This window comes from Enhydra lutris, unplaced genomic scaffold, assembly GCF_002288905.1.
Source record: "Enhydra lutris kenyoni isolate GAN:26980312 unplaced genomic scaffold, ASM228890v2 scaffoldscaffold13, whole genome shotgun sequence".
NCBI classification, from domain to species: Eukaryota; Metazoa; Chordata; class Mammalia; order Carnivora; family Mustelidae; genus Enhydra; species Enhydra lutris.
This window is the reverse complement of record NW_019154097.1, coordinates 11462382-11606560: the sequence shown is the minus strand read 5'-3', so window position 1 is coordinate 11606560 and position 144179 is coordinate 11462382.

Here is a 144179-nt window from a genome sequence, read left to right as displayed (position 1 = left end):
TCAATAAATGTTTTTAATTTCTCACAATAAAATACCATTTCACTCAAGTGCCTTTTTTCTAGCGGCCTTCAATTTTCATGTTGAATTTAGTCTGATGGTAACTAAGAATTGGCAAGAAAGCCCTGTAGCAATTCTGATATTTAAATTCAGATACACACATATATACAAGTATAACTAAATTAGGGAAACTGGAATAAGATGTGGATTGTATCAATATGAATATCCTGGTTGTGGTCCTGCACTACATTTTTTCAATTTGTTACTACTGGGAGAAACTAGGTAAAGGATACATAGAATATTCTCTGTATTATTGCTTATAACTGTATGGGGATTTATATATATAATTTATAGTTATCTTAAATAAAAAAATTTAAGTTTTAGAAGTCAAAATAAAACTTGTTCTAATATGAAAAAGTAACACTCATCTAAACTATAATTTTGTTTATAAAGATTTATATACATATATAAATATATAATGTTCTAGAAATGGCTCACTTTCATACCATCTTTTAATATCATTTCTGATATTCTAAATAAGTACTAAACTTCCCAAAATGATTTCCCTTAAAATTAAGAAAAGATTTTTATTTCTGTAAATAAATTCGTAACATTTATAAATTCACAAATTTACAAATTTCTATTTTTATGTATCTTAAGACACATAACTTGAAAACAGTGAGTTTGAATGTTATAAATCATATCCTTATTGGATCTGGAATAGTTTAGACTTGTTCTCTCTATTAAACTCATTCATAAATGTCTACTTATGAAACTGAATGGCATCACTTTCACAGTTATTTCTATCTAGGTATATTTTCTATTCTTAGCAACAAACATTATTGATTTCTCACATAATCTCTACTAAGATTATATGTTTCTGTATTTTTTGATAAATTGTCAGCCATTAAATGAGGAATTTAAATAAGTGAATGAGACTAGATTCTAAAAGTAAAAACTACCATAGCTTTAATAGTTCTATTTGTGTATGTTTTAAAAAAGATCAATTATAGACATATTGACTGTCTTACCAAATTAATATCAAATTAGATGTATTAGATTAATATTGATTACCATGTGTATCCACCAAGAAATAAATACCAAAATAGATTGAATAATTTGCAGAGAGTATAATAAAGCATTCCTGTAGGGTGTAAGGAAATCGTAAGGATATTGCAGTAATTTAGGCTGCAATAGTGAGGCTGAGGATCCCTCTTAGGCAGGAAAAGACATAAGGTAGGGCAGCCCCCTAACTGGAAAGCAGCCAGTCCTAGATGGGCTGCCGGACAAGTGCCAGAGGCACATGAACTGTGATCTTATCCCCTTCCCCTTATTGACATTTTTTAATGGTGCTCCCCTTTAGCCAAATCCAATAGGGAGCCAGAAGACAAGAGAACCAGCCAATTCAATCAATGCAGGTCAGTTTTCTGGGGCAGTCAAATGAGAAAAATGAAGAATGAATCTTAAAGGGCAAATGAAAGATAGCATAGCATATTTTGTACAGAAGAGAACAGTAATACCTTATTCTCTAGAATTCTAAAGCCATCTCGTAATGACCATTTTAAATTTATGTGCAATACTTACAACAACAACAACAACAACGAAACAAACTATACTAACCAGATTGGGCAAATCCAATTTCAGTAAACTTGTGGTACCTACTCTCCCTATCTTTCCCCTCTTGCCCAACACAATAAAATAATGCAATCATAGTATGTGCATAAAACGTTCCCAATTCACTGATTCAAGGAAACTTTGTTAAATACCTTCTATGTGCCTGGAATCATGTTAGGCATTGAAATACAAAGATGAATAAGCCTAGGTTTCTGAGTCCATATATCTCAACTATTACAGTATTTCAAATTCTTTCAGTTTCTGTATCGCCCCCTTCCCATGGCAGCCAATCTACTTTTATAAGGGTACCAGTCTACACCCTTGATCCATACATTGCACTTTTAATCTACTCACTTTCTAAACTATGTTTGTATTAAGTACTGTCCTCTTGCTATTTCGGCAAATTAGACAGTGACAGAGGAATGTGTAGAAACAAATTCATGTGGTAGACCGGTGAATTCCAGATAAATCTGTGTGTATTTTCTTTGAAGTCTAAAAATAAAAAAGAGTAGAAATCTAAGGTCTTCCTGATTTTGTCAGTATAAGTAAGCTTCTCTGTGTCCTCCTTTCTACTTCTTTTAGTTTTTTCTTTTCAGACTGCAGTCACTGCTTATGGTCACCCTATTTGTGTCACCTTTTCTCTATGTTTGTCCTTGTTATTTCTGTTATTTCAATGTAATTTTGTTATTTTTAAATTAAAGTCAGTTATTCCTTCATGTGGCATTTGTTCACCTATAGGGGTCCCAGAGAAACTAGCATAGACAGATGGAAATCGTTTCTAGACAGTAGGAATTAGGTGGAGGTGCTGGCATCTAGTAATATCACTTCCTATGAACCTGTCTGTTGTGTGCAGGGGTACATAAACTGTTTTCTTAAAAATTTTATTTATTTATTTGACAGAGATCACGAGTAGGCAGAGAGGCAGAGAGAGAGGAGGAAGCAGGCTCCCCATGGAGCAGAAAGCCCGACGTGGTGCTCGATCCCAGGACCGTGGGATCATGACCCCAGCCGAAGGCAGAGGCCTTAACCCACTGAGCCACCCAGGTGCCCCCATAAACTGTTTTAATTGCAGCGTCAGTAGGATAATTTCAGATGACAGAATTGATCATTTTGGACTTGTTAAGCCTACGACATGAATTAGGAAGATGAGCTCTAAATTTTAATTTCAATGGTAATTTACCAGTCTGTTTATTATTCCTGCTGCCTTCGCTACTCACTGGCTACAGTGATTTTACTAAAGTTCCGAATAAGCACATTATAATTCTGCATAATCATATCCCCATCTTCTTCAGGGTAAAATCCAGACTGGCCACAGACAATCCTTCTAAACTCATTTCCTTATTTGTCTCTAGATTTATGCATCATGATATACCAAATTAACTGTAAGATCCTATGATTTCCATCCATGTTTATAATCTTGTGACTTTTCACATGTCCTCTGGCTTAGCTAGAATAACTTCTCTAAGACCAATTGCCTAAAACCAACATAAATTTCAAGGATGAGTTAAGCCTGCCCCGCTAAGAACAGCCTCTATTTTCTAAACATGTTGCAATGGCTTTTTCCTTTCATGTCCTCATTGTAGTCCACACATATATATCTTTTTGCAATACTTCATCTTTCTGCACAGATCTTTGTATTCCTTATACTACACTCTATATTATCTGTACAGAATTCTTTTGGCTTGGTATCATTTTTTTCCCCTTAAAGATGGGAATTCTCTTTTTTATCTTTGTGGCTCTCATAGAACCTTGAAATTACTAGGCACCAAATAAATATTTGCTGAATAATTATATTTGCTAGGAAGTTTCTGGAACATCTAGAAAAATTGTATTGATAAAAAGTCTAATATAATTCTGCCTCCCAATCACTATTCACAGGGAAATTATCTGCATAGTTTATATATTCTAGTTATTTTATTGAAAAATTAGCTGAGGTAGAAAAAGCATGAATAATTTAGATTCAATTATTCTAGCATATTATGCCTTCTCAAGGAAGGAAATGCAAGAGAATGTAGCAGAAACAAAGCAAACCTCATTGGGAATTTTGTATTGATTCTTCTTTTTGTGTAAGATTATTAACATGACTATTTCATGTAGTTTATCTAAAACTATATCTGGTCATAGAAAGAATAATAATTTAAACACAAAGTTTCACATCCTTGTTCTAATTGTAAAAGCATAATGAAAGTCATAAATCAGTAATTTGCCAGCTATGAGATAATGCCCTTATTTCCCCTGTTAACTTTTTAAATATTTTCTGTCTCTTGCTTAAATTAGTAACACCTGCTTTCAAAGCTCATAGAACTTCTATTTAAGAGATATTTCTAGTTTTATCTTAAGAATTATAATGACTGGAAAACGGATGTACAGCCATCAGATTAAGGAGCACAGTTCTCGAAGTAAAGTAAAAGAGTCTATTTTTATGAATCATTTTCCCGTAGTTGATTCTTGGAGAAATCACAATAATGTTGAGCTAAAAATAGATAAAGATAAAAGAAATAATGTACAACTTTCTATGTTGAACTGTCTAATATAATTGTGGAATTATAAAAACTTGGTATAAATCTTATTATCTATTTCCCACTATGTCCCACTATATCCCAAAGATGAATAGTGCATTAACTCAATAAAAATGTGAACAGTATATATAAAACATTAAGGAATAAAAGAAAAATTATTTTTTACACCATCTTGGTAATGGAAACATGAAAAGGCAAGCTACAAAGTGGGAGAAAATATCTGAAAATTCTTATTCAAAATACACAAATAACAAAAGGTAAAATTGACATGCTAATTTATAATTGATTAAAAAACTTAAATAGACACTACACAAATGAGAATATTCACATGGACAATAAGTATATCCAAAAATCCTTAATATAATTATGCAGCTGAGAAATATAATTTAAAACCACAGTGAGGGGGGCGCCTGGGTGGCTCAGTGGGCTAAAGCCTCTGCCTTTGGCTCGAGTCATGATCCCAGAGTCCTGGGATCGAGCCCCGCATCGGGCTCTCTGCTCAGCGGGGAGCCTGCCTCCTCCTCTCTCTCTCTCTGCCTGCCTCTCTGCCTACTTGTGATCTCTGTCAAATAAATAAAAATAAAAACAAAAATCTTTAAAACCACAGTGAGATAAAACTATGTACCTGCACCCTGGTCTATATATCTAATCTTCAGTGTATATATAATCGTGAATATATACACTAGTAAAATTAATTCAGTTATATCTTTAAAATGCAGGCATTTTGGGGCACCAGGGTGGCTCAGTGGGTGAATCCTCTGCCTTTGGCTCAGGTCTGGTCTTGGGGTCCTGGGATGGAGTCCCGCATCGCATCTGGCTCTCTGCTCAGTGGGGAGCCTGCTTTCCCCTCTCTCTCTGCCTGCCTCTCTGCCTACTTGGGATCTCTCTTTCTCTCTGTCAAGTAAATAAGTGAAGTCTTAATAAATAAATAAATAAAATGCAGACATTTTAATAGTCAAAATTATACCTCAGTATAAAAATGTAAAAGATGTAAATCAGAAGGACTTGGGTCATCTGAGAAATAAATGTATACTGAAGATCTGGGACTCTCATTCTGGAAGGTTTTTTGATAATTTGTAGGGGGCAGCAAGCCATATGTATTAAAATTCATTTTATTCATTTGCCCTTCAATGCCTCCCTTGTATTTTCCAGTTTTAAACAAAAGTTTTCCTTTTGATGTTAAGGAAGTGTGCTTGGGTACAGGTTGGGTATGGAATTAAAGGAAACAGAATTATAGTTTGGCAGATTTTCTTGAGCAAGTCAGGAAGAAAGCAAGTAGGAAGGAAGGAAGGAAGGCACAAGGAGGAAATGGAGAGAAAGAGGGGAGGAAAAGAAAACAGAAAATGTTAATTTATCTATCCTTTCTACTTTGGCAAACTTATGTTAATGAGTGCTTTGAATTTGGACTTCATTGTCTATAATACATGGTTTGAACACAAAATCAAACTTAGTTACTACCTGCCTGTTTGGAGCTATGGGACATTCTGCACTTTTGGTTCTCTATTTTGATACTAATATATCAATTTTATAATGTCCATGTTAATTCTAAGATCTGTTCATTATTTTTTTTTAAAGATTTTTATTTATTTATTTGAGAGAGAGAGAGAGAGAGAGAGAGCATGGATGGGGTAGGGGGCCAGAGAGAGAGAGGGAGAAGCAGACTCCCTGCTGAGCAGGGTGTCCAATGTGGGACTTGATCCCTGGACCACCAAGGCACCCTTAAGATCTCTTCATTAATATAAGATTTTGGGATAAGAAAGTTACCTATATTTCATTAAAGAAAATAGAGCAGACTCTGTTTTAATGTCTAAGGTCTCCATATTTCATCTTTAGGCATATATTTAAACTAACAATAAAGTGAAATATAACTGAATAATTATTACACAAATAAAAATAAAAAGCAATGCTAGATAAACTTTAGAAAGTAAAAATATTACCAAAACACCACATACTATATTTTTATTCCTGTCCTTTCTGATAATTCACTAGTTGGATAGTAAATGAGAATCAAAAACACACCGGACCACAAAAGAACATGCATTTACATACTGTGTTTAGTTTCTGTGGTGACTACATTATAAAATAATTACACCACAACCACCTAGAAATCAAGAGCCAAAATATGCACATGAAAACTAGCATTACGCTACAAAAAATCACATGCATTTGAACTACTGAAAGTTCTCTTTAACTATGGATAACTTTGAAATATCATCAGTAACTTCAACTACTGTATTATAAATTTTTAAAAAATAAGAGATATGTTAACTGTTTCATGACATTAGTGGATGTAAATATTGAGACTGCCCTCCTTTCAAAGTGCTCTTATCATCCTTAATCTTTGATTAACATTATACCATCTGCTCCATGTAGTTAGCCTTTCTTTTCCTTTTTCTTCTTGCTCTTAAACTAATGAGAAAGCAGTCTTCTCGGGGTTTTCAGAATATACTGCAATCCTCTGGTGTGAGCCTTATCCTTCCAGACACTATTATTGTAAATTCGTGGCATCCTGTGCTGTTTGTCATGGGAACTAGGCTGTTTAGAGATTTCTGAGAATATCCAAAGTTCTCCTTTTAACTATACCCCACCCCCTTGTTTTCACATTTGGATTAGTTTTGACTGCAGCCAAAATCAGGCAGTTTAAAGCCTCTCTCATCTTTCGGGAGCTGTCATCTTTTAAGTACTACAGGATAGATCTTTTCCTGGAACTACTGAACTCTGCTCTTTTCAGGTGCCCTATTTGACCCAGGCTTTTACCATATCATCAGCACAAAGCTGATTTATCAATTTCCCTGAGGATTCCTGTCATTTTTGTTTAACCCACTTTATCTATTTTGATTTCAATTAAGATACAAGGTGTGAACACCTCTGCTGGGTTTCTGTATCATCTGGGATATACCTTTATTTTAACAAATTTTCTCAGCTAGTTTTTTTTTTTCTTTTTTTTTTCCCCTTCTGTCTTCTTCCCCAGATCTTGACAATAAATTCCAACTTATATACCACTGGCATTAATTTTCCAACATGAATTCCCCCTCCATTCTTCTTCTTCTACCTCACTTATAATACTTAGCCTCTAGCAACTCATCAAAACTACTACTGAAATGTTCCTACTAGTTTATGGCTCTAGCGGTTTCTGTTCCAGAGAAGATCTTGGTTCCCATTTCTCTGATGCATCTCAGTGTCCAGATCTCAGAGTGAGTTTGCCATGAAACTTAAGTTCTTTTATGGTCCCAAGAGAGGTCAGTGATTTCAGTTTGTTCAGCTTTGTCTTGTAAAAATGGGAGCAACATTTTCTAAGCTCTTTACATTTCAAGTTTAAACCTGAGATCTTTGCTTTGATTTTTAAACATGCTTGGTTAATTTTGAGAACTTCTGTACCTCATTTATTTTTTCAGTCATTCTTTTTTTTTTTTTTTTAATTTGACAGAGATCACAAGTAGGCAGAGAGGCAGGCAGAGAGAGAGGAGGAAGCAGGCTCCCCGCTGAGCAGAGAGCCCGATGTAGGGCTCGATCCCAGGACCCGGAGATCATGACCTGAGCCGAAAGCAGAGGCTTTAACCCACTGAGCCAACCAGGCGCCCCTCAGTCATTCTTTTGTTTAAACATTTAATATACAGTTATTTCATACATAGTACTTGGATTACGTGGTGTCTAAATATGTTTTTGTGGAATTTAATTTTAGAGAATTAAGTACAAAGTTACGTTAAAGTTGCTTTCCTCTGGAACCACCTTGCTGTTCCTTGTTCCATCTTGAGGTGCAAGCTTACACCTCAGAGATTTTTGGAGTTGCTTTCTTTACCTTCTAATTTTTCTTCACATTAAAATGGTTCTCTTCTCTATCATCTTTTCTGGTCTTTATCCCATTTTTAAAATTACATCTTTACTGAAAAAAACCCTGAAGCAAAGAATACTCTATCCAGCAAGGCTATCAATGAGAATAGACGAAGAGATAGAGTCTTTCAGACAAACAAAATTTGAAGGAATTCATGACCACTAAACCACCTCTAAGAGAAATGTTAAAGAGGACTCTTTGAGTAGAAAGGAAAGACTACAAGCAGGAGGAAGAAAAGTAGGAAGCATAAAAGCAATAAAATTAAGCATATCCCTAAAAATCAGTCAAGGGATTCACAAAATAAAAGGTTGTAAAGTATCACAGTATATATGTACAATGTGAAGGGAAGAGTAGTAAAGAATAGGTTCAAACTTAAGCAGCCATCAACTCATATAGACTGCTATATGCATACAAACCTAATGGTAATCACATATCAAAAACCAGTAACAGATATGCCAAAAACAAAGAGAAAGGAATCTAAATATATCACAAAGAAAGCCAACAAACCATCAGAGAAGAGTGTAAGAGAAGAAAGGAATAGATAATTACGAAAACAACCATAAAACAAGTAACAAAATGGCAATAAGTACATACAAGTCAATAATTACTTTGAATGTAAAATAGATTAAACATTCCAATCAAAAGACATAGGGTGAAGAATGGATAAAAAACTAATACCTATCTATATGCTACCTACAAAAGACTCATCTGAGACCTAAAGACACATGCAGATTGAAAATGACAGGAGAGAGAAGCATTTATCATGCTAATGAAGGTGAAAAGAAAGTTGGGATAGCAATATTTTTAACAGACAAAATAGGCTTTAAAACAAAGACTGTAACAAGAAACAAAGAAGGACACTATATAGTCATAAAGGGAATAATCTAACAAGAAGATACAATTGTAAATATTTATGCACCCAACAATGGAGCACTCAAATGCATAAAGTAACTATTAACAAATGGAAGTAATCAATAGTAATACAATAATAATACGGGACTTTAAAAACCTACTTACATCAATGGGAAGGTCATCCAAATAGGAAATCTATGAGGAATCAGTGGCTCTGAATAATACACTGGACCAGATGGATCTAACAGATATATTCAGAACATTCATCCTAAAGCAGCAGAATACACATTCTTTTCAAGAGCACAAAGCATTCTCCAGAATAGATCACATGTTAGGCCATAAAACAAGTCTCAACAACTTCAAAAAGATCAAATTCATACCATGCATCTTTTCTGACCACAAACTAAAAATCAACCACAAGAAAAAATCTGGAAAGGATACAAATACATGGAGATTAAATGATGTGATACTGAATAATGAATGGGTCAACCAAGAAATCAAAGGAAATTAAAAAAATACATGAAGATAAATGAAAATGAAAACACAATTGTCCAAAATCTGTTAAGATGAAGAAAAGCTGCTCTAAGAGGGAAGTTCATACCAATACAAACCTACCTTAAAAAGCGAGAAAAATTTCACATTAAACAACCTAAACTTACACATAAAGAAGCTAGAAAAAGAATAAACCTCAAAACCAGTAGAAGTAAATACTAAAGATTACAGCAACAATAAATAAAATAGAAACTAAAAAAAAATTAGAACAGATCAGTGAAACCAGGAATTGGTTCTCTGAAAATACCAATAAAATTGATAAGCCTCTGGCCAGGCTCATTAAAAAAAAAAAAAAAAAAAAAAAACAAATGGATAAGAAAAAAAAAAAAAAAAAAAAGAAAAGAAAGAGAGAGAGAGAGAGAGAGAGAGAAAGAAAAAAAGAGGACTCAAATTCAAAAATGAAAGAGGAGAAATGACAACTGACACAACAGAAATACAAAGACTATAAGAGAATATTATGAATAATTATAGGCCAAAACACTGGATAACCTAGAAGAAATGGATAAATTCCTAGAAACACATAACCTTCCAAAATTGAATTGGGAAAAAAATAGAAAATTTGAACAGACTAATTATCAGTAATGAAATTCAAGCAGTAATAAAAAAACTCCAACAAACAGAAGTCTAGGACCAGATAGCTTCACAGGTGAATTCTACTAAACATTTAAAGAAGAGTTAATACTTATTCTTCTCAAACTATTTGAAAAAAACAGAAGAGAAAAAAAGAGCTGTCAGACTCATTCTATGAGGCCAACATTACCTTGATGCCAAAACAATATAATGACACCACAAAAAAGGAGAACTATACACCAATATGTCTGATGAACGGATAGATATAAAAATCCTCAACAAAATATTAGCAAACTGAATCCAACAATACATTTAAAATTCATTCACCATGATCAAGTATGATTTATTCCTGAGATGCAAGGGTAGTTCAATATTCACAAATTAATCAAATGTGATACATGAACAAGAGAAAAAATACAAACTTTACGATCATTTCAATAGAAGCAGGAAAAAAAAAGCATTTGACAAAGTACGACATCCATTCATGATAAAAGCCCTTGACAAAGTAGGTTTAGAGGGAACATAGCTCAATGTAATAAAGGCCATAAAAAACCCCACACAGCTAGCATTATATTCAATGGTGAAAAGTTGAGAACTTTTCCCCTAAGATCAGGAACAAGACAAGGATGTCTATTCTCACCATTTTTATTCAACACAGCCCTGGAAGCCCTAGTCCAGAGTTTACATTAGGGCACACTCCTAGTGTTTTATATTCTACAGGTTTGACAAATATATAATGACATGTATCTACCATATAGTATTATACAAAATAGTTTCACTGCCCTAAAATTCTTCTGTTCATTACACAGAACTTTTAATTTGACCTTTTCTTCTGACTCACAATGTTATAAATGTTTTGGATTATTGAGCTAAAGGAGCAAAACAAGGCTCAAATTCAGCCTCTGCTCTCCAACCTAAATTGAGCACCCTGTCACTCACCTGTATCTATGAAGGCAGCACCTTTTTCCACGATGGAAAGGTAGTGTTTTCCTGTCCAACTGGAATGCATAATTTTAAGAAAAGCACTTACAATGTGCTTTACCATAAAAAGATAACCTTACATCACAGTACAATAGAATTACCTAAAATACTATATTGTTGAATTTATTGCAAAATTTCCTTTGTCTTCAAATAATTGTAATATATTCGTTATGGGACAACATTTGATACTGCCTATGTGAGCAAAGAAAGAATTATGAAACCTGTATCAGTTATATTTTGACACAGTAATCGTAATAACAAAAACCACAAAACATCAGAGGTATACAGTTGGTACATACATACTCCTCCTGTATATAGAGGCCTAGGCTGGGCTTTGCAGATTCAAACTGGCCCTGCAACATGTGTCTTTCATTCCCCTTCTGGGCTGGTAAACAAGTCCAGGTGTTTTCTTATCAAGAGATTGCAAAGGTGTAAGAAGGCATATAGGAACACACAAGTGATCTTCACATTATATCTGCAGTGCCTCCACTGGCCAAAGCAAGTCTTGAAAAAATCCAATGGGAGGGTGCTGCAAAGTTGCATGACAAATGGCACGGGTACTGGGAAAGGAGAAAGGTTGAGGCGATAATGCATACTTAATAGTATGAATCTGGCATACATGCATACTTAAGTCGCATAAGTATATGTCAAAAGATTTTTTTTTTAAAGATTTTATTTATTTATTTGACAGAGATCACAAGTAGGCAGAGAGGCAGGCAGAGAGAGAGGGAGGGAAGCAGTCTCCCTGATGAGCAGAGAGCCTGATGCGGGGCTCGATCCCAGGACCCTGGGATCATGACCTGAGCCGAAGACAGAGGCTTTAACCCACTGAGCCACCCAGGGGCCCCTATGTCAAAAGATTTAAGTAGTACATCCATGGGTATGCAGAATTCAGTCTATAGATGCATTTACAAGGCTTTGAAATAATGACAGCCTATAAAAATGCTTTGTCCAGCACTGGGAAGTTTGTCCAATTGTCTACTTCATTTCCTTCTTTGAAGGGATAACCGGACTCTCCCCCCGCCCCAAAAAAAGGATTTCAAAAGTATCCATAACAGTAACAAAAAGGTTTTGATGTGAAGGCATAATTTTATTCCCTTGAATAATGTAGGCCAAGCCACGCAGAAACTAATCTTTCTCTGAAAGTGAGTTTTCATTTTCTCTCAAACAAAAGAAAACAAAACACCCATTCTAAATCTAATCAAGTATTTAAAGACAGAGTTTGAGGAAAGAAAAAAAATATTTGTTTAGTAGAGGACAAGTGCATATTCTCTTTTCATTTCTTTACAAAACTTCTTAAAAATGCTTAGGCTCTGGTGGTAAAATTTTCATTTCAACAAATAAGATGGTTTGAGTATCTCTCAGCTAACACTTGTCAGTATCAAAGCATAAAATTTACAGAGATATTTGGGCTTACTTCTGTATAAAAACAGCAAAATCACATGTATTGAAAAGCATCCCTGGGGCTACATCTGTGGTCAGAGAACCAAGATTTTCATTCCAGGCTGTTTTTCTAAGAAAAATACATTTACCTCTTTTTTTATTTTTTTTTTTAAGAATTTATTTATTTATTAGAGAGACATCACAAGTAGGCAGAGAGGCAGGCAGAGAGAGAGGGGGGAGCAGGCTCCATGCTGAGCAGAGAGCCTGATGCAGGGCTCGATCCCAGGACCCTGAGATCATGACCTGAGCTGAAGGCAGAGGCTTAACCCACTGAGCCACCCAGGCTCCCCTGTTTACCTTCTCTAAAGAGGAGCTGTCCATGAACATTTCTTAAGTGGCTCAACAATTAGGAAATCTACTCTGCTGGTATCAGCAAGTGTATACAACAGGACACAATCAAATTAGCTGCTGGCTGAACTGAAAACTAATACTAAAATTATTCAATTACACGGTGAAAGTAAAGGTCAGAGATGAACTTTTTTTTTACCCGATAGGTTGCTTCAAAATATGAAATATAAGGCAGATGTGGTATAGGGTTGATAGAATCACTGTTGAAAGAATCTGTTTCAACTATCTTCTCCTGCTTCAAGTCATAAAACAGCTCAACCATTCCCAGAAAACCTGTCTCATCAATATGCCACCAATTGTGTCTAATTTCTTTTGCTTGGCAATGTAATTATAATACTTTTCAAGTAACTATGGAGGCAATGCTTTTAGTTTTATGTTATTGTTTGATCAGTTTCATATGATTCTACCCTTTTATATTTCAACATTCCTCATAATAAAACACTCAGCAGGGAAATAAAATGATATATAGGATGGAAACACTTAAGGCGGTTCTGTAGTTTTTTTGGCTTCTTGCTCTCATTAGCAAGAGGTTTGACACAAGAAGCATTGTGACTTTTGTGACCTAATAACATTGGTATTAAAAATAAAACCGGGGCGCCTGGGTGGCTCAGTGGGTTAAAGCCTCTGCCTTCTCCTGAGGTCATGGTCCTGGGGTCCTGGGATCGAGCCCCACGTTGGGCTTTCTGCTCTGCAGAGAGTCTGCTTCCTCCTCTCTCTCCCTGCCTGTCTGACTACTTGTGATCTCTGTCAAATAAATAAATAAAATCTTTAAAAAAAATAAAACCAAAGTTTTGTAAATTATGGGATTCATATATCTTCTTAGAAACTTTCTGCTAAAGCTAGACCTGTTGTAAAAGTAAATAAAGACATTCATAGTCTTAATAGCAAGGCCCAGTCCCTTTGATTTCATTTAAGGGAATGCATAGGATTCATACATGATACTGATAATGATAATTTGTTACGTGACAGCATGATCCTAAATTGTTACTTTATTTATGATGCAAATCACCTATCATTTATTTAGAGTGAAGCTCTGGCATATTAACATATCTTTTCAAAAAACTGATGATATTTTTCAAAGGATAAGAGAAAATTATGGATCTAAAAATCATGTGTTTTCACTTGCATTGGGCTTATGGGAGACTGGAAGCCTTAACCTAATAGTTACCTACTTCTCCAACCTCATTTTACCAACCAGACATATCACATTTGAATCCTGGCCCAACAACTTACTGAGTGGACATCTTAGGCTATTACTTAACTATTTGGAAAATCAGTTTTCTCACATTTAAAATGGGAATGAATTCTGTTACTATGACTTAAATGATATGATATATGTCACATATAAATATATATGAATCCTAATTGTTACATTAATTAAATGGCATGATATATATACATAGTATGCATAATATATATAGTGCGCTGTATAGCATATATATATATATATATAGTATATATACTCTTTCAAATCACATGCAAACACATGCACACACTGCTTTAAATGGTATCAGATACCTAGAAAGCATGCAATATATTATATCTATCTCCTACAATAAGAGCATGACATAGTATGGAAATTCTAGAAAGATTTGTTATATGAATTAATACTATAATTACTATCATTGTTTTATTATGTCCTCCTGTACTTCAGTGATATTAATCCACTTTTAGTTTTATGAGCACATACATGGTGCTCATTTTGGTTTCTGACACTTTCCACACCTTTTTTTTTTTTCTTTTTGGAATGTCTTTCCTATTTTTTCTTCTATCTAGTAATTAACTCTTCCACTGTTATAACTCATATCTAGTGTCATCTAACCTAACTTTCTTTGATCAATCCCTGAAACCTGAGTTGTTTTTAAAATACCGACTTTATTTCTAAAGTAATGTGTTTGACCACTACTATAGGTGCTTTAAATGTTGTCTACTGGCTATCCTTCACTAGAGTATCAGCTCACTGAAGGAAAGGGTTGTGGATTATTCATCTATTTTTCTCAAAGAAATAGCAAACTATATTGTGATTAAAAAATGGCTGTTTTCATTACTTCTTTTTGCAAATCAACACTATTGTCTCTAATGCACTCAATATTCTCTGTCCAGCATCTAATATTTATCTTGAAGCCATACTAGAATTAATGAGATGCACAGGGAAGAGCATGGTCTCTGACCCTACATTTCAAGCTTCATTTCTCGGTATCTATAATATTTAATGGTAGATGAGGAAATAATTTGACTGAATATCACTGCTTGAATAGCAATTCAAGCTATTGTGCATTATATGTTTCTCTGAAAGTAAAAGACACATTATATTCCATTTAGGACTATTAGGATGATTGTCTCTCTTTGGAGAGATTATGAATGTTCTGTCACACATATAATTTGAATAGCTTAAAATGCAATTTGTTTTCAGGCTGGGGATTTAATACTATGGTGATCCTTAGAAAACCAACTGATATTCCTAAACAATTTTTGGTTGTAGATCATCCATTTTTATAAAGTTGCTAATTATATGGTTACTATTCATTTTCAGACCCAATATACAGACAAATTCCTTTTAATCCTGAAGAAGATACATGAAAACAAATCACTTAATTGACAATGAGTTTGGGGAAGATTTGAATAATCTGGAGACAAATATTCATTCTATTTTCAAAGATCTCCCCCAAAACATGTATTTTGCTTTACTCTTTCCTTACTAAATGTGGCTAATCATATTACATATATACCCATAAAATTATAATCCTTCATGTCTCTCATATTGAGGATAGGGCTTTTATGTCATCTTCACTCATCTTTCACTACTAAATCTGTTCTTCCCACTGGTGGGTCATAAAAGTCTTCACGCTGGTTTAACGTACCCTTATATGAAGATGGACTGCAGAAAAACTAAAGATCCTAATTGCCTTAAAGATATGTATTGATTTGGTTGAGCTTGTTTTTCCAGATTCAAGATGAATCATTGGATATAATTTCTAAGCATGAATTCTAAGCTTTATTTTACCCTAAGTTGTATGAAGAGGTCGGTATTGGAATTTTTAGTAAGTGAAGACTTTTCTGAAGCGTATCTTCCAAGGACTAATATTCTTTCTTTCTTTCTTTCTTTCTTTTTTTTTTTTAAAGATTTTACCTATTTATTTGACACAGAGAGAGAGATCACAAGTAGGCAGAGAGGTAGGCAGAAGAGAGAGAGAAGGAGAAGCAGGCTCCCTGCTGAGCAGAGAGCCCAATGCAGGGGCTCGATTCCAGGACCCTGAGATCATGACCTGAGCTGAAGGCAGAGGCTTAACCCACTGAGTCACCCAGGCGCCCCACTAATATTCTTTCTGATAATGGGACTGATTTAGATCTACAATGGAAAGATGCTCATTGTTAGCTTTTCTTATGTGTTTCTACGTTTTACTTTAATTTTTAAATTACGTTAAAATGTACCATCATAACTATTTATAAGTGCACAGTTCCATGACACTAAGTTCAACATTGACATTGTTGAACAACCATCAAGATCCACCTTCAGAACTCTTTTCATATTGCAAAACTGAAGTTCTATAGCCATTAAACAAAAATTTCCATTCACTCCTCCCTCCAGCCCATTCTATTTTCTGCCTCTATAAATCTGACTACACTTGATGCCTGATATAAATAGAATCATACAGTATTTGTCCTTTTGTGACTGGTTTATTGTACTTAGCATAATGTCCCTAAGATCCGTCCATGTTACAGTATGTGTGATTCTGTGATTATAGATTATTCTATATTGGCACTGTGCAATATGATAGGCATTAGTCACATGTGGCTGTTGAACATCTGAAATATGGCTAGTGTGACTTAGGACCTGAAATTTAAATTTAAAAATTTTTAAATTAATTTAAGTTTGAATTGTCGTATAGTGACTAATAGCTACTTTGTTAGTACAATCTATATAATCTGCACCAATTATTTCCCTGGCTTATCAATTTTAGATACGATTTTTATTGCTTTGATATGTTATGGTTTAGCTCATATATATCCTTCTATTTAGCCACTATCACTTTTTTTAACCACTATTACTTTTTCAAATTAAATTTTCTCTCAGTTATCTTTGTAATTTTAAAATAATCCACCAATGAAACAAGATGCGATCGGGAGGGAGACAAACCATAAGAGACTCTTAATTTCAGGAAACTGAGGGTTGCTGGAGGGGAGGGGGGTGAAAGGGATGAGGTGTTTGGGTGATGGACATTGGGGAGGGTGTGTGCTATGGTGAGTGCTGTGAATTCTGTAAGACTGATGATTCACAGACCTGTACCCCTGAAGCAAATAATACATTATACATTAATTAAAAAAATAATGCATCAATTCTTTACATCCTTTTTTAACAATTATAAACAAACCTATGGAATGGTATCCCCACTCTGCCTTTTCTTAGAACTTTCTGCCTTCTCATTTTTAATGCCATCAAAGTTTATAACAATTATACTTGCGTCTGTAATCGTAATTTACATTTCATTTTTTTGACCTACCAAATACTACTTACTATAAATCCTAATGATCACTGTGTTTGTCTCTCTCTCTTTTTTTTTATACTGACTTTTATTTGATTTCTCTAGAGTTTTTAAATCAGTTTTTTTTTTCCTGGAACTATTTAAATGTATTATTTTATAGTTTTTCCAAATTCTTCATTTAATCAAATCTCCTGTAAGTTTTTTGTTTCAGAGACCTCCCTGCAATAGCTTCAATCTAGACTCATTGTTCTCTAGATATGTTGAACAGTATTGAAAATGGCCCTTCCATTTTCCTCTTTCCAGAATTCTTTACATTGCTTTCTATATCCTATGTTTCTACTTCTTTTTAATTTGAAGTGGTTTATCAAGTACCTTCCCAAGAAAGAATGGGTATGCCATAGGCAAACCTTCTAAGTCACTGCTTATTTTAAAATGTCTTCTTTTTGGGGTGCCTGGGTGACTCTGTCAGTTGAGCATTGGCCTCTTGATTTCAGCTCAGGTCATGATTCATGATCCTAACTAGGTCCTGAGATCAAGCCCCACTCTGGGCTCTGTCCTCAGTGGGGAGTCTGTTTGAGGATTCTCTCTCTTCTCCCTCTGTCCCTTCCCCCAAGTGCATGCTCCCTCTCCCTCTCTCTCTCAAATAAATAAATCTTGAAAAATAAAATATTTGAAATAAAATGTCATCTTTTTTTATGCTAAAACATATACACTGAATTACAAATTTGGCTTGATACAGAATTCTGGGCTGAAAAAGTTTTCCCACAGAACACTGAAGCCATTAATTGCTTGTAGTCTTGTAGGACTATACTTTTGGGAAGCTATGTGCTTCCCATATGTGTCCTCTCATTTTAAGTGACCATTGGTTTTACCTGAAATATTTTAGTGTCTACTTTTTTTTAATGCTTGTTTTTGTTTTTTTTGTTTTTTTTTGTTTTTTTTTTTTTTCTGAATGATGTAGACTTTATATTAGAAGTCCTTCATTTGGAGATATGTATTTGGGAAGAAATAAACACTTCTTCGGGTTATATATTTTTTGTTTTTGTTTGGGAGGCTTTGTTCCATTTGTTTGGAATCCCCTTCACACTCAACTAGAGACCCCACTTTTTCTTATAAGTCATGCTAGCTACATCACAACAAACTTCTTCAAAATATCCATTAATAAGCTGTGGTACTTTTTGGACATTTCATTGAGACTATGGTCAATTTCACTATATGATGTATCTATTTCTAAAGAGTACAGTCCTTTTAAAAATCTACTTCTGATAATGAAATGGTGATAACTTTTCTGAGATGATTTCAATAAATAAATATGCATACCAAAGGAAGCTAAGTTGAATTCAACATTACTGTATACTTTAATCATCTTGTTAACTATATAGTCCACTCTTTCTTATTTTTTTCTTAGGAGTAGCACTCCTTGGGGTATGGCAATGTCTAATATTCAAAAAGGAATATAGCAATGACAAGTATTTAAATTTTGGATCCTGGAATAATGGAATTTAGGACTTATGGGCCAAACCACGCCCTAAGCAATATTTCGCTCATACATTAAATTGAAATTCCCATCAGTTACTGAAGATGTTTTATGGATATTCAGATTAATTATCTTGACTACTTAATGGTACCTGATAGTTCCTTTCTCCCATGGTTTAGCTCAGTAGGGGCTATCTCCTGTCATACCAACTCCCAAAGTGGCAATTCACTGTTAATATTCATCAGTGATTATGCAAAAGATATTTATTTAACTCTTTTTTTTAAATTGCAATGTCTTCACCTTTGGACCCAGGCATATTTTCTTGAGGTGAGGTTTATAACAATTCATGATTAATAAGTGTCTCTATGCTCAAAATAACCTCAGAAAATAACCCAATTATCTTATTTGGTATTTACTAAATAATTAGGAAACTTACCCAAAGAATAGAATCTAGGCCTACTAAGTCCCAATTTTTATTTTTACTTCCTCCACTAAAATGTCCTACAACAAAGAGGATATAGGTTCTTTCATAAACTAAATGAGCAAAAGGATCCTAGAGAGGTAAGAAAATTGAGATATTTTTCTTAAGTTAGAAAATTAATCAAGTCTTGGTTTAGGATAGAAAGGTCAATAAAGATCAACTACATCATTCTCCCTAAGGTATAATGTCAAGTTCTTAAAACAGTGAGTTTAAAGTTTCTTGGGTAATTTCAAACTTCTAATGTAATATTTTTCTTCACTTATGGTAATTTATTCCAGTTATTTCTACTTCATCTCATCAGCAGCTCAAACTGATTCAAAACTGAAATGCTCTTCTAGATGTGTCTCTTTTGATTTTAGTGTCTGTCAATAGAATTTTCATAAGGTAAAAATCCTGGTGGGAAGGGAACACACATGACAATAATCTGATAGTCTAGCTAGATTTGAATTTGCTCAAAACAAAATCAGTGTCAACTAATTTTTCAGTTGCACCTGGAGGATTCTAGCAATTTATTTTTCCCTTGGGTTTGGGTCTTACTAAGATTCAACATAGCAAGTATCACTTAGTTCCTTTAATTTTTATCTTGAAATTTTTCATTATAAGGCATAAAATTAGCCCCTTATCTGAGAGGCTATATTTTCCTCAAACTCTTAGCTTCAAGTTCCCACTGAAAGGATAGATTTTTCAAAAAATGAGAAATCTAACTTGTATTCGAGAATGTGTTCTGAATTTTTTAAATATTTAGCCTACCAAGTTCCTTCCTGTTCACCCATTTGTCACTAAAAATCACTGTATTTCTATCCTTTATATTGATTAGGTTTCTTTCTGTTTCATTCTGGTGGCAAATAAGGCCTGACTTTTCATCTTTTCATTATTTTCTCAGTAAAGTATTCCCTTGTGATTAATTAGCTCTGAATTATGTTTGAATCTCTTTCCATGTGCATCACACTGATGGAATTTCTTTCCTGTAGGAAGCTTCTGTTGGGAAACAAGAACTGAGCTCAGAATAAAACTTCAAAATTAATTAAAATGTATGGCTTGTCTCAGGGTCAATAGCAGCATGGTATACCCAAGAAGATTTCATTATTATAGTTTCTATTTTTCTTTTTCTAGACTGTTCGTGGTCAAATAGGATTGAGAAAGATATAAATAATTCTGCCAGTTTTTAAGATAGTAAAATAGATTAGTTTTCATTATAAAAAGAAGTAAATAATGGCATGTTTTCCCACTTGTTTTGGAAGATGTGATTTTGTTACCCATTTAGCTGTTGTCACTTTTTTTTTCTAAAACTAAGGAAAACATTGTGGTAATAGTTAGCTAATGGCAAATAGCTATCTAACAAGTACCCCCAGAGTACTTTCAATAAAGTGAAGGGTAAGGAAGGGAAAAATGAAACAAGATGGGATCGGGAGGGAGACAAACCATAAGAGACCCTTAATCTTAAAACACAAACAGGATTGCTGGGGGTGGGGAGATAGAGATAGGGTGGTTGGGTTATGGACATTGGGGAGGGTATGTGCGATGGCGAGCGCTGTGAAATGTGTAAGCCTGATGATTCATAGACCTGTACCCCTGGGTCAAATAATGCATTATATGTTAATAAAAATAATTTTTAAAAAACTAAAAAAAAAAATAAAAGTGAATATTTTTCACTGGAATTGTTGAAAGCAAAGTCAATGTTACCTGTGAATGTGCAGGTGTGTGAGTGCAAGTGCATGTCTGTATGTGTGCTTAAAGGGCAAAACTTAACCCCATGTGTAGCCTAATCATTCACTGTCCCCCAACATATGCTGCTTTCTGGGTAGTATATCAAGTCTCTACTGTAGTGATTCATGGATGTAAGTGTGTCAGCTGTATTATATATGTGGTTCATGTGTGCTGTGGTAGGAAGAGTGTTAGGAAATACCCATCAAGTGGATGAACAGCTTGTAAGCACTGGGAAACAGAGCCCTCAAATGTTTTGGGGCATCAAGGTGATTTCCCCTAATTAAGACACTATCAGAATATCAACTGCCCCCGAAAAGGTGAAGCCTGAGAAATCTATTGTTCAGATGAGAGATGTGTTAATTATGGAAATTTAAAACATATCCTTGGACTCTCGTCTAGCACTTAAAGTACTACTGAAGAATTACATAAGCAGGATTATTCTATCCATAGGCACTGACTGCATTTCTATACCTTTTAGAATAAATCTGGATGACTTTTTAGCTCTCCTTTTTCTTCTTTTCTTTTAAGATTTATTTGTTTGAGAGAGAAAGAGGGAGAGTGCGAGTACACCCATGCAGGGGGGAAGGGCAGAGGGAGAGGGAGAGAGACTCTCAAGCAGACTCCATGCTGAGCATGGAGCCTGATGCAGGACTCAATCGCGCAACCCTGAGATCAAGACCTGAGCCGAAACCAAGAGTCAGACAGTTAACCAACTGCACTACCCAGGTACCACCCTATCTCTACCTTTTCTACTGACCAGGGGAAGCTCCAGGACCTAAGCTCTGTAATATAGTCAGGCCCTAATCAAATTGGTCCATTAACTGTAAAGAACCCAAAAAATGGGCCTCCTCAGTGTTGTTGGTTTTTGTTGTTGTTTTCAAAAACCACCAACACAAAATGTCTGTGGCCCCAACTACATGACTGTTTTATAAAACATGCTTTCTTTTCATTTAAAGAAATCAACTCAAAGCTATGCATACCTTGAACAAACAGAAATAAACATACATGCATATATACACTAAAATGAAAGTTAACTGAAAAATTCTGCTTCATTTAATCTTATATAAAAGGCTACATGTTGAAGTCTTGAGACATATTGGAAGTGCTTTGTGAATAATAAGAGGATATTTGTCAGTCCACTGACCCCCTACATTCTGGTGATGTAAGTATGAGACATTTACTGAGCAATTCGCTTGTGCTTTACCATTACTGGCAATACTATGTCATACTAGCCAAAGGAAAAAGTCTTTTTCTGTTTGATGTTTTTCTCAATATGTAATGTTATGTGAGCCTCAGAGACATTGAGATGAGTGTGGTGGAATGTGATTTAACCAGCTCTCATTAAGGCCACCATTTATAAAATAAAAGTTAAAAGTTGCATCAAAAAAATTTGGAAATGTAGCACAGTAAATTATTAAGTGATATGTTTAGATAATGATATTACTGCTTACTTCTTCTGGTTTCATTTGAAAATTTTAATAATACTCATGTGTCATTTTAAATATACAAATTATTTTTATAGCAATATTTCTTGTTGATAATAATAGAAAATATTTTTGACAATGGCAAAACATCAAAGGATGTAAAACCTCAGAGGAAAAATATTTCATGTTTCAGTTTTGAAGAGCTGAATTCTTTTTATAATAGGGTTCATTCATTTACTTGTCAAAAGTCAGTTGGAGTTAAGTTTTAAAAGGAACATGATACTACATGGAGCCATTCTTATAGAGATAGCTATTAAATATTTAATAGCATATGAAAACTGCCTTTGCAATAGGATTCTCACAGCAAGATTAATCTGAGGTTAAAGTACAATATGCTTGAACACAGTTCTTTAATAATGAAAAAATTTATTCATATTCTGATCAGAAAATCATCCTGCATGGTTACATTTGCAATGCAGGAGCTAATAGGCTGTTTTGTTGTTTGGCTAAACTGCATATACTTCCTTTTGAAAGTAACTTTTCTGAATTTTTGAAACTCACTATGTCAATATGCTGAGTTCTATTTGTTTATATGAGCTTTGAGGATGGTCAGTGTTACGGTTGTCAACAGAAAACTCTCATGTAGCATGACCCCTAGGGATTTAAGATTACAGAATTAAAGAGATTTTATTGACTTCATCTTCTTCTTAATAACCATTGATATCATGAATTTTCAAGTTCACTGTTGACTCAGTGATTCTTGTATGAAGATTTCATAAGCCAGTCTTCATGTCTCCAGTACTCTATCGTACTCTCCTGACCAAATACAAGTTATATGGCTTGGGAGGAGAACGAGATGGGGGTACATGGAAAGAATATTATCAGCAAAGGAAAAATAAATCAAGTGCTGAAACTCTATCTTTGGTTCTGAGAATAACCCCTTGAAAGTCTCCTTAAAATTTTTTATTATTATTAATAAGCATTCACAATTCCATAAACATCTAGGTTTTATTATGTATTTTGGACTCTGTGAACTTTCTCCCTGATCATTATTATTAGTTCAGAAAGCAAACACAGGGGTTGCATATGTCAAACACATGACCTGTGGTCACTGACAAATCAGAGGTTTTTTTTGTTGTTGTTTTTTGTTTTTTAAAGATTTTATTTATTTGACAGAGAGAGAGAGAGATCACAAGTAGGCAGAGAGGCAGGCAGAGAGAGGGGTAAGCAGGCTCCCCACTGAGCAGAGAGCCCGATGCAGGGCTCGATCCCAGGACTCTAAGATCATGACCTGAGCCGAAGGCAGAGGTTTAACCCACTGAGCCACTTAGTTGCCCCGAATCAGAGGTTTTTTGAAGTAGTTCAGGTCTCTTGTTAAGGAAATGCAAGCTGAAGACTACTCATTACCTAATTCTCTATCATATAGGACTCCCAATTCTTACTATTTATATGAAAAACCCTAAATATTTTCCCAAATCCAACAAAGTTATTTTTAAAATATCATGTTTTATTCAAATCCTCTTATAAAACTTGTACTGCTCTGCCTTATTAAAAAAAAATCCCAATCAACTCTAAATTCACCAACTCCCCATTTAAAGCAGAATAGCCATGGTTTAAGGGAAGAAGAAAAGTAAAGGATAAAAACTGAGGAGGGCAAGTGCTGGTTATTTTTCATTTACCTCCTTCCTCAAGAATCCATTATTTACTTTCTCTTTTCTGATGTGTGAAATGAAGACCAAGCCCTATATAATACTTCATTTAGACTTCCTTTACAGTTGGCTTCAGTCCATGGAAATTATAAGCAAATATCAGAAGGTGGGAGGGGAGAGAAATTGAGATATTTCTTACGTGCTCCCTTCCTGTTTGGACATTGGTTATATCTCGCTAGGCCTACAGGGACTATCGGGAGGCCTCTCTGTCAAAATTCCATCTCGCTTAGTAACCTCAGTAACCCTATTTCCCCTTTGGTTCCTTCATTCCTGAAATGGTAGTATCTACTCTCTTACTATGAATGTCTGAATCCATCCTGATGTATCTGTGATGATCACTCTTGAAACAAACTTCTCTTTATAGTTTCTAAAGTTGCATTTGTTTAACAAACTAAAATACTGTGTTGCTTTTTTAGTTTTCAGTGTTATTATGAATTTTCCTAGCTTACTGTGTCTCTGTGGGTATTACTGAAGTTATTTTAGGGATGTTGGCCAGGTGCCGATTTAAATCTTACATATTTAATTTGAAAAGAGTCTTTTCCCTCCAAATTTAAAACCAGTGTCTGGAATACAATTATGCCAACATCATTCCTCTACTTATGGTACTTAAATGGCCTTTTGTTGCCCATAGGATAAAGCTGAATTTCTTTTACAACTGTACTTCTTTTTTTTTTTTTAAGATTTTTTTTTTAAAGATTTTATTTATTTATTTTACACAGAGAGAGAGAGCACAAGTGGGTGGAGAGGCAGGCAGAGAGAGAGGAGGAAGCAGGCTCCCCACTGAGCAGAGAGCCCGATGTGGGGCTCAATCCCAGGACCCCAGGATCATGACCTGAGCTGAAGGCAGAGGCTTCAACCCACTGAGCCACCCAGGCGCCCCTACAACTGTACTTCTTAAAGTATGGTAGACAGACCTTTGGGCTTCTTAAAGATACTTTCAAGAGATCTGGGGGGTTAAAACTATGTTCATAGTAATGCAAAGATAGTATTCACCTGTTTTACTGCCCTTACATTTACACTGGTGGTTCAACAAAGTGGATGCTCATGCAAACTGCTGGTGCCTTAGCATGAATCCCAGCAATAGTGACAAACTGAAGTATAATCACTGTTTTCTTCACCACAGGAGCTTGCCAAAACAACAACAACAAAAAAGTGAATTTCACTTAAGAAGGCACATGTGGGGTAGTAAATATTATTAATTTTATTAAATTTCAACCTTTTGAGTGTGTATCATTTTCTATATGATGATATGGGAAGTACATATAAAGCAATTCTACTGTATACCAGTGTGTTGGTTGTTCAAGAAAATTACTTGTGTAATTTTCTTGTATAGTGAGCTATTGGCTTTTTTATGGAACACTTTTTTATGTGACTTTTTAATGGAACGCTATTTTACTTGGATGAAAGAATAACAGGAAAACTATCATTATTTAATACCGAGTAGGGTTCTCAAAAATGGCAGGCATAGTCTCAAAAAAAGCATGGGCCACTTCAAGAAAAACAAGTGATAATATGTGTTTCCAATGATAAAATTTGACTTTTCAAGGAAAAAAAAAAGAATTCTGGAAAACTTGTATCCACTATAAACTTCACACTTTCCTAATAATAAAGGATTTTCATATGAGATTGATATTGTCATTTTCTTGATCCTCTATAGTAAAATGAGTCACCATTTGAAAGATATGCATAATGACTTAGTGAATGAATATTTTTCAAATAACCAGTACATAATATTATGAAATGATGCATGGGTAAAAGGTTCATTCAAGATGTAAGACAGTCAAACGTATTTTAGTGTAATTATACAAAATTTGTGTGGTTTTAGAGTTCACATTTCTTTTTTTTTTTTTAAGCTTTTATTTATTTGTCAGAGAGAGACACAGTGTACGAGCAGGCAGAGTGGCAGGCAGAGATAGAGGAAGAAGCAGGCTCCCCACTGAGCAAGGAGCCTGATGCAAGACTTGATCCCAGGACCTGGGATTATGACCTGAGCCGAAAGCAGCTGCTTAACCAACTGAGCCACCCAGACGTCCCAAGATTTCACATTTCAACTAAATTTTATGAAATTGCTTCTCATCAAATTTTGTTCTTATCAAAGAATATTTACGATTATTGAAGTGTCTCTCAAAATATTCCCCCCTTTCCCAACTACAGATCTGAGATCAAATTCTCTTCAAGTATTTCAAACAAAAAATGTAACAAAATGCAGAAGCATATATGAGAAGATAGTTGTTTTCTATTAAGTCATTAATTTTTTTTAAAGATTTTATTTATTTATTTATTTGACAGACAGAGATCACAAGTAGGCAGAGAGGCAGGCAGAGAGAGAGGGGGAAGCAGGCTCCCTGCTGAGCAGAGAGCCCCATGTGGAGCTCGATCCCAGGACCCTGGGATCATGACCTGAGCCGAAGGAAGAGGCTTTAACCCACTGAGCCACCCAGGTGCCCCAAGTCATTAATTTTTCAATTTATTTATTTATTTATTTGAGAGAGAGAGCACAAGCAGGGGGCAGAGACCGAGGGAGAAGCAGACTCCCTACTGAGCAGGGAGCCTCATGTAGGGCTTGATCTCAGGACCCTGGGATCATGACCGCAACAGAAGGCAGATACTCTACCGAGTCAATAATTTTAAAGAGATTTTTAAAAGGTAAGACAATGTCATTCCTTACATTAAGTTCAGCTCTGGAAAACATAACCTTTTTTTTCCATAAAATATTTAAAATTTTTTAAATGAACTATTAACCATGTACAAATTTTGTCTTAATTTCTAATATGGTAATACTTATAAACCACCTAATCAAAAGTTGTTGGGGTTCTCAATGATTTTTAAAATTGTAAAATAGTCCCAGTATTACCATGCTTGAGAAGCAAAAAAAAGTTCAGATTTTATCCAGGTCCATTTCTCCAACCTCATCTGCCAATACTAACCTTTATAGACCTCCAAAGTATCAGTTTTCATATTGCCTGAACAAGCAAAGTTTCCCTCTACTGCAGGCTTTAACAGATCTTCCCTTTAAGTAAAACCTGGGATTGAGTATGCCAAGATTAATGTCACTGATTCTTGCTGTATTCAGTTATTAATTTGTTTTAAGTGTAGTATGTATATTTAGTTAAAATCTATGGAGCTGGGATGTCTGGGTGGCTCAGTTGGTTAAGCATCTGCCTTCGGCTCAGGTCATGATCCCAAGGTCCTGGGATCCAGCCCCGCACCAGGCTCTTTGCTCAGCGGGAAGCCTGCTTCCCCCTCTTCCATTCTCCCTGCTTGTATTCCCTCTTTCACTGTCTCTCTCTCTCTCTCTGTGTCAAATAAATAAAAATAAAATATTTGGAAATAAATAAATAAAAATAAATAAAAAGTTTGCAAAAACAAATGAAAAAGGCATTTACAAATAGAACCACCACAATGCAATTTGAATGTCACATTGATGTTGTCCCTTCAATATATTTCTTATTCTCAATTTAAAAAGAAGCTTTTACAAATTTACCTACTATCATTTTTCTGTTTTTCATCTGTAAAATGAAGGTAATAACAGTATCCTATTGCACAGAGTTATGAAGATTAGATGAACTAATATATATATATGTATATACATATATATATATATATAGCATCCTTAGAACAGTACTTGGCTCAGAGCAAGTGTTCCATAAATAGAAGTTGTTATTATTGGCATTAGTATTGGTTTAAGTGTTTAAAAAGGGACTACTATGGACTGAATGTTTGTGTCCCCCCCCACCCCAATTCAGAGCCCTAATCCCCAGTGTGATGGTATTTGGAGGTGAGGCCTTTGGGAAGTAATGAGATTTGGATGAGCTCATGAGCTCCCTGGGATGGAATTATTCTCTTATAAGAAGAGGAAGAGACCAGAACCCTCACCTTTTATACCATGTAAAAGTATAGCAAAAAGGTAGTTGTCTGCAAACCAGGAAGAATGTCCTACTAGATACTGAATCTGTTAGCACCTTGATATTGGACTTCCCAGCTTCCAGATTTTTGAGAAATAAATGGCTATTGCTTAAAAATAAATAGATAAATGAAAAGGGTTTCTCAGGCTAACTAGCCATGTCTCTTAAGTAGTTCTCTATCATATAAAGGATACTGCAAGAGTAAAAAAAAAAAAAAAAATCAAACACCGTAACAACTATATACAATCTATGTTAGATAAGATAAGGATACTAGATTGGTTCCAGCCAGTCTTTTTCTAATGGAAAAAGGAGACATGAGGGTGGTAAATGCAGCATTATTTTGCTCATAATACGTTTTTGTCTATTTATATCTTTATAATTTAACTGATAATTATTTAACTATTTTATAATTTAACTGATACAAATTAATATTTGAAAATATAGAAACTGTAAAGATGTAATGAAAATTTCACCAATTCTACAACCTATTAAGTAATAACTAACTCTAAACATATTTACCTTGAGTCTTTATTTATTTATTAAGATTTATTTACTTATTTTAGGGAGAGAGAGAAAGAGGTATGCACATGCATGAGTGGGGTGGAGGGAGGGCAGAGGAAAAGGGAAAAAGAATCTCAACTAGACTCCACTCTGAGTGTGGAGCCCCACCTGGGGCTCAATTCCATGACCCTGAGATTATGTCTGAGCTGAAATTAAGAGTCTGATGCTTAACCAACTGAGCCACCCAGGAGCCCCTTCTTTATATGTCTTTAAACTTAATAAACTATCATTTATTCATTTAGCTCATTATTTTGACATAAGTTTATACATAAGGAAGAGTTTCAAAAATACTATAGAGAATTTCTATATGTTTCACTCAGAATCCCCTAACACTGACATCTTACATAACTATGGCACAATGATCAAAACCATGAAATTAATATTGTTATGATGCTATTAAGTAAACTACAGACTTTATTCAGATGTCATCAGCTTTTCCACTAATGTCATATTTTGGTTTTGGGATTCTATCTAAGATACATTGTATTTAGTTGTTATTTCTCCTTGATCTTTTACAGTTTGTAGCATGCTTCAATCCTGTCTTTCATAACCTTGACACATTTGAAGAGCATTGATCAAATATTTTGATGAATGGCCCTCTATTTGGTTTTTATCTAAAGTTTTGTCATAATTAGATTGAGGTTATTTATTATTAAGAAGAATATCACAGATTTAATAAAATCAAAAGTATTCCCTTTAAACAATTCTGAAACTGTATTTTCTCAAGATACTGTGTCATACATTTTTCCCCATGTGAATGACAAAATTTCACGGGCATTGCTTTTTCATTTGGAATGACTATAGGGAAGTATTATATAGATTATGTATACACTGATAATAAGCTAGTACAGTAAGATGGTGTGATGTAGATAATATGATCATTAATTAGGTAGACAGAATTTGGGATGGGCTTTGCAAGGTAGAAGAAATTTCTAACTAGGGAGACTGAAACTTTATGTGTCAGGCAAAGAAAGTGAGTTGGAAACATCCTGGGAGTAAGGATATAAAATAGCATGAAGACGATATAAAGAGATTATCCAGCTGATTTTCAAATCCTTTCATAAATATCTTATTATATTCTAAAAAAATAACTATGAAGAAGCTGCCATTATCTATTTTCATTAATGAAATTAATTGAGACACAAAGGTATGGAAAGATCTCTTACTAGATCACCCTCTGTAAACATGACATGAAGAATCAAATTCAGATGATTTAGATTTCTAGTTTTATTCTTTCCATCACTTTTTTCAGGTTCTTTAGCATTAGCTTGGTATAAGTTGGAGATGTAATAAAAAAATCATTTCATGTAAATCATGTCTTCTCTCATTTTGAATTCTTATTTTGCTTTATCTTATAGACCGCTGAGATAAACTTTTTTCCTTTTTCAGAAATCATATTTTAAGACTTGAATATCTATGAATATTTCCTCTCTGTTGCCTTCATATATAAGAGAGCATTTGAATCAGCAAGAATTCTTGGATTAACTATTTTTCATCAAAATTCAACAGAAATAGCTCTTATGGACTCAGTATTACTGGGAAGTCTGACATAAGCTTGATAATAATTATTTTTAGGAAATCTGGTCAGACAAGAAAACATAAAGCAGATTAAAAAAATTGGTGTGAGGGACGCCCGGGTGGCTCAGTTGGTTAAGCAGCTGACTTCGGCTCAAGTCATGATCCCAGCGTCCTGGGATCAAGTCCCACATTGGGCTCCCTGCTCAGCAGGGAGCCTGCATCTCCCTCTGCCTCTGCCTGCCACTCTGTCTGCCTGTGCTCACTCTCTCTGACAAATAAATAAATAAATAAATAAATCTTTAAAAAAAATTGGTGTGATATATATTGTTATCACATAATTTTAATAGTCAATATCGGCAAATTTTTCATAAAGCTATATACACACATTTGTTTGTTTGCTTATTTATTTCCTCTCATGCCCACTGTCATCCTTTTGTCTATTTCTTCCTCATGCCTATCCATAAATAATCCCTATTGTTAGCTTCTTGTGTATCCTTCCAACATTTCTTTATACACATATATGTATATGTGTATTATATTGTATATGCAAACAAATACATATTTTTATTCAGCAGAAATGGAGTCCAGGATTTATATTGTTCTAGAACTAGGTTTTTCATGTAAAATAAATATTAGAGATCTTTTCACATGAATTTCTTATTATTATTTTTACAACTGCATAGTATATTATATTACATGCAGAATTTATTGTATATTCACTCATGGAAAAACATTTTGTGATCACATATATTAGGATAAAGCCTCGAATAGTTATTAACAGTTGTGTTCATCTAAATGAATGTTCAGTGGGACAATGAAAAATTGCATGGAACATGAGCCAATTCTTCCATATACAGGAATATTCTGTCTTTTGCATCTGTCTGACATTTTTGGCCCCTGATCACAAAATGCCATTAATACACCACAACCACTGTGAAAAATAAATCCTCTAAAGATTTACAAAATAATTCTAGAGGAAGTTGTTATCCTAGCTGAGAACCATTCTGTTACAGAGTAACTACTGCTAAGATTTCTATCCCATTAATTTTTAACAGTATATTTTAAAAACTGGCCTAAGACTAGTTACAAAGAATGATTTTGGTTTGTATCTAACTACTTTTTGATGGCTAGTCTTATCCAACAGTTGAGTGGCCTTTTGCGAAGGCCATATCCATGGAGAGAATGTTAGAGAAGAAAGTTGTGAGTTAGCTAGAATTCTTCAAGATAGTACTTCTGGAGTTGGAGCAATGCAGTTTAAGGTTGGCTGAAAAGTGTGCCTTCTGGATTACATTCTGAGATTGATTTAGATGAGTAAGAAGTTAAGCTAAAAGACCTTGGACACTCATATGTTACTATTTTTAATCACATATTCCCTAAATCTCTATAAAAACCCTGAGAAAAACTGAAAAAAAAATACAATTACAATGCACTTCCTGTGCTGCTATTTCAAATCATCATTTGCTTTTATACATATATTTTGGGGGGAACTAAAAGGCTTGATGATTTTGGGGTTGTTGTCATTCTTTCACTCACATTTCACACTGATTCTAAGAAATAAAAGGATGTGTTATATTAACTTTGCTTGTGTTGAGTGACATAGATTATAGTTTCTATAACTAAGCACAACCCAATTAAAGTCATGCATTCAGTGCTAAAATGTGGCATTAAATCAAACATTTGACATTTTAATTCGTATTTTAGTACTTTCAGGTGGTTGTATAAAAACATTAGTCATTGTAAGCTGTTCACTGTCCTCAATGATATAAAATCACATGTCATTCTACTTACCTCTGGAAATAACATCCATTCTGCCTATTGCTCTCATTACAGTTCTCTGAAAAACAGAAATTCAGGATCGTAAGTTAATTTCACATCACCTCCTCATGTCCTAAAATATTTCTTCTTTTAAGGTAAAGACATATAAGTAAATATATTCTCTTTATGAAATCAGTGATTTTATAAAGTTCAATGAACCAAATAATCCTTGAGTTATTTTATAAACTAGCCATCTTTTAATTATAAATATATATACATTTTACAAACCTTGCTTTTAAGGGATGTTGGTATTTTATATTGGGTTCATTTTCTAGCACCCTATTGCAAATGTTAATTCATTATATATTATAAACCTTAGTATGTCTCTGCTAATTACTAACTGAGGAAATTTAGCCACATTATTAAAACTTTTTAAACTTCTATTTCCTCATCTGTAATGTAAAAATACAAGCATCTTTCTTCCATGGTCAATGAGAGTAATCATTATGATACACATATTTTTCTTTTTGGTACATATAAGCTGTTGGTAAATGGTATCTTTTATAATCAACCACTTTTCTTTTATAAGATAGCTTTTTTCCTAATGCCAGCCATAATGATTCCTCTATTCTCACTTCATTCAGTAATTATCAATTGATGTCTTCCTATCTCCAGGCAGAAAATGAAACTACTAAAATAAAATTCATGGATTAGGGGTGTGAATGCAGCATATTGCAATTGGGAATTTTTGTCTAAATTGCTGAGGAATTAACACATCTTTTATATACTTAAAATACTAGAGAGATTGACAATACAGATTATCTCCTGAGGAGATGATGAATATCTTTTAAACACCTAAGGCTTGTGAAGTGAACTCTAACCTGGCCACCATTAGAGAAGAAAGTCTAAAACACCCATGTGGATAAACACAGGAGAATAAGTAAAAAAAAAAAAAAAAAGCTGTTTGAATGAAAATGCATAATCCAGTTACATTTTCTTTGCTTAATGGCTAGTAATGAGAAAAAAAAGTCTTCCATGACATCTATAAAATGTTTTGGATGAAGTAAAGAGATCATTAATTTGAAGATTCAAAGAAAGAACACATGTTCCCAAAACTATAGGATCCAAAAGAATATATGTCTGTTTGGCATAATAAATAAGGCAATACTAATATATTATATTAACATTAACATACTATCTCCTGAGTCACATCGTAAAGAGGCCTATGTGCAGGGATGGGAAAAATCGCTGCAGCCCTTTTTGTAGACTACCACAATGGAATACCACACATACCCACCAAATTCTCCACTAAAACAGAAAATGTCAAGTACTGACAAGGATGTAGAACAATTGGAACTCTTATTTATATACCGCTAGGAAGAATGTAAGAAGCTAGAACAACTATTTTGGTAAATGTCTGACATTATGTACTACAACTGGATGTATTACCGAAAATTCCATTTCCAGTTGTATATCCAATATAAATGCACCTAAAACAATTTTCTCTAAAAGAAATTAAAATATGCACAGCAGCATCATTCACAGTATAAAAAAACTGAAAACATCACAAATTTTTTTTATTAACAATAGATTTTTAAAAATTGTGGTGTGTTCACACAGTGAAATATTGTATATTGAGGGCCAGTGCCCCATGAGAGCTATGTGGGAAGTCAACAGAACCCTTTACTCAAAAGGTCCCCTGTCCTTGCTTGATTTACTATTTTGCTGTCATGATCTAAAATTCTTAATAATTTTTTAAAAAGGGTCTCTGCAAATTATGTCACTGGCCATTTGTACAGCAATGACAATAAATAATAAGCAAATGGAGGAAAAGATATGTATGAATATCCCTGGCAAAATATCACATAAAAGAATGCATATTTCATGATTTTAATCATGTGAAGTACAACAGACAGAATGAATTAATTCTGTTAGAAATCAGAAGAGGGTTTAGTAGCTAAAATTGGATCACAAAGAAACTTGGGTACTGCTGAATCATATTTCATAATGTGGGTCTCATTTATACATGTGTGTTCAGTTTGTGAAAATGCATTGATCCACACTCTTAATATCTGTTTACATTGTTTTAGGCATATATACACTTCAATAAACAAATTAAGCAAAGATCAATGGAATTTTGATGTGTGGAAATAAGTAAAGTTGAAGGAGGAAGAGAAGGAGGAGAAGTAAAAAGAAACAAAACAGAAAACGTTCTACAAAATTCAAATACAATACAATGATAAGCCAGTCATTTTTTCTTATATTCTTCTCTCTCATTATGGTATAGTGCTTTCAGAGTACATCCTTAGTTTACCTCCCTTAGCTTTTATCTCATAATGATACTCAGGATTGCGTCTTCACAAAAACACAGCTCTGTTCTTTGTTTTGTATCTTTAATGTTGAATCAATAACTTGCATACAATAAAATTCACTTGTTTGTACAATTCAGTATATTTTGACAAATGTACACAGTTGTGGAACCACCATCACAATCAGAGTGTTGAATATGCCCACCACCCCAAAGAATTCCTCCAAGCTCCTCTGAAGGCAATCTACTTCTATTACTTGATCCTGATCCAATTTGTCTTCTTTTACCATACTTTTTTGCCTTTTAGTGAATATAAAATAAGTGGAGTAATATTGTAGGTTGGCTTCTGAATCTGGCTTCTTTAACGTAGCATAAAGCTTTTGAGATTCACCCATGTTGTTGTTATACATATGAGGACTTTCTTTTCTCTTTTAATTGCTAAATAGTATTTCATTGTAAGGATGTACCACAATTTGTTTACCCATTCACTAGTTTGTGGGCATTCTGGTTGTTACCACTTTTTGGTGATTATGAATAAAGCTGATATAAACATTAGTGTCCAAATTTAGTGTGGAAATGTGTTTTCATTTTCTTTTGGTGAATATCTGGGAGAGTGATTGCTAGGTTATATAATAAGTGTATACTCAACTAAACTGCCAAAGTATGATTCAAAGTGGTCACACCATTTTGTAACCAGAGAAGCAATGTAAGAGAGGATGAAGTTGCTTCACATTCTCTATATTTGTTATTGTTAATGTGTTTGATTTTAGTCACTTTAGTTGGTGTGTAGGAGTAGTTTTCTATGATTTTAATTTGCATTTATCTAATGACAAATGCATTTATACATCTTTCAATGTGTTATTCATATATTTTCATGGGCAGTTTCTTTTCAGGGTTTTTCCTAGGTTTAAAAATTCAGATGGTTTGTCTTCTCATTTTTATTTATAAGAATTTTTTATATCTTCTGGATATGACCTCTATCAAATACATGTTTTGCAAATACTGCCTCCCAGTTTGTGGATCAGCTTTTCATTTCTTAAGTGTCTTTTAAGCAGGGGGGAAAAAAGTTTACTACTGGCGATATTCAATTCATTACTTTCTTCTTTTATAACTCATATTTAAGGATGTCTAAGAAATTTTTCCCTACCACAAAGATACAAAGATTTTTTCCTACATTCTCTTTTTTTTAATTTAAAAATTGATTTATTTGGGGCACCTGGGTGGCTCAGTGCATTAAGCCTCTTCCTTCGGCTCAGGTCATGATCCCAGGGTCTTGGGATCAAGCCCCGCATGGGGCTCTCTGCTCAGCAGGGAGCCTGCTTCCCTTCCTCTCTCTCTGCCTGCCTCTCTGCCTACTTATGATCTCTGTCTGTCAAATAAATAAAATCTTTTAAAAAATTTTAAAAAAATCGATTTATTTGAGAAAGAGAGAGCATGAGCAGGGGCAAGGGCAGAAGGAGGGGGAGAGGGGAAACAGACTCCCTGCTGAGTGTGGAGCCTGACACAGATGGTAGGAGAGTGGGGTTGATCTCAGGACCCTGAGATCATGAGCTGAACCAAAATCAAGAGTGGAACACTTAAATGACTGAGCCACCCCGGTGCCTCTCCTATATTTTCTTTGAAAAGTTTCATAGTTTTAAGTTCTTATATTAGGCCTATAATCCATGTCAAGCTACTTTTTATATATCATATGAGATAAGATTTGAGGTTCATTTATTTTCAGATGAACATCCAATTATTTTAGCACCATTTCTTGGGAAGATGACCATTGGCATGTTTGAGGAAAATCAGTTTGCCAGCCAGCCTCTATCCCTGGTACTTCAGCCCCATACAATCTCATGGCTCTTTCATTCTTCCATTATGGACCTAAATATGTCTCTCTTCTTCAGTACTCTGCCCTATAAATTCTTATTACCTCTTCTTCCTTGAATTCTGGTCTCTGACTTCTCACATAAATGTGACTGACATATTCCTTTTGGATTCTTCCTTCCTGCCTTATCACCTCCAGCCACCTCATTTAGGGGCGCCTGGGTGGCTCACTCAGCTACGCATCTGTCTTCAGCTCTGGTCATGATCCCAAGGTCCTGGGAGACAGTCCTACCTCTGGCTCCTTGCTCATCAGGGAGCCTGTTTCTCTCTCTCTGCTTCTCCCCCTGATCCTGCTCTCTTGCTCTCTGATAAATAAGTAAATAACCCCCCCAAAAGAACAAAACAAACAAAAAAACCACTTCATTTGTTTCCCTTCTATTTGAGTTCACAAACTTGTGCTACCTGTTTTCCAGTGTCTGAAAAAATGATTTCATATATTTTTCCATTTTTCCTATTGTTTAAAGATCAATGACAATTATTTCTGCAGTTAAATTATTGATAAAAGTTCAAGTCTAGTAGTCATATATTTTAAAACAAGCAATGAATTTACAACTTATCTTAAAAATTCTCAGTTGGGTCTAGAAGACCCTGAGTTCTTATTAGAAATTAGTTGTTTTGTTGGTTTTTATAAATTAAAATAAATTGTTTCAGTTTATTTTTGTCTTTAAATTCTGGCTCAGGTATCTAAGTGGCACTAGTCAATCCTTAATCCAGGTCTCCAAAGTATGGGTAGTTAGTTGATAGCATGTATCTGAGGTAGGAAGTACTGTTGAACAAATTTTTTTTTTTTTTAAAGAGAGATCACAAGTAGGCAGAGAGGCAGGCAGAGAGAGAGAGAGGGGGAAGCAGGCTCCCCGCTGAGCAGAGAGCCTGATGCGGGGCTTGATTCCAGGACCCTGGGATCATGACCTGAGCCGAAGGCAGAGGCTTAACCCACTGAGCCACCCAGGCGCCCCTGTTGAACAAATTTTGAGTAACAGAAACTTAATGAGAAGGATAAAGCAATGTTCTATTTCTTGTTTTTACTGATCTGCATAAATTTTAGGTCCGAGATGGTTCAATTTCTCTTCATTTCAATAGAAGTAATTTAGTACCTTATTATATTTCTTGTATAATAAGTTTTCTTATAAATCGAAAGATACATGTCAGGAATGAAGTGATTTCTCCTGGTTGCTCTGTAGGTCTTAATTGTAATAATCGGTTTCACCATTTGTCACTGACAAGATCTTTTATTAAAGGGATTAAAATGTTCCTTTTCTCAGAACCGATTCAATACACATGGTCTCAAAATTTCATACATTCCAAATAAGTCTGGAAGGCTGTTTTGTCACTGCTTTCCTTGTTTCCCCTTCAGAATATATGATTCATGAGTACTGGATAGACTCCTTTTATTTAAAACTTAAAAGTGTTAGGCTTACCTGAACATTTAAAATGAGCAACAGATTAGTAACACAGATAGCTGTGCATGTTGTATGTAAAAAGAAATATTCTGAAAGCAGTATTTATATATATAAGAATAAATTCTAATCAGTAATTAAATGTGTCAAGGTATAAGACACAGATAAGCTGATTTAGGAGTAGTCCAAAAAGACTCATGTGATTATTTTCAGACTTCCTCCCTCCAAATCTTGCAAGTACTGTCCCTGGATCCCTCTACCTCCTTTTGAAACACTACGGGGTTCCTCTGTATTATTTGTCCCTTACTAAAGCACATTAATAAAACTTAGTTTGCATGACTACAAGTATGTTCCTTGTTATCTCTGGTGAATAGGATATAAAAACAACTTACTCCAAGGTAGTTCCTAATCTTGTTTCACAGGAAAAAGTTCCTACTTTTTGTATACGTATTTTAGCATTCAAATTGCGCTCTTTAGTTTCTAAACATTGCAAGGTCTGGGGTACAAAATAGTATACAGTATTTCTGCCAGCTGAAGTTTTCTATAATGACTTCAAAATAAATAATTCATCTTAGAATATCCTCCATCAACTAAAATGTTTGCTATGAGCTAAATGTTTTGTCCCCCCAAAATTGATATTTTGAAACCCTAACCCAGTGTGATGGTATTCAAAATGGGCCAATGAGAAGTAATTAGAGTTAGGTAAGATCATTAGGGTGGGCCCTCATGATGCAATTAGTTCCCTTATAAAGAAGAGATACCTGAGAGTGTGCCCTCTCTATGGCTCACTCATGCCTTCTCTCTTTTTCTCCCCTACAACCTCTTTGCTCACCATCCTCTCTCTCTGCCAAATGTGGACACAGTGAGAAGAGAGCCATCTGCAGGTCTAGAAAAAAGTTCTTACCACAAGCTGATCATGATGGCGACCTGATCTAGACTTAGCCTTTAGAACTGTGAGAAAGTAAATTTTTGTTAAGAGTCACCCAATCTATAGTACCTTGTTATGGCAGTCCAAGCTTACTAATACAATGTTTATGATATAATTTAAAGGAAAATAACAGTTTATAGGTCTATGTATATGGCATGATCACAATTTTATTTAAAATATATTTATATGCATACAAGATTATTTTATGTGAACACCTCTACATGAAAAATATAGTGAGATTATAGGTGTGATTTTTATTTTTTACTTTTACTTTCGCTATTGTTCACATTGCTTACAATGCAGAAAAGTCTGCAAACATTTTGAAATACAATTTTCTCACCTACCATATCAACCCTCTTCCCAATTCTGTCTTCTCTTGCTCACATGTAAATAGTAAGCAGAGTCAAGACCTGGGGCCTACTCTGGGCTTTCACTTCCTCTGTTACCACTCAGGCATTCTCAAATCCATCTCATTATTTCTGTTCCCAATATTACTGCCTCAGTCTGGTCCTCACTTTCTTTTTCTTTTTCCCTATGATTGGCCTCCTCACTCAGTATCTTACACACCTCCCAAATTCATTCTTTACAACGCAGCCATAGTGACTAACTTCTCTAAAACATAAATCTGAGCTTTTTTATTCTCTTGTTTTTTTTTTTAACATAACTCTTTTTTTTTTTTAAAGATTTTATTTATTTATTTGTCAGAGAGAGAGAGAGAGAGAGCGAGCACAGGCAGACAGAGTGGCAGGCAGAGGCAGAGGGAGAAGCAGGCTCCCCACAGAACAAGGAGCCCGATGTGGGACTCGATCCCAGGACGCTGGGATCATGACCTGAGCCGAAGGCAGCTGCTTAACCAACTGAGCCACCCAGGCGTCCCTATTCTCTTGTTTTAATTTCCTTTAAAGTCTTCCCATTCATCTACAAATCTAAAAAACAAAAATTTAGTTAGTCATGGTTTATATGCTGCATTCAAACAAATTCCCAAGGAGGAAGGGTCTGTTTGTTGTGATTTCTTCACTGGAATGACAGCGAGTTCATTCCTGTGACATAGGGAAGAAGCCATGGGTATGGGTAAATATCAGCCTTAGGCAGTGAGCTCACTGCAGACTTTGTTCTGGCATACTAATGATCTTTTTTTTTCCCCCTTAAGAGAGGTAGGTCAAGGAAATTACAAAATGTTTAATGACTGACTGATTATCTGCATAGGATAATCTATGTAAGATTATGATCAATATATACACCAGGGATCTTTAAAAAAATCTAGCTGAAAAGCACAAACATAATAAATAAAAGACAGGTATTTCAAGAAATAAGGAGATACCATTTTTCTAAAATTTCCAAAAGTTTACTTATTTTATTCAAAAATTATGTGTGGAATACTTTCTATTTACCAGAGACTCAGGTCATAGGGACGAGAATATTAGTTAGAAAGAGCACTAGGCAGACATTGTAACATGTAGAGCTTAAATAATTAATACCACTGTGTACAATAAACTGCTATATGATAATAGCAAGTTTAGCAAATCCTAATTATCTCAAGTTGCTGAGTTAGGAAAAAAGGCTTTTCTGCACACCATTGACCATAATTGCCTACCTAGTCTAGGTATAAGCATTTTGCTACATACTGTTCAGGTTGCAAATTCTCCTGATTTCAGAGAGTGCAGTAGGGGAGATGACTGTTTCACCAATGATAATTGAAAAGACAGCACACAAGTAGAGTTTAAATGTGGGGGAGTGGGTTACACTTGTAATGTGTCTTATTCATTAAGCTTTAGTTGTTTTCTAAGGAAGGTGGCTTTCCCCAGCAATAGAGACCTTAGATTAACTAAGACTTTTACTAGTCTTAACTAGACTCTGAGATTCCTGGGGAGGGTAAACCCTAGAAAAGAGAAGAAAAGATGGAAACAATTTTGCAACATCAACTTTGTCAAGAGGCTTTAAATCCTAGTTGCTTTTGGTTTTGTTAACTGTTTCCTTTGCTGTGCAAAAATTTTGATCTTGATGAAGTCCCAACAGTTCATTTTTGCCTTGCTTCACTTGCCTTTGGCAATGTTTCTTGGAAGAAGTTGCTGCAACTGAGGTCGAAGAGGTTGCTGCCTGTGTTCTTAAGGATTTTGATGGATTCCTTTCTCACATTGGGGTCCTTTATCCATTTGAGTCTATTTTCATGTGCTGTGTAAGGAAATGGTACAGTTTCATTTCTCTACATGTGGCTGTCCAATTTTCTCAACACCATTTGTTGAAGAGACTATCTTTTTTCCATTGGACATTCTTTCCTGTTTTGTCAAAGATAAGTTGACCATAGAGTTGAGGGTCTATTTCTGGGCTTTCTAATCTGTTCCATTGATCTATGTGTCTGTTTTTGTGCCAGTACCATACTGTCTTGAAGATGACAGCTTTGTAATAGATCTTGAAGTCTGGAATTGTGATGCCACCAACTTTGGCTTTCTTTTTCAACATTCCTCTGGCTATTCGGGGTCTTTCCTGGTTCCACATAAATTTTAGGATTATTTGTTCCATTTCTTTGAAAAAAATTGATGGGATATTGAGAGGGATTGCATTAAATGTGTAGATAGCATAGACTTTATGCTTTAGGTAGCATAGACATCTTCACAATATTTGTTCTTCCAATCCATGAGCATGGAACATTTTTCCATTTCTTTGTGTCTTCCTCCATTTCTTTCATGAATACATTGTAGTTTTCTGAGTACAGATTCTTTGCCTCTTTGGTTAGGTTTATTCCTAGGTATCTTATGGTGTGGGGTGCAATTGTAAATGGGACTAACTCCTTAATTTCTCTTTCTTCTGTCTTGCTATTGGTGTATAGAAATGCAACTGATTTCTGTGCATTGATTGTATATCCTGACACTTTATTATTTATTATTTATTCCTCTTTGAGTTCTAGCAGTTTTGGGGTGGAGTTTTTTGGGTTTTCCACATAAAGTATCATATCATCTGCAAAGAGTGAGAATTTGACTTCTTTGCTGATTCAGATGGCTTTTATTTCTTTTTGTTGTCTGATTGCTGAGGCTAGGACTTCTAGTACTATGTTGAATAGCAGTGGTGATAGTGGACAGCCTTGCCGTGCTCCTGACCTTAGCGGAAAACCTCTGTTTTTCTCCATTGAGAATGATATTCACTGTGGGTTTTTCATACATGGCTTTGATGATATTGAGGTGTGTACCCTCTCTCCCTACAGTTTGAAGATCTTTGATCAGGAAAGGATGCTATACTTTGTCAAATGCTTTTTCAGCATCTACTGAGAGTATCATATGGTTCTTGTTTTTTTTAATTATTAATGTATTGTATTACATTGATTGATTTGCAGATGTTGAACCAACCTTGTAGCCCAGGAATAAATTGCACTTCGTCGTGGTGAATAATCCTTTTAATGTACTGTTGGATCCTATTGGCTAGTATTTTGGTGAGAATTTTCCCATCTGTGTTCATCAAGGATATTGGTCTGTAATTCTCTTTTTTAATGGGATCCTTGTCTGATTTTGGGATCAAGGTGATGCTGGCCTCATAAAAAGAGTTTGGAAGTTTTCCTTCCATTTCTATTTTTTGGAACAGTTTCAGGAGAATAGGTATTGGTAGAATTCCCCTGGAAGCCATCTGGCTCTGGGCTCTTGTTTGTTTGGAGATTTTTGATGACTGCTTCAATCTCCTTACTGGTTATGGGTCTGTTCAGGCTTTCTATTTATTCCTGGTTCAGTTTTGGTAGTTTATACGTCTCTAGGAATGCATCCATTTCTTCCAGATTGTCAAATTTGCTGGCGTTTAGTTGCTCATAATATGTTCTTATAATTGTTTGTATTTCTTTGGTGTTGGTTGTGATCTCTCCTCTTTCATTCATGATTTTATTTATTTGGATCCTTTTTCTTTTTTTTTTTTTTTTTGATAAGTCTGGCCAGGGGTTTACCAATCTTATTAATTCTTTCAAAGAACCAGCTCCTGGTTTCGATGATTTGTTCTACTCTTCTTTTGGTTTCTATTTCATTGATTTCTGCTCTGATCTTTATTATTTCTCTTTTCCTGCTGGGGTTAGGCTTTCTTTGTTGTTCTTTCTCCAGCTCTTTTAGGTGTAGGGTTAGATTGTGTATTTGAGACCTTTCTTGTTTCTTGAGAGAGGCTTGTACCGCTATATATTTTCCTCTCAGGACTGCCTTTGTTGTGTCCCACAGATTTTGAACCATTGTGTTTTCATTATCATTTGTTTCCATGAACTTTTTCAATTCTTCTTTAATTTCCTGGTTGACCCATTCATTCTTTAGAAGAATGCTGTTTAGTCTCCATGTATTTGTGTTCTTTCCAACTTTCCTCTTGTGATTGAGTTCTAGCTTCAGAACATTGTGGTCTGAAAATATGCAGGGAATGATCCCAATCTTTTGATACCAGTTGAGACCTGATTTAGGACCCAGGATGTGATCTATTCTGGAGAATATTCCATGTGCACTAGAGAAGAATGTGTATTCTGTTGCTTTGGGATGAAATGTTCTGAATATATCTGTGATGTCCATCTGGTCCAGTGTGTCATTTAAGGCCTTTATCTCCTTGTTGATCTTTTGCTTGGATGATCTGTCCATTTCAGTGAGGGGAGTGTTCAAGTCCCCCACTATTATTGTATTATTGTCGATCTGTTTCTTTGATTTTGTTATTAATTGGTTTATATAGTTGGCTGCTCCCACATTAGGGGCATAGATATTTAAAATTGTTAGATCTTCTTGTTGGGCAGACCCTTTGAATATGACATAGTGTCCTTCCTCATCTCTTATTATAGTCTTTGTCTTAAAATCTAATTGATCTGATATAAGGATTGCCACCCCAGCTTTCTTCTGATGTCCATTAGCATGGTAAATTGTTTTCCACCCCCTCACTTTAAACCTGCAGGTGTCTTTGGGCCTAAAATGAGTTTCTTGTAGGCAACATATTGATGGGTTTTGTTTTTTTAGCCATTCTGATACCCTGTATCTCTTGATTGGAGCATTTAGCCCATTAACATTCAGGGTAAGTATTGAGAGATATGAATTTAGTGCCATTGTATTGCCTGTAAGGTGACTGTTACTGTATATTGTCTCTGTTCCTTTCTGATCTACTACTTTTAGGGTCTCTCTTTGCTTAGAGGACCCCTTTCAATATTTCCTGTAGAGCTGGTTTGGTGTTTGAAAATTCTTTCAGTTTTTGTTTGTCCTGGAAGCTTTTAATCTCTCTTTCTATTTTCAATGATAGCCTAGCTGGATATAGTATTCTTGGCTGCATGTTTTTCTCGTTTAGTGCTCTGAATATATCATGCCAGCTCTTTCTGGCCTGCCAGGTCTCTGTGGATAAGTCCACTGCCAATCTAATATTTTTACCATTGTACGTTACAGACTTCTTTTCCCGGGCTGCTTTCAGGATCTTCTCTTTGTCACTAAGACTTGTAAATTTTACTATTAGGTGACGGGGTGTGGACCTATTCTTATTGATTTTGAGGGAGGTTCTCTGCACCTCCTGGATTTTGATGCTTGTTCCCTTTGCCATATTAGGGGAAATTCTCTACAATAATTCCTTCTGCTCCCCTCTCTCTTTCTTCTTTTTCTGGAATCCCAATTATTCTAATGTTGTTTCATCTTATGGTGTCATTTATCTCTCGAATTCTCCCCTCTTGGTCCAGGGGCTGTTTGTCCCTCTTTTGCTCAGCTACTTTATTCTCTGTCATTTGGTCTTCTATATCGCTAATTCTTTCTTCTGCCTCATTTATCCTAGCAGTAAGAGCCTCCCTTTTTTATTGCACCTCATTAATAGCTTTTTTGATTCCAAATTGGTTAGATTTTAGTTCTTTTATTTCTCCAGAAAGGGCTTTTATCTCTCCTGAGAGGGTTTCTCTAATATCTTCCATGCCTTTTTCGAGCCTGGCTAGAACCTTGAGAATTGTCATTCTGAACTCTAGATCTGACATATTACCTATGTCTGTATTGATTAGGTCCCTAGCCTTCGGTGCTGCCTCTTGTTCTTTTTTTTTTTTTTTGTGGTGAATTTTTCCACCTTGTCATTTTGTCCAGATAAGAGTATATGAAGGAGCAAATAAAACACTGAAAGGGTGGCAAAGACCCCAGGAAAATGTGCTTTAATCAAATCAGAAGAGACCCCAAATCATGGGAGGGAGAAAGGGGATAAAAAGAAGTTCAGAAAAAAAAAAATTAAAAAAAGAAAACAAATAAAGAAAAATATAAAAAAGAAAAAAATATATATAAATTAGATAAACTAGTTAAAAAACGTTAAGAAAAGGGTAAAAGTTAAAAAAATTAGCATAAAAAATTAAAAAAAATTAAATTAACCGCAAGACTAAAGAATCATGGGGAGAAAGCCATGAGTTCCGTGCTTTGCTTTCTCCTCCATTGGAATTCTGCTGCTCTCCTTGGTAGGTGAACTTTGTCTTGGCTGGATTCTTGTTGCTCTTCTGGGGGAGGGACCTGTTGTAGTGATTCTCAAGTGTCTTTGCCCAAGGTGGAATTGCACCACCCATACCAGGGGCTGGGCTAAATAATCTGTTTGGGTTCGCTTTCGGGAGCTTTTGTCCCCTGCATGCTTTCTGTAGAGTTCTGGAGGATGGGAATGAAAATGGCGGCCTCCCAGTCTCCGGCCCAGAGGAGCTGAGAACTCGGGGCCCCACTCCTCAGTGCTCCCTCAGAGAAAAGAGCCCAATCACTCCCATCTCCCTGGTCTCTGGCCGCAATCCGAGCTCACCCACCCTGCGACCGGTTCAAGGTAACCCCGAGCTGAGCTCACCCCTCAGCTCTGTCTCCATAGTGGGCTTCCCCACTCTAATACCTACGAGCTCTGTGACACTCAGACACCCCCGATCCTTCTGTCCCTGCGGGACCTAGGGCCATGCTGGCCCCACATGGGCTTCACCCTGGTTTAGCCTCTGGAGCTATGTCCTTCAGTGGAGCAGACTTTTAAAAATCCTGATTTTGTGCTCCGTTGCTCTGCCATTTGCCGGGAGCCGGCCCCTCCCCCTGCGGTCTATCTTCCCGTCGCTTTGGATTCATTTCTCCGCCGGTCCTACCTTTCAGAAAGTGGTCGATTTTCTGTTTCTAGAATTGTTGTTCTTCTTCTCTTCGATCTCCCGTTGGATTTGTAGGTGTTTGCAATGGTTTGATAAGCTATCTAGCTGATCTCCTGCTACCTGATGTCGTCTCAGCCTGCTACTTCTCTGCTATCTTGACTCCTCCCTCTCAATTCTTCTTTAATTTCCTGGTTGACCCATTCATTCTTTACAAGGATGCTCTTTAGCCTCCATGTATTTGTGTTCTTTCCAAATTTCCTCTTGTGATTGAGTTCTAGCTTCAGAGCATTGTGGTCTGAAAATTTGCAGGGAATGATCCCAATCTTTTGGTACCAGTTGAGACCTGATTTAGGATCCAGGATGTGATCTATTCTGGAGAATGTTCCATGTGCACTAAAGAAGAATGTATAGTCTGTTGCTTTTGGATGGAATGTTCTGAATATATCTGTGATGTCCATCTGGTCCAGTTGTCATTTAAGGCCTTTATTTCCTTGTTGACCTTTTGCTTGGATGATCTGTCCATTTCAGTGAGAGGAGTGTTCAAGTCCCCTACTATTATTGTATTATTGTCAATCTGTTTCTTTGATTTTGTGATTAATTGATTTATGTATTTGGCTGCTCCCACGTTAGGGGCATAGATATTTAAAAGTATTAGATCTTCTTGTTGGACAGACCCTTTGAGTATGATAGTGTCCTCCTTCATCTCTTATTATAGTCTTTGGCTTAAAATCTAATCTGATATAAGGACTGCCACCACAGCTTTCTTCTGATGTCCATTAGCATGGTAAATTGTTTTTCACCCCTTCACTTTAAATCTGGAAGTGTCTTTGGGTCTAAAATGAGTTTCTTGTAGACTTCATAGTGATGGGTTTTGTTTTTTTATCCATTCTAATACTCTGTGTCTTTTGACTGGGGCATTTAGCCCATTTGCATTCCAGGTAACTATTGAAAGGGATTCACTTTTCCGCAGGTCCTACCTTTCAGAAAGTGATCGATTTTCTGTTTCTAGAATTGCTGCTCTTCTTCTCTTCAATCTCCTGTTGGATTTGTAGGTGTTTGGAATGGTTTGATAAGCTATCTAGCCGATCTCCTGCTACCTGATGTCATCTCAGCCTCCTACTCCTCTGCCATCTTGTCTCCTCCTCCTAAAGATAATTTTTTTAAGAATAAAAAATTTAAGGTAAAATTTCATGGTTAATTTATTTGGATTATTTAATGTCTTTTTAAAATTTTTAAATTAAATTCAACCTATATCCTTTATGACTTATACTTTGCTTTTTTTTTTTAAAGATTTTATTTATTTATTTGACAGAGAGAGATCACAAGTAGACAAAGAGGCAGGCGGAGAGGGAGAGAGGGAAGCAGGCTCCCTGATGAGCAAAGAGCCCGATGCAGGACTCGATCCCAGGACCCTGAGATCATGACCTGAGCCGAAGGCAGCGACTTAACCCACTGAGCCACCCAGGCGCCCATACTTTGCCTTTTGATAACAAAGGTGGGAAATAAATAGAAAGTAAGATAACAACAGATTGATATTCTGAATGCAAAATCAGCCAGGTAACTTATTGAGTCTCCTCCCTTTAAAGGAAAAGTTACATCTAGAGAAGCAAAAGAACAGAAAGATGAAACTATTTGAATAGAGGAAAACCACTAATCAAGTACATGTACAAGTGCATATTCCAATGGGATAAGTAAAAATAACTTTGCTACAAATGCCTGATATTCCTTTTCATCAAAAATTCTAACAACTTCTCCATTTGATCTGATTATAGAAAGGGAATTATAACTTATACAGCAATATGCAGGCATTCATTACTAGTGATATAAAAAGAAAAGAAGAAAGATTATTTAAAACCATCAACAATAGGGGTACCTGGGTGGCTCAGTGGGTTAAAGCCTCTGTCTTCAGCTCAGGTCATGATCTCAGGGTCCTGGGATCGAGCCCCGTGTCAGGCTCTCTGCTAAGTGGGGAGCCTGCTTCCCTTTCTCTCTCTCTGCCTGCCTCTCTGCCTACTTGTGATCTCTGTCTGTCAAATGAATAAATAAAATCTTAAAAAAAAACATCAACAATAATAATAACCAACTTTTAAAGAGTATTCTGATGTTTACAAATCACTTTTTATATACAGTTTCTTAATTATCTCGTTAACCTTTAATTAACGATTTTCTCCAAGAAAGTTTCAACTGATCACCCACCCACTGTTCTCCCCTTGTAATATTATGAAAGTAACATTAAAAAATTAAGAGAGCCTACTGGAGTATTACTAAGCCAATGAAGATATAAAATACATTAATTAAACTGTAAGAACTATAAAAAAACACAACCCAAAACCATTGAAATCTAATATATAAGCAAGGTATTATGTCTTTGGCATTCACTTAGCGTATACCTCTCCATATATATACAATTAAAGGAAGAAATCTTTTAGAAAATATACGTAATGTTAATCATAACTATATATAAAAAAAGAACTTTATGCCAGTTAATACATCAAACAGAACTGAAGGCAAATAATACAATAAGAATACCTGCAACACATATAAAGACAATTTATATGTAATTTATAAATTACAACAATTTGTAATATTAGCTTTTATTTTTTATTTATTTATTTATTTTTTAAAGATTTTATTTATTTATTTGACAGAGAGAGATCACAAGTAGATGGAGAGGCAGGCAGAGACAGAGAGAGGGAAGCAGGATCTCTGCCGAGCAGAGAACCCGATGCGGGACTCGATCCCAGGACCCTGAGATCATGACCTGAGCCGAAGGCAGCGGCTTAACCCACTGAGCCACCCAGGCGCCCTTAGCTTTTATTTGTATTATGCTTTAATTTATGCTTGATTTTCTCCTCAAAATAGGAGTGCAATGGCCTTAATGTATAAGTAACTTCAACAAAAAACAAAAGTAAACTAAACTAATATTCCAGGAAAGAAATTTATTGGACATGAATAGGAAATATAATGAAAATAAGAGAAATGGTGATAATATATTTTAAAAAGTTCAATCAACCAATAATTAAATATATGAAAATAAATCGCTAATAATATATAGATTTCTACTGTCATTATGGAAAAATACTTATTTTATTTTTTTAAAGGTTTTTTATTTATTTATTTTACAGAGATCACAAATAGGCAGAGAGGCAGGCAGAGAGAGAGACAGGGAAGCACGCCCCCTGCTGAGCAGAGAGCCAGATGTGGGGCTTGATCCCAGGACCCTGGGTTCATGACCCAAGCCGAAGGCAGAGGCTTTACCCCACTGAGCCACCCAGGCACTCCAAATACTTATTTTAGAATTTAAAAAATACTTCATTTTTTAGAAGATGTATTTATTTATTATTTGAGAGAGAGAGTGGTGGGGAGGGGGAAGGCAGAGGAAGAAACAATCTCAAGCAGACTCCCCACTGGGCATGGAGTCCATTGAGGGGCTCGATCCTATGACCCTGAGATCATTACCTAAGTGGAAATCAAGAGATGTTTAACCAACCCTTACAAGGACATTATTGGTTTAAAAAATGAGGAAATAAATCAGGATTTGAAATGTTTAGTAACTTATGACATTGAAATGACAAAAGTTAAGTGAACATAGCATTAAATAAAATGTTGTCAATAGCACAATTTATGTATGTTTATATGTATATGCAGTATATTTAATGTATAGTATCTCATTCATATATATCATTATTTATATATTTGTAATATATATATTATATTTAATATATAGTATCTCATTCATAATATATAGTATCTCATTCATATATAAATATGTATCAAATACTAGAAAGAAATAAAATCATAAATTTGTATTAAACTAAAAATTTTACTTGAAAAATTCAGATATGCTCATTATGACATTCATTTTTATAGTAAATTTTAAACAGTTTCTAAAACTACAGAGAAAAATAAAATTTATTAATTATTTATTTTAGGGAGAGAATGACGGGGGAGGGGCAGAAGGGGAGAGAGAGAGAAATTTAAGTAGGCTCTACACACAGCATGGAGCCAGTCACGGGGCTGGATCTCACAACCCGGAGATCATGACCTGAGCTGAAATCAAGACTCAGATGCTTAACCAACTGAGCCACTCAGGTGCCCCAGATTTATTAATTTTAATCACAAAAGTATAAAAATACTTTTTACTAAGAATTTGACTAAGATAATACTTTGAAACCTTTCATCCTTTAATTGGTGTTTAAATAAATAAAAAAAAAACAAGATTGGAACATAAATGCCACAAGGTTACCAATTATTCTTTCAAAACATACGGTAGAACCTCAAATATAAGAACAGCTTTTTCTCACATTTTATGTTAATCTTCAAATTGGAAGGCAGAGAAAATGCTAAGTAGAAAATGCTAAGTACAAAATGCTCTATAGAAAAACTGACAAGGTAAATAGAAGAACAGATTACAGAATTTAATTTATGTATCTGCAGGTGCTTTAATTGCTATCTGACAGATATCACATTTAAATCTGTTGGAAAGAACTGGCTGAATATCTAAAAGAAAAAAATTTGTTAAATGCATATTTTTTCTGTTAAACACAATAGCTATAGTGTATTTGTGGTTTAGAGCAAAGATTTTTAAATCCTCCATGTCATTATGTTACCTTCAAAAATATTCTTAGAAAACTATATTTATTTTTCTTGTACCAAACTCCAACAGCAAAATGCTGCCTCAATTCAAATGGCATATTTTAAAAATAATTCCACAAATAAACCAAACATGAGCATCTTACAAAAAGTTTTTTCTTGGCTTCAGTGCTAGATTCACTGAGCTGAAGTCTTTTTTCAAACACAATTTATATCCACACTGATTATTCAGAAATAGATTACCTAGTTTATGGGTTTTCCAGGTGTTTGACTTCTTTTTTTTATAGGTCTTTCTCTCTCTTTCTTTTTTTCTTTTTCCTTTTTAGGTTGGCCAATAAAAGGTATGCTATTGCCCTTAAGATGCAGCTGAAACCAAGCATAAATTCTGAGGTTCAAATAGATCTTGTTGAAAGTGTTAAACAGGTCATAAATTAGATGTGAAATCTTCAATAATAATTTTGTGGAATTTTATTTGTAAAAAATGGAGTATCTAAGAGATAAAAACAGTAATATTTATTGATACTTGCCATGTACTGGTCACTCTACTAAGTACGCTAGGTTAATTCATTAGTCTTCACATGCATGATATTGTCCTCCTTTTTTAGAGATGAGGACAACAAAACAGAGAGAGGTCAATGCATTGCCAAGGTCACAGGGTAGTAGGTGTTAGTAATGTTTCAAGGTCAGGAAGTCTGACTGAGAATGTGATCTCTTTATCATTAAACCTCTTACTTAACAGTTACGTGGCTGAATGGAAAGCACAAGCAACAAATGCAAAAACAGAAAAATCTGACTTCATCAACATTAAAATTTGTGATTCAAAGAATACCATCAAAAGAGTGAAAAGATAACCCACAGCACGAGAGAAAATATTTACAATTAATATACCTGGTAGAGATTAGCACCCAAAATATGTAAATGCTCCTAAAACTCAACAACAAGAAAGAAAACTATTCAATTCAAAAATGGGCAAAGGATTTGAATAGACATCTATCCAAAAAGATAAACAAATGGCCAATAACATAAAAAAATGTGCCACATGACCAGTCATTAGCGGAATGAAAATCAAAACCACAGGGGGATATCACCTCATACTCATTATGATAGCTATTATAAAACAAAACAAAAGAAAACAAAAAGCAAATAGAAAATAGTAAGTGTTGGCAAGGATGTATACAAATAAGAAAACTTGTGCATTACTGGTAAGAATGCAAAATAATGCAGCTGCCATGAGAAACAATTTGGCACTTTCTAAAGAAGTTAAAAGTAGAACTACCATATGATCCAGCATTTCCATTTCTCCATTTATACACAAAAGAATTAAAAGGAGAGGCTCAAACAGATGCTGGTAAAACAATCTTCACAGAAGTATTATTTACAACAGCAAAATGTGGAAAGAACTCAAACATTTATCAACAGATGAATAGACAATTAAAATATAGTATATAAGTACAGCAGAATATTATTTAGCTCTAAAATGTAAATTTTGATATGTGCTACAACAACTCTTGAAAACACTATGCTAACTAAAGTAAACCAGACACAAAAGTATAAACACTATATGGTTCTACTTATACAAGGAACATACAACAGGCAAATTTACAGAGATAGTGGAGTAGAAAGTATCAGGGGCTGGTCAGGGAGATGGAAGTTATTGTTTAATGACTACAAAACTTCTATTTGATGATGAAAAGGTTCTGGAAATGGACATTGGTCATAATTCCAAAATATTGGGGATGTACTTAATGGTAATGAATTATACATTTAAAAGCAGTTAAAATGATAAACTTATGTATATTTGACCACAGGAAAGAATAGCTCCTCCTCAAAATCACCCTAAGAATTAAAGTTCTCTAAATAGTTCTAAAAACATCATTTCTCCCTGTCTCATCATTTGCCACCTTACTTCATGGCACTATCATCTTTAATCCACATATTTTGCAATTAGCCCTAATTGATCTATTTCTATCCTTGGCCATTTAATTCTGTTCTCCACACAATATCTAGAGCCAACCATTGAAAATACAAGACAGACCATGTTACTCCTGCTTGAAATCCTCCAGTGACTATTTAATGCAGAGTAGCCCCCAAAGACCTTTCAGTCGTTTTTAAGAACTTACATGATCTGATTTCCCCATTAACTTTTGATCTCAAATCTTAACAGGATCATACCAAAGTAAAAGTGATGGAGGTGGTCTGTGCTGGGAGAGAGAAAAGTATTATCACTGACATTTAGTATCACCAGGTGACAATTAAAAGCAAAACCACTTTTGGTTAGTTTTATTATAATTATCACTGACATTTAGTATCACCAGGTGACAATTAAAAGCAAAACCACTTTTGGTTAGTTTTATTATAATTTATACATTTTCTATAGAAAATATACCTCTTTCTACTTTCAGCTGGGATTGGGAATGTGCCATGGATTCCTTGATCTCTCATTGGCTCCATTCTTCCTTTCATCATTGCATCCTAATCTGTTGATTAAATTTACTAAGCAATGTATGACTCAAGGTCTTTGCATCTGGTATTTAATAAGCTGAAACACAGGTATCAGTCTGAGTGGCCAGCTCCCTCATGTACATCAGCTATTAACTCATTAATCACTACCTCTATGTGGCCTTCCCTGACTACTCTATTGCAAAGTACAATTACTCTGTCACCACCATATACCACATTCTTCCCATCTTCATTTCTCAGCACTTTTTACTATCTAACATGTATTTTTCACTAATTTATTATGTTTATTGGCTTGTCTCTTTCACAGGTGTAAATACTTCCTGAGTTTGAAGATTTTTCATCTGGTGGTTCAATGTTGTGAATCCAGCAGAAAGCACTGGCTGGCTCACAGTGAACATTTAATTAATTCTTGCTCAATGAGTGAATGAATGAATGAATGAATGAAAAACTTCATTGATGCTTGACTATGTATACTGAATATGTGCAAATGTCACTATCTGCCTAGCCAGAACACATATAAAAATGTTTATCATCACTAGTAATTGAGACAAAGCGAAGTTAAATATGCCTCTGTTTTATCAGTTACCAAACTGAGAAACATACAGGTGACCCTTGGACAACATGGGGGTTAGCAGGGCAGACTCCTGCAGAGTTGAAAATCCACATATAATTTCTGAATTCCCCAAAACTGAACTACTAACACACTACTGTCGACTGGAAGTCTTACCAAAACACAAAGTTTATTAACACATACTTTGTATGTTACATGTATTATATACTGTATTCTTACAATAAAGTAAGCTAGAGAAAAGAAAATGTTACTAAGATAATCATAAGGAAAAGAAAATATATTTACAGTACTATACTGTAAAAAACCCACATATAAGTGGAACCACACAGGTCAAGGGTCAACTGTATATTATTACAAAAGGGTTAGCAAAGGAAAATGAAACAGTTCTCTTTATACTGTTTGTGACAATGATAAATGAAAAATCTGAGGGAAATTAAAAAAATTTTAAGATGGCTAAAAATATTACTCAAAACTTAATACTCATTTTTAAATTAAAAAAACATGAATATTATATTTATTTTTAATATATTCATATATACATACATACTTGCTTGTGTGTGTATGTATGCCTATGGGCAATGAAGATATATCCTTTCCAAGAGACCCTTCAGTAGTACTCTTTTCATCTTTTCATACATTTTTGTGTACTAATTATGGAGGTCACCACTAGTTCCTATGAAAAATACATGCTGTATTCAAGAGTAATTTGATTACCTACAAAGGACTCCATCGTTGACTAACTCAGACCTCTGAGGAAGCAACTATTCAGTTCAATTGCAAAGGGAACCTATGAATGATGACATCAGGAGAAGTTGGACATCTGGAATTCTTCAGCATATTATTTGGCTAGTACAGTATCCTAGACACCACAAAGACCTGATTCAGACATACCTTTAAATCAAATTGTGTGAGAGGTCACATCTTGTTGATGTGTTTCCCCACATTATTAATGTAGGCAAAAATTTTAGTCATTTGATACTACTTTCTAAGGGCACTGCTTTTGTTTATCTGAGAAATTACTGAAATATTTCTAAGCAAGGATAAACTGAAATAATTTAATTACAGATTCAAATAAGATACATGAATGATCTTTGGGACTAGAAAGCTTATGTAAAAATGAAAATCATTGTTCCAGAAATAAGAGCAAAAGTTCAAAATGTCAACCAGATAAGAATAAATGAAAATAGGTATTAAAAAATGTATTAATTCCAGTGAAAGATCTCCTTCCAATTAAATACCCTGTGCTTAATAGATATTTGGCAAAGGTAGAGGTCCCTGATCTATGAAATGATCTGGACAAACCAAATCTGAGCCTAACTTATAAAGCACCATACAGAAGGAAAGGAATATTCTACAAATCAGCACAAAGGCACTCTGACTCACAACTGTTAGTATTTAGCAACAATAATTATGTGATTATAAATGATGCCCATATACCATTATAAAGGCCAAGAAATGAGATTGGACCCTTTCAAAAATCTTCAAATAGATTTTAGATGGCCTTTTTGTAGCTTTTTAAAAATTACAGTACTGACGGGTCATTAAGATTGACTTAATTTTGCAAAAATTCCACTTAGAAGCAAATGGTGGACTCACACTGAATGAATGATGAATGAATGAATTCATTAATAATCAAATAACAGTGCTATACCAAATTGCCATAGATCAGGTGGTTTATAAACAACATAACTCATTTCTCACAATTTTGGATTAAAGAAGTCCAAGATCACAAAACCAGCATGGTTGGATGAGGGCCCTCTTTGGGCTTGCAGACTTCTCACTGTATCCTCCAATAGCAAAAAGGAAAAGTCAGTTCTCTGGGGTCTCTTTGATAAGGGCACTAATCCCAATCATTAGGGCTCCACCCTTATGACATAATCATTTACCAAAGGCCCCACCTCCTAACACTGTCATCTTTGGGCGTTAGGATTTCAACACACGTATTTTGGGGAAACACATTCAAACTATAGTAATACTTTATCTTTTCTTTTTTTAACAAAGTACTTTTCTGTTCTTTTACAACATAAAATATCACCAATAAGCCTATTAGAGAAGATTCATCCTCTTTCTCTGTTAAAGAAATAGAGGCTTGGAAATACATCCCCAAAAAACTTCCAAATATTTAAAGGTCTTCTATAATTTTTGTCATTTAAAGTTATTATGATGGTCATTATATTTCATAATCTATCCCTGCCTCTGTTAATGACATTATTTATTCCACCACTTATATAATGTAGAACTTTTTCAATTGTTTAAAATTATTTCTAGTTTAGGGGTGCCTGGGTAGCTGTTGATTAAGCATCTGCCTTTGGCTTAGGTCATGATCTCAGAGTCCCGGGATCAAGCCCCACAAGGGGGGGGGGAATCCCTGCTCAGTGGGGAGTCTGTTTCTCCCTCCCCTCCATCCCCTCCCCCCTGCTCTTGCTTTCTCTCTTAAATAAATAAAGAAAATCTTTAAAAAAGATACTTTTAAATTATTTTTAGTCTAAAATATCATCTTGCCAGGAAATCCTGGTGCTGCCTCTCCAATTCCCACTAAACTATTTGAAAATGAGAAACAAATTAAAATAAATAATTGCAGAAGAGAAGTCTGCACTTGAACTTAGCCAAAAGGCCGAGAAGCGATCCAGAAGAGAAGTCTGAAAACCAGCATAATGCCTGAAATTTTCAGTAACTACAAGATGATGGTATTGAAGTCAGAATTCTCAGTGATGGATGCAGTTTTTACCACGTAAAAAGAACAAGTTTGTTAGGCTGAAAGAAAAAGGGGTACTGATTCATCTTTCTGCTTCTCCCTGATATCTGGTACAGGCATTCTGAGTCTGAATCAAAGAGATAACTGGGTAGTCAGGCATCAACTTCACAGCTATTCCTCAGGTGGCTAGAGTTTGCTCTTCCACCGTAACAAATACTGCTCTTTCTACATGGATTTACTGCCTGAAGTTCTTAAGAAAACAACTGCATAGAAAGTGAATGAAAGGATCAAAAGAAACAAAGTGCATCCTAAGTTGCTAATGCAGAGCGATGTGTATATAGTTGTAACAAGCGTATCATTTAGGTAAGGTTGAAATTAGAACGTGCCTATAGCCTTGCAGGCATCTTAAAATTTTTCAAGTGTCAGTCACACTTTCTATAAAGAAAATTTATTATTTTATTTTAATTATTAAAAAATTCCATACATTACTCAGTGCTTACCGTGATAAGTGTACTCTTAATCTCTTTCACTTATTTTACTCATCTCCCAATCAACTCTCCTCTGGCAACCAATAGTTTGTTCTCTTATTTAAGAGTCTGGTTTTGTTTTGTTTTGTTTTGTTTTGTTTTGTTTTTGGTATTTTCTTTCCTTTTTCTTCTTTTGTTCATTTGTTTTGTTTCTTAAGTTCCACATATGAGTGAAATCCTATGGTATTTGTCCTACTTTGTCTGAGTAATTTCACTTAGCATAATACCCTTTAGTTTCATGAGTGTTGTTGCAACTGGTGAAATATCATTTTTAATGGCTAATATTCCATTGTATATATCTACCACATCTTTATTCATTTATGAACACTTGGGTTGCTTCCATATTCTGGCTATTGTAAATGCCACAATAAGCACAGAGGTGCATGTATCTTTTTGAATTAGTGTTTTCATTTTCTTTAGGTAAATACCCAGTATTAGAATGGTTGGGTCATATGTTAACTCTAACTCTAATCTTAAGTTTCTGAGGAACCTACTCCTGTTTCCCACTAAGGCTGCATCAGCTCGCATTCCCACAGTTTCTATTTTCTTCACACCCTCACCAACACTTGTTATTTCTCATGTTTTTGGTTTTAGTCATTCTGACAGATGTGAGGTGATATCTGGTTATTGTTTTGATTTGAATTTCTCTGATGATTAGTGATACTGAACATCTTTTTATGTGTCTTTTGGCCATCTGTATCTCTTCTTTGGAAAAATGTCTATTGAGGTCCTCTCCCATTTTTGAATCTGACTATTTGTGGGTTTTTTGGTATTGGGTTGTGTAAGTTCTTTAAATATTTTAGATATTAACTCCTTACCAGATATATCATTTATAAATATCTTCTCCAATTCAGGTTTTTGTTTTGTTGATGGCTTTCTTCACCATGTAAAAGCTTTTAATCTTGATGTAGTCTTAATAGTTTAATAGTGCTTTGTTTCCCTTGCCAGAGGAGACATAGCTAAAAAAATGTTTCTATGGCTGATGTCAAACAGATTATTGCTTATATTTTCTTCTAGGAATTTTATGGTTTCAGGTCTCACATTTAGATATTTAATCCATTTTGAGTTTATTTTTGTATATGGTGTAAGAAAGTGGTCTAATTTCATTCCTTTGCATGTAGCTAACAAGTTTTCCCCAATACCATTTGTTAAGGAGACTGTCTTGGGATGCTTGGGTGGCTCAGTCAATTAAGGATCTACCTTTGGCTCAGGACATGATCCTGGGTCCTGGGATTGAGCCCCACAGAGGGTTCCCTGCTCAGTGGGGAGTCTGGTTCTCTCTCTGTGTCTGCTTCTCCCCTCCCCTCATTTGTGTGTGCATTCTCTCAAATAAAATAAATAAAATCTTTAAAAAATAAAGAGACTGTCTTTCTCTTATTATATATTCTTTTTTATTTTTATTTTTTAAGGGGGCAGAGAGAGACAGAGAGAGAGAGAGAATCACCCAGTGCAGAGCCCAATATGGGGCTTGATCTCATAACTCTGAGATCATGACCTGAGCCAAAATCATGAGTCAGACAATCAACTGTGCCATCCAGGCACATCCCTCCCAATGTATATTCTTGCCTCATTTTTCATAGATTAATTGATCATAAAAGTGTGGGTTTATTTCTGGACTCCCTATTTTGTTCCATTGATCTATGTGTCGATTTTTATGCCAGTATCAGATAAGAACATTACAAAAAAGATACCTACAGGCCAAGATTTCTGATGCACATGGTTGCAAAAACCTTCAACAAAATTATTAGCAAAGGTGTGATTTATTCCTGAGATGCAAAGGTGGTTCAATATTTGCAGAACAATCAACATGATATCTCACATCAATAAGAGAAAGGATAAAAATCATATGATCATTTCAATAGATGCAGGAAAAGCATTTAAGAAAGTACAAAATCCATTCATGATAAAAACCTTCAAAAAGGAGGTTTAGAGGGAACATACCTCAACATAATAAAGGCCATATGTGAAAAACCTACAGCTGACATCACATTCAATAGAAAAAACTGAGAAATTTTCCTCTTGTGTCAGGAACAAGAAAAAGATGTCCACTCACTACTTTTATTCAGTATGCTACTGGAAGTCCTAGCCACAGCAATCAGACAACAAAAAGGAATAAAAGACATCCAAACTGGTAAAGAAGAAGTAAAACTTCTACTATTTGCAGATGACATGACACTATATATAGAAAACCCTAACAACTCCATTAAAAACCACTAGAACTCATAAACGAATTAAGTAAAGTTACAGGATACACAACCAATGTACAGAAATTGGTTGCCTTTCTATACACTAATAACGAAGTAGCACAAAGAGAAATTAATAAAATAATCACATTTGAAAGTGCAAAAACAATAATAAAATACATAGGGATAAACTTAACTGAGGAGGTGAGAGACCTGTATGCCAAAAGCTATAAAATACTGATGAAAGAAGCTGAATGTGACACAAACAGGTGGAAATATATTCTATGCTCATGATTTGAGAGAACCAATACTGTTAAAATGTCAATCCCACCCAAAGATATCTACAGATATAATCCAATCACTATCAAAATATCATCATTTTTCGTAGAACAAATAACCCTAAAATTTGTATGGAATCACAAAAAAACCCAAATAGCCCACACAATCTTAAATAGAACAAAACTAGAGGTGTCACAATCCCAGATTTCAAGAGTATTTATTCGTTTCAATAACTATTACTAAATTATGCTTACTTTCCTGTAAGACATGTTCCAAGGTGCTAGTTCCAGCAGAGGAAAAAAAAAAAAAAAACCTTAAAAAATTCTACTACACCCCCTTCTCCTAGCACAACGAGTAAAGTATGTATTAATCACCTATCTACTTCTTGTGTACAAAAATGAATTGTTTCTAGTTTGAAAATGACAATATATCCCACATTCCAGCACGATGACTGGTATTTATGTAGTAGGAGTGAAAAGCGTGAGCATTTAAAGCTGGCAGCAAACTTCTTTAATAGATTGAATGTAAGGAAGGGAAACCACAAGGCATGCGGGTGGGTGTGCTACAGTGGAGGAGTAACAGTCAATTCTCCCCAAGGTAAAAATGAGAGATTTGATTTCACCTGAGGAAGATAAAGAAGAACTGAAAAGTAAAGCAAAGAGAAGCAAGAGATAATCCAGTAAATTTTAGGATACAGGAAGTTTAAACAGGTATTAACGGTCCTCAGTGGCCAAAGGCTCTTTGTGAAAGAGGATTGCTAATACAATCTGAAGGTATTTACTTTGATGTGGTATGACATTTACTATCCCATCTTTCCCAAATCTTCAAAAACATCAGTAACAAGTCCATTTCTTGGGTTTGAAAAGGGTGTGTGTGCGTGTGAGTGCATGTGAGTGCATGTGCTTGCGTGTGCACAGGTGCATGTATGGTTGCAGTTAACAGTATTTTGTTTTCCTCAAAAGCAAGAGGTTGGCTCATTTTCAAGTCCTTGTTGACATTGTGCAAATCAAGTACTGCATATATAGGATGGCAAGAAAGCATATCAACTGAGGAAGTAAGTGTTTGCACCATGAGAGTATGAACATTTTTACCACCCTCTAACACACTTTAAAATACTTGGGGACAATTTCAGAGCATGAAAATTTCAGTTTAAGTAATCATATCTAGATTTCAAGCTGGCAGAAGGATCTAGGATCCAGATACCTCGTGAGTTATAATAAATGAATTAATCAATATTTATATCATTATAGAGACCAGCAAAATCATATAGACCATTCTTGCATTTTACACATAGGAAGAAGTAAAAAAGATGTGATCCAATTAAATATATCAGCATGAAGGGGGCAACACCAAAAATATAAACCAGGATCACTGCTTTATAGCATTTAAAAAGACCAGAGCTCTTTCTAATATTCCATGATTCAAATCCCTCTTGTTTAATAAGGCTACACACTCTGAATTTGCTTTAGATAAGGGACACGCTTCAGACTTCCTATTTGAATGCATTTAAAGGTAAAATGGATTTGAATATTAAAGCTGTATTTCAAAAATCATGCTCAGAGTCCAGTGTTTTTTATACGCATTTATCCTGGTTTAAATGATACATGTTTAATTATCATATCAACATGGATAGAAATGCCCTTCCCTAGATCTTTTAATATTTGTAGATATTTCTGACCTATATTGTTAAATAAAATAATAAATCCAAAATAGCTTTTCTAATCTACTGCTTCCTAAGTTTTAACTTATGCCTTCCTTAGGCAATAAAATTATAAGTAGCTGAAAAAGGGAACTAGAGTATAAGTTCTATTATTGGAAATGTTGAAATACAGATAGGGCTATGTTTGATTCTTTCAGAATTACTCATTTCTATATTTTTGCTTCCATTCTTTTTCCAAGCATTAAAATCAGGAATGCTAAGAATAGTATTAGTTACAGCATTTTCCATGAGTGAAAGTGGACCAGGTTTCTATAAATAATGCATTTTAAATTAACTAGCAGGAAGATCCTTGACTTAGAAAATACTTCCTGGTTGTCAGTTCCAGATGGGAAATGTGTGTACAAAATATAATCACCACCATGCATTACTACCAAAAACTTCATTCTCTCCCAATTGATTGCTACCCAGTTTATACCAGGAAGTTGTTTAGTTATGGAGTTTGCAGTGTGTTCTTATTTAAATTTCCCATATTTGTTTATATTATAGAGTATCAAAAATTCTCCCTTGGAGAAAAAAAATATGGTATCTATTTCTGAAATTATACAATCACTTGAACACTTCTGATACACTGAAAAAATGAAATAAAACTAATGGATACAACCATGTCTATATCTATAAAGTTAGGGGTTTATAGATCATAAACATTTTGGATATTTTTACTAGAAACTAAATTCTCTGAGATAAAAGCCCAGATGACTTACCTATCGTTTAATTGCTTCTTTCCTAAAGCCTCCAATCATTTTCTTTATACTTCCTATCATAATTAAGATTGCAAACATTTGTAATTCTGATTAACCTAGTCCCACATTTCTTCTGTAAAGTAATACTTTAAAAGGTAAATTCTTACAAAGCTTAAGTGTTTTAAAAGTGCCTTGACAAGTAATCGAATTTAACAATTATGATATATTCAGGTATGATATGTTGATTTATAACAAGAATGGTATATTTTTAAAGCTTTTATTTATTTATTTAAGAAAGAACAGGGGGAGAAGGAGAGAGAGCATCTCAAGCAGACACAGCACTAACCACAGAGCCCAGTGCTGGGCTCAATCCCAAGACCCTTAGATCACCACGTGAGTAGAAACCAAGTCTGGTGGTTAACTGACTGAGCCACCCAGGCACCTCAACAAGAACTATATATTTGCTCTTTTTCTGCTTTTCTGGCACAGAGCTCTTAAAAATCTTAAAATTTCCTAAGTGATTAAAGCAATAAAGGTCTTTTGTTGTGTTAAGGAGGTGACTTTTGGAACTCACCTAGGGATGGGGGCTGGATGCCAGGAGAACCAATCAAGTAATAAAATTGGAACTTTCAGTCCTTCCTGTGACCTCCCAGGAGGAGAGAGGGGCTGAAGGTTGAATCCGTTTCCAATGGTCAGTGATTTAATCAATTATGCCTAAGTAATGAGGCCTCCATAAAATCCCAAAGGAGTGGGTTTGGAGAGCTTCTGGATTGGTGAACACATGGAGATTTGGGAAGAACAGTGTGCTCTGAGAGGGCATGGACACTCTGCACTGTTTCTGTGCCTTGCCTTATGCATCTCTTCCTTCTGGCTGTTCCTGAGTTTTATCCTTTTACAATGAACTGGTTGTCTAGTAAGTAAAATGTTTGAGTTTTGTGAGCCACTCTAGCAAATCAATTGAACCGCGGATGTGGTTGTGGTAACTTCTGGTCTACAGTCACTCAGTCAGAAGCATAGGTGACAACTTGGACTTGTGACTGGCCATCTGAAGTCCAAGAAAGTAGTTATAGGAAGCTCTAATTGTAGCTGGTAGGTCAGAACCTGGGCTTCTGACTGGTGTCCCAGGAGAGTGGGCAGTTATCTTATAGGATGGAACCTTAACCTGTGGAATCTGGTGCTATCTCCAGATATATTAGAATTGAGTTGAATGGTAGGACACTAACTGGTGTTAGTGAGAATTGCTTGTTGGTGGAATTGGCCCCCAAACATTCACTGAAACTGGTTCCAGGCCCCAGTAGGGGCAGGACACCATTTCATAAATGAGAAGATCGTTTTCTCAGTTTTTCAGTGAATTTTTCATGACCGTTGGGTCTTCTGTTCTTGCTTTTCCATGAAAAGACAGAGATTTCGGTGACTCTGAATCATGAAACCCTAAGTTTGTCCAGCCTCCTCAGGTCACTAAAAGAAACACATGAAGGAGACATTCAGGGTAAAGGGCCAATTTATTTCTATAGGGCTTTTGGGAACTTATAATATTGGTATATTTAGCAGAAGCACAGGAGTACAATGGTTGATTTTAAGACTCATCTTAACAAAAGCAGGCTAAACACTGCATCCCCCTGAGAACCATGGAAGAGTTTAAGGGCTAGTATTCTAAAGGCTGATGGTCTGTGTTCTCTTCCCACCTTAAGCACTTGGCTCTATGCCCTTGAACCTGCGTTAAAGCTCAGTTTGCTATACTTAAGTGAAGGATTTGATATGAAAGTTTAAGGAAATGAGGCTTGAGAAGTGCCTACCAAGGCATGGAATAAGCATTCAACAGTAATTACTAACATTTTCATTTTCATGAACTTACAAGGTCTTAGGATTTGGATGACAGAATAGAAGTATAAAAAGACATATCCAGGGGCACCTGGGTGGCTCAGTTGGTTACGTGTCTGATTCTTTTTTTTTTTTAATTAAAATTTTTTTAAAGATTTTATTTATTTGAGAGAGAGAGAGAGATCACAAGTAGGCAGAGAGGCAGACGGGGGGTGGGGGGAAGCAGGCTCCCTGCTGAGCAGAAAGCCTGATGCGGGGCTCCATCATAGTACCCTGAGATCATGACCTGAGCTGAAGGCAGAGGCTTAACCCACTGAACCACCCAGGTGCTCCAAGTGTCTGATTCTTGATTTTGGCTCAGGTCATGATCTCAGGGTTATGAGACTGAGACCCACATGGGGCTCCATGCTCAGCAGGGAATCTGCTTGAGAATCTTTCCTTCTTCCTCTGCCCCTCTCCCTGCTTGCATGCAGGTGCTCTCTTTCTCTCTCAAATCAATAAATAAATCTTAAAAAAAAAGACACACCTAAAAAAACAAGGCCAAAGTCTTGAGTGCACATGAAATAACATGGCATTCTCTAGTTATTTTTAGGATACATCTATTTTTATTCACTAAACAGCCCAAAAGAGTCCCATTACAATATACGGTTATAGAGCAATCTGACCTCACATGGTAGAGCCAATTTCTGAAATATGGTTCATGGACCTGTCTCAAAATCACATAGAATTCTTGTTATAAAATATTAAGTAGCAAACATAATATTATCAAGCAAATTTGGATAAGGAATACTTCAGTTTCTCTCTCTGAATGAATTTGAATATATGTGTGTGTGTGTGTGTGTGTGTGTGTGTGTATTTGAAACTTATTTATACCTTAGGTCTCAATTCTAAACTTGGACAAACTGACAATTCTTATTCTCTCACATAAAAACACACACACTCTTAAGTAAACTTAATCATTTCAACTCAGATTAATTCATTATGTCTTAGTTATTTAAAGTATAAACCTAAACTAACTACTCTTCTGCACCCCACCTCTGTCCAGATGGATTCCATATTCCAGTAAAAAGTGCCACTGGGAAAGGACTGTATAGACCTAATTTGTGTTCTTCCACCAGGCTATCATCAGATAAAATGGATCTCATCATTTTGGACCATGACATGTTCATATTTAATAGCCTTTAGTGATTCCCAATTTTCTACACAATGACACCTAAGTTCCTCAGTAAGACATGAGGAGATGCCTCCTTATTTCCTATGTCTCCCTGCTTCAGTTTCTGGGCTCCAGAAACACTTAGCTCTTCTAAGATGAAAACACATACTTCTTTTGAATTTGTGACTGCTGATTTTTCTCTTTTTACTTGGAATATTTTTCTCTTGCCTCTTTAACTGGCTCATTCCTATTCATTTTTAAGATTTAGAACAGAAGTCGGACTTCTTAAGGAATTTTCTCTGTATCCAACTGAATACATATACACAAAGGCATACCCTTGTTGAGATGGTGTTCCTCTTCTGGGTCTCCAATAATACTCTGCTACCAAATCTTCACCATGATTTTTAAATTATCAATTATCTTCTCCTGCCTGCTGGGTCCCTTCACAGGCATATTATTAATGTGATTGTATAGGGCTCAACTCTCAGAAGGGTTCCACATTTGGGTTTCAATGATCTGCAGTCATTGTCTTGAAATTTTTAATAATTTTATCTTGAATTTGTGTTTTGTATGTTAAGTCTGATCGGACAATGGAGAATGTGTTGTGCGTGTGTGAGAGAGAGAGAAAAATGAGTGAGTGATGGGTAGGAGGCTTAGAGTCTGAGCTCCTAGATACCTTGCCTCCTATTGCTTCCCACTTCCCCTGAATGGATTCTCAGCTGCCCACTCCTGTACCACCTGGTCCTCCCCCTACCCTGCCCCTCCCACATACAGACACACCATATTTCTGTGGTCCTGGTCAGGTATATGTTCTAGGGCATCTCAATGGGGCAAAGTAGTTGTTTCCACCCCAGGGTTAGTACACCACTGTGTATTTAGAGGGTAACCACTCATCCCTGATCCAGGAATCAGAGGCTGCATGATAAGAGATTGTAACATGAGTGTAGATGATCTGTGAGGGGTTAGGTAAGTGAGCCAAAACAGAACAAAATTATTTCCAAGGCCACATTAAACAGCAAATTAAAAAAAAAAATCCCAAATTAAGAAATATACTGTGAAAAGTGAAAACCTTTTATATTTTATTACTTTAAAAGGCATCTCTTTCCTATTTTTGAACAAAGGTCCCAGCATTTTTGTTTTGCCTGAGACCTGCAGGTTATATATCCAACCCTGCCTGTCTAAGTCTATGAAATCCTTAAGTTTGGGACTCTTCTATTCACCTCTGTAAATGGAGCATATGGCATGGTACCTATTACATAATAAGAACTCATTTATATTTGTTAAATGAGTGAGCAAATGAATAATTATTGCATAATACAATATACCACCTTCCATAAGAAGGTGTGCTTGAATAGTAGTAAACTCAGTGATAAGATACTTGTAAAAAACTTCTAACTTGTTCATCCCAAGGCATAAGAAAAAACATATAAAAGCTGTTAAAAAAAACTGAAATAGCATTTTCTGCACACTAGTAAAATTGACTTCATGTCCTGCCTCTTTTCAAAATATTTTTTTTCCGAAACAATTTTGTTGTCTGCCATATTTTAGTAAAAAAAAAAAAAAGGCAAAAAAATGCTATAAATGTCTTCTCTTTGATTTCGTACTGTAATTAAAGAAGTGATTTTCATTTGTTTTTTTTAACAGTAAAGGGCTTTGAAATTATACCAAGCAACAGTACACCAAGTACTCAACACCAAGTATTGAATGAAATGCATTCAGCAAAGAAATACATACCTATACCAACACACGGATAGATTAAATTAATCAAGAGATGAACTACTTTGTGTACTATAGTATCTAAGCCATTTGGCAATCTACTGTGCTTATGATGTCTATTTTAATATTATATATGTTGATTTCAGTCTTGTAGAAAGGGGAAGAAAAAGCTTGAGGGTAGAATGCTTTTGTAAATAAAGTATGTACTATATGGCTAGATAAAGCCAGGTGAATGTTAATTTGCATTCATTCAATTTTCGAATACCAGTTGCTGACAATAGAATATAGAAAGATATTACAGTTTGGTCTTATATGGAAAAACTCAGGAGTATTACAGAAGTAGGTATTTTGATAAAATGATTTAAATATAAAGAGACCTCTGTTAGAGAAGATAATCTTTATTCAATAAGTCAACCATTTTTTAAAAAAAGATTTTTTTTATTTATTTGAGAGAGAGATGGTGCAAGCTGGAGGAGGGGCAGAGGGAGAGAGACAAGTAGACTCTCCATTGAGCAGGGGGCCCGATATAGGGCTCCATCCCAGTACTCTGAGATCATGACCTGAGCAGTCTGATGCTTAACTGACTGAGCCACCGAGGTGCCCCAAGTCAACCATTTTTTAAAAACATTTTTATATTCCAGAAAGAGAATGAGGTACTGGAGTTGGTCAGTTACAAAGCAATATAGATTCTGCCCTTACAGAACATATGAAAGGCATTAGGCAATTAATTATAAATACTTTCAGTAAACAGCTAAATATGTAATATGGAATCTATCCTAATATAAAGAGTGAGTGGTACCAGAAAAGGTTTACCTGAGGAAATTATGTTTAACTAGGAACCTGAAGAATAAGGATGACTTAGGTAGGCTTAAAGAGAATACGGAACAGCATTTCCAACTTTGCAATTTTTGCTAACAGATAACAAATCCATTCTTACATTTATTTACACATTTTTAAAAAGGAACTATAGAAAGTTTAAAAAGCAGAATTATTAATTTGTAATGTGTGGTAGCTTAAAGAAATTATCCAACTGCCTTTGTACTCATCTGTCAAGAAAGATTTTGCTTACCAAAGTAAAAGGGAAAAAACTACTTGTAACTGGACCTTATTTAAGAATGTTTTAGTAATTGGAACACTTAACTACTAAAAAAAAAAAAATTTAAGACATTTAAAATTTTTTTTTAAGTATTTAAGATTGGCTTTCTTAAAATTTCCTCCAAATTAGTGAGATAATACATTACATTTAAAAGGGTGTTTGCACTGTTTAGAAGCAGCTTAGTCAAGAGCTCTTCTAAATCACACACCAGCTGTCTTATGTTGGACAAATAATTTAATCTCTCAGACATCTGCCCCTTCATCTGTACTATAAAGAAGAAATATTACCCCTGGACACATGTGAATTAAATAATTAAATATAAACAGAATGTTTAAGATTCTAATTCTAAACCACATAGTAGATAAACAATAAATTTTACTTTTAAAAATCAAGTTATTTATTCTTTTATTCTTCCACCGAACATACATATAATATCTACTATTTGAATAGCAAAGAATATAATATAAAGATTTTAGTGCCTAACTTAGTTTTAAGTAGCAATTGAACCTCTTATTTGTGTTATTATGCATAACTACCTAAAATCATTAGTCTCTGGATATATGAAATAGAAATAACTCTTTCAGAAATATTTAAAAGTAAAAGGCATTATTATCCAAAATGTCCATTAACTAAAGAACAGTAGACACTCAACAAATGTTTGTGTTCTCTTCTCCATTATTATATATTAGATACTGTGAAAGGTACAATGGGGGAAAAACTGATTATAATCTCTTCATGGAATTGATGTTCTTAGATATGGAAATGACATACAGAGATAATCTGAATATATCCTAATATATACACTCTCTATTAAGGAAAACATAAGATGAAATTAAGATATTATAAGAATTCAAAAGATGGAATAACTAAAACTAAGAAATAAACTAACACTAACTTCTAGAAATATATGTAAAAATTTTTTCAATATTTCTGTTTATCTTATTTGTATTACTATTTATTCTATAATATCTTTTAAACAAAATGAGTTATACTTCATTAAACTATGCTTGATTCAAAGTAGTGTTGTTAATTTAATATGATTTATGATATTTTGCTGCAAATTAAATTGGTGAATTTAAAATGTAATTGTAGAAACATGTATTTAGATATTTTACATTTCACTTTTCAGCTTATTTTTATGTTATTGTCAAATAAAAAGGATCTTCATTTCAATTTTACCAAAAGGCATTAATTTCTTTCTTTATTTAAAATGAACTTCAGGGGTGCCTGGATGGTGCAGTTAGTTAAGCATCTGCCTTCAGCTCAGGTCATTATCTCAGGTCCTGGGACCAAGCCCCAGGTCCAGCTTTCTGCTCAGTGGGGAGTCTGCTTATTTGCCTTTTCCTCTGACCCTCACCCTGGCTTGTACTCTCTCTCTCAAATTTAAAAAAAAAAAAAAAAAAAAAAAAAAGAACTCCAATTTCTACTTCCAGCTGTGGTGTAATAAAATACGGTAGGACAATGCAGTTAATAAGAACTGAAATACGGTGGAGAAATTACAAAATCACACTTTAAAGGCCTAAGAGAACTGTGTAGGCAACAAGAATCTCTACAGTGGAAAGCAGCTTTTAGAAATGAACTCAGAATTTCTAATCCCTTTTTTCTTGGGAGGAATTTATGTACTGTTATAGCAAGCTACGGATTTGGGTTAGCTCTCCTGGAGAAAAGAGAAAGTGGGAAAATTTCTGGTGGTCAGGAAGTTATGAAGTAAGAAGTGCAACACTTGAAAGGTCTAGAAAGCATGGCCAACTTTCTCCACAGTTTTTTTTTTTTTTTTTTGTGATGAATCTTGGGGCTGAATGAATGGGAACACAGAGAGCTAGAAAGAAACCCTCTGAAGAAATAGTGAAAGAAATAGTGAAATCTCAGTCTTGTGTTGTACCTATATTTAACCATGTTGGTTTATCTATATATATATATATATATATATATATATATATATACGATTTAAATGAAACCAAAAATCTCACAGCATAATATTCAAAACGTCCAGAAAGAAAATTACTTAGAACACTAAATACCATCTACACTTCTGCTAAAAATGTAAAGGTAATCAACAGATACAAACACAGATCGGACAAACACTTTAAAGCAGCTATTATAAAAACACAAAAATGAGCAACCAGGAACACTCATACTACAAATGTTAGAATGTTTCAACAAAGAGACAGAAGATATGAAGAAGAACCAAATAAAAATTTAGAACTTAAAAAATTCAACAGCAGAAGTTTTAAAAATCACTGGATAGGCTTAATAGTAGAATAGACATAGTGGAAGAAAGAGTCTATGGACTGAAAAATATATCAATAAAAATTATCCTATGTGAACAACAGAGACAGGGGGGGAAAAGATTAGGAAAAAAAGAAAAAGAAAGCCTAATTTACCTGTGAATCCATGACAGAAGTTCTTGTAATTGGAATCTCAGAAGAAGGGAAAAGAGACTGCTGTTCTGAAAAGCTAGCTCAAGAAATAATGGCCCTAAACTTCCCCAGGTTGGGAAAAGACACACATTTTGAAATTCAAGAGACTGACTGAACCTCTAACTGAATAAATCTAAAGAAGTACAGGTCTAGATATATTATAATCAAACCTGAGAAAGCTAAAGACAAAGACAAAATCTTTAAAGAAGCCAGAAGAAAAAAAATAATATATACACTATAGGAGAACAATGATTTGAGTGATTGCATATTTTTCATCAGAAAATGTAGAGTCCAGAAGGATATGGCACATTTTAATTGACTGAAAGAAAAAAAATTCTATAGTCACTACTAATACCCTTTGGAAATAAAATGACATTCTCAGATGAAGGACAATAGATTGCTTTCAAAAATATCTTCTGAAGAAAGTTCTTTAGACTAAAGGACAATGACACAGGAAAGAAGAAAGAACAGAAATGACAAATATCTTGGTAAATATAATAGACTGTTCTTTCCTTTTTTGAGTTTTTTTAAAAATGTTTCTGATGGTTGAAAACAAAAATTACAAGTTTTGCTGGAGTTTTCAATGTGAATAGATGTATTATACAAGACAATTACAGAATGAATGGCCCCATATGGTAGCAACATTTCTGCATCATAATCAAAGTGGTAAAATACTGTTGCTTAGCAAACTGTGAAAGGTTAAGTATGTCTTTTGTAATTCTTAGAGCAACTTTAAGCAAAGAAAAACATTAAATATAGTCAAAATCATGATAGATAAATTAAAATGGAATTCTAAAAAAGGTTAAATAACATTTTTCTTCCAAAAAAGGAAAATGTGGTAGATCTAAATCCATACATATCACTAATTACATTAAATGTAAAGAGTATATACACACTAAGAAACAGAGATTATCAAAAGGGAAAAAAAATGTTCCATTTATATGATATTTAAAAAATTCACATCAAATTAACAATGCAAATAGATTCCAAGATCTGTCCAAGGACACAAAACAGCTGGTCCAAAAGCCCTAAAACAAACTTAGCATGTGAATGATATGTTAAATGTTTATGACTGTGTATAAAGAACCAGAGTTTATACATGAATATTTTAAAGTCAACTAATTCCAAATTATGGGATTGGAGACCATTTTTATTTTGCTTGAACTTATTTGCAATTTTTACATTTTCTTAAAATAAGCATTACTAAATTATTCCTGAAATAAGTTTTAATAAATGCATTGGGAGAGTAGATGAGAAACAAACAGTATTTGCAGTTGAAGTAAATAGATTTTAGGGACCCACTAAAGAAGTTGGGATATGGGGATAGATAAAATTTCTGTTTTTTTTGGTTTTTTTTTTTAGATTTATTTGAGCGAGAAAGAGAGAGAGTGAGCACAAGCATGCACATGGTGGGGGGAGGGGCTATGGGAGAGGGATAGAGAATCTCAAGCAGACTCCCTGCTAAGCATGGAGCCCAACCCAGGGCTGGATCTCATGACCTTGAGATCATGACTTGAGCTGAAATCAAGAGGTAGATGTCCAAACAACAGAGACACCCATGCACCCTGATAAAATTTGTGTTTTAGAAGATGGTAACACTCTACATGTATATCAAGAATTCACGAGAAAGAAAAGTTATATTGGAGAGGGAAAGCTCAATTTAGAAAATTGTGATGGATACTTCTGACTGAGAAGTTAGTGATATGAAGTTGGAAGTTTAGGTATGAATTTCAAAAATGCTAGAGCTAGAATATAGAATGGGGAATATATGTAGATAAATGGAGTGTAGCTTTAAAGGGCATAGATTAAAAATCTGTTTATGGAAAGCTTATTTGTTTAAATGGCTGAGTATACATCATGTAGTTTTGCATTCTGAAGGGGTGGCAAGTGAAGATTTATTACTAGCATTAAGCGGGAAAGGCTGATGTTATAACATAAGGGCAGTGGTGTTAATATGCATATTTATAAGAACAAGTAGGTCCTTCTCTATATTTTACCACTTAAATACACTTCTGATTGCTACAGTAATTTAACCTTTCCCTAATTTCACTAAATTACTTGTAAATACCAGCTAGTAAAAGTTAATTGAAGAAAATGTAATTGTGTATTTGAGTATGGCCCTACTATACAATTAGGCAATTCTTTGTGACTGATAGTTTTAATGAGACATCAGTTCAAAGTAAAAGCTTGGAAAATATATGTTATAGACTTCCATTGGGCTTCAAATGAAGCAAATCCTAATGGTCAAATAGCTTTATGTTTTTTAGTCAAGAAATACTGAGTAACTAACTACAAGGAAGACAGGCATCATTCATTTGTGACTTTTTAAAAAAATATTAAATTGTCATTGATAGTTAAAAATAAATAGTATTAAGAATGTTAATGAAATATGGGGGTCAAATACTTGTTTAGATGGAACTACTGTTTTTACAGTGTCAAACCTCAAACTCAGGGAAACAGCCCCTCTAATTCATACCTATCAGCTCTAAACTGGGTAATATTCACAGTAGTACCTTGAAAAGATAACCTTTGACACCAAGCTCTCTGGCTGCAATTCCCTTAAATGTAAGACTTTAAATATAGCATCTGCATTGATTGTATTTCTCTCTGTCTGGGCTACATACTCTTTCCATTTAGGACTTTAATCTTATCTTAACCCTTCACTTGCCTTATTCTGTCCTATTCCAAATTACACAATTAAACAATTCTTTGTAACTGATACTTTTTAAAATCTAAATTCAATTCCTCAACATAGAGTGTATTATCAGTTTCAGAGGTAGAGTTTAGTGATTCATCAGTTGAATATAACACCCAGTGCTCATCACATCATGTGCCTTCCTTAATGTCCATCACCCATTTACCCCATTCTCCCATTCCTCCTCCTCTCCAGCAACCCTCAGTTTGTAACTGATACTTTTAATGAGACATCAGCTCCTTTAAGAATTGGTGCTGAGATGGACCAAACATTTATTTTTGGTCATATGCGAAAGACAGTTTCACTAATTCCAATGAAGGAGAATTAAAATCACAGTGTATTATTTGCTTTTTGATATGTTAATATTTTTGCTAAACCAATGTGGTTTTCATTACTTACTACAAGTGGATTATGATGTGATTCATTATAAAGTCCAATATTTGTTTTAATTTTTGATCTAAAAATTTCTGTACTTATTAAAATTATCCACATTGAACATTAATGAATTTGCAGAAATTAAACATATTGATTAATATAAAAAAGGTTTTTTTAATTTTTTTAATTTTTTTTTATTTTTTATTTATTTATTTATTTATTTTTAGTTATTTATTTGACAGAGAAATCACAAGTAGGGAGAGAGGCAGGCAGAGAGAGAGGAGGAAGCAGGCTCCCTGCCGAGCAGAGAGCCCGATGCGGGGCTCGATCCCAGGACTCTGAGACCATGACCTGAGCCGAAGGCAGCGGCTTAACCCACAAGTTTCAACTGGTTTGTAATCGTAAGTCTAGACATATTTAAACTTGTTTCAAATTATTACTGAAGATAGAAAAAAAAGGGCAGTGAATTTATTAACATTCCAGAAAAAAAATGATGGAATAAAAATCCCACTTTATACCTGTAGAAAAAATTCTCAGTAGAAATTTAAACAAAGTATCTTTTGGGAACCAGGGCAGCAAGGCTTTATAAACAAAAGCTAGGCTCATATTTTCCCCCTATAGTTCTAAATAACTGAATAAAGGGGAAATCTGCAGTGGCTTATGAAGAAGAAATACTGCATATCTGTAATTTTATATCAGCCAATTGGTTTTTCTCTATGAGATAGCAGGTTAACAGTCTTGGATATAAACCAGCTTATTTATACCTCTTAAATAGTTGTCATTCAACAGTGAGTGATTAATTGTAAAAGAAAATCTACCCTGTGAGAGTCTTAATGTAAAATATCTGGTATTCTTTTAAAGCATCAGCGAAGGCTGCCAAGTGGAAACATGTATCATGAATAATACAAGTCTAGGAACTGAATTTCAACTCTGTAATTTTGAACAAATTACTTAACTTCATTTAATTTCATGATTTGTGCAATCATATATTAATGTCCCATTCTTCTAAGTTTTATTTCAACGTGAAAGAGACTTTTTAAAAAAGTTTGTTTATTATTTATTTATTTGGCAGAGAGAGCACAAGCGAGCAAAATCTTAGGCACAGGGAGAGGGAGAAGCTGGTTCCCCACTGAGCAGAGAGCCTGACCTGAGCTGAAGGCAGACACTTAACAACTGAGCCACCAGGTGCCCCTCAATGTGAAAGAGACTTTAAAAATGCTATAAAGATAATAATTACAGTATTTATATGTCACTTAGTAAGGTTGCAGGTAGTGTTCTAATAACTTATATAATTAACTTAGTCCTGCAACAGTACTGTAAGATAGTTAGTACTATTACTATTTTATTATTAACTATTTTGCAGGTAAGAAACTCTGGTATAGAAAGGTTGTTTTTAAAGTCACAGGGCAGGAAAGTGGCAGAACCAGTATTCAGTCCCAGGCAATTTGGACCTGGATTCCATGTTTTGAACCTTTGTCTATCAAGGAATTACTAACACTGATAAAGGAATTTGCAAATTACAAAGGAGAAAAAAATATAAAATTTTTAGCAATTTTTGTAGTTTTTTTTGCATACATTTTACACATTTATTTTCTTCTTTATCACTACTTAACATAGTAGAAACTCTATCAATGAAACTACTATATCTGGATTAAACTAATGAAACAACTGTATCTCACATTTATGAAAAAGTAAACTTTTTTCTCTTAAATTTTGAATCTGATGCTGAAATACCTCAAATTTCCTTCTCTTTATAATATAGTAGACATGGTATTCCCTTATTTTCTGTTTTCCCTATGTGGTAGGTAGAATTCAAAATTGAACACTCAACTCCCATCCCGTGATGTATTAACTCTGCATAATCTCATTTCCTTGAGTTTAGGAGGAAACTGAATACTATGGGGTATTGCTCCAATAACTGGATAACCTCATACAGTAAATGTGTAGGGATTTTGAAGATATAATTAATGTCCCTAATACACTGACTTTGGGTGAATTGAAAGGGACTTTATCTTAGGTGGGCCTGACCTAATCAGGTGAGCCAGCAGAAATTAGTACTACCTACTTCATTCTATTGCAAAATTGAGACATTTCCTATTTTGTATGAATGGTATTACCAACTATTCTCAATCTGGGTAAGGTTGATGTTCAACATACACAGTTTTACTATATAGTGTTTTAGTGTGGTCTTCACTGTCTAAGCATAAATAATACATAAAAGAGGTATCTACGTAAATTACCATGTATTGCATAGTTCAATACATGATAAATTATATATTGATGCATACACATGGATAAAAGATGTCTGAATGAATGGTCACCAAACTGTGGCTGATGGCTATCAGTATAATGCGATTTGAGGTGATTTTTATTTTCTTCGTAACAGTCGTATGTACGTATGCTTCATATTATTTACAGTAAACCATTTATTATTTTATAATCAAGGCAGTTCCCTTGTGAAAAAAATAGAAGGAAACTCTGAGGAAAAAATATACTAAAATATTGACAGCGATTATCTTTGATTGATGGGAAAATGAATAGTGTTGTTTTCTATTTTTATTGTTGAAATTTTAAATTATAATTGAGTATATGCTCTATGGCAACAATTTAAACAACAGAGGGTACATAGTTAAGCGATTAAAAATATACTAACTCTAGTATCTCTGGACTCAATCCCAGTGTGACTCTTCTTTCTAAATAAAATACAATTCTGAAATGATTTAATACAACTTGACTTGTTATAAAATTGGTTTCTTCTTTATTCATTTAGGTCCCAGGAAGAGGAAAGGAAGAAACACTTAGCTAAACTGTACAGTTTGATACATTTTATATATGTATACATTTATAAAATTACTGTTAAAATTACGTACAGAGTATTTCCATCATCAGCTGTTACTTTGTACCACTTTACAATTATTTTCACACTATTTCCTGTCACTATAGATCGGTTTTCTTTTTCTAAATTATATATTCTAAATTCTTTCATTCAGTGTAATGATTTTAAGATTTGTCATCCCTGGGTGCCTGGGTGGCTCAGCGGGTCAAGCCGCTGCCTTCGGCTCAGGTCATGATCCCAGGGTCCTGGGATCGAGTCCCACATCAGGCTCCTTGCTCAGCGGGGAGCCTGCTTCTCTCTCTGCCTCTCCCTGCCACTCTGCCTGCTTGTGCGCTCGCTCTCTCTCTCTCTCTCTCTCTCTGACAAATAAATAAATAAAATCTTTAAAAAAAAAAAAGATTTGTCATCCTTGTTTTTTTTTGTATCAGTGGCATATTCATCTTTATTGTTAAATAGCATTCTTTTTTTTTTTTTTAAGATTTAAAGATTATTTATTTGTCAGAGAGGGAGCACAAGCAGGAGTAGTAGCAGGCAGAGGGAGAAGCAGGGTCCCTGCTGAGCAAGGAGCCCCATGCAGACTAGATCCCAGCACCCTGGGATCATGACCTAAGCTGAAGGCAGTTGCTTAACAGACTGAATCACCCAGGTGTCCCTTGCTAAGTAGCATTCTTTTGCATGGATATTCCACATTTTACTTAGTCATTCACCAGTTTGATGAACACTTCTGTTATTTTCAGTTTTCTACTAGTATGAATAAAGTTACTATGAATATTCTTTTTTTTTTTCAAGATTTTGTTTATTTATTTGACAGAGAGAGGGAGAGAAAGAGCACAAGCAGGGGGAGCAGCAGACAGAAAGGGAAAGCAAGCTCTTTGCTGAGCAGGGAGCCCAATGTGGGGCTCAGTCCCAGTACCTTGGTCACCTGAGTCAAAGGCAGATGTTTAACTAACTAAGCCACCCAGGCACCCCTACTATGAATATTCTTGTCCTGTTTCTTGTGTGGACATGTGTTTTCATTTCTTTGTTGTAAATACCTAGGAATAGAATGGCTGAATTTCCTGATAGGTGGATATTTAACTTTTAAAGAAACTTCTAGACGGATTTCCAAAGTGGTTGTACCATTTCATAATTCCACTAGCAGGGTCTCAGAGTTCAAGCTGTTCCATCTTCACCAATAAATGTGAACTTTAGTCTCTTTAATTTCAGCCATTTTAAGAGTTGTGCATTAGTATCACCATGTGTTCTTAGTTTGCAATTTCCTCATGATTAATGATGTTGAGAATGTATGCTTATTAGACATTTGTATATGCTCTCTTATCAATCATCTGTTCAAGTCATTTGTCAATTTTTTTCTGTATCTACATACATATAATCTATATCATTTTGACTATTTTACTGTTTTAAGAGTTCCTTATGTATTATGGATATAAATCTTTTGTCAGATTTATTAATAATATTTTATTCCAATCCATGCCTTGATATTTATTTTCATTATGGTATCCTTCAAAAATCAAATGTTTCTGTGAAAAATTCAATTCATCACTTATTGCTTTAACTTTATGTTTCTTGTTTTGTATTACTCTCTAAGAAATAAATATTTGATAATGTCAAAGTCATAAACATTTTTATAGAAATTTTATAATTTTAGCCTTTATATTTATATCCAGGACTCATTTTATGTTTAGTTTTGTGTATGGTATGAGGTAAAGCTTAAGTTTCCTTTTTTTTTTTTAAGTAAGCTGTATGTCCAATGGAGGGCTTGAACTCAAAAAGATCAAGCCACATGCTCTACCAACTGAGCTAGTGAGGCACCCCAAAGTTCATTTTTTTCCTATGAATATATACTTCTTTAAGCATCACTTGTTTACAAATCTTTGCATTCCACATTTAATTGCCTTGGAAACTTTAGCAAAAACCAATTAACAATATGTAGTGATTCTATTTCTATACTTTCTATTCTGTCCTCTAGATCAAGAGTCTATCATCCTGCCAGTACCACATTCTCTTAATTACTGTAGATTTATAATAAGACTTGAAGTCAGGTAACATAAGTTCTCCAACTTTTTCCTCTTTTAAAAAATTTCTTTCAGAATAAAAAAAAAAATTCTTTCAGAGATTTCCAGTCTGGGTAGGATGTAGTAGACCCATTTTCCCCCTCTGCTCACCATTTAAGTGCAACTATAAACCTAGAAATGGCACAAGAGACAAAGGAGAATTTTGAAGGTACTAAGAGGAAGGAAGTTGAGGAATGAAAGACTATCACAGTGGCAAGGTGTCTTGCATCCTCCCAACCAACAGAGGAAAGATGTAGATTGAATGTTTCTCACCTCCAAGGTAGCAACAGAAAGCAGCCCAGGTAGGCTTATTCTTCCATAATAAAGGGGAGTCCCTAGGGCAACGTCAAGTAACCTTGACCCCACTAGCAAGGAGTATCAATCAGGAGCCCCAAAAATAAGTGGCCAGAGAAAGGACTCTTTATCCCTTGGGGCTAAGACATCCCTTTTCTAGCAAGGGACAAAAAAATGGGAGAGCAGAATTTCCAAGAGAAACAGATATGGTAGGTTTCTCAGTCTGGGAGGCCTGTTACCTCACAAGCCTGAGATTCTCCTCCCTTGCCAACGGACACAGAACAAGAAAAAGGGGTGTTGTCACACAAAGTGCCCTAGTCTGAGAAGCCCATTTATATCCATAGGCTCAGATATTTCTTTCCACACTCGGGCTATTAGGGCAACCAGGGGCACTGATAAAACCATCCCAAAACATTTTCCCCATAAAAGGCATTCATGCCTGTTCCGAGAAAACCTGTTCTGCCAATCAGGCAACATGAATAGAGACCAGTAGGAGCCCAAGCCATACAACATAAGCCAAGCAGACCAAAATAAGATTGTAAAATCTCTAAAAATTAAATTGTTACTGGAAACACAGCCTCCTCACCTCAAACACGTAATGATAAAAGATCCAAAAGTAAAAGATATGATTCTAAATACATACACACCAAACAAAAAAAGCTCAAACTGCATGAAAGAAAAACTGATAGCGCTGAAAGGAAAAAGAGACAATTCTGAGATTGTAGTTAGGGATTTTTCAACCCACCTATTCCCCTTGAAAACTGAAGGAACTCTCAGAAAATCAGCAAAGACATAAACGATCTGAACAATGCCATCAACTAAAAGAATATGTTTTATATAAATAAAATATTCCACTTAATATAAAAATGTACATTTTTTCAAGGGCCCTTGAAACATTCAATAAGATACACCATATCTTAGACTGAGAAACAAACTTTGGTACATTTAAAAGAACTGAAATCATAACAGAACATGTTTTCTGACCATAAATCAAATTAGAAATATCAATAAAACAAAGACCACTGTAGGATGGTTTTGCATCTTGATTATAGTGGTGGACATATGATCTACATAAGTATTTAAACTGCATAGTTTTTAGGCACATGAACCAAGTCTAAATACTTGAAAACAATGTTAAACAAGTGTGAGAAAAGACATTATTAATAGTCTCTGTTGTAGTAACCTTAGAAGAAAACCATTAAATATTTCAACATTAAACATGATATTACTTTTTATGTTTTCCTAGATGTCTTTTATCAGATTGAGGAAATGTCTCTCTCTCCCTTGTTTGCTGACAATTTTTTTGTTATGAATAAGGATTGAATTTCGTTAAATTCTTTTTCTCCATCTATTGGAATAATATGTTTTGTGTACTTTACTCTGATAATATGATGAATCGCACTGATTAATTTAAGCAAGTTCAAATATCCTTCCATTCCTGGAATTGAATCTATTTGTTCATAATGTATTTTCCTCATATATTTTTGGATTCAGTTTGATAATACTGTTAAATAGTTCTGTGCCCATGTTCATGATGAATATTTGCCAGCAGTGTATCTTTCCAATTTCATTGTCAGGATACATCTTTGAGTTAGCGAGTCTCAAAAAATGATAGGGAGATTTCCATGCTCCTCTCATTTATCTGAAAAACTTCAGGATCGAACGTTTGATAAAATCCTCGGTGAAAGCATCTGATCACAATGTTGTTGCTTTTTTTTTTTTAAAGAATGTTTTTTATAATTCCTTTTCTACCTTTGTTCCTTTAGAGAGAGAAAAAGAGCAAGTGGGGGGGTGAGAGAAACACAGAGAGATGGAAATGGGAATCAAAGATCTGCATTTGGAGTGAAAGCTAGAGCAGAGCCATTGGCAATTACATGACTTTACGCTTTTTCAGCGGCTCCTGGAGCAGAAGCTCCTGATTGCCTGGGCTCTAACTACGAAAACCTGGAGATTAGGCGCGAGTTCTGCTGGGATGATAATGACTTCTGGAAGATTCCCGAGCCCACTATCATAAAAACCAGTCTTACAGTAGTTTCGACACCGTCCCTGAACAAACCAGGCACACGCCTCAGCAGCAGAGCACAGAGACCCAGGCAGGTGGGAAGATAACTACCAAAAGCGATATCTCAGTCAGAGCTAGCGTGAAAAATACCGCAAGTGGCTACTTCCGGTCGAGCAGCCAGCCACACCGTCGTGAAAGGAAGGGCTCAGGCCTCGCAGCTCGCAGCCACGCCTCAGCTCCCACCTCAGTTCCTGCTTCAGCCACAGTTCTGCTGTCCTGCACACCCGGGCCCTTGAAAGGCCCCAGCCCGTGTCCCTCGGCCTCGAGTCCCAATGACTTCTCTTTTGCTGAGGCCACGCATAAGGAAAACCAAAAGCAATTTGGTGGTGAGCCTCTCAGAACATGGCTGCCTGCAGTCACTCAACGTTTGGGCTTTTGCAAGCCTGCGGGGGGTGGGGGTGTCCTCCCAGCAGGGTGTCCTCCCATCGGGGGCCCCCCCACGCGTGCGGGGACGACACCCTCCATTCTCTGCTCCCCAGAGAGCCCACCTGTATCCGCAGGGTGAGCTCGTCGGACAGTTCAGCTCCAGGAGCTCTCCAGGCCTCTGCGGCCTTTCAGTCAGCTGGTCCTATGTGCGTGCTCGCCAGCCTGAGGCTGTGCCTGGAAGGGTCCAGAAACTGCACTGACGCAAGAGCTTCACCAGCAGACGCCACCCAGTGGAAGCTTCTTCTGGGTGGATCCCATTCAACATCCGGGTGCATGAAAATGGTGTCGGGATTGACTGGCTCCACTGGCTGAGGTAAGACCTGCAACAGGGTCTGAGGGGACGTGGGGGCACTGGTGCCCTGCCACCCCCGATTGGGGTCATTAATTTTAGACCTTAAACAATTTTGGTTTAGTAAGAGAGCTTAAAGTTAAAAATTTCCCTCTGGAAGATGGCAGAGAAGTAGCAGGCTGAGACTACTTCAGGTAGCAGGAGATCATCTAGATAGCTTATCTAAAGATTGCAAACACCTACAAATCCAACGGGAGATTGAAGAGAAGAAGAACAACAACTCTAGAAACAGAAAATCAACCACTTTCTGAAAGGTAGGACTGGCGGAGAAGTGAATCCAAAGCGACGGGAAGATAGACTGCGGGGGAGGGGCCAGCTCCCGGCAAGCGGCGGAGCAACGGAGCACAAAATCAGGACTTTTAAAAGTCTGTTTTGCTGAGGGACATCGCTCCAGAGGCTTAACTGGGGTGAAGCCCAGGCGGGGTCAGCGCGGCCTCAGGTCCCGCAGGGTCACAGAAGGATCGGGGGTGTCTGAGTGTCGCAGAGCTTACAGGTATTAGAACGGGGAAGCCGGCTACAGAGACAGAGCCGAGGAGTGAGCTCTAAGCTCGGGGTTACGTTGAACCGGTCGCAGGCTCGGTCAGCTCGGAGCGCGGCCGGAGGCCAGGGTGACGGGAGTAATTGGGCGCTGTTCTCTGAGGGCGCAGTGAGGAGTGGGGCCCCGGGCTCTCGGCTCCTTCGGGCCGGAGACTGGGAGGCCGCCATCTTCATTCCCGTCCTCCAGAACTCTACGGAAAGCGCTCAGGGAACAAAAGCTCCCGAAAGCAAACCCAGCAAACCCGAGTGGATAACTCAGCCCGGCCCCGAGTAAGGGCGGTGCAACTCCGCCCAGGGCAAAGACACTTGAGAATCACTACAACAGGCCCCTTCCCCAGAAGATCAACAAGAAACCCAGCCAGGACCAAGTTCACCTACCAAGGAGGGCAGATTCAATACCAAGGAGAACAGCGGAATTCCAGAGGAGGAGAAAGCAAAGCACGGAACTCACGGCTTTCTCCCCATGATTCTTCAGCCTTGCAGTTAATTTAATTATTTTTTCTTTTTCAATTTTTTTTCTCTTCTTCTGCTAAATTTTTTAAACTTTTACCGTTTTCTTTTTTAACGTTTTTTTAAATAGTTTATCTATATCTATATATATATATTTTTTTTCCTTTTTATATTTTTTCTTTATCGGTTTTCTTTTATTAATTGTTTTTTTTTTTTTCTTTCTGAACCTCTTTTTTATCCCCTTTCTCCCCCCTCACGATTTGGGATCTCTTCTGATTGGGCTAAAGCATATTTTCCTGGGGTTGTTGCCACCCTTTTAGTATTTTACTTGCTCCTTCACATACTCTTATCTGGATAAAATGACAAGGCGGAAAAGTTCACCACAAAAAAAAGAACAAGAGGCAGTACCGAAGGCTAGGGACCTAATCAATACAGACATTGGTAATATATCAGATATAGAGTTCAGAATGACGATTCTCAAGGTTCTAGCCCGGCTTGAAAAAGGCATGGAAGATATTAGAGAAACCCTCTCGGGAGATATAAAACCCTTTCTGGAGAAATAAAAGAACTAAAATCTAACCAAATTGAAATCAAAAAAGCTATTAATGAGGTGCAATAAAAAATGGAGGCTCTCACTGCTAGGATAAATGAGGCAGAAGAAAGAATTAGCGATATAGAAGACCAAATGACAGAGAATAAAGAAGCTGAGCAAAAGAGGGACAAACAGCTACTGGACCACGAGGGGAGAATTCGAGAGATAAGTGACACCATAAGACGAAACAACATTAGAATAATTGGGATTCCAGAAGAAGAGGAAACAGAGAGGGGAGCAGAAGGTAAATTGGAGAGAATTATTGGAGAGAATTTCCCCAATATGGCAAAGGAAACAAGCATCAAAATCCAGGAGGTGCAGAGAACCCCCCTCAAAATCAATAAGAATAGGTCCACACCCCGTCACCTAATAGTAAAATTTACAAGTCTTAGTGACAAAGAGAAGATCCTGAAAGCAGCCCGGGAAAAGAAGTCTGTAACGTACAATGGTAAAAATATTAGATTGGCAGCAGACTTATCCACAGAGACCTGGCAGGCCAGAAAGAGCTGGCATGATATATTCAGAGCACTAAACGAGAAAAACATGCAGCCAAGAATACTATATCCAGCTAGGCTATCATTGAAAATAGAAAGAGAGATTAAAAGCTTCCAGGACAAACAAAAACTGAAAGAATTTGCAAATACCAAACCAGCTCTACAGGAAATATTGAAAGGGGTCCTCTAAGCAAAGAGAGACCCTAAAAGTAGTAGATCAGAAAGCAACAGATACAATATACAGTAACAGTCACCTTACAGGCAATACAATGGCACTAAATTCATGTCTCTCAATAGTTACCCTGAATGTTAATGGGCTAAATGCCCCAATCAAAAGACACAGGGTATCAGAATGGATAAAAAAACAAAACCCATCTATATGTTGCCTACAAGAAACTCATCTTAAACCCGAAGACACCTGCAGGTTTAAAGTGAGGGGGTGGAAAAGAATTTACCATGCTAATGGACATCAGAAGAAAGCAGGAGTGGCAATCCTTCTATCAGATCAATTAGATTTTAAGCCAAAGACTATAATAAGAGATGAGGAAGGACACTATATCATACTCAAAGGATCTGTCCAACAAGAAGATCTAACAATTTTAAATATCTTTGCCCCTAATGTGGGAGCAGCCAACTACATAAACCAATTAATAACAAAATCAAAGAAACACATCGACAATAATACAATAATAGTAGGAGACTTTAACACTCCCCTCACTGAAATGGACAGATCATCCAAGCAAAAGATCAACAAGGAAATCAAGGCCTTAAATGACACACTGGACCAGATGGACATCACAGATATATTCAGAACATTTCATCCCAAAGCAACAGAATACACATTCTTCTCTAGTGCACATGGAACATTCTCCAGAATAGATCACATTCTGGGTCCTAAATCAGGTCTCAACTGGTATCAAAAGATTGGGATCATTCCCTGCATATTTTCAGACCACAATGCTCTGAAGCTAGAACTCAATCACAAGAGGAAATTTGGAAAGAACCCAAATACATGGAGGCTAAGCAGCATCCTTCTAAAGAATGAATGGGTCAACCAGGAAATTAAAGAAGAATTGAAAAAAATTCATGGAAACAAATGATAATGAAAACACAATGGTTCAAAATCTGTGGGACACAACAAAGGCAGTCCTGAGAGGAAAATATATAGCGGTACAAGCCTTTCTCAAGAAACAAGAAAGGTCTCAGGTACACAACCTAACCCTACACCTAAAGGAGCTGGAGAAAGAACAAGAAAGAAACCCTAAACCCAGCAGGAGAAGAGAAATCATAAAGATCAGAGCAGAAATCAATGAAATAGAAACCAAAAAAAAACAATAGAACAAATCAATGAAACTAGGAGCTGGTTCTTTGAAAGAATTAATAAGATCGATAAACCCCTGGCCAGACTTATCAAAAAGAAAAGAAAAAGGACCCAAATAAATAAAATCATGAATGAAAGAGGAGAGATCACAACTAACACCAAAGAAATACAGACAATTATAAGAACATACTATGAGCAACTCTACGCCAACAAATTTGACAATCTGGAAGAAATGGATGCATTCCTAGAGACATATAAACTACCACAACTGAACCAGGAAGAAAGAGAAAGCCTGAACAGACCCATAACCAGAAAGGAGATTGAAACAGTCATCAAAAATCTCCAAACAAACAAAAGCCCAGGGCCAGATGGCTTCCCGGGGGAATTCTACCAAACATTTAAAGAAGAACTAATTCCTATTCTCCTGAAAGTGTTCGAAAAAATAGAAATAGAGGGAAAACTTCCAAACTCATTTTATGAGGCCAGCATCACCTTGATCCCAAAACCAGACAAGGATCCCATCAAAAAAGAGAACTACAGACCAATATCCTTGATGAACACAGATGCAAAAATTCTCGCCAAAATACTAGCCAATAGGATTCAACAGTACATTAAAAGGATTATTCACCACGACCAAGTGGGATTTATTCCAGGGCTGCAAGGTTGGTTCAACAGCCGCAAATCCATCAATGTGATACAACACATTAATAAAAGAAAGAACAAGAACCATATGATACTCTCCATAGATGCTGAAAAAGCATTTGACAAAGTACAGCATCCCTTCCTGATCAAAACTCTTCAAAGTGTAGGGATAGACAGCACATACCTCAATATTATCAAAGCCATCTATGAAAAACCCACAGCAAATATCATTCTCAATGGAGAAAAACTGAAAGCTTTTCCGCTAAGGTCAGGAACACAGCAGGGATGTCCGTTATCACCACTGCTATTCAACATAGTACTAGAAGTCCTAGCCTCAGCAATCAGACAACAAAAGGAAATTAAAGGCATCCAAATCGGCAAAGAAGAAGTCAAACTATCACTCTTCACAGATGATATGATACTCTATGTGGAAAACCCAAAAGACTCCACTCCAAAACTGCTAGAACTTGTACAGGAATTCAGTAAAGTGTCAGGATATAAAATCAATGCACAGAAATCAGTTGCATTTCTCTACACCAACAACAAGATAGAAGAAAGAGAAATTAAGGAGTCAATTCCATTTACAATTGCACCCAAAACTATAAGATACCTAGGAATAAGCCTAACCAAAGAGGCTAAGAATCTATACACAGAAAACTATAAAGTACTCATGAGAGAAATTGAGGAAGACACAAAGAAATGGAAAAATGTTCCATGCTCCTGGATTGGAAGAATAAATATTGTGAAAATGTCTATGCTACCTAAAGCAATCTACACATTTAATGCAATTCCTATCAAAGTACCATCCATTTTTTTTCAAAGAAATGGAACAAATAATCCTAAAATTTATATGGAACCAGAAAAGACCTCGAATAGCCAAAGGAATATTGAAAAAGAAAGCCAAAGTTAGTGGCATCACCATTCCGGACTTTAAGCTCTATTACAAAGCTGTCATCTTCAAGACAGCATGGTACTGGCACAAAAACAGACACATAGATCAATGGAACAGAATAGAGAGCCCAGAAATAGACCCTCAACTCTATGGTCAACTAATCTTCGACAAAGCAGGAAAGAATGTCCATGGAAAAAAGACAGCCTCTTCAATAAATGGTGTTGGGAAAATTGGACAACCACATGCAGAAAAATGAAATTGGATCATTTCCTTACACCACACACAAAAATAGACTCAAAATGGATGAAGGATCTCAATGTGAGAAAGGAATCCATCAAAATCCTTGAGGAGAACACAGGCAGCAACCTCTTCGGCCTCAGCCGCAGCAACATCTTCCTAGGAACATTGCCAAAGGCAAGGGAAGCAAGGGCAAAAATGAACTATTGGGATTTTATCAAGATCAAAATCTTTTGCACAGCAAAGGAAACAGACAGCAAAAGACAACTTGTCAGCAAAAGACAACTGACAAAATGGGAGAAGATATTTGCAAATGACATATCAGATAAAGGGCTAGTGTCCAAAATCTATAAAGAACTTAGCAAACTCAACACCCAAAGAACAAATAATCCAATCAAGAAATGGGCAGAGGACATGAACAGACATTTCTGCAAAGGAGACATCCAGATGGCCAACAGACACATGAAAAAGTGCTCCACATCACTCGGCATCAGGGAAATACAAATCAAAACCACAATGAGATATCACCTCACACCAGTCAGAATGGCTAAAATTAACAAGTCAGGAAATGACAGATGCTGGCGAGGATGCGGAGAAAGGGGAACCCTCCTACACTGTTGGTGGGAATGCAAGCTGGTGCAACCACTCTGGAAAACAGCATGGAGGTTCCTCAAAATGTTGAAAATAGAACTACCCTATGACCCAGCAATTGCACTGCTGGGTATTTACCCTAAAGTTACAAACGTAGTGATCCAAAGGGGCACGTGCACCCGAATGTTTATAGCATCAATGTCTACAATAGCCAAACTATGGAAAGAACCTAGATGTCCATCAACAGACGAATGGATAAAGAAGAAGTGGTATATATACACAATGGAATACTATGCAGCCATCAAAAGAAATGAAATCTTGCCATTTGCGACAACGTGGATGGAACTAGAGGGTATCATGCTTAGCGAAATAAGTCAATCGGAGAAAGACAACTATCATATGATCTCCCTGATATGAGGGAGAGGAGATGCAACATGGTGGGTTAAGGGGGTAGGAGAAGAGTAAATGAAACAAGATGGGATTGGGAGGGAGACAAACCATAAGTGACTCTTAATCTCACAAAACAAACTTAGGGTTGATGGGGGGAGGGGGGTTGGGAGAGGGTGGGTGAGGTTATGGACATTGGGGAGGGTATGTGCTATGGTGAGTGCTGTGAAGTGTTTAAACCTGGCGATTCACAGAACTGTACCCCTGGGGATAAAAATATATGTTTCTAAAAAATAAAATTAAAAAAAAAAATTTCCCTCTGAACATTTTTTAGTTGTTTCTCCAAATTTTTGTATGCTGTATTTTGTGTACTCTTAGTTCAAACAATTCTGATTTCTCCTTTGATTCTTGTCCTCCAGATCTGGATTATAAGTGTGTTGTTTAATTGAAAATATTTTTGGTTTTCCTAGATATGTTGTGGTTATTGATATCTAATTTAATTACTTTGTGATCAGAGAATTTATTTCCCCCAATTTCAATTCTGTTAAATTGATTCAGACTTTTTTTGTCCCAGTTTATGGTCCGTTTTGGTAAATTAAGTATGAGCACTCAGAAAGAATGCGTGTCCTGACATTTTCATACGTAGTGTTCTATAATTATTAGATCAGGTTTTTTGTCTTAGGGTTTTTTTTGTTTGTTTGTTTTTATTTTTGTCTAGTGGTTCAATCAGTTCTTCAAGGGAACTATTAAAATATTCTGTGATCGTGGAATTATCTAGTTCTTTAGTTTTGTAGTTTTCACACCATGTTTTAAAGGTTGGTTGTTGGGCCATACACATACTTATGATTGTTTATGTTCCTGATGAATTGAGCCTTGTATCCTTGTGAAATAGCCTGCTTTGTCTCTGGCAATAATCTTTTCATGATGTCTGTCTACTTTATCTTATTAAAGAAACTAATCCAGCTTTATGCTTAGGGTTTGTATATGTCATTTCTATCCATTTGCCCTCAACCTGTCTGAGCTTTAAATTTTATGACATGTATAGCACAGAGTTAGGTCCTCCTTTTATTGATTCTTATAATCTTTACCTTTTAATTATAATCTTTTTAATCCATAAACATCCTATGTAATTTTTCATATTTGTTTTAGGTTTGCCATTAGGCAATTTCTGTATGTCCCCTCTACTTTCCCCCATATATTATTTTCTAGATTTCTTATTATGTGAATGAATTTAGGAATTCCATTTTAAGTTACCCATTGACACTTTTTTCAATAGTTGCTCTAAGATTAAGTTGTTGCAGTCTATATAAAGTTAAGATTATAGTACTTCATATGCTATATAGAAAACTTGCAAACATGGACCCATGTACCACAACCTCAGCATTCTACGTTTTCTCATGCTGTGGATGTTATAAGCCCAAAATATAGCATTATAGATTTTGCTTTAAATAGTCATGTGTATTTTAGGTAAACTAAAAGAAAAATTATTTTATATTAATACATATGCCGTTCTTCATTTTTCCTTGATGGTTCATTTTTATTCCCCCTCTGATTGTTTGTTTTTCCCCCAAGTAGAAGAAATTCCTTTAGTATTCATTGGTGCAGTGTTCATGACAAAGTTCTTTATTCTCATATCTGAACATAATTCTGGGTTTGCTTTTTTTTTTCTTTTGTCTGCTTAATAATATTTTTTCACCCTCCTCTTGCCTCCCCAGCTGCTCATATGAAGTCTTTGACAATATGAATTACTCTTTCCCTGTGTATGATATGTCACTTTCCCTAGCTAATTTTAAAAATTTCTCTTTGATTTTCATAATTCTTCTGAGCTGGGGTTTAGTTTTAGTTGTGTTTTTCCTGCTTGGGGTATACTACCCCTCTTGTTTGTATAAAATTATATGTTCCACACATTTGGGAAGTATTTGACTTTTATTTCTTGATTTTTTTTTTTCCTGCTCTATTCTCTTGTCAATACTTCTTGGGCTCAAATTATGTTTACTTTATACTGTTGGTAAGTTCCACAGATTCCTGAAGCTCTTACTTTTTTTTTTTCCCCCAAACATTTTTCTTGGTCTTCTTAGACTGAATTTTTTCTATTGCTCTATCTTCAAGATCACTGATTTTCTTTCCTCCATCATTTCCATTCTTCTTTTCCAAAACAATGTTTCATTAGTTATTTTCCTGGAATGTTTATCAAGCTTTTGTTTTATCTTTTTATTTTCTGCAGAGATTTCTTAGGTTTTTATACATTATGTGTGTTTCTCCTTAATTACAGCATATGTATGTGCATACACACATATACACACATATATATTAGCTCTTTTTTTTTTTAAAGATTTTTATTTATTTATTTGACAGACAAAGATCACAAGTAGGCAGAGAGGCAGGCAGAGAGAGGAGGAAGCAGGCTCTCTGCTGAGCAGAGAGCCTGATATGGGGCTCGATCTCAGGACCCTGAGATCATGAACTGAGCCACCCAGGCGCCCCTATATTAGCTCTTTTAAAGTCTTTCTATGATGATTCCAACATCTGGATAACTCAGGGTTAAAGTCTGTTGATAATTTTTACTGTAAGAATGTCTAGCATTTTTTAAAATTTCTCATATCTAATTAATTTTAATTGTATTCCTCTCATTGTGAAGGTAGTATTATATAATTTGCATTTAATTATATTCTTATAAAGAGTGGAGATTTTTTGTTGTTTTAATGGGCAATTTGGTTAGATTCAAATTTTAACATTTTACTAATCTCAAATCCCAGTTTATTTGTTATAGCATTCATTGAAAGCCACTTTGAGTCTTTACCATGCATGTATGGTTCAGAAACCATCCAGAGATTCAGGTACAGTTTATACTCAGGATTTAGGGCTCCTTCTCTGTGGCTCTCTCTTTTCCATGATTCTTGTCTCAGTTTTTAGAAGTACAGTTTTTTTTGAAATACATTATTCTGGTTTTTAAGGTCAGGAAATCTTCAGGTTCTCTAAGAGTTATAGCCATTTCACACATTGAAAATGTTGGCCTAACTTCAAACTAAAAGCCAGGGAGAAACCACATAACTTTCATGACAGTATTCTTTCTTAACAAGTTTGAACTCAGCTCTGGAATGTACCTGCGTTTGATCACTATCCATTGTTTTGAAGTCATTGCTTTTTTTCTAGTTTGTCTGGACTTTATAGTTATGTACAAGAGCACTGGGTTCCAGTAGAAGCTATTTGACCATGCTGGAAGTAGTAGCCCTTCTCGTCATTTTTTTTTTTAATAATTCTTTCATAATTCCATTCAGAAGATAGGACATGAAGAGCCAGTGACAGCAGTGCTGGGGCTGGCTGGGTCTCCTGCTTCCCAGTGAATGATGTAGGCCCTCAGTTTCAGTCAATACTAAAATATATTTGCATATAGGATTTCATAATTTTCATGGTTTTTAAACATATATAGGAAAGGAGTTCTAAACTGTATCTCACAATAGCCCTTTATAATTTTTTAAAGACTGATGTATTTGAGAGAGAGAGCACGTGTGAGTGCATGCATGCCCACTCACAGGAAGAGGGGTAGAGGGAGAGAATCTCAGCTTAGTGTGGAGCCCTACCCAGGATTCCTACCCAATATCTCAGGACCCTGCGATCATGACCCGGGCCAAAATCAAGAGTTAGATGCTTAATCAAGTGAGCCATCCATGCACCCCTTACAACATCCCTTTATGGGCTTCTGTCCCCAGTACCTTACTTCTTGTTTAAACTGTGATTCATGGAAAAGTTGTAACTTGAATATATTTAAGTGCTCTGGAAAAAGAAAGGCTTCCAATCAATCATGTCATTTTGTCTCCTATTTTACTTTTATTACATACAATTTAATAATAAGTAGTTAACTTATTGAAATTATATAATGTTACTGTTTCATTATATAATTTTCAAATTTCACTAAGCTGTTGCAAATGTATTCAGTGACAGTGTATTGTAGAAATGTTCAGAAACCATATCCTGGATTAGTTTAAATGTGTAGAATCAAAAGAAAATTCAAAATTACTTTCATAAAAATTGAAAATGAATTTCAAATTTTATATGTCATCTTTATATTGCCACTTTATTCTTTTAGAAATGGATGTGCTTGCTAATTTAAGATAAAATACATACGTTAAACTTGCTTGTGTAGGAAAGTATAATCTGTGTGTCAGTTCCTATGGTGACTGATTGAATAACAGAAATTAAAGCACATACCTGTCTTAATTACTTGAGTTAAAGATGAACAGATAAACCAAATAAACTTTGCCAAATTTACTGTCATAGGTATGTCATGCACAAAAAAATTTATAGCTATCATTAAAAAAATACTGGTTCTGATTCCATCATATTTATGGGGCATTTAATATTCTATTAAAAATACCTGTTTTTAGTTCTTGAGTGAAACAGTGAAACAACTCCCTAAAAATTGAAAATGAGGGAAATAAAATTTACTGACCTTTGACAGTTAAACTAGGGAACAAACATTTAACAGGGAAATTTGGTAAATTCTAAACTCCCAAATTTTTGTAGTGAGATGTAGGAAAAGCTTATGGATTTCTCCTAATCAAGTTATCAGAATCTAACTTTAATGCCAAGTAGGTCTAGAAGCAAGACAAAATTAGGCCATAGAAAATATTAATACAGAGGGAGAATTAAAGATATCCAGAGAGGATAAGGTACCCCAAAGACTATTTGATAAATACTGAAATTTTCCAATAAATACTGAAAACATTTTCAGTTGCATTGAAATTGCAGTATTCAATGCATATCGGACATAGTTAATGGGCAATCAGAAATTCAAAGAAACTATATTTGTAATTTTAATGTAACTAGAAAATAAGAAAAAAGATAGTAGCTGATACAAAGTTTTCAGTGTGTTTTAGGCTTCACATAAGAGGATCTCCCTCAGTACTAATGGCGTGCTCTTAAGTATTCCTTTTGTGACCATTCAGTAGCTCACTGTCAACTAATATGTTAGGTTTCTGTTGTCTACTCTGGTATTGGTATACATCTTTTTAGTTTAGGTTATATTTGTTAGATTTGGGTCTTAAGGACCAATTATTCTAAGCATTGAACAACAAACCTAAACCTTTCAAACTAACTTTATATTAATGAACATGTCTAGCTAGTTGAGATAATGTTTTGTGTTGCTACTTAAATTCATCATTCTATTCCTTGCTGTTTAACTCACCACTGAAGCTTATTTAGAATATATACTAATGATATATAAGGCCTAAAATTGTATATTACTAACACATAAGTAAATCTGGAAATATGACTATATATGACTTGCCATTTATAGAATAAGCTAAATGGTGATTTCTGGAACACCAATAATGGCTAAAAGTCATTAGCAATACTGTATAGAATAGACAAATTAAAAAATTTAGAGTAGGGCAGAGATTTCATTATTTTGGAACACGGACCACAACAAAAGGAGAAAATGAAAGACAAAACTGAACTTTTTCTGAGGAGTTAGCTGAGGGAGGGGATGATGATACACTGAGAGGGAAAGCTTCACTGGTTCTTGATGGGAGATAGAGAAAAAGCACTTGAGTAGAAGAAAGGGCCAGGGTCTGGGCACTGCATTTAGGTAAAGGAGTTATTTCCTTCAGAAAAGACAAATGATTTCCTAGGTAAATAGGATTAATCTTTGTTATAAGGAATGTAACTTTTTAAATTAATGAAGTATACTATATTAAATATAAATTATTCATTTAAAAGGGAGAGCTTAGCTGTTATTTTAATGCATATATCCTGCTGGAAAGAGAAACACAAACTTATGTTACTACTGCTAGGTAATTTTTATCAGTGAGGAATGATGATTATTAATCTTTCAAATTATATATGTGCATATGTGTATATTTATGCAATCTGAGAACTGTTGATTTGTCCAAAATCACAGTTATCCAGGATTCACATTGAGAGCTTCTGACCTTTGTCTTCTTTTCAATTCTTTATAATGCAGTGGTAGTGTTAAATTGGATGGTCCTTGACTAGGATATTAAAATATACTCTTCTCTATTCTACTTGAATTCTTAGTTTTTGTCTCTTGTAAGATGGCTGCAGAATATAGGTAATAATTTTGTCCTATGCAATAAAAAGGTGTGTCACTATTTCTAAACATTTATATATTTGAGAAATTTTCTATGTTCTCTGTATAGGGAAAAAATAGCTAGATTTAAGTTACTAGTTTATAATATTTTCATATCAATTTATTAACAATTCATTTTACTCTTGAATATTGCAGAGGCAAAGTCTGAAACCAATTTAATAGCTGTTTTTTTGCATGTGACTTAATATTACGCTATCGTTAGCATTATTGTTTGTTCTTCTTTACCCTGTTTTGATTTGTGGGTTTTTTGGTTTTTGGTTTTTTGGGTTCCTCCCTATCTTTCTTTCTTTCTTTCTTTCTTTGTTTTGTTTTTATTTGTTTGCTTGTTTTTGCCTCCCTTCCTCGAGACTCTACTGCTTGTATTAAGCCATCATAAATTTCAGGACAAGTTTCAGTTTGTGGTCAAGTAAATATACATAAAAGCATTTTTTTTTTACTTTAAATTTATGTCATAAAATGGTCCCTGTAAACAAAAAGTTCATGAAGAATTAAGTTTTAAACTTTCTTGATACATAGCAACACTTAAATCCCTATTTCCTTACTACATACACATCTTTTTTTAATGTTAATATCTAAAACTGAAATTTTGTCTGCCAAGCCCAGGCCAGTCTCACATTTATCTTGGAGGATTCTATTACAATTTCTGCACACTGATGGAGATACATATCAGATGCCCCTTAAATTGAATAAAACCGAGCTTTCTCTGAAATTAAGTTATTTGCAGCTAACACATGGATTTCTTGTACTTTGTCCCAGATAGAAGTTTTTTATAATCAGGAATTATACCAAATCATTTTAAATATCTCTAGAGCATTGTGCTTAATTAATCTATTTGTGTACATATGCATGCATACATCATCTCATCTAAAATAATTAAAAATCTAAAAATATTTATATATATCATCGGGAACCATGGTATTGAAAGACATTAGCTAAATCTCCAGTAACTCACAGATGGGAGAGGAACAGAAGGTGAGCAGAGATTTAATGGTAAGTTTTTAAAAGAGGGGCAGATAAAGAATTATGGACTTGTAGGGGAGGGATTATCATTTACTTGAAATGAGCAGTTGTTTGCATTTGTAAGCAAACTTTTCAATTTTAATATTACTAAAGAAAAAGATCTCTCATGGGAATTCAATATAATCCATTTACCTACCACAGACCTTACTAGAAATAATTTTTATTTGTGTACCTTCAATATTGAATTAAATTTCTATAAGTGATCTCTATTTTTGAGAATAAAGTAAAATGTGCCATTTAATTTTTTCTTTAAATGAAGTAAATTTTAAATAAATTCTATAGAGAAGGAATATATATATGTGTGTGTGTATGTGTGTGTGTGTGTGTATTTATATTTATATTAAAGTTTTTTCCTTGAAAATCAATACTGATATAGTAAGAGGAAAGGCAGGGAGAGGATTCAAGATCTCCAGTGTAGTCCTCCCACCCTGGGTTCATACAAGACCATACTGCCCAAATGCAAGCGGAAGTATCATTGGTAGTAATAACTCAGAATCTAATGCAAAGTTCATCTATTTGTACATTTTCTTATTTCTTCATTTATTGTTATCAATTTTATATTAGAAGTCACATCAAATTATATGAATACAAACCTAGATGCTATAATCCATGAGTATACTAACTATAGTTCAATGTAAAACAAACTATAGAAACATACAAAGCACTGTTTTAGCATTTTGCTAGAGCTGTATTGTAGTAAGAGCATGTGTTAGGAGTCAGGCAAACCTGGACTCAAATTCCTATTTTAATTCTGTGACCTTCACTTTCTTATTTGTGAAGAGCACCTATCTGAATATGCTATTTTAGTAACATTAAAAATAAAAGGAAAATGAATTAGTATTACTGATGCTTGAATTAGGGTGCAAGGCCAAATCCACTAAGAAAAATATAAGTTCTTTCAGGTGAAATTTTTCATAGGTAATTGACTACCAATTATTTATCCCCTTCTGGAGCATTTTAAAAGCAAATGTTGAGGGGACCCCTGGGTGGCTCAGTCAGTTAAGCATCCTACACTTGGTTTGGTTCAGGTCATCATCTTGGGGTTGTAAGATCAAGCCCTGTGTTAGGCTCTGGGCTTAGTGCAGAGTCTGCTTGAGATCCTCTCTCTCCCTCTTCCCATTCCTGGCATGCACATGTGCTCTCTCTCTCTCTCAGGTAAATAAATAAATAAAATCTAAAAAATAAAAAGAAGCAAATGTTGAGAATTAATTTGTATTTGCTTAGGTTGGACTCTATCAAAAAAGAAAAGTCTACTGTAAAAAGTATAACTTTCCATGCTTTCTTCTTGAAAAATATAAGCCAAATCTGTCACCCACCTCTGGCAAATATGCAGGTTATTTTGGTCTGGCATATACCAGAAGCTTTATCCTACCTTCATCTGCATCTTCTGTCCTGATAGTAGGATTTTAAATTACATAGACTCTGCTATAGTTCAGATTTGTCAGTTGACAGCTGTGTGAACTTCAGGTACTTCAATTCCTCAGGTCTCAATTTCCTATCTGGTAAAATAATGTTAACAATATCTACCTAGAAAGATTTATGAGGATTAAAATATACATATAAAATGCATAGTGAAGTGTGTAGTAAGCATTCAATAAGTTGTTACATTTTAGCCACCTGTTACTTTATATCCTTATATTTATATTATGAAACCCTATTTTAAGGGACCAGATAGGTAACAGATGAACAAGTAAGCTCAATGTTATAATGATTGTACTTCAATTTGATGTCATTCATAACTTTAGTCTTTTCTTTTCGACTCACTCTATATTAAAATTCTTAATTTCACACAAAAACATTAGAGATCAATTATTTAGCTCAATATCCAAGGCTTTCCTGATACCTCTGGTTTCTGAACTTGAATAAGGCAAAAATTTCCTTTCCTCCCAAGCACTGAAAGCTAAATCTCTGAATGAAAGGAAGTAGGAACTAAATGAAAAGCCAAACTAATTTTACTTAAGCAGTTAAAGCTTTCACAGTGAATGATTTGGAGCTCTTCAGTGTTACTTAGTGAATGTAATCATACATATTTGTCTTGTTGAGAATTATATTGTGACATATGCATGGCAAGCAGGACTGCTATTATATAAATTACCCAAGATTTGTTGCTTGAAGTTGTAGGGTACAAAAAGAAATCATGCATGAAGTTTTCTCAACAAATATTTCCATTTAAAGAGAACTTAATGTAAGTTGTTAACCAGTAAGACTAACCACAATCTGATTGATATTTATACATTATTTGAGTTCAGTAACAGAAATGTAAAATGTCTGAAACATAGAAGAGAAGAACTGGTTGGTATACTGAAGAGTAGGATTCAAAAGATTCAAGATTCTGAAGGACAGGATTTGAAGTTCTTAGACAAGTAGATTAAGCACCAGATTTCTTCATGAGTATATACAAAAGGTTTCTTCTATTTCATTCTGCCGTTGTTTCTTTAATTCTTCCCAGTTCCAACGTGTGTGTGTTTAAATAATATACACATTCCTTTTAGAGCTTTCAGGTGAGTGGGGGAGATAGATAATCAGACAAAACAATTTTAAAGCTTATATAAGGGGGCTGTAATAGCATGTAAGAGGAGGACTGATCTAGTTTTGATACATTAGGGAAAGCTTGACCAAGGATGTAGTTGAATGGAGATTTCAAGGGTAACCAGATTATATCTGGGTAAATGAATGGGAAGATATTTAAGGTAGAGAAATACTTTATGGAAGTCTAATAGGGAAATTAGCACGATACTTTTGAAGATCTGGAAAATCTTCAGATTTTTAGGCTAGTGTGGCCAGAGTGCAGATCCATGAAGGATCAATGGTAGTATATGAATCTTCATAAAATATTTTTGAGATTTTATACCAAAATTACCCAAAGTATTGTAGAAAGAAAATGTTAAATATTTTATATGTTTTCAGTCTCTTTACCATTCTGTAAAACATTTATTCCTGGAATAAATATTAATACCATGGAGATTTATATAGAAAAGCTCATGAAAGAGAAAAACATGACTCAAAACCCAACAGTCCTCTATATCCTAAAAATGTGACTTAGGATAGAATTCATTGTCAGTTCAAATGATAAGATCATTACAACCACATGGTACAATTGTAGCAACTTTCATTAATCCTCAAATAGACTGTACTGTTGTCAAATTTTAATAGTTTATGAGAGAACAGTGTACTTACTGTTATGTTCACCAAATCCTGCAAGTCGACTGTAGCTTGGCTGATGTGATCAAGGCAGTGAAACTTCTTCAAATTGCTTCAGAGCTGAGCTTGGTTTCAGCTGCAGTTTGGATTCAGGCCTGTTTGAAGTATCTCAACATTCTTTTTGGGCATAAGTGTAACCATCTGATATCTCTTTAGACTTTGATCTTGAGCTGCCATTCTGTCACTTCTACCCACCCATATTCCACTGACTAAAAGCAAATCACATTGCCAAGCCCACCTTCAGTAGGGGTGAAGATTCTTCCACACTGGTGAGAGGTACTGTAAAGATATAAAAGTTGAGAATGAATAATGCTAATACAAAAAGGATAAGAAGAATTTTATGATTTCGTTCTCCTCAGAGGTAAAATTGAGGGAGCAGAAACTATAACCTCTGAAGCTGCTAAAACCCTGAATTAGGCAGCCTGCAGTTTTAGTAGCCATTGCCCTTATGTCCTCAGAATTTATAAACTATGTGGCAAAATCAAGGAGACCATGTTGCTTAAACACCATGTTCTATTTTTTTTTTTTTTTTTAATTAGAGGAGAGAGAATGAGCAGTGGGAGGGGCAGAGGGAGATGGAGAAGCAGGCTCTCCGCTGAGCAGAGAACTTCCCCGCGCCCCTCCCCCCATGCAGGACTGGATCCCAGGACCCTGTAATCATGACCTAAACCAAAAGCAGATGCTTAACAGACTGAACCACCAAGGCTAGAGCCCATGTTCTTTTTTTTTTCTTTTTTCTTTTTTCCTGACCCCATGTTCTTATTGCTGAAACTATCGGTCAAAACCAATCAGAACTATAAAAAATAAAGAAAATTAAAAAAATTAAAAAATAGAATAAAATAAAACATGCAAATTCATTGAAGAAAACAAGAAAAAATGGAAAATTCAAAGAATTTAAGCCTTCCCATAAAAAACAATGTGAAACAATTTATTGTAAAATATTCTGGAGGTTACTGCCTTTACTGTAAATGTATATATAAATGTACAGCACACAGCTATAGCTTATTTTTTCAAACAACTCATAATGTTGTTCCACCTACATTTTTATTCACATAATATACTGCAAACATTTCCCAGTGCCAATAAACTTTCTTTTATTAAAAAAAAAAATCAGAAATTCATCAGTCAATTATTTCAGATCCCTTATATTTTCCAGCATATATTTTTACATTTCCTCTTGTATTTTCTTCTTGTTGCATTCTTCTTGTTAGGGTTACATTTTCTTTTAGGTGATGGTTCAGTGTTAATCCTTTTTTCTTGTGTTTGTGAAATGGCAGCTTCGGATGCAAGCAAAATGATGAGTTTCCTGGAGTGGTGGTGGATTGAGAAAAATGATTTGAGTTATATTAGACACATAAAAGTACGACTCAGTTCCATGTTTGGTAAGAACCCTAGCATACCTAAATCAGAAAAAAGAGAGTGGTGAAAAAAAAAAAAAAAGGAGTGATGAAAGGGGGTAAATAAGAGGAAGGTATTGCTATATTTTCTTGTTTTCCTTATGGTCTTTCAACTGATTTTTTTTTTCTTTCAGTGGTTAAATATGTCATTAATACTCATCAATGATGATTATATTTCAGCACAGTTGGTTCTATAACTATCTGAAAAAGATCCAGGATTTGGATGATAAGCAATGAGCAGTAATTAGGGATTTTTTTTTAAACTAGTATTAATCTAGGGTGCCTGGGCAGCTCAGTCAGTTAAGCATCTGCCTTTGGCTTAGGTCATGATTCCAGAGTCCTGGGATTGAGTCCCACATCAGGCTCCCTGCTCAGTGGGGAACTTAATACTAGTAATTAAGGGGCAAGTAAGTATTTAACGGTAAGGTATCATCAGGGATTGGAGCTCACTTGTCAGTTTTAACTAGTAAATTGTTGGATTCATTGGTCCCATATAAATTCAGTTAATATTTTGTTTACATATTTTAATAAGTGGGTGTTTAGAATAGATAGTTTCATTCTCAATATTATATTAGAAAATATATTCTTTGTACAGGGAACTGTCAATTCCTAGAAGAACCTCCAAAATGGGGTCACTGATATTTCCAAGGTTGAAAGTTTAGTCTATTATATGTTATATTACCTATTTTCTTGATTAAACTGATTAATATAATAGCTTAATGGCTGTAACTTTATAATCTTCTTTATATTCACAGGACCCTCTGAGCCAGGCCAGTAATATTATTTTCACTTTTCATGTGAGCAAAGTTTGTCTTGGTAGTACATAAACATAGATCTAAAATACTGGTGGGGTATAAATAAAATACAGGTTTTATGACATCTATGATATGTATGCCTTTCATAGTAAAACACACTTTTATCTGCTTATAGAATTAAGTCTTTTATTTTAGAAAACCAATATCTTAGCATTCTGCTCAAGCAGTAAATGTGTAGTTGATTTTGTACATATTCTGCAAATCACTTGGAATCATATCAAATGTCTACTTATAAATGTGAAATTTCTTATAAAAAGGTTTACTTTTTAAATTTGCTACTTACTAGCTATGTAACCTTGAACATGTTACTTAAAATGTCTGTTTTAAGTCTGTCTGTTACCCCATCCCTAAAATGGAGATCATTTTTCCAGCTTCAGACAATTGCTGTGTACATTATATGAATCATATGTATAGCATACTTAGCATAGGGCCTGGCATGTACTACATATTACATAAATGTTAGCCATTGCTAATATCATCATTAATCTTTTCTTTCTTGTTTTTTAAGCATGATGTCAATGTTTGAATGAGGACTAAAGGTTGACACTGTGTTTACCTGTTCTTTTAAGACCAAGAGTAATGAAGTCATGTAGGAAGTGAATAAAACTGGTTTCAGCAAAGGAATAAGAAAAAAGTTATTAAGGGTTAAATCTAGGCCTCAGCTCTTTGTCAGTAAATCAAAATTAGGAAACATAAATTGTGTTTGTTAATGTCTGGAAAATAGAACGAAATCTAGATTGAGAATGTTATCATAAAAGAAATTAAGTGAGGACCATTGCACAGTAAATACTAAAATTCCTGTTTATATTTAATCTTTAGTCTCCAAATTGTACCCAAAGACAAGTAGATATTAATACAGTAATAATAGGGAAATGGAACAGGTATTCAAACACTGATCCTCATTCTCATTATGATGTAGCTAGAGAAATAACATCTGATATAGGTTGCTCCTAAGTCTTTACAGTAGATAAAAGATTGGCACAGTTATTTGAACTTTAAAATGAAAAAGGGGAATTACAGACTGCTTAGAGTTAGAACATAATCATAATCACAATTGCGCTCTCTTTTCAGCTGTAGTTGTACAGAGGCTTTGAAGGCTTATTGCTTTGGGTGCATTACAGTGATAACCAAATTTTTAATAAATTTCATGGCAATACCTGAATTGGGAGTAAACTTCTGCAGTTTTGGTAGTTTTAGGAAAAAGACCTTAGAGCAACTTCTATAGCTGTTCAAGAAAAAATTTCCAGCTTGAGCAATGTAGAAGAACCCAAGAGGATGAAGAAGAGTTACAATAAAGAAAATAATTAAGGGGTACCTAGGTAACTCAGTGAGTTAAGGGTCTGACTCCTGGTTTCAGTTCAGGTCATGATCTCAGGGTCATGGGCTAGGGCCCTGTGTCAGAGCCCCCTGTTGAGCTCTATGCTAAGCAGGGAGTCTGCAGGAGATTCTCTTTCTCCTTTTCCCTTTCCCCCGATCCCTGCTCTCTCTCTCATGTGCATGCTCTCAATCTCTCTCTCTCTCAAATAAGTAAATCTTTTTAAAAAAATAGAAATAAAGTAGAGCAGAACTCTGGAGGAATCTTAAAACAATGTCCATGAAGAATTCTTAACGTTGGCTTTCCAGAAAAAAATCTTGGTTCTAGGTACAGGTTGTTTAACAGTTCATTTATTTTTCAGATTTTTTTCCTTCAAATATTCAAGAGAGATCTCTAGGGACATAAGTAAAATGGTTTTCTCTGAGAGTTGCACATGTGCTGCCTCTTGAGTCAAGAATGTAGCTTGTGCTCCTAGCTTTTGATCCATGGTCTTTCCAATTTTGATTACTTCTCTAGTAAGCAGATCAATTACTTCAGTGATGTTATCCAGGATTTTGGTAATTGTTTTCACTATATCATACAAAACTCTGTGTACTTTGCATGTTCCTTTTAAGAATCAAAGAGAACTAAAATAAGGCAGAGAACAGCATTTTAATATTTTCTGGCAGTGGCTAGTTTGCTCAAGTTTTTATATAATCTTTTAATCTTTCTTTTCCAAAGTTTGCTGGTTCTTATTAAAGAGAAATTTGTCTACCTTGCCATAATCTGAACTCTACATTGACATTGTAGCCAGAGGACTGTGAATCTTTAAGAAAAGTTTCAGAGATATTGAGAGTATAATGTTGGTTGGAATGAACAAGGAGGAAAAAAACAAAACAAAACTCTTGAAGTTTCACTTGAGAAACTAAATAGTTCTGTAACTCATGACCAAGTGGAATCTTCCAGCTATTGTAAAGGTGGCCTGAAAAAGTAGATATTTTTAAAAAGATAGTTTAAGAAAATATTATCTTTTGTGTTCAAGTAATTAATATTTTTCAAAAGTATTTGCCTCTATTACACATCATTTTTTCAGATGTATACTCAAAAGTGAAAAACTTTTTTGGTTCTTGTTCTTAATCTACAAATGGCTTTGTAAACATTTAAGTAATTGTTTCCCTTAGCAGTTGATAAGATTGAGTACAATACTTCCACTGTTTTTTAGTTTCAGATTTCCATATCATTTCAACTGATCAATTTATTATTTATGAAGTTGTCATGCTCCAGACAGATGGATTTTTTAGAGATATCAATGTATTGCATCAATTTCCTAGCCAATTTCAGCCATAGAAAATACACAAAACATCTACAGCAATCAATGCGTACACAGATAATCATGTTATACATATAATATATGTTACATAATATATAAAAATATATATATACTTTACACATAATTATTCAACAGAGTAAATAATATATTACTATGTAGGTATTTTCTCCACAAATCTTGCCCAAACACACTTTGCTGTATTCAAAATTGGTTATAACTGTTCCTTCACATTGGTTGTTATTGGCCTATAGAAAGATGTGTATTTCATGCATATTGCCTAAATTTCTCTTTATTCATTCATAACATACATAATAGATATAAACTCAATCATATAAATAGTACAAATTCTATTCAAATAATTCTTTATTCATTACGTATTTTTTTGTCTATGTCCATTCATTACTGAAAAGGAAAGAGTTAGCATTAGGCCTGTGACATATTTCTCCTCTGTTTGGGACATTCAGGAAAAAAAAGAGCTGTAAAATCTACCATAACCATGTTGATTACAGAAATTCTGGAAAACATACTAATAGGGCTTACTGGAAAGAATGAACTTTCCTATGAAATGCTCTTAGCAGTATGCACCTGCATATTTGTTACTGTCAAGAATTTGAAATCCAAGAAAAAAAAAAAAGAAATTGGAATCCTTCTGGTCTAGAGAAGATAAGAAATATTAGCATGCATGCTGTTACTGTGCACCCTATGGAGGACCATGCCTCTAAGCTAGAAAAGCCCCATCATGGTGGGAAATATGTGGACCAAACAATCAGTAAATGGAAGTGGAGGAAGTTGTGGAAAACAAAGGACGCTCATAAGTGAGTCATGATCTCGGGTAAGAAAGCAAGCACACTATTTCCACAAGAGTGTTTCAGAGCAAGGGAATAATACTGTTAGCTCTTTGTCAAATCTAGCATTCACTAGTGGCAGATTCTGGGAGAAATCTCTGAATCTCTTTTCTTCCAAAAGAGGAATTGGACTTTTGATTTATGAGCTCTGCTCCAAAGCTCCACCTAGATAATTTGGTGAAAAGATGTGACATAATACTCATGATAACTCAATTTATCAGTAACTACCTACTACTATTTGATTCACATTTATAGTCTATATTTACCATTCTGGTTATTTTTCTGATGAGAAAAATACTACCAATGAATCATAGAGGGTGGAGAACACTGAACAGCAGAGCTTCTGTCACTCTCTGTGGCTATTAATCAAGGTGATGCATTGCTAAGACCGCTGTCTGGGTGTGACAAAGGAGATTGCTGCTGCCTTCCCAGCATGTCAGAAGTTTATTTGTTACTTTGAATATATGGAATGTGAATGTTAACGGAATGCATTTAAAGAAGGTGCAAATGGAACCTGAAGAGCCTCAAGGGAGGTCAGTTTGGATGTGATTTGATGTCTTGATATTACCAATAATATCCTTCTGTAGATACATAAAGGACATTTATGTGATACCTTATATCACACCCAGATGGGGATATAGTGTAGGATTGACAATACCTAAGTGACAGTTTCATGGGGCATATAATGTTTTTGGATGCATATAGTTTCTCAAATTGCACAGAAACAATGAGTATTCAGTGGCAGTAATATAAGCTGTGGCTTTATCAGATCTATCCATGCATTCTAAGATATTCCATGAAGATTTAAGGAATTGGTCTTGGAATTGCTGAGTGTGGCCAAAGCAACATTCCTAGAGTTTTGTCAACAAGAATAAAAGATATGCTAAACCAGATAGGAACACTAGAGGGACCTCTATTTCAAGAGAATGATCATGACTGGAATCTATCTGGAAGATTTAATGAAGCTATAAGCAAATGAACTAATTGGACAATAGTTCTCATGGAAAATCATTAACAATGTTGAGAAAAGCCTTATATTTTCATACAAAAAGACTAGTGGATATTCTAATATTTATGGAATCTACTATTTTTTAAAGGTCAATGATTGAGAGTGCTAGATGGGAATAGGTTTTATTAATGGGATTTGTTACAAGTTTATGGCAGGTTGTCACTAGACAATTGAGCAAATATTGTTGTTCCCTAATGGCCTTGGTACACAAAATAACATGGAACTTCTCTGTGCAGTTGGTTGGGATTGGAGAGATCAAAGAATGACACTGTGTTTTCACTGTTACAATATTACATAATGGCACCTGTACCTGTAAAACCTATACTAGGATATGTGGAATATGGTTATAACCACAAAGCAGACAGAGTCCAGAATTTACTAAAATATGGCCTCTGTCAGCACAGCTGTTAATGAGAATATATGATACGTTAGGAAAGATAATTTCTGTTGGAAAAGAAGGAATAATTATGCTGGGTTTTTTTTTTTTTTCTGTTGTATGGTAGGTTAAACAATAATCCCTCTGTACAAACCTATGATGTTATAAAAGGGTTGGTAAGTTCATTGATAAAATGGAATGAAAACCAAATTTAAGTAGATGGTGGCTTTAAGAATGAGAAATAGGGGGCGCCTGGGTGGCTCAGTGGGTTAAAGCCTCTGCCTTCAGCTCAGGTCATGATCTCAGGGTCCTGGTATCGAGCCCCACATCGGGCTCTCTGCTCAACAGGGAGCCTGCCTCCCCCCCTCTCTCAGCCTGCCTCTCTGCCTACTTGTGATCTCTATCTGTTAAATGAACAAATAAAATCTTTAAAAGAAAAAAAAAGAATGAGAAATAGTTGGGGAGATAGCTATTCCATCAATTTTGTGCTTTAAATTTATGAGTTAGACCAGTAAAATTGACTTTGATCTTAGAAATAAAAAAGGTACACATAAGTAAATGCTTCCATCAAAATATAAGATATTCTATTTGCATAGGATGTAGGAAGAACACCTGGAAAGACATCACTTCCAAACTAACAACAGAAAGCACTAGATAATCTACAAAATCATAACCTTTCATGAACCCATAAGACAGCTGAAGGAACAGGGAAAATAGTTGGAATCCAGAGAGAAATAAGATGGAAACACATGGTCATCTCTTACAGGATATAAGAGGAAGACATGCACACTATACAAAAGAGAGAAACACAGAAAAAATTAAAAGCTGAGTCTGGTCTAGTGTACAGATATAGAACCCGTAAGAGTCAAAGAAACATGCATAGTTTAGGCTCACAGTTTGGCTTTTCTCTGTGGACCTCAAGAAGGCATTCAGGAGAAAGATTGGGGTTGGTTAGGGTGGAGGAATGAATAAATCATGTCAGTCTTGTGCTGGAGGAAGGTAACAATTGCTGTTAAAAGATAGAAAGCCCCATCCAGATGCTGCTCTGCTATGAAGTCCTTAAGCCATTTCAAGAAGGGCAGTAAAACCTGTAAGCCCCAGAGCATAGGTGAAGACACATTGTGCCTGGAGGAAAGATTAAAAATAATCCCTCTATTTATTAGAGAGAGGAGGGAAAGCATCCCTTACCACCAGAAGGTTTGGATCTCTGAAAAAGCCCAGCCCTTGAGATTTAGGGAGATAATATTTTTAAAATCTTGTTTCCCACCGCCAGCTTAGCAAATATAGAAACAACTCTCAAGAACTTAGCTAAACCTGATGTAGCTAAACTGCCAGGAGTCAAAGTCGGCAACTGAAACAGTATGTTCAATGAAAATAATAGTCAAAGCTTTAATCACTTAGTTTAGGCAATAAAACTGGAAAAAGTTCTAACTCCTTGTTCCATTTTCCCACATGGAATGCTCAACTGCTGATAAGGTGAATCAACACAGTTACGGGGTTCATCTCACTGTGGGGAGAGCCCTGAAAATAGTGCTTGTAGTTGTATGGACCTAGAGGCTGGAGGAGAGAAAGCCAGGATTAGAGAAGAAGTGAGTAAATTGCCTTTAAGGTTCTTGTCCTCCTCCTATGCTCCAATAAAGAGGTCTTGACAGAGGCAACAGAGAAAGGCTTTTGCCAAATGGCCCAGATAAAGAAGATTCTGAATGGGGGCTCCTAGGCTAAGAATGCAGATTTGTGTAAGAGCCTTGTTGCACAGGGGAGCCTGAGTCCTTGATTATAACTCTCTGCAGAAACTTTAGTGTATTGACTGTGCCTCAAGTCTTGTATGAGGAAGGCAGCTTTCCCCCATAAGCCTGCCAGATAAAAAAGCCTTTGTAAGTGCTTGTGGTTGAGCCTGAAAAAGCACTTTATAGCAGGAGCCAAACCCGTCACTAACAAGCGATAGTAGTTTATCATTGGTAGAATGGCAATAGTCTGAGGAGCGATCTCTGAGACCTACAAGATGAAAGCTGAGCATAGAGGAAAAACTCTCTAGGAATCCAGCCCTTGCCTTAAGTGCAAGGTAACACTTGAAGAATTTGAAGACATTGATGCAGTAAGAACAAGACCCAACAACAGTTAACAAAGCAACCCAAATGTAGCCCAGCTCCTGATCAGTTTCACTCAGCCCAAACACTAAGAATGGCTAGATGCCCAGTAACAGGATGCCCATTCCTGGAGAAAATGACTATTTACTTTCTTTTTTTTTTTTTTTTTTTTTTTTTTACTGTATTAATCATGTTTGACTTCTAATTAAAAAATGACGAGACAAATGAAAAAAAGCAAGAAAAAGCAATCCACTGTCAATAGAAAGAGGCTCAGAGATAACACCTATTAATCCTATCAGACAGGAAATATGAAATATTCATGACTGATATCCTAAAAGCTTCAGTGAAATAGGAAGACGCATGCACTAATAAATGGGAAACTTCAGTAGAAAGGTGAAAACTATAAGAAGAATTCAATTGAGGGGTGCCTGGGTGGCTCAGATGGTTAAGTGGCTGTCTTCAGCTCAGGTCATGATCCGAGGGGCCTGGGATTGGGCCCTCCTTGGGCTCTCTACTAAGCAGGGAAGCCTGCTTCTCCCTCTCCCTCTGCCATTTCCTCTGCTTATGCTCTCTGGCACTATCATTCTATCAAATAAATAAATAAAATCTTAAAAAAAAAAGAAAGAAAAATTCACTTGGGAACACTAGTGATAAAGAATAGAGGAACGAAGATTAAGAATATGTTTTTTGATGGGCTTGTCAGTAATCTTGACATAAGCCAAATAAAAAATCTATGTACTTAACAGTAGGTCAATAGTAGTTACCCACAGTGAAACTACCCATAGAAAACAGAACAGGGAGAGAAATAGAACACTGCATCCATGAGCTGTAAGAAAATGCCACACCACTTAATATATGTGCCACTGGAATCTCACGAGGAGAGATGATGGGGTAGAGGAATATTGAGAGATAATGACTCAGAATTTACAAAATTGATTAAAAAAAAACCTACTGAACAACAGAGCTAATAACTTTAGAGAACTTCATGTAGGATAGATACTTGAAAATAAACACAAAGCATGTTATAGTCAAATTGCTAATAAGCAAAGCAAAGGAAAAAGTCTTGAAGGCAACCAGAGAAAGTAAGAAAGAGTACATAAGAAGAAAAGCAGTAATAAATAAATGTCTTCATATTGTCAGAATCTGCAAATATGGTGGCCATGGAGTAACTACAAGAATAGCAGAAAATCTGTCAACTAAGAATCCTATAACCTGTGAAGATATCTTTGAAAGTTAAACGTGAAATAAGGGATTTTAAATAAATAGAAACAGAACCGAGACAATTCATTAATAGATTAGCACTATTAGGAATATCTTAAGATATTTCAGACAGAAGGAGTAATATTTTAAGATACAATTTGAATCTATACAAAGAAATGAAGGTATCTGGAAATGATTCAATTAAAAATGAGTAGTTATTTTTAATTACTCTAAATTGATTTTATGGTCTAAATCAGGGATTGGCAAATTCTGTCAGGGGAGAGCAAGTATATGTTTTAGATTTTGTGGACTAGCTGGCTTCTGTTGCAACTACTCAGCTCTGCTGTTTTAGTGTGAAATCAGTCACAGAGGATAGGTGAACAATGGGCATGGCTCTATTCTACTAAAACTTAAAACAGGTGGGAGACCAGATTTTGTCTATAGGCCATAGTTTGCCAACTTATCTCTAGTAAAACTCATTTCATTTAGATTTAGAACATATTTAAAAAAATAAATGACAAGATTAATACAAAAGATGAGGTATACTCTATGTAAAGCAGTGTAATACTATGTAAAAGAAGACCCTGATTAGTTAAAATGTGTATTTTAAACTCTGGGGAAACTACTATTTTTAAACAGGTATACAAACAGAACTCAAGTGGAGCTAAAATGGAAAGTGGAATCACAAACCCAAAATAACAAAGAGGAAACACTAAGAAACAATAGGTCAAATAGAAAACAAGCCAAACCATAGATAGTCATGCATCCATATCAATGAGCACTTTATATGGAAATAGTCTAAATTAACAAATACAAAGATAGCTAGACTGGGTTAAAAAAATCAAACCCATGTTAAATAATAGAAATTCAAGTAAATTTTAAAGATCTAATAGGCTATGTTAATCTATTCATGAGTCAGGCAGCATCCTGTTTAGCAAATACAGGGGCACACCAAAGGGCTATAGAAAAGAAAAGGTTTTTAAAGGTACAGAGGAAATGAAAAAGAAAAATTATTAGCGAAGAATCCTTCATTTTAGGCAATGTCACCCTTCCAAGGGGAACAGAAGCAGTCTAAATATCCTAGTGTTGATCAGGAAATTCCCATGTTAACTGGTTAAAGGTTGTATTAATGGAGGGTTGAATCTTAGATATTAAGTCTTGGTTTGCTGTCTTGAGACCTTAACCTAAGTGACACCATTGTGGACTTTGGCTTTCTTTTTAACACCCAAGCTATATGCTGTCTTTAAGTATCACACTTTTAATATAACAACGTAATAATTTAAGAGTAAAGTTATAGACAAAAGTATATTACATAAACATTACTCAGAAGTTCTTAATTATTTGGTTATAAAACTGCACATTTCTAAAAACTCAAGAGTTAAATAGAAAGTCCAAAGTAAGATAGTACCCCACTAACAAAGAATTACTTAGCACAAAATGTCAATCGTGCTGAGATTGAGAAACCCTCTTCTAGAAAATAGAAGGGTAGGAAATAATGTAAAAATAATATTTTATATTCTAAAAAATTAATGCCATCAGTAGTCCAAAACTTAAAGGGGAAATCAGAAGAGAGCCAATAACTTTGAGAACATAGAGAAAAGGATGCTCAATGAAATTATGAAAAATTTAATTTGGCATTATGAAAAATTAATCATGTCAATGCAGGGTTTATGGCAGGAATGCAAGATTAACTCACCATTTAAAAATAAATCCAGAGGCATCTGGGTGGCTCAGTCCTTAAGCCTCTGCCTTTGGCTCAGGTCATGATCCCAAGGTCCTGGGATGGAGCCCTGCATCCGGCTCCCTGCTCCATGGGAAGCCTGCTTCTCCCTCTCCCACTTCCTCTGCTTGTGTTCTCTTTCTCACTGTGTTCTCACTATTAGTGTTTCTTACTATTTATTCTGTCAAATAAATAAGGAAATAAAGAATATTTCTTTAAAAAAATATAAATAGGGGCGCTTGGGTGGCTCAGTGGGTTAAGCCTCTGCCTTCGCTTAGGTCATGATCTCAGGGTCCTGGGATTGAGCCCCACATTGGGCTCTCTGCTCAGCGGGGAGCCTGCTTCCTCCTTTCTCTCTCTCTCTCTCTCTCTCTCTCTGCCTGCCTCTCTGCCTATTTGTGATCTCTGTCTGTCAAATAAATAAATAAAATCTTAAAATATATATATATATATAAATAAATCCATACAATTTTCCATATACACAAACTAAATAAAAAAACTGACAATTTTGGATATTTTATTGCTTATATGTTTAATTAAATACCTTTTGAACTAAGGCATAAGGCAATCTACTTTCTGAATGGACATCTTGAACAAGACTTACAAAATGAGGATAAAATGGACTTTTAAGACCTCAGTGTTGAGCTTCAGCAAGAGTCCAGACTCAGTTTTTCTGATAACTTTATTTCAGGCAAGTTGTTGTGCTCCCCTATTTCTGTGCTTTTTCACAGACACTTTGGTCCACCATGATAGGCCTCCTTAACTTTAAATCTAAAGGGCAGAGTCTGGAGTTTTTATTCCTTACATCTCAAAAAGCCTATGCCTGTGAAAGATGTTGCAGACTTTACGCTCTGGTCCCCAGGCCCCACAGCCAACATTGAATATCAAGAAATATTTTGGCATCTCAGTAATGTCCTTGATGAAGTCACCAGCCTCTTTTATATCTTTCTTTGTAAGTCAATGGATGCTGACTCACCCAACATTTACATAATTAAGGGGGAATCACTCAAGTGGATATTTACAAAACCTATACAATCTCCTTCAAGGTGATTTCTGTCCTTGCTAAAAGATAAAAGCTGCTGACAACTTGTAGCTAGTGGTTTCATTATCATAATCCTGTATGTCAAACAGGATACTTTGTTATAGATTGGAAAGTTCAGAAGACAAGGTGAAGGGTCTCAATTCAGTATATATTTGTTGAGCCACTAGTATGTACCAGGCACTGGTAATATGAAATTAATATATCAGGTCCATATTTTAGAAACATTATTCTGGAGAAAGTATGGAAAACTAGTGTAAGAAACAAATTTAGGGCCACCTGGGTGGCTCATTGGGGTAAGCCTCTGCCTTCGCTCAGGTCATGATCAGCCCAGAGCCCAGCTCCCTGCTGAGCAGGGAGCCTGCTTCCCCCTCTCTCTCTGCTTGCCTCTCTGCCTACTTGTGATCTCTCTGTCAAATAAATAAATGAAAATCTTTATTAAAAAAAAGAAACAAATTTAGAAAGCCTTTGCAGGTATCCGAGTAAGAGATGGTAGCAGCATAAACTTTTACACTTAGTCTAGCCTTTCTTAGTTTTGACAGTGTAAGAAAATACAGTTTGGCTAAGTTTTGGGAATTAGAATCAACATGATAGATGAATTGATATGATTGTTGTGGTAAACAGTCAATATAACCATATATTATGCAATTATCATGGATACATAATATGGAAGAAGGAACAAAGTTGGTTAAGAGAAGAAATAAGTTGTATTTTAAACAAGCTGAGTTTTACATATCTAAGTTTGGAACAAGTGCTAAAATTTTAGAGATATAGAATTAAGAGTAAGAATTAAAACCACAGATTACTGCCGTTAAGATGTAAGAATGGAGAACATTTCAAGGCAGAGATTACAGAAAGAATGGAAGGATCACATACAGATCTCTTGGGAAATAGAAACCTTCACAGGACTAGATAGATGAAGGGACATCCACAGAAGTACCAACAAATGTGCTTTAATGGAGTGGAATCTTCAAACCCAAGCCCCAAGAGAGGAGAGAGAAGGTTTGTTTTGTTTTGTTTTGTTTTTTAAAGATTTAAATTATTTATTTTGGGGAAAGAGAGAGAGAGCATGAGTAGGGGAGGCACAGAGGGAGAAGCAGAATCCCTGCTGAAGAGGGAGCAAAATGCAGGGTCTCAGTCCCAGGACCCTGAGATCATGATCTGAGCTGAAAGCAGATGCTTAACCTACTGAGCCACCCAGGTACCCCAGGTTTGTTTTTTTGTTAGAGAAATGATATAACACTTTCCAAAAGTCAAGGAGGATAAGAAATAAAAGTGGGAAATGTCTTTGAAAGTCAGGAAGTCTAGAATGACTTGCAGTAATGGCAGTTTTTTTTTGGATTTGAGGGTAATAACAGTGAAAATCTGGTTACATCATTAAATAGAAATTTCTTTTTCCTGCTCTCTCAGGCCTGAAATTTTCAAGGTTTGCCTTTATTTTGGAAATAAAATGATTTTGAACAACCAAAAGACGAGGAAGAATGTAATCTAAATCACTAAAATTACAGAGAAAATTCATTTAAAAGAAAAACTTTTAACTTATATGAATTTTCTATATATAAATAGTAAACTACAGTGCTGAAAGGAATAGTGCTGACCATCTTGAAAGTACATTAGAAATCTAGTTTTGCTAGTGTAGCAATTATAATCCTCAATTTGTGAAAATTTGCCAGCAAAAATACTTCAAGTATTTAAAATCATAGTCCTAGACAATAACCTCTGATTTCTTTTTTTCAAGCTACAATTTTAAGAGTGTGAAACACTCCTCAAAGAACATTTTCTTTAATTTATCACACTTAAAAAGCAATTTATTTTCTTGTGAAGATAATTAGTGGGCAGATCACTCAAGCCCTTTCTGTAAGCAGAATTTTGAAGTAGGTATATATAATGTCACCCTACTAATTTTAACATGATGGTAGAATTGTTTTACATTGATAATATTGATCAATTTGGTCCTGAGAATTTATTAAAAAATTTAAACAAAATAATATTTGTCTTTAACAAGAAAGAATAGTAATTAGTCACATATATACATTCACTTCAATCCTGTGTAACCGCTGATAATTGAGAATATTCATTAACCCTTTTCCTAGAGGAGGAGAAATCTAAATTTATGTATGAGTTGTTGGACATGGAGACTTTAAAGAAGATCGTAGGGGAAGGGGAGAAGGGAAATCATAATTTGATACTAATATGCACACTCTATCTGTTCTGGAAGAATCACTAAGTTACTGAAGGGAGGGGGAGACAAAGCTAAGAATATGCCTTAAATGAGATAATTCTCAAAATTGTTAGAAATGAGAGTATGGGTCACAAAGAACATGTAGGTAGCCATTCATAGAAGCCCTAAAAGATTTTCTTACCCTCAAAAAATGGATTGTAAGTAAGATATCAGATATTTGTGTGGTTTGATCCTCAGCATAAGTATATCATCCCACATCTACGTTTTGCTCTAAAGTTTTATTTTCCCTTAAACTATTGTCAGTTTTCTAAGTACTGTTTATGGAGTAGGTGTCTCTAGTTTTCTAGATTATTGTGTGCCTCTCAGAATATTTGAATTGAAATAGGAAATACAGCTTGCAGATATTTTTTATAATACCATAGGTTGCATTTTCTCTAATGTGATCATTCACTGGGTAGGAGTGAAGACTACACTAGTGTGGTGTAGTCCCACTTGTCCTTGAGATAGCTGTCAAATTTACATCAAATTCATAGAAACAGAGAATAAAATGGTGTTTCTCAAGGGCTTGGAGAAGAGGGACATGTGGAGCTGCTATCCAATGGGTATAAAGTTTTGGTTATATAAAATGAGTAAGTTCTAGAGATCTGTTGTACAGTGTTGTCATATAGTTAACAATATTGTATTGTGCACTTAAAAATTTAAGAGGGTAGATCTTGGGAAGTGTTCTTATCACAATATATGTAAATAAATTAATTAATTAAAATAAAAAAGACTTAGATCTAGACACCAGCAAAAAAAAAAAAAATTTTTTTTTGCAAGGAAATAATTAGGCATGAAGATCTTATAACCTTTGTTCAAATGTGCTGAAGCCTAAAACTCAAGACTTCAATGAAAAAGTTGAATATTATGAGTAAACATTAATGATAAGGTGAAAATTTGGAGAGGGAGACTAGTAAAACAAAGGGATTGAACTCTGTAGATAGAAAGGGATTTGGTACATGTGTATGCGAGCTGAAATCTGTGATGTCACTGTAGTTTCTGTGGCTTTTGTGTAGGTAACCCTCATTGGATTCCCAACTTTGCTTGCACTGTTTTGTGAAGACTCTTTCTGTTTCATCCTTCCCCTGCATTTCAGTAACTTCTTCTTATCCCTTATCTTTTCCAAAGAGGTCTTGAATCTCAGATCATAATAACTTTTTTTAAAGATTTTATTTATTTATTTGACAGAGAGAGACACAGTGAGAGAGGGAACACAAGCAGGGGGAGTGGGAGAGGGAGAAGCAGGTTCTAGCTGAGCAGAGAGCCCCATGCCAGTCTGGATCCCAGGACCTGAGCCAAAGGCATATGCTTAATGACTGAGCCACCCAGGCGCCCCCATAATAAATTTTCTTATGACAATATGAACTTCTCATTTTAACCTTATCATACTTTACTGTAGTTAGATTGTTTTAAAATACTAATCCTGAAACTTTATTTTAATATTTTTGGGTGCTAATAATCATCTTACTCTTTATTCTTGTCCTAGTAGTAGCAAATTAGTGCTTAAGAAATAGAATTGAAAAAAAAAAAAAAAAAAAAGAAATAGAATTGAATAATTGAAGGAATTTAATGAAATAATTAAATTATTATCTACCTATTTTTGGACATGGAATATCAGACAAAACAACAAACTTCATACCAATAGAGGGAGTGAATAGATTATCTAAGATTACTTTAGTTTTGCAATAAATCTATTAAAATATGGTATCAAAATTGGAGCAGATATAGGATATCTTAAGGAATAATTGAAATTTAATCTTTGAATCTTTAGCTGTATGGTAATTGCTCATGGATTATTCATCTGTTTGGCAATTTGTTGAATATTGGACAATTTTTGCTTTCAGATATATCCTGGATAGGAGATCAGAGCTGTTGAAAAGTAAGTTATTGGAAAATCAATAGTATATTTATAACTAGAACATTCTTTGTCAAGTCAATATTTTGGCCTCTTAAAAGATGATATTGTCAAGTTCAAACTGTTGATTGCTCTCTGCCATAATCAGGTGTTCAAATAACATATTAAAACTTTCATCTTTGTACAAGAATTAGCTTTGTAGAATAAATCATATTTGTGTTGGTGGATGAAAGGGATGGGAAGTCTAACAAGAATCATGAAAGATAATTTCACATTCATCTTTTTAAATTCTATGAGATGAAAGTTAGGGAAACAAAAACTGGGCCATCAGAGGACCTTTTTTTTTGTTTTAATTTTAGCAGTGAAAACAAAAGTATATCCTGCTACTCAATTTTGCTCAATTATTGGAACTCCATAATAAGTCTCATAAAATTTAATCTCTCTACCAGTGTCTGCTTACTGGGAAAGTCAGGCTAAGGTAATTTATATAAGAAGTGGAGTCCAGGAAAGCAGATGATAGGGTAATGTATTGTAGTTGGATTACTTGCTCCCAGAATGGCAATAAGGCTTCTTACTGATGTTTCTGGTTGGTGGAACACAGAGACCCTACCACAAGATAAAAGTGCAGTTGTTAAAATTTTCACTTTTGGTGAATTGAATGATATACTGCTAGGAAGAAATGTATTAGTTGATAGGAAATATACTTCATTTGAAAAATATGGGGAAAATAGTAACTATGTGGACAGGGGAGTTGACTAGCTATGATGAGAATAATTAATTGGCAAGTGAAATCTAAGTGCAAAAGGCAAACAGTCTCTAGTTGCGTAGAAAAAGGCTTTCATCCCTTTAAAGGAAGATCAGAGAAAACTGAAGGCCTGCCCCAGACATATTAGTTGAGCTCCCAAAGAGGTAGGTGTGATATGCCAAAGTTAGAGTCCTGTTTGGGAGAGAATGGGATTTGGATCCATGAAATAAGAAATTTGAATTGATGCTCTGAAAAGTCTTGGATGTACATATTTTTTAGGGCTCCCGGACTTGTTCAAATGGCCCAATAATTTCTATAAAATGCTGTCTGTGGAGGCCAAGAAAAACAGGGCTATACCCACCTCGAGTCTAGCCCTGACATAAGTACAGCCATCTTGGCAAAGCAAAAGCTGGCACCTTGCACCCTCTCTCCACCCGCTCCCCTCCCCTCAGCAGTATGTGTGACATTCCTCAGCCACCTCTAACTGCCCTAAAAGGAAAACAAATAGTTAACTTGCAGAGACCACAATCCTGCAAAACTGGAGTCTCCCTTGGTTTACAAATGTCCTAGAGATCTACAAACAAAGAAGCTATCTAACAATAGCACAATTTCCAGAGGCAAATAACTCAGTTCCTCAAGCCCTAAATAAAGTTAAATTTCTTCTAAACCCAAATCTCACTAAAAAGGATGCTTGATAACAAGAATGTGACATTCTACCAGGAAACTCCCAATTGTCTTCATGCTAGTGCCTCATTAAAGGGAAAAACAGCCTTGGCTTGATAGTAACCAGGCCTTCAATATCCTGACAGTCTTCTTTATCCTGATAGCCCTTCTGAACACCCCCTTTGTCCTCACCCACCGCTGAGTCCACCCCTACTCTGCCTTTAAAAACTCTGACTATAATCTGGCTTGGGGTCCAAGTCCCTACTCCTCTGTGTTGGGTATACTTGGGCCCAAGCTTAAGCTTGTCAAATAAACCCTCGTGTGATTGCATCGGTGCTTGGCTCCTTGGTGGTCTCTCGGACGTGAAAACTCGGGCATAACACTGTCAATGAGACTTGGTTGAAGAAGACCAAGAGACTTCCCCAAGACAACATGTGTGTCTCTCATAATATGTACTCACTTTCCCTCCTTGCCCAAATCCCAGAATTAAATTACTTCTTGTATTTAAGGATAATGGAGTCTAATAAGAAATGAAAAGAACTATAACCCAAAAAGGTATTACGACCTTGCTTGTGTATTTCTACAGAAGCTGGGAACATGTACAAGGGATACCAGGGGGTCTTGAAACTAAAGTTGGCTAAGTTTGAGGTTTTCAAATTGTGAGGGTCTCCTAGGATACAAATTTAATACACTGAAAGAACCCTAGGAGATGGTATAAACCTGACACTGGGGTGGCTTTTAAAAACATGAGAAAAACGGCCCTATCACTGACAAACTTCCTAATTCAATAATTAGTTTTAACAGGTTATTTTATAGATTACCTTGGATTTTCTACTTCCTCGCTGTGTTTAAAAAAAAAAAAATATATATATATATATATATATATATATATATATATATATAAAATAAATTCTCCTTTGATACCCAGATTTCATGATTCATCAAGTTAATCGTGATCTTGTCAAAACTGAATTCTCTTTGCTTTCATTCTAAATTGTTTATTCTGTCCATTTTCTTTGAGTTGGGAATTTCTAATGTCTTAATTTTTCTGATTTACCTGACTTTCATTTTATCCTTTTTTCTCATTTAACTCATTAACTAGGCTAAATCATACCTAATATTTCTTTGAACAAATTTTCTCCTGCACAGAGATTACTCCCTCAGTCTTCTGAATATTCAACTACTCTTTCTAAAATGAATATTTCCCACTGGATTTTAAATACACCAACACTGCCCTTGGAAAGAAAATAAAGGAATTAAAAAAAAAAATTCCTCCCACCATCCTCTTATACCTTGATACTATTTTGTTTTTATCTGTTTTCTAGCAAAATTTCAAAACATTGTTCTAAGCATTGCCTTAATTTATTTGCTATTCACTCACTCTTAAAAACTCTAATTTTAGTTCCAAACCTCATCACTCCACCCAAATTATTCTTCTAAATTGGCAGTAAATCCTCATGTAACTAAATACAATGAATCTGCTTTATTCCTTATCTTGATACTGTCTTGATCCCTCCAACTCTTTCTTGCTAGGCTTATATAAAGTAATCTACTTTTCCTCCTCCCTCTTTAACAAATCATCTGCTGCCTTTTTAGAAGTGCATAGCTCTTTATCTAAATGCAAAATATTTAGGTTCTTCAATATTAACTTTCTGTTCTACCCTCTTCTCATTTTACAGTTTCCCTTGGAAATTTTGTCCATATCTAATATCAAATTTCTATATATACAAAGAAGCCATGCCTGTTTTCATTCCCAGCATCTATCTTTTCCCTGAGTTTGAGGCTCATATCTAGTTGTTTATTTGAGTTCTCTTAGATCCTTAAAAGGCAACTAAGTTTCAACATGTTCAAAAATTGAGTTGTCCTTTTTCACTCACATGATAGAGTTTTGTTTTTGTTTTTGTTTTTATTTTGTACCTTATGTTCGTTAATGGCACTACCATCCAACCAATAATACATAGAAATGATGCAAATATAGAGATCATTCTGAACTCCTACTCCTCCCATAACCACCAAATTGTATGCATAAATTTGGTAGATTGAATTATTGTTCAAATTCTTTACTCCCCTATAATAGGATTATATATCCATAGCATTTCTTCTGTTATTTTACAGTATTTCCCTCATACCTTCCCGTTCCACTGATGTGATTAAGCTTGCCCTCTTGCATTGTTTTGAACCACCGTGAAAACAGCATGTCCCAGAATAGCTGCACACTCTTAATCCTAACCCTCAGAATAATAGCACGTGGAGCACAGACCTGAAACCAGCCAGTAGCCTGGAATACCTTAAGGGTCAGACAAGTCCAGTTTAGATAAAGTAAATGGTAGTATATTTGCACACCTGCAGATCTGAGGACTGTGAGCATGAAAGCATGTATTTGTTATAAGCCAGAAGGACTGTCAAGTTTTTAAATATGCTACAGGGCCTGATGATTAAGATAGTCACTTCTATTAATTTTACCTTCTAAATATCTCTTGAATTTATTTACTTTTCAACTTTTCTTCTGTCTTATCAAAGGTACTGTTATCTCTCGAATACTGAAATGATTGCCTAATGACTCTACCTGTGTCTATTCCTGTCTCTTTGTGTCTTGTCTCAATATTGCTTCCAGAGCCCTTCTTTTGAGTCATGAGTTTGATCAAAATACCTTCATTTTCTTCCAATGCTTCTTTATACTTAAACACTTCAAATGCTATTCTTTCCTTTTAAAAAGAGATAAAATTTTCAAAAGCTTTTTGTAATTGGGCTTATTGGTCTCATTTTCTTTCAAGCTGCCACATGCCTTCTGCTTCAATCAAATGGACTTTGGTTCCTTCACACTTGTGTTTTTCTGGCATTGAAATTGTGCCCACATTGTTTCTCTTGAATGGCACAATCATCCAGTTTTTGTTTTTTTCTGGTTAACTCTTTGCTACCATTCAGATCTCAGTCCCTTCCTCGAAAAATATTTCATATACTTCCTGACTACGTCAAAACTCTATCATACCCTTCCTTTATCCTTTGGTTTTGTTGTACCTACAACATTTGAAAGTATACATCTATTTATTTCATTTATTTCTACCTTATATAAGAATGCTAAGTTCTTGAGAACATGACTATGTCAATAGGACGATGCTTGGCATATAGAGGTTGCTCATAAAATAGGAATAAATAGATTTTATTTCAGTCATTGCCTCCAGAAGCAGTCATACCAAAACTTAGTAATGCTAAGAACTTTTGCTTTGATGTCTCACTTAGCCACATCTCACTTATTTTGAACTGAAATAACATATTTGTTGAGACTGTGGCTTGGTTTGCAGGCATATAGATTTGCTACATCTGATCTTGCATATATGCAATCAAAAGTTTTTCCACTTTGCACATCAGCCAATTATGTTTTATTGTTGCCATTGATTGCATTGGATTACTGTTATTCAGTTTTAAAAGAATATTGTTTCACATCTTTTAAAATATGACTGAGTGAAATGCTAAAACTTGAAGTTAAAGCCTAGCTCATTTTATTTCCATATTTGTTGACTCTAAAGAAGCAGTTTTACTTCCAAAATAAGTTGTTTGACTTTATTATTTTTGATATTTTTGAACCTTATATAACCATTCATAATAAAATAATTTTAAAAAGAAACAGACAAAATTTGTGAAAAGTATACTACAAAATAGGAATATTCAGTAAGTATAAATATAGATAATATTTTTATGAAATAAATTGAGTTCTAATTTTATAGTCTGTAAAATTTTTTATTTTGTCTTTATACTTGTTTAAAAAATAAGTGGTTACTCTTTCAGGGGAAGGATTGATATGTGCCAGAATAAAAATGTAACCGCTTAGCTTTGACTGTCATTTGAAATTATTTTTTAGTTCTCAACAAAAAATAAATGTCCTTTCTTTGAGATAAGAGCTTTTTAAATTACTTCAGCTCACTTGAGCGTAAGAGTCCATCTTCTCATTCTAACATACTTGAAAAATCACTGTCATAAACTATAGGGTAGCAGAAACTCAAATATGACATAAAATGTTCCATTCAAATCAAAAGAGGAAGGAGAAATTCCTTTATTTTTTTTTCTCTTGGGCCATTAAGAATGGAGAAGAAGGAAAGGAAACAGAACAGGGCAATAGAAGTAGGGCATTGGTATAACAACCTCTTTAAACCAAAGTCCAACATGAGAATACATTAGAAACATTAAAGGAAAGGTGAAAGTAGAGAGGATTATACCTGCTTCTGTTTGGAAACTTGAGAAGAAAACATTAGAAAGATAATAAGACTTTCAGTTTTGGTTTCACATATAAAGCACATAGATGTCATCACATTCTTCCTCACAAGAAAAAATTGGGAAAAAAACCCCCAAAAAACCATGAAAATAAATAACTCTTCTTAGATCCTTCAGAGAATTGAGATCACAAGGAAAATCACCCTTTATCAACCTGGAAAGACAGATGAATACAGAGAATTACAGCTCAACTTGAACAGTTGCTTGAGTCAGCAACTAGTAGGAATACCTAAAGTTAATTACTTACTGCTAGAGACTGAGCCCTGACTAGTTTGAGAGCTAAAAATCCTGGAATCCCAGCCTTGGTGGACTCTAACACCTATTGTGAGTTACTGTCAGGTACCCCACAAGGTTCTCAGAATGAAGACTGGAGAAAAATCTTCTCCAAAGCCCGAGAAGAGGAGGGGGAGAGGTAAACTTTTTAAGTACTCACAAATCACTTTGTTCTCCTTAAGAGACTGCCATCAGTAGAAACTGTTTTATCAGGACCTAACTGTCTTGAGAGAAAGGAAATATCCAACTACAACCTCCTTTATCTTTCAATATAGGAAGAAAGAAAACCCAATTCCAGCCCTACCAGATTTCCTGTTACAAGGAAGGGGTGGAAAAAAATACTGAGAAGCTCTTGTGAATGTCATAGCCCAGGGGTACAGACTCATTAAAAGACCAAGATTTAATCAGGTGATTATGGAATGCTTCACCTTTTCCATACTTTACCATTACATCAATAGCACTTCTTTATAATAACGGGGATTGGCTGAAATAACTGCAAAGCTTAGACCTTATTCAACAAGGAGTCTTTTGGGAGACCAGAGACCACAGGAAAGACAAAAACAAGAATACTAGAAAAATGTTAGTTTTGATAGTATAGGTACAGCGAACACAGCCTGACTTCTAGCTAGATAAACAAAGCCTCACACTAAAGACTTACTAATTTCAGTTTTTTTTAACCTGATATATTATGTCTAGCTTTCAATGAAGAATAGCAAGACCTACTAAAAGGCAAAAATGCAACTGAATAAACAAAACAAGCAATAACCCTGGACATATATAAGACAAATTTTGGAATTCTCACAACAGGAATTGAAAACAACAATCATTAAAATGTGAAGAACTATAATAAGAAAAGTCAATAGCATGCAAGAAAGGTAATGGAAGCAAAGAGAGAAAACTCAAAAGAATCGAAGATGCTGGAAATAAAAAGAAAAAGAAAACTGTAATAGAAATGAAGAATTCTTTTCATGATTTCATCAGCAGACTGGACAGGACCAATAAAGAATCAGTGAGCTTGAAGATACGGCAAAACCAATACCAAATTGAAAAACAAAGAGAAAACAAAAATTGGGGGGGGGGAAGCAACAGTATATTCAAGAACTGTGGGACAATTAAAAAATGTGTAACAGGCATAATGAGAAGATAAGGGGAAGAGAGAAACAGAATATTGGAAGTTGTAATAGTTGAGAATTTTCCAAAATTAATGACAGATAGTAAACCTCAGATGCAAGAAGCTATGAGAACACAAGAAGACAAGTTCCAAAATATCCAAAACTAGGCATATCATATTCAAACTATAGATAATCAAAGACAAAAAATGCTGGAAGAGGGCAGTGAAAAGTAGTAACACTTTATACTGAAACAAGGATAAAAATTATATTGAATTTCTCCTGAGAAACCATGCAAGAAAAGAGTGGAATGAACTATTTAAAGAATTGAAAGGAAAAAAAAAAGTTAAACTAGAATTCTGGGTGAAGTTTTCTTCAAGAGTGAATAAGAAATAAAGACTTCCTCTGAAAAAGAAAAAAATTGAGAGAACTTGTTTTCACCAGAACTGCCTTGCAAGAAATGTTGAGTTTCCTCAGAGAGAAAGAAAATGATGTAGGTCAGAAACACAAATCTACATAAAGAAAAGGAAAATGTTACAGAAAGAATAGATGAATGTAAAGTAAAATCATTTATTTTCTCATTCTTAATTGATGTAACAGATAATATGTTCAAAATAATAATAGCAATAATATATATGGCTTTTATAATTTATTGATAAATGTATGATAGCAACGTTGTAAGGGACAGAAAAAAGGAATCAGGAATACTTTTGTTAGGTAGCTGCATTACCTGGGAAGCAATTAACTATGTGAAAGTGGATTTAGGTTAGTTGTAAGTTGTTAAGTGCTTATTGTACTCTGTGGCACAACTAAGGAAGAATTAAAAAAATGTGCTAAGGGAGGAAAGTGGAATTATATAATATGCTCAGTTAAGACCAAAGAAGGCAAAAAAGGGCCAAAATAAAGAAAAAGAACAAAGGCAGTGAATAGAAACCAGTTACAAACTTAATCAGTATTCGTTCACATATATCATCAATCACTTCAAATATGAATGGTCTAAATATAAAAATTAAAAGTCAGTGTCTGGATGGACGAAAAACAAAAACCGTCTGTATTCTGTCTACAGGAAACCCATTTTAAATATGAATACACAGAAATTATTAGTGAAGGGATGGAGAAAGAAGTACCATGATAACAGTAATCAAAGGAAAAGTAGAATAACTATTAATTGCAGACAAAACTAACTTCAGAACAAGAAAAATGATCAGGGATGAAGAGGGCATTAATAATGATAAAGGGTACAATTTTCCACCAAAACATAACTGTCTCTAATGTGTATACCCCTAAGAAGAAAGTGTCAAAATATGTAAGGCAACAACTGATAGAACAGCAAGAAGAAATAGATAAATTCACTATTATTGCTTGTGACTTCACATATCAGCAATTGATAGAACCATCAGGCAGAAATAATTAAGGATATAGTTGGACAGAATCATTGATTAACATATTGACATTTATAATTAATATAATTGACATTTTAGGAGAACCTGGGTGGCTGCAGTCAGTTAAGCGGCTGCCTTCGGCTCAGGTCATGATCTGGGAGTTCTGGTATGGAGCTCTACATTGGGCTCCCTGCTCAGCTGGGAGTCTGCTTCTCCCTCTACCCTTCACCCTTCTTGTGCTTGCTCTCTCACTTTCTCTCAAATGAATAAATAAAATATATATATAATTGACATTTATGGAATAACTCATCCAAAAATAGTAGAATACACATATACAATGCTTCTCAGGCTCAGATAGAACATTTGTCAAGATTGGTAATAATCTGGAACAAAAAGCATTCCACTAACAAGTTTGAAGGAAAAGAAATTATTACAAAGTAAGCTCTCAAACCATGATGGAATTAAGCTGGAAATCAATTACAGAAACATAGCTAGGAATTCCCAAAAAATTTGGAGATTAAACAAAATCCATTTAAGTAACACAGGGGACAAAAAAAAAAAAAAGTTGAAGAGGAATTTAAAAATAGTTTTGAATTAAATAAAAATGAAAACTTACCAAGATTTGTAAGATGCAAGAAAATCAGTACTTATAAAAACTTATAGCATTTAATGAATGTATTAGCACAAAAAGATGTTATAGAATAATCTGTGTTTCCACCTTGTAAAAGAAGAAAGAATTAGATCGATCCAAACTTAAGCAGAAGAAAAACCAAAAAAAAAACAAAAAAAAAAAACAAAAAAAAAAACCCTCAATGAAATTGATAACAGGAAAAAGATATCAATAGAGAAAATCAACAAAACCAAACAATGGCTCCTTGTAAAGATCAATGAAACTAATAAACTTCCAGCCAAGCTAACCAAGAATAAAAGAGGAAAGACAGTTTAGTAATATAATAAAGGAAAGGGGGGCATCACTGCAGATCCTGTGAACATTAGAGAGTAATAAAAGAATACCATGACCACCTCTATGCCCACAAATTTGATAACTTAGATGAAATGGACTAATTCCTTGAATGATATAGTACTAAAGCTCACACAAGGAGATAGAGAAAATCTCAATAGGCCTATATCTACCAAAAAGCTGAATCAGTAATTAACAACTTTTCAAAACAGAAAGCACCGAGGTCTAGATAATTTTACTAGTGAAGTCTACCGAACATTTAAAGAAAAAAAATTACCAATTCTCTAGGATATCTTTCAGAAATAGTAGAGGAGAATATTCCTAACTAATTTTACAAGGAAAACATTATCCTAATGCCAAAGCCTGACAAAGACATTATGAGAAACAAAAACCAAAGAACAATATCTCTCATTAACATAGATGTAAAAGTCCTTAAAAATATTAGTAAGTCAAATGCAGCATTGTATAAATATACACCTTGACCTAGTGGTACTTATTCTGTGCATATACAATTCAACATGTGAAAACCAATTAATATAATCTATCACATCAGTAGGGTAAAGAATTTACAACACAAAGAGTGACTCCTAATGTATATTGTGGATTTTGGTTAATAATAATGTATCCTTGATTAATCAACTATAACAAAGCTACCACACCAATGCAGTATATTAATAATAGAAAATATGGACAGGGATTTTCATTCATATTTTTTTTCTGTAAACCTAAAACTGGTCTAAAAAAAGGAAAAACCTATTTTTTTAAAAAGGTAATGAAATCACAGTGTCACAAATGGAGATGTGATAATTGGGGAAATTACTGTGGATATGTAGTAAGTCTTTTATGGATGTGTAAATCTTACGCTGTTTGTGGTAGAATGGTAGGTTGTGACTAGCCAATGATTCAATGGAAAAACCAGGAGGAACAGATTAAATTTAATTATACAGGTCATTTTTTGTAATGAAATCAGAAAGCTTTGGGAGCAGTTAAGACTAAAATGAATTAGAGGTGCCTGGATGCTCGGTTGGTTGAGCTTCTGACTTTTGATTTCAGCTCAGGTCATGATCTTGGGGTCTTGAGGTCAGAGCCCACCTTGGGTTCTGAGTTCAGTGGGGAGTCCACTTGAGGTTCTCTGTCTCCACCTCCCTCTGACACTCCCCCATCATGCTCATGCTTATTCTCTGTCTCTCAAATAAATAAATCTTGAAAAAAAAAAAGACTAAAATGAACTAAACTTTTTTGGAGGTATTTTTGAAGTGAACCCACCAAGACGATCTCTAAGCCATTTTACACTTCGGGGATATATGAGATATTGGGTACCTACCCAGGTAGAGGACTTCTGCTTGGACAAAAACTGAAAGCCAGGTTTTATGAGGCTGATAGAAAAGTTAGAAACTTGGAGAGAATGAATGAAATACATGTGTAGTTTTGTTCATAATACAGTTGGTGGATTTACTGTTGAATGGGAGCTAGCTGGATATATAACAAGGCTAGTGGTAAAACTCTAGGTAATTTTAACATAGTAGATCAGAAACTTTTAGCCAATGAGGGCCTTTTTTGGACTTTCTTTTTTGTTTAGTTTGATTCATTTAATTCATTTAAATGAATTAACAGATTCATTTAATCTGTTTATCCAGAGGACTAAGGATTCATTTAACAGATTCATTTAATCTGTTTGTCCAGAGGACTAAGGCATAAAGGAATCTACAAATATTTGCATAATTTTTGGTTGAGAGTAGAAATAAAATGGCTTTCTCTGTCCTAGTTAATGAGCCTTGATAACCCCAAAATGGGAATTATGTGTATTAAGAGAAACTTTACTACTCTCTGAGTATTAGCATTTATTTTTTATTTTATTTTGTTTTGAAAGATTTAATTTATGGGGTGCCTGGGTGGCTCAGTTGTTAAGTATCTGCCTTCTGCTCAGGTCATGATCCCAGGGTACTGGGATCCCAAGGCCCTGCATTGGGCTCCCTGCTCAGCGGGAAGCTGTTTCTCCCTTTCCCACTCCCCCTGCTTGTGTTCCCTCTCTTGCTGTCTCTCTCTCTGTCAAATAAATAAATAAAAATCTTTAAAAAAATTTAATTTGTTTATTTGAGAGAGTGTGAGAGAGAAAGCGTGGGTGGTGTGGGGCAAGAGGAGAGGGAGAGGGAGTTTCAAGCAGACTCCATGTTGAGCATGGAGCCCATCACTGGGCAAGATCCCATGACCAGGAGATCTTGACCTGAGCCGAAACCAAGAATCGGATGCTTAACCAGCTGCACCACCCAGGTGTCCCTGAGTATTAGCTTTTAAAGAGGGGAAAGACTTCATGCCATATGGACACATACATATCATAACTGGATAAATCTCTAACCTTTTATAAGCATTAGTTCTATGAAATCCAGCTGCCATCAAGTTCCTAGTAAAATTTGTCAGGGAGAACTTCCTACATTTATCTTGGGAGTAGCCTGTAAGGATTCTCCTGGCATATAGTACATTTCTTTAATGTTTTGAATAATCTTTTTGTTAGGCATTGTGATAGTCTAGTGCCTCTCAAATTCCCCTTTATCAGATGATTTTGATGAAACAACAATCCCAACTGAGCAAATAGGGACTGTGGTATAGTAATTATTTTGTTAAGTAAATATGACAATCCAGTCAAATTTCTTTTATAATCCATTTGTCCATTTCTTTTTGTCAAGAATATTTTTTGAAAATGAAGAAAATTTCTTATGTATTAGAAGTGGGGTTTTTTTTAAAGATTTATTTATTATTTTAGAGAGAAAGTGAGAGAGCAAGTGAATGTGTTTTGGGTAAGGGGGTCAAAGAGGGAAAGAAAGAGCAAGAATCCCAAGCAGATTCCCTGCTGAGTGTGGGACTTAATCTCATGACTCCAAAATTATGACCTGAGCCAAGACTAAGAGTCTGATACCCAACCAACTGAGCCACACAGCCACCACAAAAAGTGGAGTTTCTAAGTTTGGAGTCTGCTGTGTTTTAATATTAGTTTTTGCATTTTGTCATCAGAATTATTACCATTAAAAACTTTGTCATTCTGGCCTCTGTGAGCTCTATAATGAATTACTTATATCTGATGAGCGGGCAGAGTAAAGCCTTAAACAAATAAGCTATCAATTTTTCATGAGATATTTTAGTTCTCATTGAAGTAAAACAAAATCCTCTTTTTAAAAAATTAATCTTGTTGCATGGCAGACAACATATATTTATTGTTGGAATATATGTTCATTTTAGGTCCAGACCAAGACTTGTAGCTTTAGTATCTGTTATTAATAATCTACTTGTACATACTTAATTCCAGACAAAACATAAGCTCCTCAGGTTTTATGGTAAGTCACTACAATATAGCCTTAACTGGGCCATTTTTATCCCAAGTACATGACCATCGATAAACATTATCAAATACATAATACAAGTAGAAATATCAGATAAACCGTCTTGGGCTTTTAATAAATTTAGAATCTCTAAATATGGGAGAATTTGTAGCAATTTTAATTGTTTAGAGACTCTTCAGGGGCACTTGGGTGGCTAAGTTCATGAAGCATCCAACTCTTGATTTCTGCTCAGGTCATAATCTCAAGGTTTTGTGGTGGAGCCCCACACTAGGCTCTGCACTGGGCACATGGAGTCTGCTAAGATTCTTTCCTTCTCCCTCTGCCCCCCACCTTGCTTGCTCTCCTGCTCTCTCTCTCTGAAAACAAAACAAAACAAAATACTCTTCCAGTTCTGAGGTCCACAATTATGTCATCAGAGACTGTGCTCACTCAGCAAATGATGGAATCTACCATCTTCAATATTGTATTACTGCCATAAATTGGTGAAGATTTTGTTATTGTTGTTTATAGTAGGCTATTTTATCTGAAAAATGAGCTCACTCCTAGATTTTAACACTCTGCAGCCTATAGTTGACAAAAGATGCCCTAAATATTTTACTTCATTCTGCCAATATTGAAATTTATGTGGTATGGCTTTATGCTCCCTTGAAGCAAAGATGTGTGTGTTTGTGTGTGTGTGTGTGTCCTGAAGTAAATATTCTAAGAAAAGAAAATAGAAGGCTCTTCCCTGTTTTCAACAGGGAACTGGAAACTGTATGAACAAATCTTTACTTTAATATAAATGGTTTAAATTCTTCAATAAAAAAAATACCGGCAGAATCGATAAAAACAAATGAGCCAGTTGTATGCTGTCTAGAACTTTTGGATTGTAGATTAGCTATGTACACTTTAGATACACAGACACAAATAGTTTGAAAGTGAGGATGGAAAGGGTTATTCCATTAAATAGTAATCCTTATTTTTGCTTCCAGATTCTTTTTTTTTTCAAGTATGTTTGTTAATAATTCTGAGCCATAGAATCTATGAATATATTAGTTTTCTGAAAATTTTTTTGACACACTTATGCCCTTCAGTGAGAGAGTTCTGCTGGATATACAATTAAGTTGATAGTTATTTTTTCTTGGCATCTGAAGGTAACAATTCATACTTTTATGGTCTCTATTGGGGTCATAAAAATGTGTTATCAGTTCAGGTGCAATTATTCAAAATTAATCAACTTTTTCTTAACTCTTATTTATTTCTTTTTATTAGGATTTTGTAATAGAGTGTAAATCTCTCTATAATGAGTAAAATATGGTATGCTACTTTAAAATTTTTACTCAAGTCTTTAATGTAGGAAAATGTTAGCAATTACTTTTTGGAAAATTATTTCTCTCATTTTCTTCTACAAGTCCTATTAGACATATATTGGATCTTCTCATTCTATGTCCTATGCCTCTAAAGTGTTCTTTAATTTTTTTTTTTTTTTTTAATTTCTCCGTGGTTTAGGGACGCTTGGGTGACTCATTCAGTTAAATATCTGCCTTCGGCTCAGATCATGATTCCAGGGTTTTGGGATCAAGTCCTGCATTGGGCTCCTTGCTCAGCAGGGAGCCTGCTTCTCCCTCTGCGTGCAACTCCCCCTGCTTGTGCTCTCTTTCTTTCTGACAGATAAATAAATAAAATCTTTTAAAAATTTCTCTGATTTATTCTGAAAATTTCCTATGCTTTGCATATCATTTCACTAATTGTTTCTTTTGGTCATACATTTCTGATATGCTACTTAAGTTTTACATTCAGGATTTTTGAATTCTGGTGACTCTTTTTCATTTTATTTCGTTATTTTTCATTTTTCTGATTTTTTAAATAAAATAATCTGGTTTTCATTATTGTTTATCCTTCTATTGTAATAATTTAACACATAGTGGGTAATTTCTCTCAAATTTACTTTTTCCTCAATTAGTAAGTTAATTTTTTGTCTTTGTATATGTGCAAGTTTTATCTTTATGTTTTTTTTTCCCATTGTATAGAGTATAATTTTTATTTGGAAATTTCTCTTTTGCAGAATTGCTTTCATCTGTCTGTCCTCAATCCCCACAAGTGGAATCACAAAATGCTTTTTCTATTGTGGTGACAACTCCTATGCTCCCAGAGTTTTAGTTGTCTCCAGAGCAGTTCATAAATCAGTTTGATTTGTCTGGGTCTCTTGATTTATCAGAAATATAGATTCAGATCCCAGGCTTACATTCATTACTGAAGATATTAAAAAACAAACACCTGGATTTCTGAGCTGTGACAAGTTTCCCTGATATTTCCTTGGTTAGTGGAGTACTTTCTTTAATCATTTTCTTTCCAAAGTTGTGTCAGCCTTTTGCAAGGCTTTAGTTGAGAGTCTTTAGTTTCAGCACTATACTTTATGTGAGCCTAATTCCATCTTTCCTTTATTCTGATAGGTTTTAAAGTGTAGCTCTTAGGGTCATTATCTGAGCTTCCTTTCTACTATAGAATCAGCTGATATGTTTACCACTGACCTTCAACTCTGTCTTCGTTGACAGTAACTGGAGATGTCCTTTTCCTTTTTTTTCCAAACCCAATTGTGGGTTAAAAATTTTACTTTTAATTTATAATTTCAATATATATGTGTTTAGACTGAGGATAATAGGAGAAAATGTGGAGAAATGTCTGTAACACCTCAGTAGATCATGGAGTCAGAAGAATCTGTAAACCATTTTCTGTATAATATGAGGTGAAACCTTTAAATTCCTGTGGAGTGGACTGTTTCCCAGTACTTGAGGGTCAAGGAAAGGACCAGTTATTTATACTAATGTAAAATTATAATTGGGACTAAAATGGAAATTGAAAACAGATGAGGAGCTATGATTATAAGGACTTCACATACTTTGTGTAATAATGAAAAAGGTTGGCTGTGTTGTGGTAGTGTTCTGTCTTTCCTCAGGAAAAAAGGCTTCTTTCTTAGAGTTGATTTAGACTGCTGTGCCTGTAAACTAATTTGTTCTTCTGGAGAAGTGTATGTTTTTTGTTGTTGTTTTCTTGTTTGTTTTTGAGCACTTGCAATAGATTACAAGGGAATTATGTAGGTCTTATTTCCACCAGAATCAATATGAGAGATTGTTTGAAGTATCTGGATGTATGTAATAAGTGCTGTCTTTGATTTAACAGATACTGCCCTTAATGTGGTATTGTTTAAGTTTTTGAGGAATAGGAAATATTCCTGGAGTTTACCACTTAATTTGGCAAGGGTTTTAAACAGAAGCTATTAATTTCCTTTTTTTTTTTCCTGATTACAAATAATTTATCCCCTTGAATTTTCTGATCAAGTTAGAAATTGGGTAATTATAGAAAAAAAAGAAAGAAAACATTCTGTCAAACATTTTTGAGATAGGAAATATGGCACAGGAAGTTGGGCAGTGTTTTAGGTTGGGAAGTAAATCTCTTCCCTTCTAAGTGCCTCATTCACTCTGAACTGGATTCTGAGCAGATCAGGTGTGCTTAAGGGCACCTTAGGGTAAATCTGGATTTTGACACAGAAGGAACGACAGAGGAGGTCCTTAAGCTTGTTAAAAAGGCATCTAGCAAAGAGATTCTTAACTATAGGAAACACACTGAGAATTGCTGGAGGGGAGGTGAGTGGTGTTTGGGGAAACTGGGTGATGGGCAAAGGAGGGCACGTGATGTAATGAGCTCTGGGTGTTGTAGGCTGCTGCTGATTAACTGAACTCTACATCTGAAACTAATGATACACTGTATGTTTATGAATTTAATTTAAATAAAATGAGATTTTTAAAAAAGGCATCTTAGAAAATTTGGCCACTCACAGTGTGATGAGCAGGGCAGTAGTAGGAAGCAGCAGCAGCATCACCTGGGAGCTTGTGCCCCACACTTGAGATTTCCTGCAGAATCTGGATCTTAGTCAAATATCCAAATGATTTGTGATGGACATTCAGATTTGAGAAGTGGTGCTGTAAAGAACTGAGCAAGATATGACAGGGGAGGTAGATTTTAATTTCTGTCATATCTATTTGCTAATTTTAATTATTTACATAATTAATACTATATTTGCATTTAATACTATAGTTTGCTATTTTTGAACCTATAGTAAAGGGCTGTTTTCCCAGCTAGTCTTGTAAGGACAAAAGAAAATTAAGCCACATACATGCATCTGCCTTGGTCAGCGTGGCAAAATAGAGAGAGCTAAGTGTCCTCACAGGCCACTGTAGTAAAAAAAATAGGAGATTCAATATTAGGTGTTAACTGTCCCAAAGTACAGAATATAATGAAAAGCTATATGGTCAGGAGTCCATAGATAAAATAGTTTCTTGAAACCAGAAGTAATGGCACAGAGATCTGAATTGACTGAATGCTGTGCTGTATTTATCTTTCTATCTTAGTTCCCTGTACAGTGTGCAATAGTGTCTGTGTCTGAAACTGGGTAATTGTTCATTGAATTAAATCAAAATGCAGTGAATAAAAGCTTCTTGATGTGTGGATTATTTCATATTTTATTCATTTTATTCTTCAATGTAATTATAGTCTAACTCTTTTGATCTTCTATAAATTAATCTTCATTCTGTTCTCTGGAACTTTACATAATAAACCTGTGTTCATATATATAAAGCAGTCCTTAAATACTTGAAGCTTTCCATTTTGATATCCCAAGCTCTAATGATCAACATCTTACCTCTACATGCTGACAGCACTCATCTTTGTTCTAATATCTCTCCCTGGGAGTCATTTATCTAGACCCTTCATCATTATGACTCTAGTACTATTACCAAGCATATATGTGTTAGTGTCTCTTTTGAAGGGAAGAGACTCTTTTCCTTTTCATCTCTCAAAAGATATTCTGAGGATTTCAGAGCTACAAAGAGTAGAGAGAATTAAGCTGAAGAAAACTCATCTAAAGTGTTTGAATAGACAAAATCAATGATTGCTGGATAAATGAGAGGCACATAACAAATATACTGTAAAATGAATTAAATGGCAATGAAAATACCTGCAGAAAATTTGATTAGAATCTGGGGAATCTACAAAGGTAACTAGATAGTAAGAAATGCATTTCCAAAGCCCGTTTAATTCTGTCAATATAACTTAGTAAATTTGCAGTTAGTCTCATTAAAAGAATTGATTTAAATACATCAAACTTTTCATATTAAAGGTAGTGTTGTGGAAAACACAACACTAAATTATTTTCCTTATGGGTCTACAGAGATGGGTCCTTTAAACTATCTTTTAGATGTTTAAAAGATTTTTTTTTAACTCAGTGTGCCATACTTTGTAAAACTAATAGAGTGCCACTTATCTCACATGAATTCAAATTAAAAACTTACTATGTTTCAGGTAGCTGTGCTATATGGAGAATACTCCAAAATATTATCTTGAAGCCTAAAGTTATTAAGGGTTAGATCACTAAACTCTGTCAAAATGAAGGCACAGATGTTTGGTAAATACAAAGTCAAGTAAATAAATAAATATAAAGAAAAATCTAAATATGATATAAGGATGTCAAGGATTGGAGAAATAATTGAGAATTTCTATTATACTTGGGTATAAGTTTCAATCAGCTAATCAATGCATGGTAGTCAAGCCACTTTAATATGCCCAACAAAAAGGTCTCACTCAATACAATGAAGGTCTCAGATGGCCACCAAATGAGACAGATTGTTTCCAACTTAATGAAATAATAGCCTGTGATGTAGATCCTCAACGATATGGACAAAAAGAGCAGAAAAACCAAGATTCAAAGACCCAGGAAAAGGAATGGAAATTATAGTCTTAAGAGACGACATAAGTAAAGCAATGTGGTAGTAAGATGGAAGTTTCAGGTAGACGGTTTTTATCAATGGTCATTTTAGGTAGACTTGGAGACCTGAAAATCTATTAGCAATGTCTCAAAGGAATGAAAAATGTTCAGATAGTCTGGCATGTGGATTAAAATTTGTAGATTAATTGGGGGGGGGTATTAGTAGCCAGAAAATCAGACTTTGAGCAACAGTATATAGAGGTCAAACTTCAGGTTCTAAGTATGGGTGGAATTGATTTAGTTGTGACCTATGTCTTTATAGAATACTGAACTATGGATTAAGTAAATCAGCTGCTTTGCTTGTACAGCATCACATGGTTCCTATCTTTGTGTAGAGGAGGAAGGTAAGGCATACAGAATAATGAAAATGCAATTTGTGTTAAATAATTTACTATAGAATTTAATTAAAATAGATCTAGAGAGAAGATACCAAAGTAACTATTAATGTGGCTTATTTTACCAAACTAGGCTGACAAGGTTTTATTTTATATATTTAACTGACAAATATTTCTAGGGTAGAAACTACCTTTTGGAAACAGATCTAAGCAGGGGGAGTATTAATTTTTGAGTCACTTGTGACAAATTACTTGATAATGCTGATCAAATTGTCTATGTCCTTCACTGAAAAATTAAAAGTAAAAAAAAACCGTATAAAATATGTGTTTCCAGCTAGTCACATTGTGGTTTCCCTTTTGGGTCCTATATTTAAGAATTTGAGTTCTAGAGTTAAACTTACTGTCTTTAAATTTCAGCTCCAACATCTAGTAACCATGTGATCTTAACCAAATTACTCAGTCTCTTTATGTCTCTGTTTCCTAATCTGTAAAGTGGGTATCTACTTAAAATGGTTCTTATGAAGATTAAATGTTGTATGTGAACTGATTAAAAGCATGCCTAGCGCATGATAGCACACCCAATAAATGTTGGATATTATCATTTTAGCAGTCAAAAGAAAGAAATTATCTTGAAATGGTATTAAGTAATATATATTTCACATTTATCTTATTATACTGTAATACAGTTTAAGTAGCCATAACACATTGAACCTTGACTAAATTCCATGGCTTATTAAGATTTTCCCTAAATCTTATTATTTCCCAAAATTTTATATCATGTCATTGCTGCTGTTTTATTACTGAGTATATATAAAATGTTTCTCATTTTTATATCTTTTATATCTTGTGATATATCACATATATGTGATATAAAAGATATAAGATATCTTTTATATCTTGTGAGTTAAATAGGCAGTTCTTATATAAAATTGCTGTTCCTTCCAGATAATATTTAATTATTATTAGTGCTCTAAAACTCCAAAGAGGCAATTTAAAATAAACAGCAGTAGCTAGGAATATAATTAAGGAAAATTATTTCACTTACGCATTCCCTGCCCCCCCATATGCACACATACACTCTTCATATGTATTTTTCTCTTCCCACCTCTTCCCAATTTCATCAAGGGAAATAAGTACTGACATAACTATGCATTTTTGTCAGGTGATTTTGTAGTTAATTACTTTCTTCCCACAAGTATAGTTTGTTGGCATATATAGAGCTGTTCAGTGACTAGTGAAATATTTCCCTCAGGTATCTATGTGTGTTTGTGTGTAAGCAGCATTTCATGTTATTTGTTATTTTTCTTTCTTTTTGGGTTTCAATGAATATTTTGTGAATTCTGTAGGATAAAAACAAAAATTATACTTAGCAGTATTCATTAAGGGATATATTACAGTTAAACCTGATTAGATTCTGATACAACAAATTTACATTTAAAATTGAATATGTTTATTTGTTAAAATAGGAATAATCAAAGACAGATGATTCTTATTGTCATTTTTATTTTAGTTTTTCTCAAGTCAGTAAACTTTGTTTTAGAGGAGTTGTAGGTTCACAGCAAAATTAAGCAGAAAGTACAGAGTTCCCAAATGAGCAAACATGCCTATGATTAATAGCTAACATTATAGTGTCCACTGTAATGATCAATAAACCTGCACTGACACAACATTATCACCCAGAGTCTATAGTTTACTTTAGGGTTCATTCTTGGTATTGTACATACTATGGGTTTTGTCAAATGTATAATGATATGTATCTACCATTGTAATATTTTAGTTTTGATCCATAAAAATACTTTAAGTTTATACTTAAATTTTTATCCATCTTCTCAGGACCTTAACTAGACATTTCTCTACCCATTGAAAATTCATTCACCCTACTGTTACTACTTAGGACCTATGATAGGGAATGAAAATCCAAGCTGCCTTTAAGATACTAACCTCTGAAGTTCATCAGTGGCTTAAAACTACAATATCCATTTCAGTTATATATTATCAAGTAAAACCCCCACAATTTAGTGTCTTAAAACGACTTTGGCTTATTATTTCTAGGATGCTGTGAGTTCAATAGGCAGTTCTTTTTTTGGTTTCACCTGAGCTCCTTTATGGGCTGAATTTGTCTGCAGTGCTGTATGTGCGGGAGGGGTGAAAATTGACCATTCACAGATCTCACAGTACTACTGGACTGGTCACCTGAGGCAACTCAGTTTTCTTTTACATGGCTACTAATACTCCAGTAGACCCAATCGTTTCTTTACAAGGCATTCATAGGACAGCATTCCAAAAAAGCAAAGGCAAAAGCCACAAGGTATCTTGAAGCTTTGGCTTGAAAACTCCCACAGCATCAGATCTGGCACATTCTATTAGTGAAAGTAAGATTCAGGGCCAGCACAAATTTAAAGAGGTGGGAAAATAGACTCCAACAGTTCGTGAGAGGAACTACAAAGATTTGTGACCACATTTAATCTACCACACTGTTGTATTCCTGATATTAAAATATCTTTGGAATGATCTTAGAAATGTTTGTGAAATAAACAGGGCAAATTTTTCAATGAATTTGTCAAGAATAAATCATACATTGTCAAGTCTTAAACCTCTTGTTGGTTGTAAACTCCTCAATTGATAATGGTTCTCGCTATTTCAGTCCCTTTTATTTAGTAAAGATCCTGAGACACAGTATGCATTGAAAAGCACTTGTTTTATGAGTGACTTATTTAAATAATTTCTACAAAAGTCATATAATATCTAAAGAGCAAATGCTGAAACCTTATCTGTACTTTTTAGGGCAAAGGCATTCCATTGGCTTAGTTATGATTAACCTCAGAACATTAATAAGTAAAAGTTGCAATTCAAAGATTTTATAAATTCAGTGAAGTATGTTTTAGATATTTAGTGAGTTATTGCAAATAAGCTTTCAACTTAGTTTTCTTTTTCAAGGTGGACTAAATGATTGTTCACATTGGGACACATCATGGAAGATGCTTTTCAAAATAAAATTCTTTCATGTGAAATGTCATAAAAATGACTTAAAGTATATCATTGGGATCTAAAAATCTTATATCTTTTTGTAAGGTTAGTTAATATATGCTCAGTCTAACATTCAAAATAAAGACATATACTTTGTTTTTCTTTAATCATTAATGAATATGTTGGTAGATATGTAGAGAAATTATTATATTGAAAACTTAACGACTTTGAAAACATAATTTATTAAGAGTGCAGTGTCAAGAGTGAGACCATTTATTTGGAATCTCAGACATTTACTGTTTGTATGATTTGAAGTGAGTTATCCTACATTGTTCAGTTTACATTGTTCATCTGGAAAACTGGGATAACACCAGCTATTACAACATAAAGTAGGCTTACAGAATAAATCAGATGACTGATGTAAAGATCTACTCAAAGTGACCAGTAATATTTACCTGATTTTTATTGTTATATTTGTATTAACTATTAAAAGACAATTGGTAGATTCTGTTATCTCTAAAGTGGTGACAAGACAAGAGGAATCTCTAAAACTAGATACAAATTTAAAATGTGTATATAATTTTTTTCTTCCATATCCTATTTGGAAAACGGTTCAGTGATTATAGTGCTAAACTAATTATGTGAATTGAGCAGTAGTACTTGGCAGGCAGTTCGTTTCTGAATGATAACAGTACGCCTCAGGTGGCATTAAAGCATACCAAGCTGAAGGCTATCAATTTTACCACCTGAGAAGTGTTCTAATTAACCCAAAATGCAGAGCCTAAAGTGGCTGCTCCATTACTGCCAATAAGAGAAACAGTTGGGTCCTTAGATTTATTAGCCTGCAAATTGCTGACTGTCAATTCCAAAACACCAACTGTGCCTTCTATTTGCAAGTCTTCTCCAGTATGTAGTTGAAGTGTAAGGTCAGTTAATTATAGAAGGAGATATATTAAGTGGTAATAGAAGTGCCTGGGCATCAAGGACAAACTTATCCTGCCTGGAAATCCAGCTCCTTTACATTTTTCCTATGTGACCTTGGAGAATTAATTAATTAAAGTATACTTCCTTATCTATAGATTGAGGATAGATAATTTCTTTTTATATATTGTAGTGAAGATTAGTAAAGATCCACTTTATATGCCTAGGGTAGTTTTGATGTGTAATTATCCTGGATGTTGGTTTTTTCTACTTCTGCCTCTCATCCTTTGAAATATAAGAAGCACTTAGTCAAATGAATGATCCCCAATTAGGCAGCTGTATGTGTTAGTCTTATTTTATGCATTTATTAAGGAATACAGTGATCTAATCTTCAATAGTACAATGTTATTTATTCTATGTAAAGCATAACTATCTTCTCACATTCACATTTTTTTTCTCTTAAATGTATTAACAGGTTAATGGGTTATCTACTCAGGCCCAGGGAATTTATAGTGTTTAGCGGAGAGACCCTTTTGCCTTTATAATAAAACTTTCATTTAATTGGGGAGACAAGGCGAATAAATGTGATGTCATCTCCACTACTGCATCTAATATGTTTATGGTGATACCGTGACACCTCTACTTCATCGCTGTTTTCAATGATCCATATTATGGAACTGTTTCATAAAAGAGTATGTTTTAAAGTGTTTCCGAGTCAGTAACCAAATCCTTTCCTTTGAATGGAAAGCAGTGTGCATCTACTTCTATGCTGGATTTATTCAGTAGAATGAAGTCAGTTTTATGAAGTGTTTTAAGTATATGTTCAGGAAAACTGGGAATGGTATTATTGAGGGTAATCCCTAGAGGTAAGTAAAAATGTGGACTTATGGGATACCTGGGTGGCTCATTTAAGTATCTGCCTTCAGCTCAGATCATGATCCCAGGGTCCTGGGATTGAGAGCTGCATCGAGCTCCTTGCTCAGTGGGGAGTCTGCTTCTCCCTCTATCTGCCGGTTCCCCTGCTTGTGTGCTCTCTCCCCATCTCTCTCTGACAAATAAATAAATAAATCTTAAAATAAAAAAAGGGACAACCCTTTTGGATCCCCTCTGTCCTCAAAAAAAAAAAAAAAATATGGACTTATATACATGGTTACCATAGTCTTAGGATAAAATAATCAGAAATTTACAAGGATTTATAACTCTTTGTTGTAATGATGGTATGTAGCTTTAAGTCTGCATTCTTTGTTCCAGTATATAATTTTCTTAGAGATTCAGCATGAGGTAATGCATGGGTAACTAGATGAAAGCTACCCATTCTAACTTCTGCGCAGAATACAGATCCTTTCCTTCCTGCTCTGTCCTATCCTGAGAAGGATGTAGTTTTGTATTAGGTCAAATGAAAATATCATTAGTTCTGCTGGAAGGTCAAGTGTAGTATTAGTTTGTTGTTTTTGGTGTGTGTGTGGGGTGGGGGGGACAGATCCTTTAAAATTCTACTCCAAGGTGGGATGGTAGTGAAGAAGGAAGTAGTACAAAATGTATGCTTACTGTAGATTTCACTGTGGTGTAAAATATGGTCAACACTAGCAATATCTGACCATTGAGCACCTGAAATTTGGCTCCAGATTGAAGTAGGATGTTTAAAAAATATACACTGGATGTTAAGGACCTAGTATGAAATACTTGAAGGATCAAAAATACCTTATAATTTTGTATGTTTTTTCCCTTTAGATGTCTAATATTTTGGGTTAAGTAAAAACAAATTTTTGAAATGAGTTTTGCTTATTTTTATTTACTTGTTCAAAATGTGGCTTCCAGAAAAATTAAAATTACACATGTGGCTCACATTATATTTCTATTGAATACATATGTATTTGTGTATGAATATATATATGGCTAGGATATATCTTATTTACAAAGCCTGTCCTCCATATTTTTCCCATAGGAATTTAGGGCTGATATCCTAAGTCTGTGTTTTCTCTTTACATTTTGTTTTAGAGGTTTAGTTTATAGCATCTGTGGGGTACCAAATAGAGAACTAAATATTTAAAACATGTAAGATATAGGACTGAAGCATGTGTCTTATGTATAGAATTCTTCAGGTCACATATAGTAACATGAATAGCGTATTTAAATGATCAGAAATGGCCCAAGGGTATGTTTCTTGACTGAGTGAATCATTCCTGTGGCAGATAAAAAAGACAAGCCCAGAATCTATCCTTATAGGCTGCATAAAGCATTGGTAGATTAACATAAAATGTCTAAACAAGCTCTGAGGAATGTATAATAAAAGGAGAGTGCTGGGGTGCCTGGGTGGCTCAGCGGGTTAGAGTCTCTGTCTTCAGCTCAGGTCATGATCCCGGGGTCCTGGGATCGAGCCCCGAATCGGGCTCTCTGCTCAGCGGGGAAGCTGCTTCCTCCTCTCTCTCTGCCTGCCTCTGCCTACTTGTGATCTGTGTCGGGTAGATAAATAAAATCTTTAAAAAAAAAATAAATAAAAGGAGAGTGCTGGAACTCAGAAATCACCAATGAAAACACACCCCTAAAAAGAAGATGCTACTGTAAATGGAATCTTCAGAAATGGCTCTGACAATGACTGTAACTCAGGGAGAAGGTTAAGAAATCACTGTCAACATTGGAGATTGCAATGGGACCAGTTCATTATTTTTGAAACTGATTTACCAAAAAAATACAAACAACACATGGACAGACACATAGAATTAGACATTGACCTTTGACTCTTTGCTGTGATCTGTATGTCAAGGTAATCACAAATTGATAAGGAAAAGAATAAAAGAATTCCAACTAACAAATTTGGAAGAAATGACAGAATAAGGATAATAACTGTGGTTGGCTGCAGCAGTCTCCGCAATTATCCACCATGGTTTTTTCCTATGATACTTAACAGACTTTTACCTCAGGAAGGGAAGTCTTGTTTCTCTACTCTTTGAATTCAGCTTTGTGACTTCTTTTGATCAATAATAGTACAACAGTTAAATAGGTGATGGGAATTAAAGAGTCCAGTTGTTGCAGTGAGCACCGGGTATTGTACATAAGTGTTGAATCACTAAAGTTTACACCTGAAACTAATACGATATTGTATGTTTTTTTTTTTAAATCTTTTTTAAAGATTTTATTTATTTATTTGACAGATAGAGATCACAAGTAGGCAGAGAGAGAGAGAGAGGAGGAAGCAGGTTCCCTGCTGAGCAGAGAGCCCGATGTGGGGCTCCATCCCAGGACACTGGGACCATGACCTGAGCCGAAGGCAGAGGCTTTAACCCACTGAGCCACCCAGGCGCCCCTACTATATTGTATGTTAACTGGAGTTTCAATAAACACTTAAGTACAAGAGTACAGTGAATAAGATGTTATGCCAGTTCCAAGCTTAACCCTTAAGAAACATTGCATGTTTTTCATCTCACTTTTTAATGCTGAACCACCGTGTAAACAATCCCAAGCTAGCCTGGTGGATGATAAAAGGTATCTTAGAGCTGCCAGCTCTAGCTAGTGGGCCAGCTGCACTCAAATATGTGAGTTAGCCCAGCTGAGATCAATTGTGCATATCCCAGCAAACCACACAGCTGATTAGAAGCTCATGAGCAGTAATATGTGGTTATTATTTTAAGCCATTTGGTTTTCAGGTAGCTTGTGAAACAGCAATAGATGACTGATTGAATAACCATGTTGAAACCTCTAATGACATCAAGGGTCTAGGCAATAATCACTAAATTATTTTAATTTAAAGTCATAGATGTAAAATGAAAATGATGCTGGAAATAACTCTGGAGATAGAGGAAGAAATAATGGATTTGTATAGTTAAAACCATAAATAGTTATGACATAAATATAAATTTGGAAAGGTGGCAGTTATCTGATACAATGTGACTTAATTTTTTTTTAATTCAGGAGGAGAACAAATATATATAATAACTTCAGACTTTAATATCTTAATTCAGGTAGAATTCCCAGAATAGGGGCACTCAGGTGGCTCAGTGGGTTGGGCCTCTGCCTTCGGCTCGGGTCATGATCTGAGGGTCCTGGGATCGAGCCCCACATCGGACTCTCTGCTTGGTGGGGAGCCTGCTTCCCCCCTCTCTCTCTGCCTGCCTCTCTGCCTACTTGTGATCACTCTCTCTGTCTAATAAATAAATAAAAATCTTTTTAAAAAAATCTTAATTCAGGTAGAATTCCCAGAATAAATAAATATAAAATACCTTACAGTAAATATACTAAATATAAATTCACATTATTTATGAGAAAAAAATATAAAGCTTTACTGAAATACCTAAAAAAATTCCTGAAAGAGGAATTGTATTATGGTCATGAAGAGAGGGTTACACAATCATAAATTCTGATTTCTAATTCCAAATTCACTTACAGATTGACAAGCTAACTTGTTTATGTATAAAAGATTTTTTTTAAAGGTAAAGGAATAAGGTTAGCCATGCCATTCCTTAAACAAAGAAAATGAGAACTTTCCCTTTGAAATTTTAAGACTTACCAAGCAACAGTAGTTAAAAGAATTTAGGGTTGGTGCAAAGATAAGCTAAGCACTTTCAACTATATATTTCACATACTTTGTACATATTAGATGTGTCATTGTGATGTGAGAAACAAAACAAAAGAAAAAAGTAACTTTCCTTACTACCTACAGCCCATTGGCAAGTCTTTATAACAGTAGAGTGACCTCCCTCTGGGAGCTCAGCTGTCCGGATGCTGACACTTAGCCAAGGGCAAAGGGTAATCTTAGCTTAACATTATCCCAACTCCCCCAGCATCCCATAAGTCTACTTTAACATATAAAAATTCCTCCAGAAACTTCCTTTATCTTTGTCCCTCCAAGATACATGTTAACACAGTTATTCTCCAACTGTTCTCCAATAACAGTATGTCTCCCACTGATATACATCTGAAGGGTCTCATGACTGAGGGTTTACTAGGCAGTAATAAATGACATTTTCCTAACAATATCTAGTCTCTTCAAAATTCCTCAGAGATTAAAGCTATCCCTAACGCCCTTCCAACTTGAAAGTATATAATCAGTCATCTATCACAACCCCAGTGTAGCTCTTTCTGCCCATGGGCCCTTTCCCTATGCTTTAATAAAACCACCTGTTTGCACTGAAGACTTCTCAAGAATTCTTTTTTGGCCGTTGGCTCCAAACCCCATTTCCTACATCAGTTGCAGAAAAGGGGAATGAATAATTTAAAAATAGTAATGTGGTATAGGGAAAATATTTTTTCACAAGGAAAGGTGAAAGTAGATCTTTGTATTTACAAGAAACTGTTATCAATTCCACTATAAATTAGGGAGGGATTTTAGTATTCAGACAAGATTTTAAAACAATATAAGATATTGGGGCACCTGGGTGGCTCAGTGGGTTAAGCCTCTGCCTTCAGCTCAGGTCGTGATCTCAGGGTCCTGGTATCGAGCCCCGCTTCAGGCTCTCTGCTCAGAGCAGAGAGCCTGCACCGCCCCCCCCCCAACCTGCCTCTCTGCCTACTTGTGATCTCTGTCAAATAAATAAATAAAATCTTTAAAAAAAAAAAAGATATTACTAAGTAGTGTTTCTAAGACTGGAGCAGGAGGACAAGGAAAATATTTTTAAACAAAATACACACACACACACACACACCCTAAAAAAAGGAAAACGTTGATAAATTTGACTATTTTTTTTAAAGATTTTATTTATTTGTCAGAGAGAATAAGCATAGGCAGGGGGAGCAGCAGGCAGGGGGAGAAGCAGGGTCCCTGCTGAGCAAGGAACCCTGTGTGGGACTTGAATCCAGGACCCTGGGACCATGACCTGAGCCGAAGGTAGACGCTTACCCAAATTTGGGATACCCAGGCATCCCAAATTTGACTACTTTAAAATTAACTTCTATTATAAGAAGCCATAAAGAAAAATAAATGACATAAATAGGATAAATACTCAGTCTAACTAACAAAGGATTAATATCTAGAATATAAATGTTTCCAGATATTCAATAAGAAAGACCAAAACCAAAATAAAAACACATCAACAAAAATGATATTTGTATAGAAAGCATACCTAGGCATTTAATTGAAGGGAAAACATGACTGACTAATAAATATGTGAAATAATGCCTATATCCATTTTCAGTCAGGATAATGCTAACATTAACGATTTACCATACATATCATCCCACCATCACAAAAAACAATTCAAAAAGCTATTTACAAGGTTTGGCATTGATAGTAAATCATAATATTATCATATTCTGTTATTAGGTTTTCTAATGTAAAAAAATAAAAGGTATACATAATCTTTGAGAGTGAATTTTTTCCTATAATTACTCATTTATATGTGAACCAAAAGACTGATATAGGACTATAAATAGCATTCTAGTTTTTAATAGAAGAAAAACTGGAAAACAGTCCAAGTATTCATTTACCAAAGAATAAAGGCAAAATTATGGTGATTTTACACAGTGAAATATTATCCAGTAATGGAGATAAATTAACTGCATTTTTATACATCAGTATGGTTGAATTGGCCATGCATAATGAGGAACAAAGCAAGTCACAAAGTAATTTTATGCAGCATGAATTCATTTAACATGAAAAAGTAAACAATACTAAACAAATTGCAGTTCACACATACAAGGAGTACTATTTAGCAACAAAAAGGAATAGACTATTACATGCAACTAAATGAATAGATGTGAAAACATTGCGTTCCATGGGAGAAATCACACAAAAGACTAGATGCTGCATTGTATAGAAACTGGATTTTGGAAAAAGCAAAATTATAAGGACAGAAATCAGACTAGTAGTTGTCTGAGACTGTAGGAAAGGGGAGAGAGTTGACCTGAAAAGAACAAAGGGAACCTTTTATGGGGATGGAAATGTTCACTATCTTTTTTTCTGGCATTGGATGCATGAAAAATATATATTTTTAAAATTTACCAAGTTGTGTATTTGAGTAAACCTGACCTTAAACAACTAAAAAATACAGCATTCCAGGAAATATGTGATTGTAATAAAACTATAAAGATGAGAGTGATAAGCACCCGTTTTTCATAATAGTCAACAATGTGAGGGATAGAAGGAAGAAGGGATCAAAGGAAACTGATTTTATTTTATTTTTATTTTTACTTAAAGATTTTATTTATTTGTGAGAGTACTTAAACGATTTATTTGTGAGAGCGAGCAAGCGAGCAAGCGAGAGAGAGAGAGAGAGAGAGAACAAGCAGGGGGAATGGCAGGCAGAGGGAGAAGCAGGTTCTCCGCTTAACAGAGAGCCTGATAATGGAATTCGATCCCAGGACCACAGGATTATGACCTGAGCTGAAGGCAGACACCCAACTGACTTAGCCACCCAGGCATCCCAGAAATAGTGATTTTAAAGTTATTGTTTAATCTTCATTTCTTAAACTGATTCGTTGGTAAACAGTTGTATTATTATTAAAATTGTATGTATTTTATGTGTGAACTAGTTCATGAAAA